Below are 142,731 nucleotides of genomic sequence, written 5' to 3'. Positions count from 1 at the left end.
AAATATGTCCACACACCCGACACAGACATACACGAAGCCTTGCCTATTCCACACCCCAAAGGACAGAAATGATTGTTGCTTGTAATAGCCAAAATGCAATAGTACAAAATGCAAAAAAAAAAAAAAAAAAAAAAAATACCCATGGCTGTCCCCAACCCCACAGTAATGATCCGAAAAGGGATGAGCTTTTTTTCACAGTATGCCAATTAAACAACGGACAGTGAAATGTCACAGCTCAGAAGACTAGAGGACAATTTGGTGCCAAAAACTAGCAAGAGCCCCACGGGTAGGAATGAGTTGAAGGAAAGCTGAGGTTATAACTAATATCCAGCTCCTGGTCAGCCCAGGGCCTCTCCACTCTGCCGCTGGCCGAGACCCCTGCTCAGAGTGGGCTCAGAGCTGTCTTCTAGCCAGCCCCACTTGCTGACGCTCACAAAACCCAGATGAATGCCTTAAGGGAGAGGCAGCAGGCAGGCCATGGCTCGGCAGGGAGCCGACTGTGGCAAGTCAAAAGGGCTGCCATGGCTCGGGCAGGGAGACTCACCAGCCCTGGAGTGGAGAGGTAGGAGCAGGCCACACTTGGGCCGAGAGAACCAGTAGCCGCCTTGTGTGTGCCAGTTAATACCGAGGTGGGGCCATGGCTGGCTCATGCGATGGCTGTCGCTCCAGACTGGGACACTCACACTTTGCGGTCATTGAGGAGCATGCCATTCATCTTCTCGATGGCCTTGTTGGCAGCCTCTTGGGTCTCGAAGTGGACAAAGGCATAACCCTTAGAGCCGTTCTCATCACAGACCACCTGTTGAAGAGGAGGCAGGTCACCTGGGGGCCACTGGCCAGATGTACGGACCTCACAGGACCCAGCACTACCAAGTACCCTGCTTTCCAACGGCTGCCATGATTAGTCTATTTCTGGCCCACATTGTGTTTCTGTGCCAGCAAGGTGAGCCTCAGGGGGTTTTTTGGATACAGGTTCCCTCCAGACTGACAAGCAAGCCCCAGGAATCCTGTTTCTGCCTTTGCAACACTGGTATCATGCATTCATGGGTGGATGGTCCCCTGCCCAGTTTTTTTTTTTTTTTTGGTTCTTTTTTTCGGAGCTGGGGACTGAACCCAGGGCCTTGCGCTTCCTAGGCAAGCGCTCTACCACTGAGCTAAATCCCCAACCCCCCCTGCCCAGTTTTTAACAAGGATTCTAGGGAATGTAACTCAGATCCTTTCCCATGCAGCAAACACTTTACCAAATGAATTTCCTGCCTAGCCCAGGAAATTTCCTTTTTTCCCCTCAAGTGCTCCTTTATTTAAAAAAAAAAAAAAAAAGAAAAAAGAAAGAAAGAAAGTAATACCAGCACTTGGGATGGGAACCTTGATCATCTTCCTGGTCACTCACCCACACAACATGCCATCTGAGGCCAGCCCAGTAAGATGCTGCTCAAAGTGTGTATGGGGGTGGGCGGGGGTTTAAGGGAAAGAAGGTTCAATGAGTAAAAGTCTTTGGCTCATTCCCTGGGATCCACAGGCAACACCCAGATACAACTTGTTCATAGATAAAAACTTAATGAAAGAGGGGGCAGGACTGGAGGCTAGCTCAGTATTCGAGCACTGCAAAGGGTTCAATCACAGCATAGAAAACAGGGAAAAACCAGAAAGATCAGGTACAAACCAAGGTGCTCAGAAAAGTGCTTTCCAAGTGCACAAAAGTCAAGTCCTGAGTGTGTCAGCAGCCACCATGTGAAGGTTAGCGGCTGAGTAAGGTTCCCAGAAACAAGGGGCTGCTGACCCCAATCCCAAATGGAAACTTTCAACAGTCGGTACCATGAAAGTACACAAAACACCTTACAAGTAGCTGGAGTTCATCTGGCAGACTGCTTGCCTCAACCCTGTACCATACAAGCTGGGGGCGGCAGCACACACCTGTAATCTTAGCGAACACCAGAAGTTCAGTTATCCTTGGCTATATGCCATACAGAGCTCTAAGTCACCTGGCCCGGTGTCATACTTTAATCCCAGCACTCGAGAGGCAGAGGCAGGCCGCCTGTGAGTTATTATAGGTTAGCCACATCTGCAGAGATGGTTCTAGACAACCAAGGCTACACAAAGAAACCCTGTCTCGAAAACCCAAAACAAAAAACCTGTGGCTAAGATTCCCCACATGCTCTTCTGTGATAATTCCATTCCCAGAGTGGGATCCAGCTTAGTGGGTGAGTTAACTGCTACTTGGGAGACTAGGGGCAGCCATAAGTTCAAGACCACACTAGGCACCTTGGTGAGATACGAAAAAGTAGAGAGGGCTGTGGGTAAAGCTCACTAGACCCGAGGTTTACATAGCAATGGGGGAGGGGGTTGTAAACAACCCTAATGAAATGCATTGGGTCGCACACACAAAGATAGCAGTGGGTTAGTCGAGAATTAGGATGGGGTTATGGGGAGTAGGCTAAGAATTGGGGAATGACATGATCAAGATACATATGCACATGTGTGAAATGCCTTAACGAAACCACAGGTCACCAAAATGCTAACACTAAAACCAAGCCAAAACACCCTCAGTGATAGGAAAGTTATCACACCCAATTGTCCCGAATTCTAAGGTACCCTCCCTTTGATGCTATCCCCAGGCTGGCCTTGAACTCCCTAGATAGCTCCCATCAGCAGCCTTGAGCACAAACCACACCCAGCCATAGCATTTATCTTGTTTTCAAGAAGCAGCAGTTACTCCTATTCGGCCAACAGTCCTTGGCGGACGCTTACCTTACAGGACAGGATGTTTCCGAAGGCAGAGAAAGTGTCATACAGTGCCTTGTTGTCTATAGACTTGTCCAGGTTCTTGATGAAGACATTTCCCACACCAGACTTCCTCAAAGAGGGGTCCCTCTGAGACCACATGATCCGGATTGGCTTCCCCTTAATCACATCAAAGTTCATGGTGTCCAAGGCCCTCTCAGCTGTCAAGGAGGAACACTCACTCATTAAGAATGCCAATCAACTAAGAAGACTTGTTGCCATGCCAGAAAGATCTCTGAAGTATCAAGATGGCCTCAGGGAACCAAGACTCTCACCATGGACTAAGCTCATGTTCCTAGTTAATGCATCGAAAACTAGATCCCATCCATTTTTTTTTTGTTCTTTTTTCCGGAGCTGGGGACCGAACCCAGGGCCTTGCGCTTCCTAGGTAAGCACTCTACCACTGAGCTAAATCCCCAGCCCCCCATCCACTTTTTTTTAATCCTTACTGTTACTTTCCAGACAGGGTCTCTCTATAGCCCCAACTGTCCTAGAACCTATATTTAGACCAGGTTGGCCTTGAACTCGAGAGCTGTCTGCTACTGCCTGAGTTCTGGGATTAAAGGCATGTGCCACCACGCCTTGTCTATTTTTATACTGAAAACCAAACAAAACTTAAAAGTAGGATAAACCGCCACACCTTTATCCCAGGGCTCAGGTTTAATTGGAAATCTTTAGAATCCTAAGAATTTAGCTACTCTTTCCTTCTAGCTGGTTGGGTTGTTCCTTGACTGCCCAAGGAAGCCCACCAGGCACCTGAGACTTGGAAGGACCAAAAGTCCTGATGCCACAATGCCACACTTTGCTGGTGGCAACAAGGATATGACCAGTGACTTCACTGAAGCAGTGTCATGACCTAAGCAAGCACCCTCTATGAGATTAAAACAGGGTCTAAGGTAGAGTGAGGTGACAAGTCTAAACCCACAGTACAGAAAGATTACAAAGTTAGGTCAGCCTGGTTGAGGTGACTGTCAGTCAAATTAGACAGCTGGGCATGGGGTTCTTAATCCCAGTGGCACTGTGGTACAAACTTCCCAACCTGAAGAAAGCTCCTTATTAAGCAGGAACATGAAAACTTAATTAGCTTCAGGAAGTCCCTGAAACTGATCAGATTCACTAGGGCCAACCCTACAATAAAAAGCTGATAGCCCCCCCTCAGAGGGAAGGAAGCTGGGTTGCCAAGACACTCAGGAGAAAAGCTGTAAAAACTGTTAAGGACCAGACCAGCTTCCTGGAAAAAGCAGGAAAGAGCCAAGCGGCCTGGAAGAGATCTAGACAACTGAGGCACCTGGAAAGGTCACTCTCCAATCTGTTGTGGCCTGCAGCTGTGCACTGTGTTCCAGGTTCCCAGCTTTCTGTAAGCAACCCCTCACCCATACTCCTCCAAGTAACCCTGATAAAATTCATAAAGTTGGACTTGGTGGTATTTGTATTTTTGGTCTGTCATGGGCTCCCATGTGCGGTGAGTAGACAAACACCACAAGTTCAGTCATCCCTGGCTATGTGCTGTACAGAATTCTAAGTCTCCTGGCATGGTATCATACTTCAGTCCCAGCACTTACTTGGGAGGCGGAGGCTGGCCATCTGTGAATTATAGGCTAGCCACATCGGCAGAGACGGTTCTAGGACAACCAAGGCTACATAAAGAAATCCTGTCTTGAAGACTTGCATCTCCCCAGGAAAGTCATAGGACAAGTCTATGGAGGTGTGTTCAAGGTCAGCCTGGTCTACTTCACATAGTGAGTTCCAAGGCAGCCAGGACTACATAGAGACCTTGTCTCAAAAACAAAACCTCTCAGCCTACCACAGGTACTTCGGAGGGACAAAGCCTAGCATATGTTAGTTGCTCAATGTGCTGAGACCCTGGGTTTAATCCCTAGCACTGCCAAGAGAAAAGAGAAAAAGCTCCCTAAAACTGCCCAGCAAACTCAACTGTCCAATCAGCCAAGAGGATCTACACCCAACCTTTCCCATGGCATGTGTGGGAGACGGTGGCTAGGCAGAGGGGATGGCAGGACAGATCAGGAAGGGTCAGGTAGGAACGTGCCTTTAAGTGACTGCAGGAGTTTACAAACTCAAACTATCCCATCATATTAGCAGGAAAGGAGCCCACCCCAACATAATTCTCCTGATCTATTTCAGACACTGTCGGAGTCAGCTTAGCTTGACAAACCAGGCTGAACTTATTTATAGCAGGGAGAAGTCTTACAGAGGTATGTGTTGGCAGACACACTGACCAATGGCCTCTGCTATTTCTAAGAGACAGGACTTTTGTTCAGAAGTCAAGAAAGCAGGCAGTTAAGGGACTCCATCACAACCCCCTTATATCCTGGGGACAAACAGAACTAGGCTCCAAGTGCTTTGATCAATATACTAGAAATTACCTAGCATCTCAACTAGACCTACCTCTCTGGTCTCAGCTGCAACTTGGGCAAGGAAGCTTCTGCCTCACCAAGAGTGGGGACAGACAGGGGTAGGGACTAAAGATCATTTGCTACAGAATGGCTTGTGTCCCACCCCTACGCCAGTTTCTACAGCTGGTTCCTTTTAATCTGGAGTCATGTGCAGCCCCTGACTGGGTTTCTTCTGGGCTTGTGGCTTGCCTGCACCCTCCCCGCACAGGGATGGCAGGAGACTCCCTGGCACCCCAACTTGATGAGCACAGGTGAGATGAATAATTGCCCAGTACTGTTTCAAGTGACACCTTCCTAGACTTCCTGGGTACCATTCTCTACATCCCTAGAGCTTCATGCAGCTGAGCAAGTCACCAAAACTGCATAGCAAACCCCTTACCAAAGGGATAGGAGGTGGGGGGTCTGATAGAAACTGCTGGCAACACTAGGAGCTACTCCCCTCTCAAGACCACAGCAGGAAACCGCTCACCTTGCTTCCTAAAGCCATCTCAAATCGTCAGTCTAGGTTAGGGCCAGCAGTCTTGAAACCTATACTTTTGAGGGTGTTGTTTCAATCCATTGAGGAGTGCCAATTCATGCCAGGGTCTACAACAGATCCACTTCTACTTGAAGGGGGTTATATATACACTAGAATAGCCAAGTCACTTTATTCGGATCCCGATTTCCAATCTCCTTGGGTTCCAATCCCTGCTCTACCCCACCCCCACCCAGTAGCCCAAGGTCATCAGGTTACCAAGTGGTGGAAGACTGAAGCCGGGGTCGTGACCACATGCCTGGCTCAACCTCTGCCTCGTGCTTCCATCCAGGCTTCTCTGGCTACATGCTATTTAGTATGTTCCCCAGCCCTGGCAGTTTGGCCTCCGCCTACAGCACTCCCAAGGTCCCCAGGAATCTCCCGAATGTGTGCACACCGCTCCTACTCACCGTCAGCTGGCTGCTGGAAGTTGACGTAGGCATAACCCAGAGAGCGGCGGGTGATCATATCGCGGCAGACCCGGATGGACAGCACAGGCCCCGCAGGGCTGAACTTTTCATACAGCATGGCTTCGGTGACATCGGAGTGCAGATCGCCCACGTATAAGGAGGCCATGGGGTAGCTGCTGGCCGCAGCGTTCATCTCCCCACCCCCTACTACCCCGAGCCCCGCCAGGACTTCTTGCAGGGCCTACTGCAGGACAAAAGGGGCTCCGAAGAGCTGTGGCACGCGCCGCAGCGCACAGGTGGCACCAGCGACGCTGGGAGAGGCTGGAGCAGGGAGGCTCCGAGGCGGGACCGGAGTGCGGGACGACTTACACCGGACCGCAAAAGCCCCAAGACAAAAGGCTCTCAAAAACAATATGGCCCTCTCCTGGAGTTTGTACTCTCCAGCTGTCCTGGCTTGGAGCTTAAAAGATAAAAATTGAAGTAGGGAATCCCCTTGCAGAGGGGGCAAAAATTTTTTCTAGAGGCAGCCAGATGCTGCGCTCACAGCGGCCTTGGGGACACGCGTTTCGCGATAAATATAGGCCCCGGGCTCCCGGCGGTTTACAATTACAGCGGCCCGGGAAGGGGGAAACCAAATCTTTGCGGGTGCCGGCGAAGGGCAGCGCGGACACGTGGTGCGGCCAGCCGGGGCGCGGGGCTGCCACGCGGCGCGGAGGCGTGCGGGGGCGGGCCGGGCCTAGGGGACGGCTCACCACGGGACGGACAGACAGACGCCGACGGACAGGCAGGCCGGAAGCTGTGAAAGTCACTTCCCCGCGGGCTCCCAGCACAAGTCGCGGTCTCGTTCTTTTTCTTCTTTTCCTTCCTTTTTCTTTTTTTTCTCTTTTCTTCTTTTCTTTTTTTTAGGGTTTTTTGAGGCTTTTTTAAATTTTTTTTAAGCTTTTTCTCTTTTTTGCTTTAGGCTTGCTGAGCCCAAACGCAGCACTAGCGACTGCGACCCGGGGCGGAGAGAGGCGGCTGAAGCAGCCACCGCTCCATTTATACCCTCCCGCCCCGGGCGCTGCTGGTCGAAGGGCGCCTCGCGACCTGGGCGCAGTCGTGCCCGCCCACTCTGCCCGGGGGCCCAAGGCGGGGCAGCCACGCGAGAGTGACCTGGAGCGGCCGAAAGGTGTCACAGCGACCCCTTGCGTTTGGAGGACCGGTCGTTCGCACCTGTATGATTCTTTTTTCCACGATGTATGGATTGAGCCATATCCTCCCCAACACCCACACACAGGTATAATGTTTAAAACATCCATGAAATGCCTACATCTACACAAAGCGATGCTAAATTACAGCTAACAGGTGACCCAATACATGGTGAGCTGAATACGCAAGACATACGGAAGTTTTAAGAACATATAACCTTGAGGTTGGATTGTGGAGGTCATTAGAAATGGTGGTAGTATCTTAGGTGATAAGACTTTTCTGGAAAGATGAACACATCTTAGCAAAGCTTTGATAAAAACAAAACTCATCCGTCCCCTCCGGTTTAGTTCTGGTGGAACTCCTACAACTTAGTTCATGCTTTGCAGGCAAAAGGAGGAAGAGGAAAAGAAAGGTGGGTTCTTGTCTAAGGGAGCTCCATCTAGAGATGTCCTTAGAGGACATCTCATGGTAACTCATGGCAAAACACAAAGACACTGCATCGGTGCGTGTGTATATGCATGTGAAACAATGTTTTTTTGTCACTATGTAAGCTAGTTAAGAGAGTTTAGGCTTAGATAATGGAGGGTAATCTTTGACTTTTCACCCAAATGAAGGCTTTGCTGATCATTTGAAAGTCATGTTATTTCATGGGACTAAATATGTGGAGTTGTAGCAGCAGTTCCCTTTCCTACTGGTTGAAGTAAAAAATTGAGGAAATACATGTATTTATCTATCAATTCGTTCCAATAAATGGCTAACCAGAGCTTTTCCTGAGCAGATGCCATGGTTACCATGGTATACAAGAGTCCATCCCTACCTCGAAGAGTAGTTTTTCTGGTGACTATATAGATAGATAAAGAAGCCTTGCTAGGTATAGTGACTTACACCTTTAATCTCAGCACTTGGGAGATAGAAGCTCCCTCTGTGACTTTGTGGCCAACCAGGTCTACATAGCAAGTCCCAAGCCAGCCAAGGACAGGCAGTGAGACCCTGTCTTAAAAAAAAAAAAAAAGCTGGGAGGTGGTGGTACACGCCTTTAATCCCAGCACTTGGGAGGCTGTGGCAGGAGGATTGTTATAGATTTGAAATGAGCCACGGCTGGGTGGAGGCAGCGGCTCATGCCTTTAATCCCAGTTCTTGGGAATCAAAGGCAGATGGATCTCTGAGTTTGAGGCCAGGCTGATCTATGGTATGGATCTTGTTCTAGGACAGGCAGAAATACGCTGAAAAAACATCTCCAAAACCCAGAAGAAAACAAACTTAAGTATTTCTGTCGAATTTGACCCCTCTCCTCAGAGACATCTTCCCAGACCACCCAGTCTCCAAAGTAGCTTGCCAGCGCTCATAATCACACTCACATCACTCTATCTTCCTTTCAAAACATTACACCTAAAAATATGCTGTCCAAACAAGTGCTGAGCACCCAGGAGAATCCATGACCCAAAAAATTCAAAACCTGAATCTCTCCAGGTGTGGTGACACAGGACTCTACCATCAGGAGTACAAGTCAGGAGGATTGGAAGTATGAGCTGCAGTAGGATCCCGTCTCAGAAACTTATATACACATACAATATTACTCAGACTACACACGTACGTGTGTGTGTGTGTGTGTGTGTGTGTGTGTGTGTGTGTGTGTAATTGGAAACCTCAGTCTGATGATGCAGCTTTGTCTCACATGCATGAAGCTAGAACTTCATACAAATGGGCATAGGGGCCAGCTTGGGGTATATGAAAAAAAATTAAATATATAGAAAATGTATGTGAATTTCTCATTAAGATTTGGGTTTTAGTCCTAAGATATATTTTTCTGCAAATATTCAAAAAAATCTAAAGAAGGGGAGTGTGCATTCAAAACTCTAGTCTCAAGCATTTTGCGTATTTCTTCATTTAGTGTCTGTCTGTCTCTATACACAAGCTTCCATCAACACGGCACAGACTAAATGCTCAATACACGTCTGTTAAATAGACACATGAATTCAGGGCACAGGTAAGCCGAAGCCACATGCATTTATGCTCACGACTCTCTAGTTGGGAGTTTCCTGCCTCAACAACTGTCACCAAGCTATCTTACATCTGTGAATTTTAATCTGTAAGTAGCCTAATAGTCTGTGAACGCAAAGGGATGGAGAGAGAGCTCAGTGGTCAAGAAAACTTGCCGCTCTGACAGAGAAGCTGGGTTTGAGTCCCAGCATCCATGTGGCAGGTTATAACCCCTTATAACTCCAGTTCCAGGGAATCCAAGTCTCCCTTCAGGCCTCCGAAGGCACTAGGCATGAACATGGAACATATACATACATATGTCTAAATACACAAAAGAGTTTCAAATCATCCAGGACTGTACAGCTATATAGTGAGACCTTGTCTCAGGGGAAAAATACATAGATAAATGAACAAATCTATAAATCCATAAGAAATTGGCTGAAGAAATAGCTCATCAGTTAGGAGCACGGGCTGTTCTTGCAGAGACCGGGGATCAGTTCCTGGCACCTACATGGGACCAACAATCTTCTCTAGCTCCCGTTCTAAGCGATCTGACACCTTTGGCTTCCTGAGCACTGGGCACGATGTGGGCAAGCACCCGCACACATGAAATAAAAGACAAGCAGATCGCTAAAAACCAAGTAAACAAAACTTATCACCGTGAAGCTAGGCAAAGGGGGGAGAGTTCAGAAGTGCAGGAGCCTCGAGGATAAGTAACTGGGCCCCCACTGAGCTGAGCCTACAGGACAGACTGCATGTGTTCTGCAAAGGGCAGGATGACCTGAGGTACCTTGGACTTTATCCCCAAGATCAAGCCGCAAAGCTGAAGGGTTATCAGAGGTTAAACTGTCACGGCTAAAATTGTGTTAAGTGGACAAGTGAGCTCTGACTTTGGAATGAAAAAGGCGTAGAGGATTGGAATGAGGAGAAGCCAGTGAGGTGGTGCTCAGGGAGGTAAAGAAGTCTCTTCCTCCCCTCCCCCCACCCCACCCCTGTTTTGTAGACGTTACAGCTGCTGCTGCTGGTAGTGGTGATAGTAATGGTGGTGGTCTCCCCCTTTCCCCGATTTTATCCCCTCCCCCTCCCTCTCTTTGTGTATTTGGTGTATGTATGTGTTCACATATGCACATGGAGGTCAAAGTTTAACATTAGGCATCTTCCTTGATCTCTTTCTGCCTGTAAGAAAAAGTAAACATTTATTTATGTGGGCACCACCGACTCTAGGTCAGAGAGAGAGCACCTTGCAGAAGTCATTTCTTTCCTTCTACCATGTGGGGCTCAGGGACTGAACTCAGGCTTGGTGGCAGGCACCTTCCCCTGATGAGCCATTTTGTCACCCCAGGACTTCATCTGTTGAGACAAGGTCTCTCCATGAATCTGAAGCTCATAGATTTAGCTAGACTCGTTGGCTAGTGAGTTTCAGGGGTCGTAGGGACCTGGACACAGATCCTCAGATTTGCATTTTGTAGCCATTTTGCCTACTGGGCCACTTTCCCCCAGCCCCTTGAAATGTCATGATTAAAGATACATTTAAGCCAGGCACGGCAGCTATAGTCCCAGGGCTTAGGAAGCAGAAACAGACAGATCCTTGTGAGTTCAAGGTTATTGAAGTAAAAAGTGAGACTATTATTTCCTTTCTGTAAAGATAATATTTAGAGAATATAATTTGTGATTAATTTGCATGTAGAAGAGAGGAAGAGTTTAGGATGGCTCCCGAGTTTACAGGAAATTTGAAAAGTTCTGATTCACTGACCGAGAGGATATCAGCTGGGCATGGTGGCATACACCTTTAATCCAAGTCCTTGGGAAGCAGAGGAAGGACATCTCTGCATTTGAGGCCAGCCTTATCTATACAGTGAATTCCAAGGCCGGGAGGATTGGAGAGAGAGACCCTGTCTCAAAAAACAAAACAAGCGGGGCTGGGGATTTAGCTCAGTGGTAGAGCGCTTACCTAGGAAGCGCAAGGCCCTGGGTTCAGTCCCCAGCTCCGAAAAAAAGAACCAAAAAAACCCCAAAAAACAAAAAACAACAACAAAAAAAAAAAAAAAAAAAAACAGCGTCATCCCAGTTCTTGGAAGGCAGAGGCAGGCAGACCTATTCTGAGTTCAAGATCAGCCAGGTCTATAGACTGAGTCCCAGGCCAGTCAGAGCTCCATAGAGAAATCCTGTCTTGAAAAAACAAACAAGGGCTGGAGGGATGGCTCGTGGTGAAGGGCACTAACTGCTCTTCCAGAGGTCCTGAGTTCAAATCCCAGCAACCACTTGGTGGCTCACAACCATCTGTAAAGGGATCCATTGTCCTCTTCTGGTATGTCTGAAGACAGCTACAGTGTATTCATATATAATAAAGAAATCTTAAAAAAAAAAAAAAGAAAACACAAGATATCAATTAGCCTTGAGGGGAGGATGTGAGACTATGTATGGCATCATAGGAGCTGCAAGTTTTTTTTTTTTTTCTTTTTTTTGTTCTTTTTTTTGGAGCTGGGGACCGAACCCAGGGCCTTGCGCTTCCTAGGCAAGGGCTCTACCACTGAGCTAAATCCCCAACCCCGAGCTGCAAGATTTAAATAGGGTCTCAGAATGACAAAAAGTAGGCAGGAAGTGACTGAATGAAGTACCAGGCCAGGGATCTGAAAGGGGAGCCTGAGTACCTTCCTACAAATCAGTGCATCTTCCTGGGCTGGGACAAAACTCATATTTAGTGGATCTGCAGTTTACAGACAGTGCTCGTATGTCTAGGAGAGTATGTTCATGGATGAGAGGAGAAAGGGGGTGGCTGTATGCGGACCTTTGCGGGTGAAGTAGAAAGGCTTTGCCTTCTAGATTCATCTGCTCCCTTAGTCAACAGATTTTGCGTGGCATTCTGAGGAAGCCTCTGTGCTGAGGCTAGAGCTGAACACTCACAGGGCAGCGTGCCTCCTGAGGAGACAGAAGAAACACAAACACATGTGTATCCACGTGTGCCAAAGATGCTAAGGATGCTTTCCCTGGAGAGCACCAGTCTGTGTGAGCAGCTAGCACTGCTAGCAGAGACCATTGCTCCCTACTAAAACTTTTTTTTTTTTTTTTTTCCGGAGCTGGGGACCGAACCCAGGGCCTTGCGCTTCCTAGGCAAGCGCTCTACCACTGAGCTAAATCCCCAGCCCCATTACCTACTAAAACTTAAAACTCCATTTCCAACAGGAACAACCAGGGCTCCGCCCTGCATGGGGGAAGGCTCTTCCCTACCCATGCCTGACTCCGAGATCCTCCAGGCTGGGTTCCGGCCTTGGGACAGGCTGCACTTTGGAGCATATCACAAAGCTTCCGGGCTCAGAAAGTCCTGGGAAGGCCATGCCCCTCCTCAGGAGAGAGAAGATGCTTTTCTTCCTGTCCCCCCCTTCCAAGACCTGTGAATCTACTCGGCTTCTTGCTGGCCTTTACAGTTAGAAAATGTTTAAGAATGAGCCGTTTATTTTGAGATCTGAAACTCAGATTAAGTGTGTAGTTCTTACCAAGAACCGGATTATACCTTTTTTCTTTCTTTTTTATTCTTTTGAGACAGGGTTTCTCTGGGTAGCCCTGGCTGTCCTGGAACTTAATTTGTAGACCAGGCTGGCCTTGAACTCACAGAGATCTGCCTCTACCTCCCGAGTGCTAGGATTAAAGACATGACCCACTACTACCGGGTTAAGAACCAGACTATTAAAAGCTAGAACTAGTCTACGAAACCCATCACGTACAGAGGTCAAAGGTATAGGTAAAGAGGTTCCTTCATAACTCTTTCCCTGATAAGAGACCTAGTCTAGGCTGGACCTAGACTATCAAAACAGATAAAGCATCATCTTTCCCCCGGAACACAATCTAGTGGCAATAATATTGATCTGTCACCAAGGTTTATGGAATTAAGTGCCACAGATTGGGCCCTTGGCCAAAGGAAAAAGTAATCCATACAAGGGTGATAAGTGGAAAAGGCTTCCTAGAAGAGGTGGTAACACAGCTGTACTTTCATGCTTCAAATCTTTTGTTTTTTCAAAGGGTCTCATGTAGCCCAGGCTGGCCTTGAACTCATCATGTAGCCAAGGATGGCCCTGTATTCTCAGATCGTCCTTTTATGCTGGAATTCCACAGGTATGTACCATCACACCCACCTTTATTTATTCTAGAAATACAGTTCCCCTCTGAAAGTGCTTCCTAGCCGGTAGGAGGTTCTAGATGCACTTTACATTAAAAAAAATAATAAAATAAAGAAATAAACAAGGGGTTGGGGATTTAGCTCAGTGGTAGAGTGCTTGCCTAGCAAGCGCAAGACCCTGGATTCAGTCCTCAGCTCCAAAAAAAAAAAAAAAAAAAAAAAAAAAAGGAAAAGGAAAAGAAATAAACACTAAAAGAAGTGCCAGGGAAAATGGCTCAGCAGAGCAGTGCTTGCTATGCAAACCTAATGGCCTGAATTAAATCCTCAGAGCCCACAGAAAGCTGGAAGGAAGGAACTGACCGTACAAAGCTGCCCTCTGACCTCTATGCAGGTGTGCACCCCCATGTACACCCATAATACAATAATAATAAATAAACAATTCGTAAATAACAAATGAAGTAATTAAAATAAAAGAAAGCCGTATTTTAGGGAGTAGACGTGAAGTGAGGGGTTGGAGTAGGGGCTTAGCAGTTAAGAGCACTGGCTACTCTTCCAAGAGACTGGGCTTCAATTCCCAGCACACGCACAGCAGCTCGCAACCATCTGTAACTCCAGTTCCAGGAGGTCCCACACCCTCATGTGACCTCTCTTAGTTACCATACGTACATCTAGGCAAAAGCACTTGAGCATATGAAATCAGTAAATCTAAACAAGGAAATGAAATTGGGGCAATGAATGAATTCTCCAAACAGATGTCTAGAGGAAACCTCGAAGCCATGTATAAACCATATAAGCCACTACCCAGCTCTTGGCCTTCATTTCCTCAACAGTAAGGTAGAATAAGATGGGAAACTAGAGTTACTGAATCTCCACACAGTCTGAGACATCACACAGTGAGCACTCCCAGGACGGTAGTTAATGTTGGGTTGTTACAATGTAACATTTTCAAGGATGCTGTGAGGAGAGGAGTAAGCCTAGAACTTAGACGAGTCTGGGGGAGATGGTGTGTGCCTCCTGAATGTGCGTGTGTACCGGGTATGTGCCTGTGTGCGCCGTACGTAGAGCTGTGTGTATGCCTGTGTGTGTTCCTATGTTACAACAGAAAACTTGAAAGCAGAATTGAGACTTCACAGAGATCCTGCGACACCGCTCTAGAGTGTGACATTTCCAGAAATCATTTCTCTAGTACTAGTATTTGAAATGAATGACACAAATCCATTACACAATATAGTGTCACTTACACGCTGGGCACTATTCTCAGCCTGGGGAGTCATAGGCCAAGATCACGAAAGCCAGCAAGAGTGGGCTGAGACTTAACGATCTCCTTGCTCTCTGTCACACTGCCTACAGTGATGCTAATAATAACCGACACTTATTGAGCTTGCATGCATCACTTCCCTGAACCCTCCCAACACGCATGGTGTTCGTAGTAACATCACTGCTGTGAGGGGAGTAACTGGGTGTTGGCCTGACCATGGTGGAAACATGGCAACACCGGAAGTATGCTGCTCCTAATTTGTGTAAGATAACTTGTCACATGATTGACAGCTGTCATTCTTTTTTTTTTTAAGATTTATTTGTTTTGTGCAAGTACACTGTCATTTTCTTAAGACGAAACAGGAAAGGGCATCAGATCCCATTACAGATGGTTGTGAGCCACCATGTGGTTGCTGGGAATTGAACTCAGGACCTCTGGAAGAGCAGTCCGTGCTCTCAACCGCTGAGCCATCTCTCCAGCCCATGAACGTTTATTGTCTATAAGCAGGGACATATTTTTCAGGAGGGAAGAGGTGTGACTCTAAAGTAGGTTCTCAATCTGTGGATCGCAATCTCTTTGGGGGTCAGATGGCCCTTTCACAGGGGTCACCTAAAACCATCAGAAAACGCAGATATTCACATTAGACAGAAAACACGTTACAATTCGCAACAGTAACAAAGTTACAGTTTTGAAGTAGCAATGAAAATAATCCCATGGTTGGGGGGGGACGGGTCACCACAACATGAGGAACACTGTTAGGAAGGTTGAGAACCACCGCTCTGGAGAAAAGGATGGCAGACTGGAGGCTTAGCTTCCTGACCCACAATACTGAAAAGGCGTCCAGAGAAAGGAATGCCTCAGTAGGCTTTGACCGCTAAGCCAAATCAGCCCTCAAGACTCAGAAAAGCTACTTCAGCCAGTCTGAGTTACATAGTAAGACTATGTCTCAAAATAGGAGGGAAAGCAGCATGTGTTTGTTTCTGTCTCTCCCTCCCTGTATAGCCCAGCTTTCTCTGAAGATCCTTATGTATAAACTGGAGCGCGCACGCGCACACACACACACACACACACACACACACACACACACACACCATTCACTCTACTAGAACGGCTTTGAGGCTATGGTATAGCTCTCTACTAAAAGAATGTGGTCGCTGTTCAGTGTGTAGAGCTGGGGGTCTCAGCTGGTCTTCAGTACATGCCAGAACCCTGATGAAGAAGGTGATGGAGTTTGGCCTGTTGCTATGTACTGTAATGCTAAAATTTTGTACCCAAAGGTCTAGTTTTGAGTGAATTATTTTGTTGTGCAAACCTAGTTCCTTAATTTAAAACTATTGCTAAATAAAAATGGCTATAGCCAATTGCTGGAGGGATTAGAGGCAGATAGGTTTTGAGTTACCTGGCTGGGGGTTACAGAGCTGGGTGCAAGAAGAAAAAACATGGAGGGAGGAGGAGGCTGCCATGGGAGGAGACGGACCATGAGCTCATGGCCAGGAGAAACAGCAAGTATTTGCGGAACACTGCTGGGGAGGTAGCCAGGCCAGCAGTCACCCCTAGTAATTGTCAAGGCCAAATTAAGAACCACAGTCTGAGTCTCATTCACTGGTAAGGTAGACGGGGATTCAGTTAAACTGGTTTAGCATAGGCTCCTATGCCAGTGGAGAGATGGACTGGGCAGCAAGAGTGAGAGAAAGCAGGCCAAGAGCAAATCTCCCTCCATGTCCTAAACATAGGCTGCTGACAGGAGGTGTGCCCCAAACTCAAGGTAGCCTTCCCACCTCAAACTGTCTGGATGGAAAGTAGGCCTTCTCACTTCAAACGGTTTAATAAAGAATCCCAGCTGGGCATAGTGGTACACACCTTTAATCCCAGCACTTGGGAGGCAGTGGATCTCTGTGAGTTCAAGGCCATCTTAATCTGTATGGTAGGCTCCAGGATTAGCCGCAGCTACATAGTGATATCCTGTCAGAGAGGGAGAGGGGGGGGAGAGGGGGGGGAGAGAGGGAGAGGAGAGAGAGAGAAAGAAAAGAGAGGGGGAGGGAGAGAGAGCGCGCACCCTTTCAGGGATACCCAGCTACTTGGGTTTTAGATAATTCCAGACATAGTAGTCGAGTACACCACCAGGCCAGCCTTGAACTCGGAGATATGCCTGCTCTACTTAAAGGATTAAAGGTGAGGTCCACCACACCCAGAGCCCTTCCTTCCTTATCTCCTGACAAAAACAAAACTCTATGGCCAGATATGGTGGCTCATAACTTTAACCTCAGCACTCTGAGGCCAGTAAGACAGCCAGGGCTACACAGAGAGACCTTGTCTCAGAATATCCCCAACAGTGAAAGCACCATTTTGTGTCCAAGAGAAGGGTCATCATTACAGCCTGTTTCTAAGACAAGACGTACAAGGGCTGGAGACATGTCTCGGCAGCTAAGAGCGCTGGCGGCTTTTCCAAAGAACTCAAGTTCAATTTCCAGCGCCAGTACGGTGGCTCACAACTGTCAGTCACTTTAGTTCCGGGGGCCCTGGTGCCCTCTTCTGGCATCTATGGGCCCCAGGCATGCATGTGGTAAACACACTCAAACACCCATGCACATAAAATAATACATTAAAAAAACAAAATTTATTTTATTTAAAAAAGATAAAATTTATAGAGAAAAGAGATCTCATAGATTATTAAAAAATGCTATTTGCACTGGGTGGTGGTGGTGCACAACTCTTCTGGCAGAGGCGGGTGGATCTTTGAGGTAGAGGCCAGCCTGGTCTGCAGAGCGAGTTTTGGGATAGCCAGGGCTACATAGAGACACGCCCCCCCCAAAAGAAGCTACCTGTAAAAGCCATCACTGTTCTCACAGTTTGATGCATTTCTCTTAACCTTATTCTTAAGCCACCTGAAAATCTATCACTTTAGTTTCTACTAGAATTCCTTTCTGTGTCAAAGCCATGAATCCCAGTTTGACCTGAGTGGAGGTCCCTAAGAATTTAGGAGAACTCGAGCTGCTTAAAGCTGACCATGTGGCATTGTGACTCCATCCCTCACTGCTGACATCTGTGGGAGCTCACACTGGAGAGCGTTATGGCCTCTTCTCCACTGACCTACCCTGCACGTCACCTTGAGTTCCTTTGCTTATTTTTCTGGCCAGAGAACTGCTTAGTGCTTGGTAAGTGCCACAGTCACAAAGGTAAAAATCCCCTGGGCTTATCTGTACCCTTTCCTGGGTCAGATGGAAGGGTGCATAGCTTTTCAGGGGTATAGCATTGTAAGGACTTGTCCCTCAGATGGTCCAAGCCCCTCTCATGCTCCTTCCCAGACACAGCAAGATACGTGGCTCCAGAATAAGTCATCTTTTTATCTCCACTGAGGTAAGCCTTGTGCTCTCACCCTGACAGAGGTCATTCTTAGCCACAGTTTCAGGCCAGTCTTAAGCGAGCAAAGTTGGAAACCTCCTTACATTTAACTGCTTAGCCCTTCCCCGTTAAATTCCCTTAGTGTTTATGTAACTTCTGCAAGAACAAACAGACTATCCTGCAACTCACAGGGCTACCAGGAGATAACATCGCCACTCTGTGATCTCCCGCCACTGTGGGTGCCGTTTATGCACTGGGAATATCATATCCAGAACTTTCCATCTCAGGCTGGTCCCCACAACCCCAGACCCAGCAGCATCAGGGAAATAGGTGTGGACCACTGCTGCAGGATATTGAATCACACTGTGAACCCTAAGATTGTGGGATTTTTGTTTTGTTTTTTTTGGTTTGTTTATTTTTGTTTTTACTGAAAAATACCTGTTTCTAGTTGTGGGGTGGCTCAGCCCTCAGTACTCACCTTTAATCCCAAACAATGTAAGCAAAGTTGGTTTGTAAAAGGAAGCAACCATGTTTGAAAGTGATGTCTAATCGAGTGGCAGAAGCAGTGATGAAAACCATAGAGAGATAGGACAGACTAGGATATGCCCAACTCTTGCAAAGAGAGAGAGGAAGAGGCATCAGAAGAGGAAGCTGTGCAGAGAGAGGGGGCAGTTTTATCTGGACAGTTGTCCAGAGACGGGTTGCAGAGAGAAAAGTTAGACACAGGAGAAGACAGAACAAGCCAGAGAACGAGAAGGAGCCAGACGATTAGAACAGATTGCTAGAATTAGTTTGAGTCCAAGCAGTGTAATTTAGAGAAGACCAAGGAGAAGTCAGATTGGATCAGTCAGCAGGAAGAGGTGATTTGAACCAGAAGAGCTGAGTTGACCAGCCAGCCTGAGCTCAGAAAGAGCTAGGAAGGGTGAGCTTGTCCAGCAGCAAGTCTCAGAGGCTGAAAACATTCTAGGCCTAGATTCGATTGTAAGGAGGTTGGAAGATTCCAGGATAGGCCTAGGTTAGCAGACAGAGGCAGTGAGCCTTGAAGAATTACCACAGGAGAATAAAGTTAAATTTTACAGACAGACCACAATGATCAACTTGAATCTCATTCTTTCAGTGTTCCTCGGCCCTGGACAAATTGCAACAATTGAGTTTATCTGTGTCCCTGGGTTTTCTTTTTGGCCCTGGAACCAGACAACACTGTCCCATAAAGTAGTGTTTCCGGCTGAACACAGTAGGTTGGCTTTGTAGACAGATAAGGGCTGTGGGAAAGAAAGCCAGCACAGGGTTATTTCAAAGTAACTGTCCTTCCTTGCAGGCTGAGAGGAGACAGTTGCGGGGGATGCTGACTGCTTAACATCAGTTTGCTTCAGTGATTTTGTGTGAGGATTAACTACAGTAGCACAGCTGACCTGGCCTGCCTAGACATTTGGCTTTTGACTCTTTTTTTTTTTTTTTTTTTCAGGGCTGAGGACCGAACCCAGGGCCTTGTGCTTGCAAGGCAAGCACTCTACCACTGAGCTAAATCCCCAACCCCTTGACTTTTTTTTTTTAAAGGCTTATTTATTTATTTTATGCATATAAGTAACTGTAGCTGTCTGCAGACACACCAGAAGAGGGCATCAGATCTCATTACAGATGGTTGTGAGCCACCATGTGGTTGTTGGGAATTGAACTCAGGACCTCTGGAAGAGCAGTCAGTGCTCTTAACCACTGAGCCATCTCTCCAGCCCTCTTTTTTTTTTTTTTAAATAAAGATTTATTTATTTTATGTGTATGAGTGCCCTGTAGCTGTCTTCAGACTAGAAGAGGGCATTGGATCCCATTACGAATGGCTGTGAGCCACCATGTGGTTGCTGGGAATTGAACTCAGGACCTCTGGAAGAGCAGTCAGTGCTCTTAACTGCTGAGCCATCTCTCCAGCCCGGCTCCTGGCTCTTTAAAGCGAGTTTCTTAGGCAAAAATGAAGGATTTACTTTCTCAACTTGGGTATATGGACCTTTAGTAAGAGTGGCCCAGTTTTGCATTTTGCCCAGACTGTTGGAGCCCACTGTAGGAGTTTATATCAAAATAATGACCTTGCCTGTGCTTTTCGTGTATGTATGTGCCTGAGTGTGCACATGTGAGTGTGTGCATGTGGGGGTGTCAGAGGTCAACCTTAGGGTATTGCCCACCTTGTTTTACTGACTTGAGTTCTATGATTAGGGTAGGCTGGCCAGGAACCTACCCATCTTTACCTCCCCAGGGCAGGGATCACAGACAGGCCACCGTGTGCTCAGGCTTTTTACATCTGTTCTGGGGATCAAACCCTGTGTGTTACAGGATATTTGAACCCCTTTCTAGTTTTGGGTGTGGCTCAGCCCTTAGCGCAGAACTCACCTTTAACCCCAAACAATGAAGGTAAAGTTAGTTTGTAGAAGGAAGCGCCCATGTGTGAAAGTGATGTCTAATTGAGTGGCAGACAAAGTGACAAATCAGAAAAAGAGTTGACAGAATAGGATACGCCCAATTTTAGGAGAAGAAAGAGGAATGGGAAGCTACCTAGGGGACAGATGGACAGGACAGGAAGAAAAGAGTACAGTACAGGAACACAGTAGTGTTCACGGAGAGCAGTGCAGTAGAGTTGAGAGGGAGAGGACAGCAGCCCAGAGGAAGGTGGCAGTTTTACCGGGACATTTATACAGAGACAGGTTGCAGAGAAAGAACAAGCTAGGCGCAGGTAAAGACAGAAGGAGCCAGAAGATTAGAAAAGATAGCTAGAGTTAGTTTGAGGCCAACTCAGAGGCCAAGAGGAAAGCCAGGTTGAATAATTCAGCTGGGAGAGGAGTTTGAGTCAGAAGAGCTGAGTTGACCAGCCAGCCAGAGATCAGAAAGAACTAGAAAGGGTGAGCTTGTTCAGCAGCAAGTCTCAGAGACTGAAAACATTCTAGGCCTAGATTAGATTGTACCAAGGCTAGAAGCTTCCAGAATAGGCCTAGGTTATCAGACAGAGGTAGTAAGCCCTGGAGATGACAATTACATCAGGAGATGTAAAAGTTTCTTTTACACAACTCAGGTCTTCATGCTTGCAAAACCAGCATTTTACCAAGAAAGACATCTCCCCAGACTGTGGTACCTTTTTATAACACACGCCAAGGTCACCATTCCTTGACGGCGTCTCATGACAGGCCTAGTCAGTTCTGATACATCCATTACCCTAGACTGCAGACCACACCAAGCCATGGTCACCGTCTCCGTGGGATGTAGCTTTGAGGTAGGGTGTGCACTCGGCATGGACCGGAGAATGTTCTGTGTATTGCTATATCCACGGTTAACACAGTAGCAGGGACGCTTGCTGCAGAAACCTTGGCTGGATGAAACAACAGTCACCCAGGTTTGGGAATCACTAATGGGGGGAAGGTAGACAGAGCCCCACCAGAGGTCAGTGACAGAGACCAGGGAGTACCCAGAGCCATGGCTCCAGTAGGAGTGATACCAGCTGGATCCAGTGGAACGTGAATCCATCGGATGTAGCAACTAGGTATCTATGCCTACAGGAGACTGCCGATATAAGGAAAGAGAAGGAAGGCGTCAGAGAGAGTGAGAAAACCAAGATGTAGAAGAAAGGGATGGGATCCAGTGTTTGGATGGAGGGGTTGAGCTACTCAGTGGAATGTGATGTCCGTCGTCTCTCCCTAAAGGAGAGAAAAGAACAACGTGGGGGTTGAGGCAGCTCCGGGCTGATGACCCCAGTTTCCTGGGGAAAAGCTGTGGTAAGGGAAGGGCTGCTCGGTTCAGATTTATAGAGCATTTGACAGGGCTTCCCTAGCTTCCCTCCTTATGGGGAATTTAGTCCTTTTTCCTCCTAGCCCAATTGAAGCTGGTGTTGGAAAGACAATGGAGGCTGGATCAGCTGGAAACCCCTGTGGTTCTAACTCCTGGGGAGGATGGGTGTCAAGCTAGCCAACCGTTTCCCTTCACAAGCTCCTTCCTGCCCAGTCTGTCTTTAGCAGCTGTGGTTCTCAACCTCCCTAACGCTGCGACCCTTCAGTGCAGTTCCTCATGTTGTGGTGATACCAACCATAAAATTATTCCATTGCTGCTTCCTTCGTAACTGCCATTTTGCTACTGTTATGAACTTGGTAGGGTTAAATCTCTGAAAGGGTCATTTGACGCCTAAGGAGGTCAGACCCACAGGTCCTTTAAACTGTGGTCTGTGGGTCTGCACATAGTCACCAGGGAATGGTCGGAAATGAATTCAGCAGTCCTCAACCTTAAACCAATTGAGTTAGAAGTTGGGGTTGGGGCACATGGAGCTCCACAATTAGTGTTGTAGCAGACCTTTCAGGTGATCCTATTTGCAGGCTCCTGTTTCCCACAGGCCCCGTGTTCCGATCTCTCCTCACCTGGCCTGGATAAACCACCATGCTGATGACTCTGATCTCACACTTACGCCCACCTGAATGACAGCAACCCACCCAGGAAGAATCACGGGCCATCTCCAGTTCATGAAGCCACCGGCTAACCCAGGCCTCTCCATGCCTTTTTCCTGTGCTCCTGGCCTGGTGCATCCACACTATGGGCGTTTCCCCTGGGTCCTCAGAATGACACCCAGACTCCTTGCCTGAAGCTTTGATGGGGAGTCAGGCACAAAGGTGCTGTGTATGATCCTGGCACTTGGGGATCAAGAGGCAGGAGATCAGGAGCAGCTCCAGCAACCTGAAACCCTGTCCTCGACAAGCTACACCGGTGCTTCCGAGTGGAGGGGGAGGTGAGCTTTGCAGAGGTCTTGCTTCATTAGGACTTGTCCCCCTGTCCTACAGTTCTCAGCTCCTACATCTCCTCCTCAGGCCACATTCCCAGGCGCCTCCGTCACTCCTGTGTGCTCCGCTTGCTCCTTACCAAGCATACAGAAGTTGATCATGGACTCCTCCACCCGGAGGTCAAGTTCTGTTGGGGGCCTGGTAGATCTCATTGCAACCTTCAGTTCTCAGCATAGGGCAGACTCTTAGCAGCCCCGCCCCCCCACCCAATTGCTCAAGTAAGAAGAACCTGGCGTCTGCTTGTCCATCATTCCTTGCAGCTGATCTACTAGTTGACAGGGGCTGACCCTACCTGGCTGTACCTCCAGACCCCCATATCCCCTACCATAGTCAGCACTGGTGCCAGTCTACGTACCTGAGGTGTAAATCCAGTCCAGCCTTCTCTTCGTGGCTTCTTAATAAACTTACACTGTTCTCACTGTGTTTTCTGCTTTTTGATATAGGGTCTTTTGTAGCCTGAACTCTTGTCCCTGCCCCCTTATTATTATTGTAATTACAGGCATGTCTAAACATATCTGGCTAATTTTTTTTTCTCTTTTGAAAAAGAATGTGACTGGGTGATGGCGGCGGTGCATGCCTTTATTACTGGCACTTGGGGGAGGTAGAGACAGGCGAGCTCTCTAAGTTTCAGGCCAGCCTGGTCTACACGGGGAGTTCTAAGACAGCACGACTACTCCGAGAAACCCTGCCTTGAGAAAACAAAAACCAAACTCAACCAAACCAACCAACTGAACAATAAAGCAATCGGTAGGTGCTGTGATAAATATGCACCCCTCCGTGCACGGACTTGAAATACTTTTTTTTTTTTTTTTAAGAAAAGAAAAGGTTTCCCGTTATCTAGGCTTACCCTTTAGCTTGTCATGTCGCTGAGGGCGACCATGCACTTCGAATCTTCCTTCCTCTGTCTTGCAAGTGCTGAGACTTCCGGGGAGCACCGCCACACTGCTTCAGAACAAATTTTAAAGGTTTCCCGGCAGCCTCTGCTGTCCCCCTTTCTCCTCTCCCACAGCCCCTCCCACCACCTTCTAGTTCAGCTCAGCCATTTTGAAATCTTCAGCTTGCCTTTTCTAGGAAGATTTCTTGTTTTCGTGGGTGGGACCTCAGAGCTGCCTCCTTCCCTACTTCCAGGAGGATGCACGAGGGTCGGGCGTTTTAAATTTAATTAGTTCATCAATTTGCTTTTGAGACCGGGTCTCACAATGTAGACTAGGCTCATCTCGAAACTTACAGGGCTCTGCTCGCCTCTGCCTCCAGAGAGCTGGGCCTAAAGGCCTGCGCCCCCTCGCCTGGCCTAATTTATGTCTGAGATTAGGATCCTGTGTAAGCTGGCTTCAAACTAGGGTTCTTCCTGCCTCTGCCTCTCCGGCGCTGAGATTTCAAGTGTGTACCAATCAAGCCCAGCTCAGGTGCCAGACATTTTTTTTTCTTTTTTTTTCTTTTTTTTCCGGAGCTGGGGACCAAACCCAGGGCCTTGCGCTTGCTAGGCAAGCGCTCTACCACTGAGCTAAATCCCCAACCCCTTGTTTTGTTTTTTAAAACATTTTAAACTATACTTCGTCTTTTGCGTGTACGGAGTGCGGGCCACGGCACCCAAATGGAGGTCAGAGGACAGCTTGCAGGAGGGGTTCGCTCCTTCCATCCTGTGGGTCCTGAGGATGGACCTCCGAGTGTCAGGTTTGGCATCAGACATCTTACCTACTAAGCCACTGCCCTCCCGGTCAGTCAGCCTTGCTTACCTTAGCAATGCTGGAGCATCTTGGAGTCCGCCCTTCACTCAACTTCCCCATCATAGGGTTGGTGCGTTAAAGGAATAGAGGGTTGGCTTGTGGGAATCTTAAAGGGTCAAAGTGTTAGAGCCAGAAGGGTTAGAGCGTGCCGGTAATTCTGGAATTTAGAAGGTTGAGGCAGGAAGATCCTGAGTTGGAGGTCACTTTGGGCCACCAAGCTCTTTTCTCAAACAAAACAAGTTTGATGACACATACCTATAATCCCAGTACTCAGGGGAATCATGGGTTTAAGGCTAGCCTGAGCTACATAGGGAAACCCTGTCACAAACACAAAAGCAACAGCAATAACGACAGGGTTAGGGGTCCCCAGAGGAGTGGTAGTTGAGAAATAATGAGAAGGAAGGGCCAGTCCCTGAAAGGACAGTAGCCAGAAAGCCTTGGGGAAGCCATATGGGAGGAGACCAGCTTCTGGAAGGGAGCTTTGGGGGTGGGGCAGGCCAGAGGGTGCCTGAGGCAGTCAGTGTGGACTTTGTGGCCTTGTCAGCGGCTGTGAGATACAGCATCCAAGGCTCCACGATGCTGTGTAACCGGAAGACCAGGCTGGCCCGAAGCTCACAGAGATCCACCTGCCTCTGCCTCTCGAGTGCTGAGGTTAAAGGTGTGAACCACCACCAGGATTCTTGATTTTGAGGTAGCAAAGAACTCCACCATGAGCTGGAATGAAGCTCAGTTGGAGTTTATCAAGGAAAGATTTTATTAACTTGGACTTAAGCAGGGAATTAACAAAAAAAAAAAAAATTAACCAAAAGGGAGGTATTCAAGGATGGGTTTCTCAAGAGAAAATCACACTTAAATGTTTTTTTTTCCTATGTACAGGTGTTTTCCCTACATGTATGTATGTATGTATGTATGTATGTATGTATGTATGTATGTATATGTATTTGAACCATATGTATTCAGGACCTTAGAGACCAGAAGGAGGCATCAGTTCCTCTAGAACTGGAGTTATAGAGAGTCATAGGCTGCCATGTGGGTACTGTGAGTGGAACTAGGGTTTTCTGGGAGAACAGCTAGTGTCCTCACTACTGAGCCATCTCCCCAGCCTATTGAATGTCTCAACAACAATCATATAGATGATTTGGGTGCCTCTCAACCTACATCTCAAAGAGTTGCTAAGACTTTTTGCCTCTTGAGTTGGGAGCATGGCTCAGATGATGGAGTTCTAGCATGCAGAAGGTCCTACGTTGAATTCCCAGCATAGCATAAATTGGATGTGGTGGTACACACTGGAAATCCTAGTGTTTGGGAGACAAGGGCAGGAGGATTGGGGTTCAAGGTCATCCTCAGCTATACAGCAAAGCTCAGGTCACCCTGGGACCCATGAGACTGTCTTAGAAACAACAAAAATATTTTTCTGTCTGGGGCCATCTGGGCCGGGACATTTTTCCCTATTGTTCCTTCTTTTGGGTAAATGACATCCTAGGAAGCCCCCGAGTTAGGTGGATAGGATTAATATCTGATCAGATAAAGCCACTGGTCACAAAGGCTGCACAAGAGGGTAAAGGAAACATTTACTATAAATGGGGTTTATTGCCTTGCTTGTGACATTCCTAGAAAATTGCAGGTTTACATCTGGGGAGGGGGAAAGACCATACTAGGTCCAACGTGCTCTGAATTTAGGCACGGCCAATTGCTATTTCAACATTCTTCTTGAAATATAAGAGGCAGGTGTCTCCATGTGAGTAACCTTCACAGCGAATGCTGTTAATTGGATTAGAATCCTTGGCTGGTGAGAGCCTTCAGTAAGACTCCATGGAAGAATTCCTCTCCTTCCTACCCCTCTTAAATGTTCTCAGTCATTATCCCACATCAGCCACACTGGTGGACAGGCTGTCAGTGTTTAGGTGACAAGAATTGTGTAGCCTACTTAGTTCCTGACAGAGGTAGTCAGTCACTGGAAGAGATCTCAGAGCCCAGTTGGCTGGCATCCTGAAGGTCTCACTGTGGTCAGCCTGAGTTGGGCAGGGAGCTGTGTTCTCATGTGCAGGGGACACACTGTTCTGAATCTGGGCAGCCTTGGGGCTGACACTGAACAGGAGGATTGAAGAAGCTACATTTATCTGTAAGAACTTGTGATAGCCCAGAGGAATAAAAGGAAGGGTAGCTCCTTGAAGGGCTGGAGCTCTACAGGCCGTGTTGGAAATCCACCAGCCAGCTCCCTGCTCAGTCTGAGTCAGAGCCCCACAGCTGTCTCTCCCCCACCACCACCACGTGATGGCTACAGCCTCCCTGCCTTCCTGGGGCACTCCTTCCGAACCTCTGGCAGCCAGAGTCATTTATCAGAGATATAAAGGAGACCCAGCCCCCAGCTGACCCCAGCTGAAACATGGTTAGAGGTTTCCCACGGCTCTTAAGATAGGAGCTGGCGGGGCTGGAGAGATGGCTCAGCGGTTAAGAGCTCTGACTGCTCTTCCAGAGGTCCTGAGTTCAAATCCCAGCAACCACGTGGTGGCTCACAACCACCTGTAACAGATTCTGTTGTATCTCAAGACAGCTACAATGTACTCATATACATTAAATAAAATATTAAAAAAAAGAACTAGAATATGTGTATGCTACCTGCTAAAGTATAACACAAGTTTTCCAAAAATAAATAATAAAATAATTTAAAAAAAAAGATAGGAGCTGGCAATGGCGCCTTCAAACAGGTGGAGGGAAGGAATGACTTCAGGTGTGGCCGGGCAGAACATTTTAAAACTTGAGTGTGGCTGGTAAAATACAAGTGGCACGTGGGCCCTTTATTGCTACCACTATTATATTTCAAGTTTTAATTCAAAAGGCAAAAATTTTATTTGTTAATGTACGTGTGATTCAGGTTGAGTGTGGAGGTCAGAGAAAGCTGTGTGGAGTCAGTTCTCTGCCTCACCTCTCTGTGGGTTCCAGGGATTGAACTCAGGTTGGCATGACAAGTGTTTTACCTGTAGATTCCTCTTCCAAATTTCCACATCTCTCTTTTGAACTCACAAATATTCTTGCTTAGAAGAGGACCCAGAGAGAAAAAATAAAGTATGAAAATTGAGGCCATAGATGGCTCAGTGGTTAAGAGCACTTTCTGTTCTTGCAGAGGTCCTGAGCTCAGTACCCAGCACCCATATGGTGGCTCATAGCCACCAGGAACTCTGGTTCCAGGGAATCCAACAACTGCTTCTGGGGACTCCAGTGTGTGTATGGTGTACACAAACTCATAGAATACACACACAAACACACAAATATATCCAGGATGGAAGGGAGGAAGGAGAAGGGAGGAGGAAGGAGAGGGAAGGAGGAGGAAAGGAAGGAAAGCAGACAGACAGGTGTTGGGCACATCTCTTCAATCCCAGCACCCAAGAGGCAAAGACAGGAGGAGGATCTCTGAGTTCAAGGCCGGCCTGATCTACATAGCCAGTTACAGGCCACACATAGCTATACACCGAAACACTGTCAAAAACAAGAAGAAAAGAGGAAAAAAATACTGAAATAATAGTGTAAGTGTACCCCATGCAGGAAATACTTAACCAAGGCTCAAGACCTTGGGTCCCTCTTCAATGTCAGCTGGACCCTCTGCTTCTCTTCTCCCTCTCTGGCTCTAAGCTGCACTAGCCTTGCGAGTTATTAAAAACCCTGCACGATCCTCTGCTAGAATGTTCTCCCCCACCCCACCCACCGCCCCAGACTACTTCCCTCACAGCTCAGTGCTCTAAGATGTCTGTTTCAGAGCCGCAGTTGAGGAGTTTCTGGTCAGGGGCCCTTTCTGCTTTCTCTTACTACACTTGTGTGTTGCATCTGTGAGGACATGGGTACCCACGCTGAAGTGTGAGCTTCCTCAAGCCTGGTTGTGTCTTGTTCATCACTCTATGTCCAGCATCTGCCACAGAGCCTCAGGCATGCGCTAAGTGATCATTTGAATGAAAGAATTCCTGAAGGGATGAGCAAACCCCGTGATCCACCTGCATCAGTGTCTAGCACAGGGTGTGTGTGTGTGTGTGTGTGTGTGTGTGTGTGTGTGTGTGTCTAACAGATTCTCCTAACTTGGACCTGGTGTTTGCTCTACCCCAGGGCTCATAGAGATTAGACCTGGGTCCTCTTCCTGGGGACCCAGGGGAGCCATTCAGCTACCGTTGAGGCCTTGGATACACCATCTTTCCTCCCTGGCCATGAAATTGACTTCTTCCTCTTGAACTTCCACATGCTTCCATATCACTTTAAGCTGGACACTATAGTCCCAGATGCTTTTGCTATAGCAAATTTTAGGTCTAGAAGTTGTTATTTTTTTATTATGATTTAAAATCAGAAAACCCTGATATATATACCTATATGCTAATTGTCTATAGTATAATAATCAACTATTAGCACGTAGCTAGGTCTGTCTACTTTTGTGTTCTGTTTGTTCGCTCACTGTTTTATTTTTAGGTGGGGTTTCATGTTTTCCAAACTGGCCTCGGAGCCGAGGATGACCTTGAACTCCTGATGTTCCTCCTCCTGAGTGCCAAGATTCTAGATACACATCACCACACCTGGCTTTTTTTTTTTTCTTTTTTTTTTTTTTCGGGGCTGGGGATTGAACCCAGGACCTTGCGCTTCCTAGGCAAGTGCTCTACCACTGAGCCAAATCCCCAACCCCCACACCTGGCTTTTGTTTCTTTCTTTTTTATTTAAAAAGTAAATTTTATCTTTTTTTTTCTATGTGTGAATGCTGGTTGGAGGAGAGCTTGTAGGAGTCACCTGGGTTAGAGGGGATTGAACTCAGGTCATCAGGTTTGACACTGGGCATCCGTACTTGCTGAACCATCTCACCGGCCCTGTTTGTTAGTTTTGGAACAGGAGCTCACTATGGAGCTCTGGCTGCCCTGGAACTTGCTGTGTGGACCTCCATATGGGTCTGGGTCTTGCATCTGCCTCCACTGCCTTCCAAGCTATTGCTTTGATTTGAAAACAGGCTCTTGTCAATCATCCTGCCTCAGCTTCCCAAGCGTTGGGATTATAAGAATGAACCACAACACCTGACTCAGATTCATTCATTCATTCATTCATTCATTCATCCATTCATCTATCTATCCATCCATCCGTCTGTCTGTCTGTCTGTCTGTCATCTGACCTGGAATGGCTTTGTAGACCAACTGACCTTGAACTCATAGAGATCCACCTGCCTCTGTCTCCTAAGTGCTGGGATTAAAGGAATGCTCAACCAGGATCGGATTCAAATACATTTTACATTTTTTTCTTTTTTATGTTTATTTATTTTTATGTGTATGAATAGTTTGTTCGCATCTGTGTATGAATATCATATGTGTTCCTGGTGCCTGTGGAGGCCAGAAAAGAGCCTCAGACTCCCTGGCACTGGATTCCAGGTGACTGTGAGCTGTTATGTAGGTGCCAGGCACCTAGCCGGGTCCTCAGCAAGAGCAAGTGTTCTTAGTAGCAGGGCTATGTTGGGAGCGATGCCCTTGAAACCCTCCATTATTCATATTATTATTATGGTTAGAATTAAGTATGACTGGGTTCATGGAAAATCCCCAGCCAGCTGCAAAAGACTAATACAAATCTGGTGGTCAGGATGAATAATGATATGATAAGGTTCTGACCTTGCTGAGAAATACATCTGACTTCAGGATGCCCAATGTGATGACCTGTAACCTTTCTGAAAAACCAACATCCTGCTGACATCAGCTGGCCACACGAATACTGTGTCCTTGGCCTGAGTAAATGTTTCACACTTCCCCCCTCCCTCTGTTACCCATGTTATGGTATAAATTCAGCCTTGGGGAAAAAATAAAATTGTCGCCTTGATCAGACTCTTGTCTTGGTGTCCTTCTTCGTGTCTCTTGATCCCCATTCTCTTCCAGGTACCCTCTGTCCTGACAAATGGCGCCCAGCATTCGGCTGTTTGGAGGTTTCCTGGAGGAGAACATTGTCCCCTGTGCATAGACAGGCCTGTCTTCCCTCTTTGTCAGAGCCTTTGCTCCCCCGCTTCTGGCCACCATGGACCACCCGACCTTGGTTCAGAGGCTTGGTGTGTGTTTCTCCCCGGACAACGCAGATCTCAGTGGTGAGCGATGGGACAAGCATTCTACAGTCACCTTTTGTGACAGGACTCAGGGAATCACTCAGGATGCGAGGAATAGGGTTAAGAAAAAAGATTTAGGGGGTTGGGGATTTAGCTCAGTGGTAGAGCGCTTGCCTAGGAAGCGCAAGGCCCTGGGTTCGGTCCCCAGCTCCGAAAAAAAGAACCAAAAAAAAAAAAAAAAAGAAAAAAGACTTAAAGAAATTCTTAGATTCTGTAGGAAATACTTGTCCATCGTTCCCCCAGGAGGGAACAACTGATACAAAAGATAGTGCACAGTTGGTGATTGTTTAGTGGATCGGCTAACCCTGTCGCTGAAGTCTGCCCTCTGTAATGAATAAAAGCTGTGTGCTTTTTGGGTTTGAGGTTGCCTCTCCCTGCATGGATGAGCAACCCCACATACGTGGATTAAAAACCTTATACCCTCATGCTATTGCAGTGGTCACTTTGTCAATCTGTGCTCTGTGGGTGGTGCTCCTGAGGTAAGGCCACTATGGGGTCTTACAACATTTTGGTGCATCGGCCGGGAACTGCACTCCCCCAGACCACAATTGGTGAGGAGATTAGAGGTAAGCTCGAGCAAATCTGTGTTCTGTGTTCTGTGTTGCTTTCTGTTTTGTCTCTGTATTGTGTTGTCTCATCTTTGTTTCATGTTGTCTTGTGTTGTCCATGTCTGCTGTCTGAAGGGTTCGAGTCCCTTCAGAGGGGGGTTTGAGTTCCCCCCGGAGAGGGTTTAGAGTCCCCTCGGTGGTCTCTGTGGGTCCACTGAGGGGCTTACAGCTGTGACAGGCGGACATGCTATTTGCCGGAATTTGAGGCAACATCAACATCAGCTGATTCCCTGACCACACATCCTGGAAGCAGCTAAGGTTAAGCTGTAGTTTGGGCCAGGTACAGAAGGTATCAGGCATCTGTGGAAATTGCTTATAGGACGCCTTATCTCGGTCTTGTTTGTCTAGTTTGTTTTCTGTGGTATTGTTGTGTCTTTTTGGCTTTTGTTTCGTTTTTGAACTCGGACTGACAACTGTGTTTGAAATCATGGACTGACGACTGTGTTTGAAATCATGGAACTGTTTGTTTTGTTTGTCAAGGAATTTTACTTGGTCCTCTTGGTGCTTAACTTGGAAGTAATTTGCTCAAGAGAAATTATTTCCTGCCAGGGAGTTTTGTCTTTCTCTCTTGAGCCTCCTCCCCAAGGAGAGATGCCCCTTCCTTTGCTCCCCTTGTCCAATCTAGCTGCTGTTAACAGTTCATCACATGTGTATGAAAGACTCCAGGTTAGCGAGTAATCCTGTCTGAAGCAGGCATAAACAAGTACGTAAAAGCTTTGCCTTGGATCCTGAAGAAAGGATCTCTCTGTTGCTTAGACATTCACAGCTTCTAAGGAAGAGACAGCACAGAGTGGGGAAGTGTGGGGCTAAGGGTGGCAGGTTTGTTGGCTGCTAGCAAGCAAGCTGCAGGCCGCATGTGGGCAACGGCGCAGCTCAGGCAGAACTGGCACAAGAGGAGTTTCAAGGTGATGAGGCCGGCTGGGGCTGACGCTTTGACAGCAAGATAGTTGCGAGTTAGTGATTATTTTAAAGACTATGATGAGACTTTTGGCCCTGAAGAAAATTCCAGTCACTGCCTTCAGTGGCCAGACCTTTAACACTTGCTCACAGAAGGAGAGCATTCATTAAGAGAAGTTCTTAGAGGGAGCCTGTCTTATCTGCTGGCCCTATTCCAAGAGAGGAGTCAGTCTCCAGCATTAAGTCACCTTCCCCCTTAGTCATCATTGACACGGAGAGTGCCTCTGGTCCTATCCCCGAGGCAGTCAGTTCCTGCCCCTATGGTCAAAATGCCCCAGGTTGAGGGGCAAGGGAGCCCCTAAAGTAGTTTCAGAAAGAGTCTGCAGCAAATATGAAGAACTTTGTTTTGCCAGTCAGAGTTCAGGCTCTGGCTGTGGCCAAGGTCAGGATCAATGTTTTCTTTTCCATGGACCTCTAACCCAGTGAGACAGCTTGGTGAAGGGCTGCTACTGAAGTCCTGGAATTCAGAGGCACGGGGAGGGCTATACTTCTATTAAAGATCAGTACTCCAGTGTTAGCAGTCTCTTTATTGGATGTAAGAGGCAGGAAGCCCCACTCAAGTGTGACTCCTGCCTCAGGAATGGCGGCAGAAAGAGTCCTTATAACCAGTTATCTTTGACTATAGCTTGCTCTCTGATACCCGAGGCTTCAGTTGGATCACACCCCCCTGGGCGAGCCTCCTTCAATACTCAGATGCTATCTTCTCCTGGTCTTTTGGCTCAAGGTCTCCAGGCATGTCTGACAGCCTGGCAGAAACTTCCCCCCAAAATCGGATGAGCCATACAATTCTTTTGTCAGCCGCTTGGCATCTAGCACCCAGGTCCTAACCATCTGTCCACCCTTTTGTTATTAGTTCTTACTGGAAGCCTGGTGTCCTTCAGAGGCTAGGTCTCTTGAGAGGCAGAGCCACCGAGCTGACACTGAAGGGAGGTACTCCTTAAGGGAGAATCTAAGTCCAGAGAGACAGCAGGTAACAGACTGCAGCTGCCCCTCTGCTTGCCTTTCTGTGTCACAGGCACAAAGCTTGAGCTCATTTTTGCAATGGCTTTTTCATCCCAAGAAAGCTTCCTCGTTTAGCTGTGTGACTGAATGCTCCTGTCACCTGATCTGGTTGTTCCACCAGCTCTTACCAGGCCACCCTCTGGCTTTCTTTCTTTCTTTTTTTTTTTTTTCTTTTTTCTTTTTTTTTCCGGAGCTGGGGACCGAACCCAGGGCCCTGCCTTTGCTAGGCAAGCGCTCTACCACTGAGCTAAATCCCCAACCCCCACCCTCTGGCTTTCTTGCCTGGCCCCTTTCCTCTGTTCTTAAGAACTTTATCACCTAATACACTGCGTTGTTTGACTTATAATACCTCCCGTCCTGCTAATATGCATGTCCCAGATTCCCGTTGTGAAGGTTCTAATTCTAAAGCAAGGGGATGGTGCATCCCTCTAACTATTAAATTTACCTCCCCGGGTCAAAACCAGGATTGGACACGTGGATATACTTGGGGTCTTAGAATGTTTCAGTCAGGTGCCGATACAGGGATTATATTTACCATAAAATTGTTAAAAGAACCTGGACATTCCTACTCCTCGGCTTCTGGGCACTCATCCCAAGAAGGAGCCCACAGAAGCGCTGACGACGGTGCAGGGCACACGCGACTTCATCTACAGCCTGCACTCCACCGAGAGGAGCTGCTTGCTCAAAGAACTGCACCACTTCGAGTCCATTGCCATCGCACAAGAAGAACTGGAAGCTCTACCACCCACTCCAGGATGCTGAGATACGTGTTCTTCCACAATGCGATTCCTTTTGTGGGGTTTGGCTTTTTGGATAATGCAATTATGATTGTTGCAGGAACCCAAATTGAATTGTCTATTGGAATTATTTTGGGAATTTCAACAATGGCAGTCAGCATGTTACCTTTTCCTTCTATGTATGTATCAACATATTATTTAACTTTCAGTTATTGATGCTGTGCTGTATTGTCTTGGGGTTTGCTTATTTCTTACATGACATGCACAGGATACCTATTTATGTCTTTTTTTCCCCTGATGGTTATAATTCAATGCTGAGGTTTCCCCAAATTATTTAAGATGTTTAATATGAGCTAATAATTGTAAACATTTACAATTCACAGTAAACATTTGGAGCAGTGTTTTTTGTTTTTTGTTTGTTTGTTTTTTCTTTTTTTTTTCGGAGCTGGGGACCGAACCCAGGGCCTTGTGCTTGCTAGGCAAGCGCTCTACCACTGAGCTAAATCCCCAGCCCCAGCAGTGTTTTAAGTATATCTGACTATTTTAATTTTGAACCACACTGTCTTTAAGAGTCAGAGGTTAGTCCCCAACTCCGAAAAAAAAGAAAAAAAAAAGAGTCAGAGGTTAATCAGAAAGAACAATTGTCTGGCCCTTCTTTTACATTAAGCATTCATGCTAACAAGTATACTCATTTCTGATTGGCTTTTTATCTTTAATTTCCCAACTTTGAGCAATCACAGCGAATTCTGGTTTGTGAAAAGCAGCGCTTGGACACTTCCTGTGTGTTAGAATATGGTTAAAGAGAACATGAAATAGGTCAGAGACGGCTTAGAAAAGAGAAAACGAAAAAGAGAAAAAGCTGAGAGCTGATATCAAAATTGGTTCTCCACCTCCCCTTGGTTGTCCACCCTGCTTCCCTCCATGTTGGGCCCCCTACTAGGCCTTCTTTTGCTTATATCTTTTGGCCCTTGGGCATTTAATCATTTAACCAGCTTTATTAAACAACGGTAGATAATATAGCAGCAAAACCTATTCAGGTATATTATCATAGGCTAGTTATGGAGGATGCCTTTGGTGAGGGCCAAGCTCACCTACACATCTCCTCCCAGCTCAGGCAAGGACATTTTTGTTCTTGAGCCAAATGAGGTCAACATTCTTTTCTGCCTGCTGTCCTGATGCCTTTGCTGAAAAATCAATGAATTGTCACCCCTGCGTGCTGAGCTGGACAGTCAATGACAGGTAAGAGAGTGATGTATTCACGAATAAAAGGGCCTAAGACAGGAGGGCCACCATTAGCTGCTGCCTTATCCCATGATGGACTCTGGCCACAAGATTCTCTTGGCCATGTGACAAATATCACTCCAACCTAGGACAGACACAGCTCCCAAGGGGCTCATTCCAGGACAGCATGGCCATTTGGCCACCTTTTCATTTGATTATAAGGAAGGGGGAGAAGTTGGGAGCGATGCCCTTGAAACCCTCCATTATTAATGTTATTATTACGGTTAGAATTAAGTATGACTGGGTTCATGGAAAATCCCCAGCCAGCTGCAGAAGACTAATACAAATCTGGTGGTCAGGATGAATAATGATATGATAAAGTTCTGACCTTGCTGAGAAATACATCTGACGTCAAGATACCCAATGTGATGACCTGTAACCTTTCTGAGAAACCAACATCCTGCTGACATCAGCTGACCACACGAATACTGTGTCCTTGGTCTGAGTAAATGTTTCCCACTTCACCCCCTCCCTCTGTTACCCATGTTATGGTATAAATTCAGCCTTGGGAAAAAATAAAATTGTCGCCTTGATCAGACTCTTGTCTTGGCGTCCTTCTTTGTGTCTATTGTCCCCCATTCTCTTCCAGGTACCCTCAGCACCCTCGTTGACAGGGCTATCTTTTCCCAGCTCCTTCAGATACATTTTTATACAAAACAAATAAGAGTCAAGTCTCTTTTGTTCCTCTGGCCAGCCAAGCCTACTCCCTTTCATCCCCAGGAGCAGTTGTTATAATTAATCAGATATGTATCCATCCATTCTACTGTCCGAGACAGATGTGTGCTCATGGCAGTGTTACTCATAAAAAACAAAACAAAAAAAAATTAAAAGCAACATCAATGTCTACCAATTGATTAACAGATAACCAGACAGCAGTGCATCTGCTGCAGACCTGGAGTCCTAGCATTGGAGACCCTGAGGCAGGAGGATCACAAGTTTGGGGCCAGTCTGGACTATATAGTGTAACACTAACTCAAAACAATAATTCAAATGTGGTATGTTCATACAATGGGAATATTATTAAATAAATATAAAGTGCTCGCCGTAAGAGGAGGAGGACTACGGTCGGAGCCCTAGCCTCCACTCAGAGGTCAGGTGAGCACCTGACAGCACCGAGGAACAGACTGAGGGTTGGGGTAGGGTGGCATTTGCTGGCTCCAAATGGCAAGTTCTAGGTTCAGTGAGAGACCCTGCCTCAAACAAATGAGGACGAGCAAGAAGGCTCAGTGGGTAAAGGCACCTTCTGACCTTAGTGTCTTGGTGACAAGAGAGAACTGGCTCTCATTAATTGTCCTCTGACTGCCACGTTAGTGCTGTGGCACACATGCTTACACACACACACACACACACACACACACACACAGGTACTGTGGCACACATGCTTACACACACATATACACATACACACACACACTGGAATTGTGGCACACATGCTAACACACACATACACACACAGGTACTGTGGCACACATGCTTACACACACACACATAGATACACTGGTGCTGAGGCACACATGCTTACACACACATAGACACACTGGTGCTGTGGCACACATGCTTACACACACATAGACACACTGGTGCTGTGGCACACATGCTTACACACATACACACATACACACACACACACTGGAGCTGTGGCACACATGCTTACACACACATATACACACATACACACACACAGACACACTGGTGCTGTGGCACACATGCTTACACACACACACACTGGAACTGTGGCACACATGCTTGCACACACACAGGTACTGTGGCACACATGCTTACACACACATAGACACACTGGTGCTGGGGCACACATGCTTACACACACACACATAGACACACTGGTGCTGTGGCACACATGCATGCTTATACACACACACACACTAGTGCTGTGGCATACATGCTTACACACACATACACACATACACTGGTACTGTGGCACACATGCTTACATACAAATACACACAGAGACACACTGGTGCTGTGGCACACATGCTTACACACACACACTGGAACTGTGGCACACATGCTTACACACACATAGACACACTGGTGCTGTGGCACACATGCTTACACACACATAGACACACTGGTGCTGTGGCACACATGCTTACACACACATACACACACAGGTACTGTGGCACACATGCTTACACACACATATACACATACACACACTGGAATTGTGGCACACATGCTTACACACACATAGACACACAGGTACTGTGGCACACATGCTTACACACACACACACTGGAACTGTGGCACACATGCTTACACACACACACACAGGTACTGTGGCACACATGCTTACACACACACATAGACACACTGGTGCTGTGGCACACATGCTTACACACACACATAGACACACTGGTGCTGTGGCACACATGCTTACACACACATAGACACACTGGTGCTGTGGCACACATGCTTACACACACATACACACATACACACACAGACACACTGGTGCTGTGGCACACATGCTTACACACACATATACACACACATACACACACAGACACACTGGTGCTGTGGCACACATGCTTACACACACATAGACACACAGGTACTGTGGCACACATGCTTACACACACATACACACATACACACACACTGAAGCTGTGGCACACATGCTTACACACATATACACACATACACACACATAGACACACTGATACTGTGGCACACATGCTTACACACACACACACACTGGAGCTATAGCACACATGCTTACGCACACACACTAGTGCTGTGGCACACATGCATGCTTATATACACATACATACTAGTGCTGTGGCACACATGCTTACACACACACATACACACACACACTGGTGCTGTGACACTCATGTTTACATACACACATACACACACAGACACACACATTAGTGCTGTGTCACACATGCTTACACACACACTGGTGCTCTGGCACACATGCTTACACACACACAGACACACAATACACTAGTGCTGTGGCTAAATAGACATAATGATTTTTAAAAATTTTTTAGAAGATTTATTTATTTATATACAAGTACACTGTAGCTGTCTTCAGACACACCAGAAGAGGGCATCAGATCTCATTACAGATGGTTGTGAGCCACCATGTGGTTGCTGGGATTTGAACTCAGGACCTCTGGAAGAGCAATCAGTGCTCTTAACCAGTGAGCCATCTCTCCAGCCCGATTTTTTCAAAATTTTTTAAAGATTTATTCATTTATTACATATAAGTACACTGTAGCTGTCTTCAGACACACCAGGAGAGGGCATCGGATCTCTTTACAGATGGTTGTGAGCCACCATGTGGTTGCTGGGAATTGAATTCAGGACCTCTGGAAGAGTAGTCGGGTGCTCTTAACCGCTGAGCCATCTCTCCAGCCTGATTTTTTCAATTTTTAAAGGATTTTTTAAAAACTTTTTTTATTGATTCTTTGAGGTTCAGCACCGTGCACTCCACTCCAGCTCATCTCCCTGTTCCCTCATATCTTCCCTTCACCCTTGCAACCTTCCCCCAAAATAACACACACACACACACACACACACACACACACACACACACACACTACTCAAACAACAAAAATCCAAAGCATAGAAAAGATCTCATCATGTAGTGTGTCACCATGTGTCCCACAGTAGATCTCTATATTCACACATCTATTTAGACTGGTCTAGCCTTGAGCAGAGGTCTGCCTTCCTCTGCCCCTGAGTACTGGGATGTAGGGTGTGTGACATCACACACAGCTGCTTTGTTTCTTAAGGAGCACGCTGGTTGTCTCTGCTCTGTTCAGAAAAGCTGTGCCTGCTGCTGGTGTGACGAAGTGCTACAACTGTACACACACACACACACACACACACACACACACACACGCGCGCGCGCGCGCACAGTCTTTTTTTTTTTTTTCTTTTTCTTTTCTTTTTTTCAGAGCTGGGGACCGAACCCAGGGCCTTGTGCTTGCTAGGCAAATGCTCTACCACTGAGCTAAATCCCCAACCCCACACACGCACAGTCTTAAATTTGGATTTTTGAAAACTTCGGCATCATTCTTCACTTTGGAAAAAATCTCCCGGTTTACCACGGGGAGTTACTTTGTGCAGAAATTAGCACCAACATTGAAGGAAAAATCTTATACTTAATCTTCTTCTGTTTATATAGGGAAAACAGTGTATTAAATTTGTAAGGTGGCATCTACACAGGCTTGAACACAGAAACTAATAAAGTAGTCTCTAGGTTAAAAAAAAAATCAGAGATGCGATTAGGGCTATTTCAGAAATCGTTGGAAATTCTGTCCTAACCTTGAACCAAAGTTCATCGGATGTAGCTTGTTTTTGGCTTCTTTGTGGGTTCGTCTTTCTTCTGCCTTCTCCACCCTTTCAACCCCCTAAGTCTTGATAGGAAAGAAAGGATAGAGGGGAAAGGGAACAATGTTGTTGGTAGAACACTTCCTGCTGAGGAGGGCCGTCGAGTTCCTTGGGGCAAGTTTGATCTTCACAGTTAGATTTTCTAATTTCTTCTTAAACCATGACCAACAGCAACTAGCAGCCACCAACACCTCTTGTGGCTCTAGCACTTACATATCCTCTAAAAAGTCTGAGAATTCCAAACACCACAAACTGCAGACACTCTCTGCAGCTGGCAAACCACACCCCTGCTACAGCATGAGGCAAATTTGCTGCGGACAATCCAAAGCGCTCCACACCTCACCCCAGTGATCACAACAAAAACATATTCTTAAAATATTTCTGTACCAAACTTGTCACCACAATTGAACATGTTTCTGTGTTTTTCAAAGGCAGAGCTTCCCTGTGTTGCCTTGGCTGCCTGGGAATTCATTCTGTAGCCCAGGCTGGCCCCAAAACACAGAGATCCACCTGCCTCTGCCTCCTGAGTGTTACTGGGATTGAAGGAGTGCATGGTCACCACCACCACTACCTGGCTGAACTTTTTTGTTTGTTGTTTTCTTTTGGTTTGTCAAGACAGGCTTCCTTTTCCTCCTCCTCCTCCTCCTCCTCCTCCTCCCCCTCCCCCTCCTTCTCTTCCTTCTCTTCTTCCTCTTCTTCCTCTTCTTCTTCCTCTTCTTCCTCCTCTTCTTCCTCCTCTTCTTTTTTAAAAGATTTATTTATTATATGTAGCTGTCTTCAAACAACACCAGAAGAGGGCATCAGATCTCATTACAGATGGTTGTGAGCCACCATGTGGTTGCTGGGAATTGAACTCAGGACCTCTGGAAGAGCAGTCGGTGCTCTAACCACTGAGCCATCAAGAGGTAGCAACAAGATGGGGTTTCTTTGTGTAACCCTGTCTGTTCTGAATAGCTCCATAGACAAGGCTGGCCTGGAACTCACAGAGATCCACTTATCCCTGGCTCCTGAGTGCTGGGATTAAAGGTGTGTGCCCCCATTACCTAGTCTTTTATTTTTTTTAAAGACTCTACCCAGCAGCTCAATTGGCCATTGGTTTAAAAATATTATTTTAAAACTTTATTTATTTTTACATTTATTGTGTTTTGAAGGTGATACGAGCACGTCCCAGCACACACTGGAAGTCAGGCCAACTTGATGGAGTTGGTTCTCTCTCCCACTGTGGACGTCTTGCTGTCAAGCTTGGCAGCAGGACCCTGTCCCCGCTGAGCCACCTCACCAGCCCCTCGTTTTATTTCTTTATATATATTTTATAAGTGTATGTGTTCATGTGAATATATGCCATCTGTATGTGGGTTTCTGGAAGCCAGAGGTTGGCTTATCTAAGTTCAAGGCCATCCTGCTTACATATAGCTAGACCCAGGACAGCAGGGCTACAGAGATTCTGTCTCAAAAAGCCAAACAAAGAATAAACAAAGCCATGTCAGACACACACACAGAATAGTTCCAGGACAGACATCCGGGTACTTCACCGTAATACAAAGCTGATATGAACTCAGTTAAATCTGTACTTGAAGTTTTTAATATCTTTATGAGCAAACTGCATGTAGTCTGTTACTTGGAATGTTGTCCAATAGTAGGGAGCTGCAGCTACTAGTCACCCATTCAGCAGTGAGGGTGAAGAACGGAGTAGGGCAGTGTGCCCAGTGTTCTGCTAGCCGGTGAAGCTGGGGCACAGTCAATGCATTTATCAGGAGTGCCTGTAAGTTGGGGAACACTTACTTTGATTGACCACTAGAGGGCAGTAATGGATAAAGAACAGGCACATGACATGAGCTGGGAGAAATGCTCCGGTCATTTAAAGGATTTGCTGCTAAGCCAGAGTTTGATTCTTAACCCATTTTTATCTTATTAGTAACAATAAAGAATTTATTGCTATTGCATGCTATTATAGTGTTCTAATACAGTCAGTAGTCACAAACACAGAATTCACTGGCTTTGGTGACTCATTGCATTCCCAGGGCTTGGGAGGCTGAGGCATGAGGACAGGCCAACCTGGGCTACCCAAGAACTTTCAGCACAACCTGGGCTGCACAGTGGGACACTGTCTTAAAAAGCAGAACAACATGTGGGGCCGTGTGCACACCTTTAATCCCAGGATTCAGGGCGCAGTGGCAGTGACAGGTGGATCTCTGTGAGTTCGAGGCCAGCTTGGGCTACAGAGCTAGTGCCAGGACAGCCAGAGCTATACAAAGAAACTCTGTCTTGGAAAACCAAAACCAAACCAAACCAAAGGGACACTGAACACCACCACCACTCCCCAAAAAGAAAAAAAAAAAAAAAAAAAAAGAACGATACAAGATAAAAAAAAAAAAAAAGAAAAGAGAGGAAAAGAAAATTTCCTATCGCCTAAAGCACTCTAGGAAGAAAAACTGACAAAAATCAGAAACTTTTAGGATTTTATTTTACTGTTGCTATTGGCATTATTACTTGAGACAGTGTCTTTCTATGGCCTGGGACTTCCTATGTAAATCAGGCTAGCCTGGGTATTGCAGTACTTTTTCTTAGTATATACTTACTAATGTCCTTATGATATTCTTAGTATACTCTTAGCATGCCAAAACCAGAGCATGGAAGACGGCTGGGAATGCTGGGGCTTGAGGAAACAGCCACTGAAGTGGGGGCTGTTAGAGAAACCTGAACAGGCACTGAGGAAAGTCCAAGGCACAGAGAGCCAGCCGTGTGGATATCCAGGCCGCATGCAGATCTAGAAGAGGAGCCTGCTGGAAGAGAAAGCCCGAAGGATCCACACGCCTGCAAGGGATGCCACAGCACGTCAAAGACGGAACGAATAGGGCTGGCTGGCACACTGGCTGTGGGCTGTAGGAAAAAGGGTCAAGGGGTTCGAGAGATGGCTCGGCAGTTAAGGACAGATGCTGCTCTTGCACGGGTCCTGGGTTTGAGTCCCACCCGTCACATGGCAGCTCAAGTGCTTGTAACTGTAGCTTTAGGGCATCCAATGTAGTCTCCTGGCTTCTGTAGTCACCAGCCATGCATGTGGTGCAATTATATACATGCGGGCAAATGCTCAAACACATAAACTAAATCCGAGAGAGGGAGAGAGAGAGAGAGAGAGAGAGAGAGAGAGAGAGAGAGAGAGAGAGAGAGAGAGTAGTGTTCAAGGGTGAACTCTAGAACTTCTATGCTCAAGCAACCAGAAGGACCAAGTGGCTGTTTCCAGAAGCCCTGAAGGTCTGAAGACTGTCAGAGGAACCAGATCTGAAGACATCTGGAGTGCAGCTTTGGGCATGGCAGCCTGAGATGCCTCTGAGTTACTGGTGGTAGGAATCCAAGTCTGGGCTAGGTAGGAAGCGCCATCCTGGCCTTGCCACTGACCAGGCACAGAAGCTGCCAGGCTCTGCCTAGGGCCTTTGTGCTCCTCCTTTGCACTTAAGTGCTGGGCTGTGTCCAAAGCCACCGTACAGCACCCACATGGAGTCTCGATAGGAGCCCTGTCTAAGGGACGAGGCGGCATGGACGACACCCACGCATCCCCCTGCTGGTCATGGCATGGGGCCAGGAACTTCCGGCCAGTTATTCACATAATACAGGAACGAAACTGGAAATCCCCAAACCTGGTTACCCATGAACTCAGTCTTGAGTGAGAGCCAAACAGGGAAGAGTCCATTGAAGGCAAATGGGTTTTCTCCCCTGTGCCAACAATGATTAATCAAGTTTGCTTCTGGGTTTTAGCTGCCTTAAGAAGAGACAGGGGTGGGCTGGTGAGATGGCTCAGTGGGTAAAGTACTTGCAGTGTAAACCTCTCTCTGTGAGTTTGACTCCCAGAACGCATGTAAACAGCTGGATGTGAGGTTCCCACTGTGATGACAGCACTCCTGCGGAGAGAGGGAGGCAGAGACAGAAGAACCGGCTGGGAGCTGCTCAGTGCAGAGCAGCAGCACTGCCTGAAAAGCAAGGAGAAAGGAAGGAACCAATCCTGACCTCCCCATAAATGTGATGGCGTACACAGACACAGAGACAGAGACAGACACACAGAGACAGACACACAGAAACAGACACACAGAGACAGACACACAGAGAGACACACAGACACAGACAGACAGAGACACACAGACACAGACAGACACACAGACACACAGACAGAGACAGACACAGACACACAGACACAGACACACAGACAGACACAGACACAAGGACACAGACAGACACACAGACACACAGAGACAGACACAGACACACAGACACAGACACACAGACAGACACAGACACAAGGACACAGACACAGAGACAGACACAGACACACACACACAGAGACACAGACACACATAGACACAGGTACAGACACGCAAAGACAGACACACAGACACACACACAGACACACAGAGACACACAGACAGACAGACAGACAGACAGACACACACACACACACACACACACACACACACACACACACACACACCCTGTGGTGATTTGAATTCCTGACTTCCCCATGAATGCAATGGCACACACAGACACATACACAGACACACATACAGAGACACAAACAGACACAAAGAGACGCAGAGACACACAGACACAGACACACAGACACAGACACACACACAGGGAGACACACACACAAACACAGAGACACACAGACACAGACACACACACAGAGACACACACACAGACATACAGAGACACACAGACACAGACACACAGACACAGACACACACACAGAGATACACACACACAGAGATGCACACACACAGAGACACACATACAAACACACATTCTTATTCTTTGAATAAGAATGCCCCATTCCCATAGGCTCACAGATTTGCGTGCTTCTTGTTTATTATTTGTTTTCTTTGTTGTTGCTTGAGATAGCCCCACATTGCCGAGGCCTTGAACTCCTGATTCTCTTGCTCCCCTTTTGAGTGCTGAGATCACAGACGTGTGCCACCATGCTCAGCAGCATCAAGTTATTTAACTTTAAAAAAAATGTGACAGTTTTATTTAGTTGTGTGTACATACATGCACACATGTAGGGAGCCATTGCTACAACATAACCATTTTACAGATGGAAACATTAAGTTCAAGAAGGACAAAGAACTTGAAGAAAATGATTCCTCACTAGCAAGCGTGTAATAAAGAAGATTAGTTTCAGAGCTCAGGCTAGCCCTTCTTCCACATGTGTTCAGAACCTGGGTCAGCCTCTAGATCTGTAAAAGGGAGTCCCCTGGCCCTCCTCTGGGAGGGCTTCCTTCCAGGCCCTCTCCCACTTCCTACCTAGCCAGAAATACCTACCCGGCTCTGCAGCCCTCTGCCTTTTCCATGGACTGTCTCATGGCCCTCTTATCTAGGTAGAGGATATATTGTCCTCTGAGTGACCATGTGTTTGTTACTGTTGGCTCTGCTAGGCCTGGCTGGCGCAGAGTAGATCTCCGTGAATGCTGGGCTTGTTAGGAGCTAGATGTATCAAGGAGCCAGGCCAAGAGCAAAGAACAAACCCGCTGGCAGGCTCAGCTGTCAGCATTCACTCCAGGGCCAACACGCTTGCGTCTCCTCTGGCCAGGGCCTTCTGACCATTCTTCCAGAACCCCCAGTCCTTTGGCCTTGGCTCTCCTGCCTCCTCTCAAAGTCAGCCAGCAGGAATGGAGGTAGAACCCACTCCAGCAGAGTCGGCCAGCCAGAGCAGGAAACCAGAAGCTGTCTCACCTCCTTGATCGATTTATGCAACAGAAATTGATAGATAGGCACTGTGCTCCGTGCCAAGTGCAGATGGGAGCACGGGCCAGCTCTGGCCCCTGGCTTCACTGAGCTTACGTTCCAGTGGGGAACATACCCAATCAAGTAGACACATAAGTAGCTAGACATCAGCTAACTCTCCAGGACAGGAGACAATGGGCTTCTCAGATGAACGAGCTGTTCAAGCACATTAGTCCCGGAAGGCCTCCAGGAGGAGGTGTCTGAGGGGCTCAAGTACGCCTCATAAAGGGGGGCATTCTGGGACCCTCATATGAGCAGCTCTAAGGTGGAAGAGAATAGGCCAGTGTTGCATAAGCACTGAGCAAGATTGGGGCCAGCAAGAAATAAGACTAGGAATCGTGTTTGGATTGTAAAAAGGGCTCTGGTTGTCATCACGAGAATAGCAGGGTGCGGGGGGGGGGGGTGTCTAGGTTTGAGGCTGGGTTGATGCAATGTGCCCTGCCCATGCTATGTTCTCTCCAGCGGCTGTTCAGAACTGATGGCACAGCCAGAGAGAAGCAAGGGAGCTGGGGAGAATCTAGGGGAGAAGGGACATTGCCAGACCAGGGGCTGTAGGTTCAAAGACTCCAGAAATACTTAGCACGTAGAGTCTGGTGGAAGGAAACAAACATCTTTATTACTTGTCTGCAACACCCCGCAGTGGGATGAGTGTTGGGGACACCAGAGAGTTCCGCCTGGGACTGGAAACAGGGGACTTGAGTTCTCAGCTGGGTGTGGGTGTGGGTGTGGGTGTGGGTGTGGGTGTGGGTGTGGGTGTGGGTGGGGTAGCCTGCCCAGTCTCCTGGGAGAATGAGCCCAAGACCAATCAGGATGGATGCTGAAAGGGTGCAGCGGCCTCTGCCATCTCGGTGTCAAGAGACGGTTCTGCAGTTTGAGTACCTGCAGCCTAGAAATGTTTCCCACACTCAACCTCTGGCTAGGAGGCTGCCAAACCACAGGCTTGCAGAGAGACCTGAATATCCGGGACCTTTACCGCCTCCTCTCCCCACTCGCAGGGGCCTGCAAGACTGTCCTGCTGTCCCTGTATCTGTCTCCATCGGCAGGCTGGTGATGCACACCACAGCGATGCACACCCTCAGAGAGGTCCACTATGGCAGCAATATTAAAAAGAGCTTGCTTTCATTAGGGAGAAAAGGGAGCCTTTATGTCTTCTTGACCTATTCGCAAGCACTTTCTGGGTCACTCGGGTGACCTCTGCCTTCTGTCCCACTTTTCTGAAGTGACCGTTTTGCTCCATGGCTTTTTCAAACTCTAATCTTGCGGTCACAGGCTCCTTACAACAGCTCTGGGGACCACAGTTCCATCAAAGTCTGGGAATGGGGTTTGTTGGGGGGAGGGGGCTTTCCAGGGTGATCTTGAACGTCTTTCATGATCAGCAGGGTAGTGAGTTCTAGGTTCTCACCGGGTGCTTCCGGAGGGCATGCTGGGTGGTCCTGGAGGGCGCCGTGGGGAGCAGGTGTTCACCATAGAGGACAGAAATGTTTCCACACTTTGATTATGGGACAACCCTAAATGTTGGTTCAGGCTCTGTTGTTCCACCAGCCATTTATTCCCACTAGAAGCCTGGGGCCTGAGGCGGAGCTGAGGCGTGAGCCGGCTTCTGAGCAGAGCCAGCTGTGCGAAATCTGGGTGAGCAGGCTCTCAGGCCCTCAACCCACTCCATGACCTTGAAGAGCCACCTCTGGTGGTTCTCCCCCTCCTCTGAGTTATTTTTATCCAGCCTGACAGCCCTTGGCTGTGGCAGCGGTCTGGGCTCTGGGAGCCGGATGCAAACCAGGCAGCTCAGATGTCTGGGGCTGAATCCCAAGAGAAAGCCTCTTGGGGGGTTCCACCATCAGGGTCACTGGTCCTCCACACTGGGAACCCTGTGGGAAGGGCTGTAGTTCTGGAGGATGGTGGTGCCTGAGAGACAGGGAGCTGGGTTCTTCTGTTACCTTCCCAACCCTGGCTCCTATCTGAAGCAACTTAGAAGCCTGATAGTGAGGATGCCCTGCCACAGAGCTTCGATTCTGTGGAGAATCCTCCTGGCCTGGTGTGTCAAGCCAGTAGGCGATCATCTGGACAACTGAAGTTGGGATGATGGTAGCTGCAGGCCTTAGAAGTACCAGAGAACAGTTCTGTGTTTCACTGTTGTGGGGTGAGCCACAGAGACTTCTCCGCAGCCCCTGCTCCGTTTCTGTCTTCAGGAAGGGAAGCAGGGAGTACATTCTATCCTGCTGGCTTGGGATGGCTGAATCCCACCGGTCGTCCCGACTGAGGTGGGCTGTGTGTCTCACCTCTTCATTGGAGCAACCTGGCTTTGGACCCACAGTGCCTAAGGGCTCACAAGACGCCACACAACTCCTCTGTGTCAGTGGGAAATGAGACTGAGGCTCTGAGCTCTCAAAAGGCTGCAGGGAGCCAGGTAAGTATCGGGGTCAGTGGTGAGGAGGGTGAGGGAGTGGGGCTCTGACGGGTGAGGAGAGGTGCCTCTGCAGAGAAGCCATTTGAGAAAACAAAACAGAAAACATGACAACCACTTTTAGGGCTTCAGGGAGAGAAAATAAAGAACCTTCCTCATTCCTAGGGGATGGTTGTGGGAGTCAGCTCAGAAAGCCCCAATTTCAGTGATTTCTGATACCCAGGAGTGGTAGAACACTGCTCCCGCAGGCCTCCCCGTTGGTCCCAAAGGAGACGGACTGGAGATAGAACCAGACGCACTGTCATCAGATTTCCCAGCTCCAGGGGCTGCTGGGGAGGAACACGGCAGGATGGGGACTATGCTCCTGGCGGCCCTGACACCTAGGGCTGTGGGTGGAGGGGCAGCTGGCCTCTCAGGAGGGTGGGCTCTCTGGGAGGAAGTCACCCCTCGGCTGGGCAGCAAATTCCGCTGGGCTGGGGGAATGGTACCAGGAACTCTGTGCACTGGTGCGGACCGCAGGGCTGAGATCGGGTAAGGGGGAGAAGAGACATTGGGAAGGACGGGGCCGGGCACTCTTCCCAGGATGGCTAGCTGACTGCTCAGGGAAGGCAAGCCTGGACAGCTATGGAGGAAGGACCAGGGCCACACGGGAAAGGCCAGGGCACCGGTGGTTGTGGGCGAGGGTTCCATCTCTGCTGCATAGCTGTTGAGGTGGGAGAGGAGGCGAATCCGGACGGGGTCTGCATGGCTGCTGGGTCCTTCCAGGACCCCCAGGTATCTTACGACCTCAGTAAGGCATTCCCGAAAACCAATGCTCCGGAAGTCAACAGCCAGGGCTCGGGCATCAAAGAACCCTGTAAAGTAAAGAACCATGAGGCAGTGCCAGGAGAGAAAGCACAGACCTGGGGGGTGGGGGCTAAACCCTCTGTAACCTGCCCCACCTATATAGCCTATCATGACCAAGTGACCTTGGACTTGTCCCTTCTGAGTCCCAGTCTCTCATTAAAAAGCACTAGAAGGGCTGGAGAGGTGGCTCAGTGGTTAAGAGCACTGACTGCTCTTCCAGAGGTCCTGAGTTCAATTCCCAGCAACCACATGGTGGCTCACAACCATCTGTAATGGAATCTGATGCCCTCTTCTAGTGTGTGTCTGAAGACAGCTACAGTGTACTCTTATAAATAAAATAAATAATAAAACTTATAAAAAAGTACTAGAAATCGCACTGCATTACAAAATTTATTGTCTTCACACTTCATGATTAATGCGAAGAAAACCTTGCAGCCAACCTATTTTTTACTAAGCGGACTCCTGGGGAAAGACCGTGACCACAGGAGATGGTAGAATGACCCTGCCTGGAAGGAGGCAGGTCTAAGGAGAGGAGAGAATGACAGCAGCCATCAGAGTAGAAGGCCACTTGAAAAAGGGTCAATTCCGCAGTGGTGGGGTCTTTAGGGGTCATCAGAACTGGGCTGGCATCACAGATCTGCCACTTAAACTGGTCACCTGACCGTGGGCCAGCATCCCTAAGCCTCAGGCTCCTTAGCTTGGACATGGAGGAATAGACTTTGCTGCAGGGAGGAGAGAGGGTGAAGTGGAGTGGTACTCCATGCTCGACAGATGGAAAGGTAGCCAGCAGCTGCTGCACCGAGTCCCTCCTCCAGCTCAGGAGAGTCCGGAATGTACCGTCCCCATCCCCAGCTGCCATCAGGACTCTCTCCGGCCTGATGTCATTGATGCCCGTCCCTAGAGGCATCTGCATCCCCACTGCTTCTGTATACCCGCCCTTTTCTCAAGCACCTTCTGGACAGAGAAAGGGCAGCCTGTACTGGCTCCTGACTGTGGCAGCAAATATCTTGTCCCTGGCTCATGGCTGGGGCCCCTCTGAGGGACAGGACAGCTCAGCAGGAGTGAGGCTTGACTCTGCTGTGTGGTGACACATGTCTCCTGTCTGTGTTTGCTTTACTCTTTCATTTTAAGCATTTATTTCCTTATATGCTTGGAGACCCAGCTTAACGTAGTCCAAGCTGACCTTCAACTCATTAGGTAGTTGAACTTTGAACTTCTGATCTTGCCTCCACCCTCCAAATAGTGGGAGAGCAGGCCTGTGCCATCACGCTTGGTTTATGCCGTGCTAGGAATGGAAGCCAGGCCTTGTGGCTAGTAGGCAAGCACTCTGCCATGTGAGCTACAGCCTCAGCCCCTATTAATTAATTAATTAGTTAGTTTTTAAGATAATGATTCATGTAGCCCACACTAGAGCCTCTCATAAGCTTGAACTCCTCCTGATCCTCCTGTCTCCACTTCTGGAGAACTGTGATTGCCTGTGTGCACCGCCATGCCTGGCTGTGTTGTTCTTTTTAAACAAATGTCTGCTGACTATTACACACTGAGGTATCCACTGAATCCTCATCAACTCTCTTCTACCATGCCCACTTTATAGCTGAAGAAACTCAGAGGCAGAGAGGATAAACCAGTTGTCTTAAGTCACAGAGTTAAGAAGCAGCAGAACCAGGGGTCAAATTAAAAGCCTGACCAGGGCGGCCCACTCCCACACCCCCTCCTTCCTGGTTCTTGTGAGGATGAGGGGAGATAAGGCAGCATTTTAAAGTGCTGCCCACGTGCTAATCACTACTTTCCTTTTAATAGGAGAAGCATGAATATGATTCCGAGCATCTCCCCACTGGATGCCAGGGCTACGAATGTCTTCCTTTGGCAGACTTTTCAAAAGGAGAGCCCGCATTAGAGTTAATTGGGCGGGTCTGCTAAACTTGAAAATTCCTACAATCCAGTCCAGACTAACACTTTCTGGGGTGGCAGTGGGGGGATCCTTCAGAGCAGCCTTCCCCTAGGGGCCACTGCTGAGTTGCTCCAGTTTGAACAACTTAAAATGCCACCGTTGAGGTTGGGGATTTAGTTCAGTGGTAGAGCGCTTGCCTAGCAAGCGCAAGGCCCTGGGTTCGGTCCCCAGCTCCGGAAAAAAAAATGCCACCGTTCTCTTCCAGAAAGATGCTCTTGGGATTTCTATTTTTGTAGCTAAGGCTGGTGGAATATGAAGGCTTGCTGAGGTGGAATCACTAGACACGCCTAGAAGCTTTGAGACAATGTATCCATTCACCTGGAAGGCTTTGAAAAGTCATGCGTTCCATTATTATTTTTTTTTTTTTTGGTTCTTTTTTTTCGGAGCTGGGGACCGAACCCAGGGCCTTGCGCTTCCTAGGTAAGCTCTCAACCACTGAGCTAAATCCCCAGCCCCAACGTTCCATTATTTTAACTGGAGGCAAAGGATGGAATGATTTGTATCTTCCTATAATCCCCTATCCGCTGTGAGCACATCTCCCAGCACTTCCAAGGGTACAACAGCAGTTCAGAAGCTTAGGCCAGTGAGTAGAAACACTAAAAAGATGTCTATGGCTAAAAATCTCAGGGAGGTTCCTCTTTGGGTTCAGGTTGGCTGAAGCCTGGGATGCTATCGAGAATTTGCTTATCTGACCTACCCATCGACCAGGTCTTGCTGGTGAGACTTCTGGAAGCCTGTTACACAGAACAATCCTCTAAGACTGGGAGGAGTTGAACCGAGGAAAGGGTTAGGACAAAAGGAGATATAGGAAATAGTGAGGGAGACAACGGAAGAAGGAAGACAGCTGAGTGTAGTGGCTCATGTCTGTATTCTCTGAATTCTAGCTGATGAGGTTGGAAGATTTGTGAATTCAAGGTCAGTTTGGGCTATAGAGTGAGACCCTTTTCTCAAAACAAACAAGGTTTTCCTTCCTTCCTTCCATAGACGGAGAGCCAGAAGGCCAGTTACAACCTGCTTTGGGCACCAGCTCACCCTTTGCTCCCCAGGGCCCTGCGTCAAAGTACTTGTAATGTGAGTAACTCCCGAGAGAATAGAGCACTGTTACCTGCGCCACCAGAGGCATGGAGCATCTTCAAGTGATCCACGGTCATCTGCAAAACCTCAGCTTTCTCCAGCTTAGAGGAGCCCTGCGGGGAGAGAAGGCAGAGGGTGCAGCCCGAAGTTGATAGCTGTTTCTCACTGCCCTCCTGTTCCAACCAGCATTCACCACCTCCCATTTCCTCCCACTCCCTGGTTACCAGAGCTACTATTTGGTCCAAGCTCTTCAGATCTGAAAGATGGCCGCCAGTCCAGTTCACGCCACAGTCCACCTGTCTGCAGCACTGCTGAGCTGCATAGTAAACTGCCCCCACCCCCAGCCACCATTTGATGGCCTCGATGGAGACCTCTTCTTCTGTAGCCTCCTTTTGTCTTGCCTCTTGGGGGTCTCTGTCTCTTAAAAAAATGCCCCCAGTGATTGTCAGCCCCATACACTGTCTGCTCTTCCCACAGACACTCGTCTACCTCCGTGGCTTCGTCTACCATCACCAGACTCCACTTGCCCTGTAGACCTGCTATCCTGGGAACCCAGGAATCTCCAAGTCCTAGCACAAATCGCTGAGCCAGAGTCCTTGCCCTTCCTCTGTTCTCTCTCGGGAAATGCTTTGTAAACCTCCAGGGAACCTTGGTTCCCGTAGGAAGGGTTCGAATCTCCATACCAGTCCTTTAAATATAGACACCAAGTCTAATCCATGGCTGGCTCTGAGGAGGTTTTAATGAGCAGCTGTTAACTTGCATTTACTGGCCTAAGGGAAGACAGATGATGTGTGACCTGGGCCTTGAGCACATCGAAGGAATCTTTGAAGCAGTCCACTTCCAATTCGACCGTTTGTCTCTCCTCTGTAGTCCCTGTCCCCTACCATGCTCGATGACAGGTGCTCAGTTTCTGGGTGGCCTGTTTCACTTTCAGAGAGTTCTGGAAACATCAGAGCCACATGCTCTGTTTCTGCTCAGACATTTATGTAATCTGGGTAACAGAGTAGCTAGAATCACGTGACACCTCCGTCCTTTGCTTTTCTCACCTGTGCAATGGGCAGAATAATCTCTACTTCTCAGGATCACTTTTAGGATTTAATCCAAAGGAATACAAGTCAGGTATAAAGCCTGAGACACCTTGCTAAACACAATTGTCCATTCCCCTTGTCCCCTGGCCAGTGATAATGAGACATACTTGTGTATGTGTGTGTATGTGTGTGACATACACACACCTTGTATATATGCATGGGGGGTGCATATGTGTATACATGTGGAGGTCAGGAGATACATAGAGTATCAGTCTCTATTGCTTCCGACCTTATTTTTCATTACATTTTTATTGTTTCTATGTAGTCTTTGTATCTGAGTGAATGTACATCCACGTGTGTTCAGGTACCTGCAAAGGCTAGAAGATCTCCTGGAGTTGGGGTCAGGGGTCATATGGAGTAATGGATGGCAATTTAGTCCTCTGGAGAGCATCGTGTGCTTTTGACTGCTTGATCATCTCTCCAGCCCTACATCTAAAAAACTGTGCGTGTACGTGTGCGTGTACATGCCCGTGCACATGCACACTCCTGTATGTCAGACGACAGCTTACTGGCGTCACTTCTCTCCTTCTGGATTGTGAGACCCAGACTGGACTCAAGCCATCACTGTTCCGGCTCCTGGCACCTGCCTGTCTCTCCTCCCAGTGCTGGTGCTCCAGCTGCACACAGCCATGTGGCTGCCGTGGATTTGAACTCAGACCATACGTACCCTCTGTGCCGTCTTCCTACAGGCAGTAGGAGACGCCGTGAGAACCAGACACTGCCTTCTACACACTTGGTAGTGCCTCATACCTGTTTCTCAAAGGCAGTGGGGACCAATCGTCGCAGTTCAGACAGGCTGCTGTTGATGCGGTCTCGGCGCCGTTTCTCTATGATCTGAAAAGTAGTGTGGAGATGTTCTCTGTAGGCATTTCCTCCCACTTCCCAGTGTGCCCTGGCAGACACTGAGTCCTATTTCCCCTAGGATATTTTTTCCTAGGGAGTAAATCTATTCTTTATTTATGGAGGACAAGAACGAGACAATAATTTGCTTAGCGTCACACAGTATAAAGTTAGAGTTGGGATTGGCATTCAGGCCTCTTGTACTTGTACTGGTCTGTGGGGACAATATTCACTGTCCATCAGAACAGGAACCCCCAGCCTCAGCAGTGGTGTAGACCTGGGGGCCTCGGCTAGGCCAGTTGCTGGATCACGAGAACACCAGAATTCTGAAGTTTGCTCTCTTCAGCCACAGAGGCCTTCGTTCACACTATCTGTCTCCCCCCACAATTCTGGCAACAGAATCCTTGTAGCTGGGCAGAAATTATAACCCCTCACTTTTTAGAGTCAGGATATGAAGTTGGGAAAGTCTGACCAAGTCTTCTGGTGAGTGAGTGAGTGAACGAGTGGACTGACTGGCTCTGGCTGGATCCCAGGCCTCTGGATGCTCAGGAAAAGTGTGGCTGGGCACCTCCTGGCTCAAAAGAAAGTTATGCGTTCAGAGGAAAACAGGGCAGAGGGCAGACTACAACAAAAGTATTAACGGGTGGCACTCAGAGTTTATGGAGGGCTGTCTTAGAATAGCCCTTTGGCGGTTGGGGATGTAGTTTAGTTGTAGGCCTCTGGTATGTATGAGGCCTGAATTAACTAAATCCTCAGTACTGTAAAACCCAGGTGTGATGATGCTGGCTGTAATCTCAGCACTTGGGAGGCGGAGACAGCAGGATTAGGAGTTCAAGGGCACCCTCAACTACAAAGTGAATTTGAAAGACAAACAAGTTAGTCTTTTGAAGTAGGTGCCACCTGTCACTCAGAGGAAGAAGCAAGGTATTGGAGGGGAGATGGCATGCCCAGCCTCCAGGAAACTAATGGGCAGAGCTTGGGTTTGAACCTGTGCAGTCAGCTGGGCTGATAGGCACCGCCTCCTGGGATTAAGTGCAAGCCCCGATTGAGCTCCTTAAAGGCTGTTGCACACTCACCCCTCTGCGCTTCTTCCGGGCTTGCATCTGCGAAGGGCTGGGGGTGGTCAGCGGTCTGGCCATCTGGCTGCAGGGGAAGAGAAAGGCTAGTTTCTCAGAGCTGAGGGATCATCTCCCTGGCCTAGGCTGACCTGGGAGGCCCAGCTGGCAACAGGCCCGGAGGGAGTGGGGGAATGGGGTGCGTAAGGGCGGGCTCCCAGGTGGCCACAGTGTCCTAGGCCAGGAAGGGACGCAGAAACGTGCAGGAGAGAAGTCGCCCGCTCTCCCTTTCTCCCCGGAGACCCATTTCTTCAGGGCCAAGACCTCCGTGCTCTTCCAGCTTCCTGCCTGTTAGCCCCTGGTGGCTGCGGGTGGCTCACTTAGCCCCTGCCTCTGTGGGCAGCAAGCCGTCGGGGAACAGCGAACCAAGATGCTCCCTCTCGGGTCCTGCAACCCGATCCCGGGGGCGGGCTGACTGAGGGCGCGGGCCAGCGGCGGCCAGGCCGGGCCGGGCGGGTTAAATTTCAGAGCTAGCCGCTGAGAAGGAGCGTGGAAAGCGCAGATGCCGCCGCTTCCCACGGGCCGGAGCGCCGCCGCCCGCCCTCCACCCGGCCCGCAGCTGCCGCCTCCTCCCACGCGGCGCGGCCGGGGGCGAGGCGGAGGCGGCATCTGGGTCACAGTCTCCTCTCGCGCACGCTCGGGGACATTGCTCTGGCCTCCCAGAAGGCACCGGTCCGGGTATCCTTGCTCTCCCTCCCATGGCCGTGCCTTCCTCTGCATCTCAGGCTGCAATTCCAATAGTTGTATTACAAAGCCTCTAGCCGAGGGGTTTCCTGCCCAGATTTTGATCAGAATAACCACTCCAACTGCTTCCCCTCAGGATGGCTTTTTGCTCCAGCTGCCCTGTCAGCTGGCGGAGGTTCACTGGAGAGCATCTAGGACGCAACCCTACAGATGCTCAGCTCCACAACTTTGGGCAAGGTGCCTCTCCTGCCATTTTGGAATGTCAACAAACATTTCAAACATGACTTTGCCCAACACCTACTCCTTGTCTACCCACGTTCTCCATCTCAGCAAAGGCCCCCCCTCCCCCTCTCCTCTTCCCCCAGCTCTTAGTCCTTGGCATTTTCTTTGATTGAACTCTTTGTCTTCACCTTCCTGGTTAAGACCTGCCTATTCTACATCTATATGGTTTCACCTCTCTCTTCTTGATATCCATGGTCCTCTGTCTATGTCTCTCGCCTGCAGGCTTCCATGAAGAACTGTCTCTTGGGTCCCCTGTAACCTTCTGTATTGCCACTACCATGAACTAGTGATCGTTTAAATGCAAACTTGATCTTGTCCATCTTAAATCTCCTCTGTGGCTTCTCAATGCTTTTAAGATCCATCATTTGGGGCTGGAGAGATGGCTCAGCGGATAAGAGCACTGACTGCTCTTCCAGAGGTCCTGAGTTCAAATCCCAGCAACCACATGGTGGCTCACAACCATCTGTAATGGGGTTCAATGCTGTCTTCTGCTGTGTCTGAAGACAGCGACAGTGTATTCATATAAATAAAATAATCTAAAAAAAAAAAGAAAAGAAAAAAAAAAGATCCATCCTTTGGTTGGTCCAGCTGGTTCCTGTCACCTCTTGGTTCTGATTGTCTCTTGCTCTGCATGCTCCAGCCTGTGAAAGCACGATAACTATCCTACATTTGCCTGTGCGTTCTGGGCTCTAGGAATCTCTGGTCCAGCCTATCTCCTCACCACAAGTTTAACCTCAACTGTCCTTCAGATTGCCACCAAACATCACCGCCTTTAGGAGCTCCTTCCTGCCCCCCCCCTTTTTACGATTACCAATCTGCTAGATGTCCCTGGTGTTTACTTTCCCAGACTCCTGCACCCACCGAATCCATGTTGACTTATTGCTTTACTTTTGCATGATTATTTGATTAATGCTCATCTCTCTCCGACGGGCCCAGGAGTGTGGAGCTTGTCTGTTTCACTCACTAGTGTAGCTCAGGTCTTCAACGAGTGTGGGACAGGGGGGATCTCATGGTAGGATTTCTTCCTCTCTTGTCTTTACTGTCACAGACAATGTAGCTACCACAGAAATCTGCCTTCTGGGCCTTTGTGGGATGGGGTGTATGTGGCTCCCCAGGAGGGTCTGAGCTTATGTGACTATCTCCATGGCATCTGAGGTTGGGACATTTTCATCAGTGCCTCATGGAAAGGTGGCTTCAGGAGAGAGCATATATCACACGCCTCAGGCTTGTTCCAGGCACATCTGGAAAAGGGTATCACTCGTCCTCACATCTGGACAAACAGAGTTGCTCAGAGGCCTGTGAAAACCCCTGGGAGGCAGGGCCCTGTGAGCCAGAGCTGAGATCTGAGGGGCAGCTTGTTTGCAAAGCGTCTCTGGTTCACTGGGGACAAGCTCTAAGAGCCAAGGTACATAAGAAACACAGCCTTTGTTTCCTTGGCAGTATAAAGCGTCTCTCTGGGTATTGGGTTAGCCTTGCGCACGTCACTGCCTCTCAGTCTGATCCCTCCTCAGGGACCATCTGTCAGAGGCTGACACAGCAACACCCAGCTTCAGGGCCAAGTGCACTTTCCCTCCAAGTCCCACCTTTCCCCAGTCTCTTGGTCAATTCAACCCTGCCGCACAATCTGCCCCTTCCTCTAAATTTCCCAGGCGAATCTCACCTTACAGTTTGCTTGGCACCACTGCCAAGCATCTCTCCTCTGGGTTTTATAAAAGTCCATTTTCCAGATGAGGAAACTGAGCCTCGGGGGGCCAGAGTGGCTCATCCAGCCCACACAGCTGCTCAAGGGCAAACCATCATGGGAACTTATCTTCTGGCTCCCAACTCAGCATTGTTTTTCTTCTTAAGTCTGACTTCCTGTCTGTCTGACTAGTCCTCCAATCCCCTTATCCTTGAGGCTCTCAGCCAGAGCTCACCACAGCCTGGGATCTGGCTCTGATAATGAGAGGAGAGCTGGGAGATTCTCCTCTGAGGGTCCAGGGAGATCTTCATGGCCCCAGAAAGATGTGAGCTCCAGGATCTCTGAGGGCTTCCTGCAGCCCCTCAGTGGAATTCCAAGTTAGTCTCTTCAGGTAGTGTGGCTTTCTAAGTGGTCTGCCTGCCAGTCCTGAACACCCCTAATCCCAACTCTACCGGGAACTCCCCTGTGGGGGACCCTTGGAGGTGACTCCATTCATTTAGTGTCAAGCCAAGGCATGCTCTGATGGACGGTCACACAGACCTAAGACCATTTGTAAAATGAGAACACCCAGAGAGGAAAAAGGACCTTTGGCCAGCCACACAGCAAACAGAGGGGAAAATTCAGAGTCACATCCACTACCTTATTAAAAACCACTATTTCATGTGTTTGAGTATTTTGCCTGCACGTATGTCTGTGGCAGAAGAATACATTGGGTCCCCTAAAACCTGGGTTACAGGCAAGTTGAGCTGCCAAGCTGGTGCTAGGACTCAATCCCAGAAGAGTCAGCCCGTGCTCTTAACCACTGGGCCATCTCTCCAGCCCCACACCTACTGGTTTTCGATTCAGCGTTCTTGCCAAGGTATCTCAAATATGCACCATCCCGCCATGTCTGTCTTGTGGGCTGCACTGTCTGTTCTAGACAGCAGCACATATCCATTTGTCTCTTATGTTGCACAACAGAACTTAGGGAAAACAATCATTTCAGGGGGAGGGATGTGGCCGATGCAGAGTTGAGACTCACGCCTCGTAATGCAGTCTTATGACTTCTAGTTTTTCCATCGAACCTCGCTGCCTCATGAATGGCACCGTCCCCACAGTGTGGCGACACTTATTAGAACCCACCGTGTGCCAAAGCAAGGAGCCACGTGCTGTATGTAGATGACAGCCTCACACAAGCTTTACGCTCACCTTTTTTTTTTTAAAAAAGAGAAAACCTTCGGTCCAGGAAAGGGTAAAACGTCACTTAACACAAGGAAGTGGTGGGGAAGGACTCAGGTCTCCCTGACTTTAAAGACTACCAGGTGCCTTGAATATTGAAGGAACGGCACGTAGACCCTGACTCCCAGGCTGACTCCCAGAGCTGCTCGTGAACTATTTGAAGATGGCTGTCTTCGGTGCGGATCCAGACTGTTTCAGGGGGCCAAGTTCACACAAGAGCGCTGTGGGTGACTCCCATGGATGGAACAGGGTGCTAGTACCACCGGGAAGATGTCCCTCGGTGACACCAGAACACACCATGCATGTCCCCTTTGGTCTCACAGCTCTGAGCCCGAGGGATTGTGTACGACTTCTGACCCCCAGAGTCTGCCTGCCCTAACCCTTTGGCCCCTGCCACAGTTTCTCTGGCTTTCTTTGTATATGAAACCCTTCTTCTCTGAGAATTCCCTGAGGGCAGAGGCTGGGCAGGATACATCTGGGCTTGGATGTCCAGTCCAGCGTCTAGGCCACAGCAGGCATCGTTCAGTGGTCTCTGAATCGAAGCATTTATGTCTGCTGGGGGGAGGGCCCTTTGGGATGTGCTACAAAGAAGCATCTATAAGTCAGCCTGCCAGATGTCCAGCTGCTTTCCCTCCTGGGCGCAGTCTGGTCTTCTAGACCAGATCCTAACAATGGGCTCTGGTTAAAAACGATAAAAAGATATAGGGAGAAATCCCGCAGTGACCCTTTACACCTTAGCCCTGATGCGACCGCCACCAGGAAGCTGTTATCATCACCGGTGGCTGTGAGTGGCCTTTCCCACTTGGGGGCCCTCAAAGCCCACACTCTTACTCCTCCATCCCTTCAGAATCACTGTATCCCCAGGCAGGTACCGCTCTGGCTGTAGTATATTCATGAAGGACAGAAGTCTGTCTGATCCACCTCAGCTCTCTCTTTTTTTTTTTTTTCTTAGTTCTTTTTTTCGGAGCTGGGGACCGAACCCAGGGCCTTGCGCTTCCTAGGCAAGGGCTCTACCACTGAGCTAAATCCCCAACCCCCACCTCAGCTCTCTGGCATTGATTTGTACTCTGGTCCTTGAAGACCTGATGGCATTGAATTTGAGATCCTCTGTTCTCCATCACCGTGGGGTGCTGGGCCCCTCCCTATCAGCATAAACAGGCTTTGAGAATTATTTCTCTAAATAGTGGTTTCTGCTAAGCAATTTTTAAAGGATCTACATAAGGAACTGTGTTATACATCTCCAGCCTAACCTGGAAGATTTGAGGATCACACACACACACACACACACACACACACACACACACACACACACACACAGAGAGAGAGAGAGAGAGAGAGAGAGAGAGAGAGAGAGAGAGGGAGAGAGATATTAGAGAGATTAGCCCTCCTCTACCCCTCCCCTTTTTTAGATAGGGTCTCACTAAGTCAAAAGGTACCCCTAGCTACTTATAGAGATCTGCCTGCCTCTGCCCCCTAAGTGCTAGTATTAAAGGCATATATCCCATGCCTAGCTGTGGCCTCTTAGAAAAAATAACAGTGTGGTGGTGCATGCCTTTAATCCCAGCATTTGGGAGGCAGAGGCAGGTGGATCTTTGAGTTTGAGGCCAGCCCAGTCTATAGAATGAGTTCCAGGACAGCCAGAGCTACACAGAGAAACCATAGAGAAAAACCAAAACAAACCAGAGAACTCATTCTATATATGTGTGCATGCGCCGGGCATGTTCACGGTGGTCGGAGACAGTGAGGTTTAGTAGAGCAAGAGAGACGAGCTGCTTCAGAAGCTGGTTCCTTTCCATTCCTATCCTATTCTCCACGTGGGAACAGGGAAACCAAAGGCTCAAAACTGCATGGTGACAGGGTTCTTGGCTAGTATGCACCAGGCTCTGGATCGAGTCCCTAGCACTGAATAAAGAAAAAGGGGGAGAGAGAAGAAGGAGGGGGAGGAAGAATGAAAAGAAGAAAGGAAAGGCCTTATAAGGTGAGTTGGTGGCAGCTGTGGGTTGGGCGGCAAGGGCCTAAAGACTCTTTCAGTGAGAGCCTGACACCACACATTCACCGTGAGCCACTGCTAAGGCCTTGACATTCCTCCATTTGGTTTTTATACCCACTATGAAACTGGCCTTATTTATACCCATTTTATAGATCAGAAAACTGAAGCTTATGGAGTCATAGAGCTGAGAGGCAGCAAGGATTGTACCAATCCAATTTGTTCCCCAGGGTTTAGAAGTTAGATTAGTTAACAAAAGTGGAACAACACTGCCAACTTGGGTGGTTTGGGGTGAAGGGGTACCAACGATTGGAGTCTAGGCTTTTACAGATTGGCTATTTTCTTCAGTATATAAACCCAAATCCCAGTATGCTCAAAGGGAAAAGGACACCCCAAACCAGTCCTTTTTGTGTGCCATATGAAAACCGTTTCCACAGAAGAGTGAAATGGGGGAAGCTCACTCAGATGTCTTCATAGGAGACAAATTACAGGCCAACCTTCTATGAAGGTTTCCTAAGGTCTGCAGGAAAACTTCTCAGGGGCCTTCCTGGGAGTAGCCAAATGACATAATATCCTCCAGCTGAACTGTCCTTCCATCCCAGCGTCCTGAACTATAATTGGTTCAGGGTATTATGGTTCATAGTATCCAGGAACCCGCCGCGCTGGTGCTATGGACACACTGGAGACGCTGCACACGCCCCCGCACCTTGGCTGACACCTGCGGGCTGCGCATAAACCTGAGTGTGCTGGATTCTCTCACCCCGACAGCCCTCGCCCCACCCTGTCTTACCTAAGATCGTTCTCCTGACCCACGTCGATGGGTCCATCAGACTCGCCGTCGGAGCCACTGGGCGCCCTGGGCCGCTTCATGGCGAAAGCTGGCTGCGGGGTCCCAGCCCTGCGATCCCTGGAGTTGGTCTCTGGGCCCCGCCTCAGCCCCGCCCCGGCCCAGGAGCCAACGCCGCCCTTTCCCAGGGCCCTTTCCTGCACCGCAGCCCAGGGCGCCCCGGCGCCCCCTCGCCCCCGCGGTGACGCGCCACCGAACCGTGGGAAGGCCCCGGGCGGTCACCGCCCCCATCGGCCGCTGGGAGGTCCGGCTCCGCTCCACCGGCGCTGCCTGGGCTGGCGCGCTGGGTGGCCTTGGGCAGGTGCCCTGGGAGGCCCCACGGGGAAGCCCAGAGAATTCGGATCTGTCCCCAGTTCTGTGCGACAGACTTAGCTCTGCCGTGCCTCAGCTTTTTATAAGGGACAGACCTGCACTTTCCTGCTCTAGGGCGCCCAAGGCGGGCAGATAGGTTTGGAAAGGTTACTGGCAGTGCCTGTGACCTCTTGGAAGTATTTCCTCAGTCTCTCCTTCCATAGGGGACCAAAGTGTGCGTGTATGGGGGAGGGAGGGCACGCGCTGTGGGATGCTCAGAACTTCGAAGTCCTTTGGTGAACCCCAAAAGGGGTGGCTGCTGCTCGCCAGCTGAGAAGGATGGAGGAGGGGAGATAGGGTCTCATAGAGCCCAAAGTGGCGTTGAACTTGATGTGGAGCAGAAGATAATCTTGAACTACTGATCCCTGACCCTTCTGCCTTCTCATCTTCTGCTGACTTCACAGAGGCCAAGATCTTTGAGCTTCCCATCTTGTAGGAGGCAGCACAGAAAGGGAGAAGATAGGTAGGGTGTGGTGGTTGGTGGGGTGTCCCTGGGAGACACCCCAGTTCCTTTAATGACACCTATCCTGGCAGGCATCAGGGAGAGGGAGAGGAAAGGAGCCTTCAGCTTCTCTTTCTGGGGGAGCCTGTCTGACAACAGACAAAACTAGCAGTCATCCTCCTAGGTCTCGGTACTCAGAGAAGTGCAGAGGGAAACTGAGGGCAAATTCTCCAAGATGGAGACGGTAGAGATGGGTGTGCTGGGCCGGCGACCAGAGGAGTTCTTTCCTTTTGTCCTGCTCACTGGGGTAGGCCCAGAAGACAGCCAGTTTTTGGTGTAGGTAAGTGGGGTTGGTCCCCTGAGTCTGTTTACACTTTCACCATAGTAACATCCGCTTGCAGACACTTCCTGATAGAAGAGAACAGGCTTCTTGCCATTCCGGCCCACACATAACCACATGGCCAAGCATAGAAACTCATGCATATAGATGAAGAGATGTGATTAGCATGAATGGCCGGTATCGGGAAACTGCTGGCCACCCCAGCCGCACGCACCAATTCTCCCGTTCCAAATGCCCTCAGCACTCACATAATTTCTGTGGGCACATGCCAAAGCAGTGGGAACCTCAAACAGTGTAGAGATTGCCCAATGCACGCACTGGGCCTTTCCTAGAAAGGCAGCTACTGGTTCCACGTGATTGGCTGAGAGAGCAAGGGTTGGCGGATTTGCAGGGGAAGGTAAGGGCTCTGTGGTGGCCATGTTCTCGAGAGAGGTCCCAGGTCCCCAAAATACACTGCCCAGTTAAATAGGGAATACTGAGTTTGGAAAAAAGATCTAAATTTGGAAGCCATTAAGTAATAGACGGCCTTTAAAGCTGTGGGAGAGGACAAATGGGTGGAGGCGGAGCCTGTTGTTACTATTCGGTGAGTACTTCTCACGGCAGCTAGAAAGGTCAGTGGTTCTCAACCTTCCTAATGCAGGTCCTCATGTTGTGGTGACCCCCAAACAGAAAATTATTTTCATTGCTACTTCATAACTGGAATTTTGCTACTCTTACGAATCATAATGTAAATGTCTGTTGTTTTTCTATGGTCTTGGGCAACCCTTGTGAAAAGGTCGTTTGACTCCCCAAAGGGTCTCAGGATGGGACCCACAGGGTGAGAACTGCTATTCTAAGTGTTCTGTCATTTTTAATTCCTTTAACCCTTAACTATCCAAACGAGAGGAGATGGGTAGAGTAACTCAGGCCGAAGAAGAAGAGCTGGTTTCTCACAGGGCAGGTTGATTTCAGAGAGAAATAAGTTGGCTCTGTTACCTTACAGAGCTCCCAGACATTAGGCTTGGTAATCTAGCATCAGCCTAGTGCTGTCCCAGGAGCACAGCGGCTTTCAGACACATGCCTGAAGAACCTTAAACCAGACTGATTGCAACACAGCAGGAGTTCTAAAACTCGCATCTATTCATTTAGTCTGTGCACATGTACCAATATATGTGCATAACACACACACACACACACACACACACACACACACACACACACACGTGTGGTGTGCCTGCGGCGGTGCAAGAAGAGACTGTAGGAATTCATTTTCCCCTCCCACCGCACAGGTCCTAGGGTTTCGACTCAGGTTGTCAAGTTTGGTCAAATCCAATTAATTCAAATTCATATATATATATATATATATATATATATATATATATATATATAATGCATACATTTTAATTCAGCTATTTTCTTTTTTTCCTTCCTTATTTTTTTTATTATTTATTTCCTTCCTATTCTTTTTCCCTATTTTTAATGTCAGTATGTAGCCCAAGCTGATACTGAACCCAAGAGCCCCTAGCCGCAGCCTCCCGATTAGAGATGTGAGCCATTATATCTTGCTTTCTTTCTGCCCCCACTGTGGCTCCTAGAACACCTTTGTATATACAGCTTCCGTGATGTTCTGATTGGCTCGTGCTAACCCAGCACAGGCCTTCTCAACCTTGGTACTACTAATATTTGGAGTTGGGTAACTGCTGCTTGGGGCTATTCTGTGGCCAATAGAATGTTAACTAACCACTTCCCACTAGATGCAAGCAGACTTTTCTAGAAAATCTGCAGATAACACCAAACGGGAAAAATGGCCCCCCATTGAGTTGCACTGCTCAAAGCAACTCCTTACAGTCGAGTAAAACCTGCAGATCAGGGGTCACTCGCACCCAACATAAAATTGAAAACTTACTTAAAGCATTGGTGTGTGTGTGTGTGTGTGTGTGTGTGTGTGTGTGTGTTTTTAAAAAGAAACACCAACAACTCTACTGCATAGTTCTTGAGTGTGAACCTTGTAGAAACAGCGTCGTGTGTCAATGTAAAAGGCTGGACACACCTGAAAGGCTCGAGAGAAGACTCACCAGACCAGGTTGCTAGCGAGTAGCCTGGGAAAGGGGAATACTCAGAAGGCTGGGAGAACCAAGAATGCTCAGCGGGAGCCCAAAGAATGCTGCCCGGACTTGGGCGTGATCCTTTCAAATGCCACCAGAGCATGTCACCTCCCACTGAGCATCACCCAGACTTCCCACCACATCCTGAACCAATCGCTAGCTGCTCTTCATGCGTCTGCACAGGGCCAGCGCATAATTTATCATCTCAACTTCAGCATCTGTAAGATTGAAGGGGGGCAATACCAGTACTGATTCCCGAACAGTCCAGGGTACACAAGGTATGGCCGCCTAATGAGTACTTGTCCCTAGGTATCTCTCTAGCTTCATCCCCAGCCAGTTTCTGCCTTGCTTCTGCAGAGACCCCAGCCTTCCTGCCTTCCTCCCTGCTGGTGCTCCATGCTTGTCCCTGAGTCTGAGCCTTGGATATGCTGATGTCCCTTCCCAGGATCTTCTCTTGTGTCAGGTCACATCAGGTCTTCCTCCATCTGCTGTCTTACTCTTGCTGTCACATCCCCAGAGAGGACTCTCCCAACTACCCCCAAAGTAGCCACCAGCCCCCCATCAGTCTATGCCTTCTACCTCTCCATATTCTTTCCACAGCGTCCAACAACGTAGTTTACATTCTATTTTCTGCGTCTATTTACTTACTGTCAATGCCCCATAAGAAGGGAAACCGATTGGCAACAGAGGCGTGTGTCTTGTATCTATTACTGAGTGGCCAGCGTCTGGGGCCATGGATGGCACGTAATGGTAGGTGTGTAGTAAATGGGCTGTCAGAACTCTAGCTTGAGAAGCAAGGCTGGAACTGTACACTAAGCCAGGGCAAGAGAAAGGAGGAGTCTAGCTAGGGTCTGTTTGTTTTTGTTTTGCTTTAAGATGGGTAGGCACTAAAAATGGCTTCCAAGCTGAGCATGGTCGATCTCTATGAGTTCGAGGTCAGCCTGTCTACACGGCAAGTTCCAGGCCAACCAGCATAGAGACAAGGGAAGTGTGGAGAAGAGCAGTCCTTTCCCCGTCTCCCTCCTCTTAGACTGAGACTTTCCACTACTCCAACGCTCCCCCAGATTCACCCCTCTGCTTGCTTCTGAGTTCGTCTCCAACAGATGTCTCCTGCAGTGTGTCAGACAGTCGCTCTGCTCTGGCCCTGAGCAAGTAGGAGAGACTCAGGGACAGGTTTCAGCTCTGCTGGTGATTTCTCAATCTCCAAAGCTACCCTAGGTCAGTCCCATCTCTCTCAGATCACCAAACAGATGTAGCCCAGGCTCTAAATGGTTAGCTTCCATGTGTGCCTTACATGGAACCAGCTTTCCAGAACCCTCTGCTGGGCTGACCATGGGGCCTCTCACGCTGTGGGGGAAACGGATCTCAGGGTGGGTGTGAGAGATGCTTTGGCAGCAGCTGGTAAGTTAAGGATTGTGCAATAATTTACGTCTGTCTTGGGGACAGCTTTGGAATCCCCATAAAAGCAGGAACTGTGCCGGTCGCTGTTAACTCCCACCGTCTGGCAGAGTCTGGCACATCGTAGGTGTTTGGTACAGGCTGGCTGAATGTCTAGTGATTAGACAGAAATGGGAGGGTCCCTGAAAGTCTCTACCTTTTCTGTGGACAAGACAGTGCTGGAATCCCTGGGGAGACAGCATAATCACGGCCAGGACTGTCCCTTCGTCTTATCTTTGAACCATGTGGCTTCTATGCTGTGCCTTGCCGCTCTGGTCCCTTTGTATCTGAGGCATTGGAATCTCCAGAGCAGCAGGAATACTTCCCAGTGCACATAGTGGAACTGGTTTTCATGCCTATAAAATGGGCTAGTGATGAAGCTCTTGCTGCTGTAGGCTTGTGGGGATGAAATGCCCCTTACGGTCAGCCTTTGTCTCTATGTGTCATCTCCCTAGGTGACTCGTTCACACCACTGGCCTCACCTCCTACAAGCCAGTCAGTCATCCTCGAATTTGTGTCTCTTGTGAGGCCTGAGATTTAGGCCCGTGTACCTCACTGTGTAGTCTCTTCTTACTCATGCTAAGTTAGGGCACTCTATGGCTGCCCTGACCTCCCCAGACTCTCTGTGCCAAGGCCCAGATGTCAGTTTCCTAGTGGCTGCTTTTCTACTCTGTGTTCCAGCCTGAGAACACCATGAGCTTCCTTGTCTCACCCCCTGACCCCTGCTCATCTCAGGCCCTTCCTGCCCTCCCCCCCCCTCCTGGGACCCATCAGAGCTCACTCTCCACCTCCACAGCTGCCACCACAGCTGGTCATTGACGGAATGCGCAGCTGCTGGGAGCCACATGTGTGGAACAGGCAGTGCACAGCTTCCCCTGGGGCTGGTGGGGATGAGAGCGAGACCATCTGTCTTTGTCTGTTTGTCTGTCTATAACATAGACACATGAACACACACACACACACACACACACACACACACACACACACGCTGTCTCTTTTCTGTGCGATGTGGGGGACAATATGAGACTTGATCCTTTTTTAGCCCTGGACCATAGAGGTCATGATGTCCCCTGGGAGGACTCCTGAGAGTGACCTGAAGCCCTGATACTGGATGTTCAGCCACGTCCCCCTCCCATGTTGAAAGAGCACACGTCCTGAGATGGCCGCTCGGAGCTGGAACAGCCTTCAGAACCTCCCCAGCTTCCCCAGGCCCTAAGGGACAGCCTTCTGTGGAGGAAGCCAGCGGCTCCAGACACATTCCAGAGCCCCCTTGGCAGCACCCAGGGGCTCTGGAGCAGCCTCGGCCTGGGGTGGTGCCAATAGCATCTGTCCTGGTTCCCACACTCTGGCCCAGCTGGAATCTCACAGGTTTCTCTTCCATGTGTGCATGATGTCAGCAGGACCAGGACTGTGGGAGGCAGGGAAGGGCTTAGCCTCCTGAAGTCAGATGGCCGTGGGAGTGGGGTAGGGATAGAGGGAGAACCTGGTCCTTACCATGCTCACACACGATGACAGATGGCTCACTCCCTGGCTCTCGGACCTAGCTGGGTCCCTGAAACTTGCCAACTCTCCTCAGACCTGGGCCTTATCTGCAGCCTGGGAGGAAAGTACTTTTCTGTGTACAGACTTTCTGGTATGGCCCTTTTCCCACCACCTCAGGATTTTGCTATGCAGCTCAGGCCGGCTTTAAACTTGTCATCCTTTCTCCTTAGCATCCCTGAGAGCTGGGATTATAGGTGTGTACCACCCCAATAATTAAGTCCTACCACCATAATTAAATCCTTTTTCTTTTTTGGGGGGTGGTGATGGTGGTGGTAGAGAGTGCAGGGTCTCATGTAACCCAGGCTGGTCTTTAACTACCTGTGTAGCTGAATTTATGATCTTCCGGCCTCCACTTCTCAAGTACTAAGATTACAGGTGTGTTCTACTGTGCCTTGTTTTATGCTGGTGACCAAACCCAGGGCTTTGTGCATGCCAGTTAGGAACTATGTAAACTGAGCTCCATTCCCAGACCATCAAGGAATCCTTCCTTCCAATTTATGGTTTGTGTGTGTCTGTGCGTGTGTGCCTGTGTGTATGTAAGTGCACACACGTGTGCCTGTGTGTATGTAAGTGCACACATGTGTGGAAGTGAAAGAACAACTTGCAGTTGATTCTTTTCACCACATGAGTCCTGGGCATCCGGCTTGGCAGTGAGTGTCTTTACCTGCTAAGTTGTCTTGCTGGCCCCAAATCAAATCATTCCTCAAGGCCCCAGAGCAGCCATTTCTGCCTTTGTCCACCAAGGTTCAACCCCACTGGGCACATGGAGTAAAACCATTCCAGGACACGAAAGTCAGCACCAGGGTCTGGGTTAGGACCCAGCCAAAGGCTTTCTCCAATGCCTCCAAACTCCCTCTCTAATGCTTTTATATGGAGCCCAGGGGTGGTGAGAGTTCAGGCCTTGGGAAGTAGATGCTATGGCTGAAGTTGGAGCCTATCGGGTCCTTTGTGTTGTCAGGGAAACCACACTTCTACTTCGCTTCTTAGTGATGATGGAGACCTTTAAGAATATAAGCCCCAGTCGTGTGCTCTCTTGAGTGTAGCCAGACATGGGTCAGTGGCCCAGGAAGGTCAATGTTAGCACTTCTAGGAGACAGACGCCAAGTCCAGCCAGAAGGACAAGATATTTCCTGGAGATCCAGCTTGGGAGGGTAGATGGGAGGGAGAGAGTGACGGGTGGAATACCCTGGAGCAGTTTCCATGAGATTAAAACCTTCCATTTTGGAGGGAAGTTTGTTCAGATACAGGATGTTCTAAGGGGAGGCGAAACAGTCCATTCTACGGGGCAGTGCTCCTTAGACAAGCTAAGCTGCCGAGAAGGGGCCAAGACCAGCCAAGCCACCTGGAAGAACACACCATCTGAGCTGTCTGGAAGAGGCAGAGTCCAGCCCAGCTGCCTGGAAGATCCTCAGACCAGAACAGCTGCCTGAAAAAGTCATCCCCTCCCCCACGCTGAGCTGGGCGCAGGCTGTGCAGTGAGCTCCAGGTTCACGGTGGGGTGGGCTTTGGTGGTGCAGCTGTCTTTGAGTCATTTCTGCTCCTGTTAGTCACCCCTCACCCATACTCCTGTAAACAACTCCAATGAAACTCACTGGTTCACGAGGTTGGACTGACTCTGGTGGTATTCTTACTTTTTAGCCTGTCATTGCTTCCCAATTTGGGGTGATAGATGTTTGTTCTAGTCTCCCAGGGATTATGTGACACAACGTGGGACTCTGACCTATGAGGGCAAGGGAAGAGGAAGGCGGCTTGCATTGTAAGAGACCCTGGCAATCTTCCGGTTCTGAAGGAGCTTTGGTCTAGGTTTGGAGTCCTCCTTAGTGCAGACAGAGCCACGTGTTGTGCCTGAGGATGTGGCTCAGTAGGTCAGCATTCTTGTGGTGTATGTGTGAGGCTCCAGGTTTCAACCCCAGCACCCAGATAAGAAGCTGGGCACAGTCACACACACACTTGTAATCCCAGCCCTGGAGCTTGTTGACACTGAGTTGAGGTTCAGTGAGAGGTTCTGTCTTCAGGGAATAAGGCAGGGTGTGATAGAGAACACCTGATGACCTCCTCTGGCTTACTGTACATGTTTGAACACACACGCACACACACACACACACACACACACACACACACACACACACACACACACACCACACACCACAAACACAGCTATTTTTATTTAAAAGAAAAATGAAAACAAAAACAACAACAACAACAACAACAACAAAAAAAAAAAAACCCAAATGCCTGGCTTTTATGACCTTAGCATGCCCAGTCACTCGTGGTAACAATCTCAGGAAAAAGTACTCCACAGCAGATCTGAAAGGTGATTCCTACAGCCCGTGTAGAAGCAGGTTCTCTGACAGAGAGATCCCCAGAGCATGTCCTCCTGGTAGCGGCGGAGGTGTGCTTTACAAGGTCACCCAGCAGGCAGGTGACAAGTTCACACCCTGAGTTATGGCTGAGTTATCCTCCCGTTATCCTCGAGATGGGTGAGCTCTATACCACATGGAATGCCCGAGGCTTCAGAATAGGACTTTGCTGGAGCACAGAAAGAACGAAGATTCAGACCGCTGTCGTCTGAATGCTGGTGTCCACCCCACCCCCATCCCTATGGGGACCATCTTAGTCAGCTGTGGATAATATTAGACTGTGGGGCCTGTGGGAGGAAATAGCTCATGAGGGTCTGCCCTCATGAATGTGGTCAGTGTCTTTGGAGAAGAGAGCGAGACAGCCTCTTTGTCCCTTCCACCACACAGTGAGACTGAAAGGGCACTCAGCAGACACCAATTGGCCAGATCCTTGATCTTTCAGCCCCCAGGAGTTTGAGAAATGAGGTTTTTTTTCTCTTTTGTTGTTTGCTCATTCATTTGTTTGTTCTTTGAGACAGAGTCTTTCTATACAATCCTCGCTATGTAGACCGGGTGGCCTTGAACTTACAGAGTTCCTCTTGCCTCTGACTTCTGAGTGCTGGGATTAAAGGAGCGCACCACCATGCCTGGCCTGAGAAATAAGTTTCTAAGCCGCCCGGTAGTTTGTTGTAGCAGCTCGAGCAGACCAACACACGCATGGAATCAGGTGAAACACGGCATTTCAGAGGGAGTGGTTCTGAACTCGGAGCAACGGTCTAGTGCTCCAATTTCCTTTCTGTATCAGACAGATGCTTCCTTTTTTCCCCTGAAAGATGTAAATAGAAAATCTCACTTCTATCTCCAACTGAGGAAAAACAAATACTGGGGTACAAGCAATCAATATTTTGTCTCTCTACAGTGGGCCCTGCTTCTCCTGAATACCATAGGAAACCACTCCACACACTTCTGCCCAGAGTCACTCAGAGGAAGAGGAAGGCACCACTCCTGAGCTCTGGAGGCACATTGTGCAAACTAAGTCAATGACAGCTCACATTTTCTGAGGGTTTTAAACTTTGTCTTTGAAGCTGGGTATTAGTGATTCACACCTTTAATCTCAGTGCTCAGGAGGCAGAGGCGGGCGGAGTTCAAGACCAGCCTGGTCTGTGTAGGGGAGTTCCAGGCTAGTCAGGGTAGGTACTGAGAACCTGTCAAGGAAGAGAGGGAGAGGAGGGGAAGGGGAAAGGGAGAGGGAGGGGAGAGAGAGGAGGATCGAGAAAGAGAGGGAAAAGAGAGGGGAAGGGGGAGGGGGAGAGGGAGGGGGGAGAGGGAAGGGGAGGGAGAGACTTGTTTATTTTCCGGGTGAGCCTCTAGATGTACCCCAGGCTGGTGTCAAAGTTTGAAACTCCCTGCCTGAGGCTCTCCAGTTCAGGGAGTAAAGGAGTGTTCCATCACACCTGCGATTCTGCAAGTTTTATCTTTTAACATTTATATAAGGGACTGGAGCAATAGCTCAGAGGTTAAGGGCACTGACTGCTCTTCTAGAGGACCCTGGTTTAATTCCCAGCACCCTCAGAGCAGCTCACAACTAGAACTCCAGTCCCAGAGGATTGATCGCCCTCTTCTGCCCTCCTTGGGTACTGCGTGCAAGCGGTGCACAGACACACACGCTGGCAAAACACTCCTACAGATAAAACAGAAACAATTAATAAATAAAAGTGCATGAGACCCAGGTGTAGGTGGTACAGACTCAGGAAGCAGAGGCAGGTTGATCTCCATGGGTTTGAGGCCAGCCTGACTTGATCTGATTTGCCTCCGTTTTCTCCCTCCCTCCCTTCCCCTCTTTCCTCTCACCCTCCCCATTCCTTTTCTTTGAGATGGGGTCTCTCTGTGTAACTTGGTCTGGCTTTAAACTCCAGTTCCTCCTGCCTCAGCCTCGGAGTGCCAGGACTGCAGATGTAAATCACACCCCTAGATCCCAACGACGACAGGCTGACATTTAACTCTGCTGGTTGCTAGCTTGGCCCTTGAGTGAGTTATACAGCTAATAAAGGGGTGCTCAGAATAGCACCTACTTCACAGGGTGAAATTTATTTCCTTGTGTAAATTGTTGATTTGGTCACTGTTATTATGTGAAGTTGTAGTTATAATCATCGAATTACCTACTCATAGATTTTTTTTTTTTTAAAAACTCGAGACAGAATCTCAGTATATAAACGTGGCTTGGAACTTACGTTCTAGACAGCTAGCCCCAACTCACAGAGATCTGCTTACCTCTGTCTCCTGAATGCTAGGATTAAAAATGGGTGCCTTGGGGTTGGGGATTTAGCTCAGTGGTAGAGCGCTTGCCTAGGAAGCGCAAGGCCCTGGGTTCGGTCCCCAGCTCCGAAGAAAAGAACCATTAAAAAAAAAGGTATTCATCACTCCTCCTGAAATGTTTTAATTGACCTATAAAGTTATTCATATTTATCACGGACAACTTGACAATATACATGAAGTATATATACACAGTGGGATAGTTAAATCTAGCTATTACCAATATACTACCTAGGCTGCACATGGTGTCTATGCCTTTAATCCCACCCCTCAGGAAGCAAAAGGAGGCAAATCTCAGTGAGTTCAAGGTCAGTCTAGTCCACGTAGGGAGGGAGTTCCGGCACAGCCAAAGCTACAAGTCAGACCCTGTTTCGACAAACAAAAACCAACCAAACAAAATATTACCTCGTATAGCTGTCACTCCTATGGTGGGAACACGAGTATCTATTATCTTTGCATTTTCAATAATACCATATAGAAAGACATGGTGATAATTCCCGTATCCAGGAGGATAATTCAGGCTCATAAGTCACAAGCTTAAAGTCAGCTTGGGTTCTAGGGCAGTTGAATAGCCCAATGCCCTCCAAGGTCAGAGTCACCATGTGGGTGCTGAGAACAGAACCTGGGTCCTCTGTAAGAGCAGCAAATGCTCTTAACCACCAAGTCTTCTGTTCAGTCCTAGACATATCTTGTAAAGAACACAGTGAATCCTCATGAACTATGGTATAGTTACCAAACGTACCTCTTTTTAAAAAGTGACTTACTGGGAGTTAAAGTGTGGCCAATAAGCAAAAGAAAAGGAGGAGACTATGTAGCCCTTGGGTCACCCATGAGCTCAGCAAGTAGGAAGGAAGGGCAAAAAGGGAGAACAATGTTCAGGAGCTTCCTACTCTGTTGCTCCCCCTCCTCCCCAACCCCCCCTCACTCCCCCCCATTCAAGTCACAGCCTTGTCACCAGCCTTTCGTTCTCAAATCCAGTTTTGAGAGCATTTTGGAAAGCAGAGGGTTCAGTCACGGCAGTGCAGCCACAAAACAGAAGGTATTGGGCACCACCTGTCCTCTATTCCAGCTGTTTCCGTTGCCATGGACACGATCCCCTGGCCCTGGACAGCTGTGAATAGTTCCAGTATCACGAGCCAACGGACATTATTCAAATGTCTCATGAAGACATCTGAGCGCACACTTGCTGTGACATTGCCCAAGACGGAGGCTCTAAGGCTCCTGAAGGCACCTGCTGGACCTGAGATGTGAGGAAGGAGGTAGAAGACCTCATGCCTCTCATGCCTGGGACCAGGTATGTGAGGTGGAGAGGGAGCAGACTTAAGGTTAGAGGATCAAGGAGGCACATTTGGGTCTAGTCTTACGGTCAGAAGACATGCTTCTTGCTACATCAGGCAGAGGGAGGGTTGAGATGCGTAGCCAAACCCCAAAATGGCCCACACTGCTTCACTTCTGACATTTGCACCCTCGTGTAGGCTCGTCACGCACTGAATTGGGCTTGTGACTCATAGAAGATGGATGAAGCTTTTCCTGGATTCCTGCTCTGCCAGCATGGTGAAATGAAGATGCTATGGCACCAGAGGAGGGCTGGGGTGGGAGTCAGCTCATCCTCTTCCTTAATGTCACGTCCTTTCTGCCTCTTCTGATCCATCCTCACCCATGGCAGCGCCAGAGCAAATAGAGTCAACATCAGGAGCTCCACTGGGGTGTGTTGGCATCCACTCTTGTTGCTTTGATAAAACCCCGACAAAGGCAACTTAAGGGAGAAAGGCTTTACTTTAGCTCACAGTTCAAGGGCAAGGAAGCCATCATGGCAAGAAAGCCAGGGCATTAGGTAGCAGTCAGGAAGCAGAGGGACACACGGGACTGTGTTCAGCTCCCATTCTTCCTATATAGTCTAGGGTCCGAGCCTAGAGAATGGCGTTACTCACGTTTAGCGTGAGCTTCCTGTCTCAACTTAACTGGCTTCCACAGCAGTGCGCCCAGACTCTAGACGACAGATGTGTCACAAGGCTGAGATGTTTAGCCAACCCACAAAATGGCCCGCATTGCCTCACTTCGGATATTCATACCCTTGTGTAGGATGATCCCACACTGAGTTGGGGTTGTAACTCAGTGTAGCTGATTCCAGAGCCTGTCACGTTGATGAGGAAAAGCTTGCCTTTCTGGAGTCTACCATCTTGGAGTCTCCCCTCATGAAGCAGGGTCTATGGAGAGAGCTCAGTCATGGGATTTTGAGTCAGGTTTGGTGGCACATTTCTGAGGTTCCAGAACTTGGGAAATTTGAGGCAGAAGGATTTTGAGTTTGAGACTTGCCTGGGCTAAATGGCAAGACCTCGTTTTTCTTTCTGAAGTCTGAGGACAATTTTATTACGATCTAAGAGGAAAACATCAGAGCAAGCAAGCTGTAAATCCACACAGCTGTAGAGGAGAGAAGAGGAAGAGAGAAAACAGAAAACCGTGCCATGGTGGAAGGACAGGGGATGTTTCAGTGAGAGTGAGGAAGCCCAGAGCATCCGGGAAAGCATGCTTCACTGTGTGCCCCTGCCTGGCTTTGAACTTGCCTTGTAGAGCAGGCTGGCCTCAAACTCACAGAGAGCCACCGCCTGTGCAAGGAATAAAGGCATAGTGGCCCAGCCTACACCCAGGCATTGGAAAAAGAACAGAAATAAAAAGAGCTGGAATGGGATGGATGGTGGTGTACACCTTTAACTCCAGCACTCAGGAGGCACAGGCAGGCCGATCTCCAAGTTCAAGGCCAGCCAGGTCTACAGAGCAAGTTCCAGGATAGCCAGGGTTATACAGAAAAAAAAATACAAAATGAGGGTTGGAGAGGTGGCTCAGTGGTTAAGAGCACTGACTGCTCTTCCAGAGGTCCTGAGTTCAAATCCCAGCAACCACATGGTGGCTCACAACCATCTGTAATGGGGTCTGATGTCCTCTTCTAGTGTGTCTGAAGAGAGCAATAGTGTTCTCACATACATAAAATAAATAAATCTTAAAAACAACACACACACACACACACACACACACATCAAGAGAGAGAGAGAGAGAGAGAGAGAGAGAGAGAGAGAGAGAGAGAGAGAGCGAGCAGTGTTAGAGAGATGGCTCAGAAGTTAAGTGCATTCTTCCAGACGATCCAGTTCTATACCCAGCACCCGCAAGGCAGCTCACAACTGTGAGACTTGTCTCAAAACGACAACAGAGCTGGATTTCTTAGGGTTTATTCCAACTTCTAGATTCACTTATAATGAGCTTTTTTTAAAAAAGGAAAAGGAAGAAAAGGAAGGAAGAAAACAAGACAATATACACATATTTGAATGGCTATTTATTTGAATGGCTTTTAAGAACCAGAAGCCCTTGTAAGACGAGGGCATAGGCTGGCGTGAGGAAGGGACTCACAGTGATAAGCTCGCAGCATCCTTTGTCATGTGACCAGGAGGGGAGTGGACAGAGCAGCCCCCCTACCCCCGCCATGTGCTGAGAGCAGGCTCAGGAGCGGTGCTAAGAAAGGTGTGTGCCCACTCAGGTCCCAGGTAAGGACGTCACACAAAGGAGCACATGGGCTCTAGTTCTCCAAGGAGGCACTTCGGGGAGGGGGTTATGCCAAACAGCAAGGCAGAGGCGTCAGGAGAAGGAGCCCAGGGTGGTAGAGAATGGAGACAGCAGGGGACTACTGTGAGATGTGGGCTTTGTCCTTGCTCTTGTTCTGAGCAGAGGACACTCAGACACTGTTGAAAGAGGAAGTTGGAAGTTTATAGGTGTGTTATTTTAAAACTAAAGTTTGTGCCCATTCATTCAGTTTTTGTTTTGTTTTATTTTATTTTTGGTCTTTTGGGTTTTTTTTTTTTTCAAGACAGGGTTCCTCAAGGTAGTCCTATAGACCAGAGAGACAGAGTGAGACCCTAGCTGGCCTAGAACTCAGATTTGCCTACTTCTGCCACCCTAGTGCTGGGATTAAAGGTGTGGGCCACCACAGTCCAGCTTGCTTTAGTTTTAAGACAGGACCTCACTGTGTTGACCACCCTGGAGCTTGCTTGGAAGAACAAGCTGGCCTTGAACTCAGAGATCCACCTACTTCTGTCTCCAAAGTGTTGGGATCAAAGGCGTGCACCACCAACTATATCCATTATTATTCAGGTTTTTTTTTTTTAAATAGAGTCTTCATATGTAGGCCAGGCTGGCTTTGAATTTAGCATGGTCCAATCCCAGTTTCTTTAGTGCCGGGATAACAGGTGTGCACTGCCAAGCCTGGCTCGTACCCAAGCACTTAAAATACACCAGGGATATTTTATGTCATCTCTGAGGTCTCCTAAAGACCACAAGCTGTGATTTTGAGAGTAATGTCTCTTCCATTCTCAGTAATTTGAGTCTAAAAGTCCCAATTCATTGGGCTTCAGGCAGAAAGCAAACTGGAGATTGGAGAGGTGGATCTGACTAACAACAAAAGCTTCTTTTGGGCTATACAAAGTTTTCTAAACTTGAAATGGTTGCCAATAATTGAAAGTTCAGATTTCTAATTTCTCAGAAAACAAAACAAAAAGATAGAATACCAGGGCCCACCAGCCCAAATTCCTACATGGGTATACTGGATTCTGGACTCTCGATGTTATTTTTCTTCTCAAGACCTTGCCCAATGCCCTCTGCGCCTGTTTCTTGTGTGGCTCCTGTAGACACAGGGTTTGTGGCCCCTGACACACACACACACACACACACACACACACACACACACACACACACACACAGTATGTTTGCAATGACCTTGGCAGCTTTCTGATCAGTGTCAGCTACAAGCCTAGCCTTGAGTAGTGGCCGACAGCCATGAAGGCACATTCAGCCTGAGCTAGGAGTATGAAATGCCAGTCTGCAGATTTTTGGTTCGCCTTAGAGAAACTCTAACTTTGCAAACACAATTTGTTCGTTCTCTGGGGTGGGGGTGACGTGGAGGGCATCAGGGAGACACTTCCAAGTCAAGGTCAAAGGTCTTGCATGTCTGACAAGAGCAGGAGGCCCAGTAAGATGTCAGCTTTCCTAGTGGTGGCCGTGAGATAGCTCCTAATTGGACCGTATTAACCCTGGCACTGTTGCGGGGAGGGAAGAGATGCGTGGGGATTGAGTCAGGTGGAGGCAGATTCTGCCACTTCCTCCCCAAAGCTGCAGAGCCACAGGGGAAGGAGACAGAGAAGTCAGAGGCAACAGAAGTGGAACAGAACCAGAAAGCTAGAGAGGAAGACTGAGAGGCCTGGCTTCAGGGCCCTCAGGTGATCCCATGCAGTGCCCATGGGATGAGGAGAGTCCCCAGGAGTAACGCTGGTCATCAGCATGTGGGGCCCAGGATCCTCAACTAATACAACTGTCTGTACACACTCCAAGCTCGCAAGTGTGCATGACACGCAGAGACACAGACACACTTGTGCACACAGAGTCACCAGCAGAGAAATCCGAGCTGCGGCACCCATAAATACGTACTCAGTCCGTACAGAGGCACACATTCATGAATGTTTCCCCATACACAGGTCACAGTGGTTTTCGGTGAGAGCCATCAGCTCGTCATATGGAGATGTTTCAGGAACATTGTCAGAGCACCTAAAGGAAGTCCTTTTAGGCTGCTGGAGTCCAGCATAGTAACCAGTAGCATAGGAGAGAAAATCAAGCCATGCACTACTGGCACAGCTGAGTGCCAGCCTACAGTGTCACCTACTGGCAAGCAAGGTTTCTGCACTTTGCCTTAAGGGTAGAACCCAGGACACTTGTTCTCAGGTATCCTTTCCTGAAAAGTTGCCAGCCACGGGGCCAATGGTCCTCCTTGTCCTTGTCCTCATCCTCCTCGTCCTCTTCATCCTCATCTTCCTCCTCCTCCTTCTCCTTGTCCTCCTGAAATGCTGCCTGAAGAATCTGAGGCCAAGCCTGGGCTTTGTAAGGGGGACTGTCATGATGGGATGGTGACTTCAAGCATGACAGTAGATAGGACAGCTTGTCATGTTTGTAGTGGATTCTGGAACATTCCATTGTGAGGGTGGCTTTGTTGTCCCATCACTGACATCTGCTAGCTGGGTAACTTTGAGCAAATTATGGTGGTTCCCGATCAGGATCCCTGGTCAGGATACCGCTAGGGAGTAGTCATGGGCCACAGTACTGGAACATCTCATGAAGGCTGGATTACGGCAAGATGCATTTCCAGTGGAGGAGTGTGGGCAGCTGATGGTATCAAGGGATACCCCAGGGACTTGGGGCAGAGCTGTTTACCACATTTGATATTCTGATCATGTCTTTGACCGCATGGATACACACTAATTGAATACAGGTGTACCATCAAGTCTATTTTGGATCTGAACACCTTGCTAGCTTCTATTTTCTTTCTAGCATATTCTGCTGCATTCCCATGAATGCAGTTGGACCACCACGTAAGTAAAGGTTTGCTTTCTCCTTTTTGTGATGGGGTCTCATGGACCCTAGACTGGCTGTGGACTGGCTATGCAGCCAAGGGTCACCCTGACCTTCCGATTCCCCCTGTCTCTGTCTCTCTGGTGTTGGGATCGTAGGTGTGCACCACCATGTCTAGCTTATGCATTGTTGTGTGTTGTGAATCCAGGCTTTTGAATTCAGTAGGCAAGCACTCTTCCGACTGAGCCAGATGCCCAACTATATCACCCTCCCCTGAAGGGAGTTCTGTAATAATCTTAGCCGTCTCCATGCTTAATAACAAACAGAGCTACTGTTCTGCTGAGTGGCAGTTCCACTGGGTCTGGAATCCTGTTGGCAAGCACTTCCTAGGAGCAGAGTTCTGCCAGACATAGGGACATGGTACTTCCAGCTAAAGAGCTCCGGTGATCTGTGGCTCCTCTACGCCAGTGTTGCAGTTAAAGGCTTTGCCTGGGGCTTTGGTGCTCAGTCGGTTTTTAAATCTCCTGGTAACACAGTAAATAAAGCTTCACACTGCCAGGCTTCTCAGCTCTTGAGGCCGTCAGGAGGACTGTCTGGCTGCAGCTCGAGCCTGCCCCCAGGACTTCTGGCCTGTTGTACCAGCTTCAAAAGCTTCTGCCCAGGCTTGAGATGCTCATCTGTGGTCTCAATAATAGAATTTGGACCGTTCTGCGCTGTCAAGTGCTGTCTGTATCTATTAATGGTGGTTCCAGTGAGAGCCACAGCCCTTTACTGCACCTTATCTTTTTACTTCTGGCACAGCACTGTTCCTGTTTCCTGGGAAACCTGGGAGGGTCTGCAGCCTTCAATGAGCAGGCCCTGGGCACTAGATCTCATCCCAAATTCAGCAGCAGCTGGTGCTGTCTTCACAGTCCACAGGTCTTTCCTGACTGGGCAACCTAAGGACAATCTGTGAGTCTCTGCTCTGCATATCCTTACAAGATTCTTGTGACCACTGACCATGAGCCTCTGCTGAGACCCTTCAAGGGGCTCTAGTGCGATCCAGTGAAGATGGAAAGGGCCTTGAAACTTCCTCTGTCACCCCAGTTTCCTCTTCTTGCAGCTGTTCTTGGGCCACATGGCATCTCTGGCCAGAAGTGGGGTACAGATAGTGCAAGGAGATCCCCTTGCAGACTTTGATGTCCTGGTTATAATGACGAAAACGACCCTGTGTGAAGACACCTTCACCCCACACCCTTCTGGCTGCAATAATGCCAATGGCTCCGTTAAGCAGCTGTGGTGGGTGTCAACCTCACGTCCCTTCCAGGAATAGCATCTGCATGCCCGTAGAGCAAGCTGGTACTCACTTCTGGGAGTTCTTGCATCTTCCTTCTCCTCCTTCCTGCAGCTGTCACTCCAGGACACACTGCCCAGAACACGAACTCATTCAGACCCTGATTCAAATCCTAGAAGGACAGAGGTTTGAGTCCCCGGATGCCTTCCCCCTACCTCCAGGCTCCTCTCCTCTGGCCCTCCTCAGCTCCTGGCCCTCTGATGATGCTTCTGGGTTCCCTCATTGCTGAAATCCCTGTGGGAACCAGGCAATCATTGTACACATTCATGCTTGCCCTTTCTTGTCTTCCAAGGGGGGCAACCATCCACTCTTCCACCCTTCCTCTGAGTGCCAGGGCTGCTTAGCAAAGAAGGAGGTGGTCCATCACTCATCAGGTGGAGAAGAAAGGGCTGTAGAGATTCATGCAAAGATGGAGCAACCGCGGATATCTCTCAGGAAGGCTGGTTCATCCCAGAATCCTTTGCATAGCACCCTGATGACAGCGTATTACTTCCGGGGTAGCTCTGACTGACTTCTACTCACTCTCCACAGCAGAACCATGCTGGGACGCATTCAACTCATTCCTCCCTAAGCTACCACTTTCTTAGCGTCTTTGGTTTCAGAACAGACCTGATACTTCCCACATCTCACTGTGGCACCTACACCTCAGGCACAGCCTGGACAACGACTCGCTTTAGAGCCTGTGGTTTCTCCATATTCAGGGCTAGAGTTCCTTCTCTGTTAGGAGAACTTCCTTACAGCACGGAAGGTGGAAATGACTGGCAGACCCAGGACTGAGCTGAGGAGACCGGCAGGCAGGACTAACTGAACTTTGCCCTGAAGCTAGAGGCAAAGGAAACCCAGAGTTGGCGAGCCACTGAAGCCTTCTTCAGAGAGAGCCTGCAGTGCCCTCTGCTGGCTAGAGGAGAATCTGCATGTGGGCGACGTTCCTCCCTTCAGTTCTTCAAACACCTTGCATGTAGCAGCTCTCCACGGCTCAGGTTAGCAAATCACAGCAAGCAAAGGGTCACCTTGGGCAGTGGTTTCTAAACATGAAAAAATTATCGAGAGAGAATCTGTGCAGCACTGTGCAGCACTGTGCACACTTCTCATTTGATGGGCCTCGGGGTTGAGGGGCAAAGGGCTGGAATCTAGCCTATATCCCGGCTCGGGCCAGAGGAAGGAAGGGCCATTAGTTTTGTAATGCATTCACTTAGACAGTGTCCTTTTGTAATCCACACAGGTGCCGTGGGTACTAGCAGCCCCAGCACTAAATGATTAATTTAGTGCACAATCTTATAAAACCAAGCTTCTTTGGCTAAAGAACAAATTGAAAGCCACCCAAAAAAATGGTAGTATGCCAAGGCTTATGAAAAAGGGGAACTTAAGTCATGCATCCATGCCAGATCTGCTTTAGATGTTAAATCTACCCACGTTCACACAGTGTTCTTTGCGCTACGTTAGAGATAGTTCTCATCCCAAGCCCTTAGGCATGCTGGCTTCTCTGTCTACACAACTCTCTGTCCCACCAGTTTCTCTCTGACACCCAGGATACTCTGCCGAGTGCTGCTTTCTAGCCAGGGTCATGGCAATGTTTGCCCAGGAGGGATTTCGAGACTGCTGGCTCTGTCTTCCTAACGTTCTAAGAGTACCTGGTACAGAGAGATGAGTGCGGCATGCAGGAGGGTGGACAGTGAGGAGCCTGAAAAGCTCACCAGCCGCGGTTCAGAAACGTGACAGGGCCTGGAGCAAGGTAGCTCAGCTACTGTGCGCCTAGGGACTGCTTTTCCCTCCGTGGATTCTGAGCTACGCCGTAAGGCACGTGGGCGGCCACGGTGCCCATCTCCTGAGCTCCGGCCACGTGAAACATCTGGTCATCAAAGAAGATGTGTGGGCGGATCTTCTCAAGAAGAGGGCCCTTGGGTGCTCCAGCTAGGAATAAGGCCTCATCCGTCTCCAGGCCCCAGCTACGTAGGGTCTTGAGGGCCCGGGCTCCAGAACTGGCTGCGCTGCGCGCTGTCACCAAGTAAGTACGAATCGGGCACTCCAGCCGCAGGCCTTTGGAGTAGAATTTCTTCTGCAGCCTACCTAGTGCTTCCAGGAAGCCCTTTAGGGGACCCTGTGGAGAAAAGGAAACAGAGATGCTGATTAATTCACCTCTCCAAAACATTTTGCCTTTCGTCCTAAAGCATCAGTGATTGGCTGTTGGGGTGGGAAATCCCTAAATCCTTGGGTAGTTTCCGTCTGCCCCATCTGGCGCCTGTGTGCATACAGAGCTGTAGGTACCTTAGTCTGGGGTCGGTCTTAATGTGATTAGGGCTGTTTAAGAATAACCATAACCGGGCTGGAGAGATGGCTCAGTGGTTAAGAGCCCTGTCTGCTCTTCCAGAGGTCCTGAGTTCAATTCCCAGCAACCACATGGTGGCTCACAACTATCTGTAATGAGATCTGGTGCCCTTTTCTGACCTGCATGGTATACATGCAGGCTACATTGTATACATAATAAATAAATAAATGAATAACCATAACCAGGGCAACTGTTGCTATGAATATCCGTTCGTGTGGCCTACAGCAATTCATCCTACAGCTCTGTAAGTGTGGTCTGTGCTCATCAGCAGAGAAGCAATAAGAATGAGCTAGTAATGGTGGCACAATGAGCCAATCAGCACAGACTCCATTCTGTCTGGGAGCATCTGGGCCAGATGTGTAACCACTGACTATGAGCCTGCCTGTGGACAGATGCATATGTGTCTCTGGGGATCAAGCTCTGAGGTCAGGGGAAAGTGCCACTGAGGATCTGTGAGGAGAGAACTGGATGGTACAGAGTGTGGTTCATTTTCAAATCAACTGGAAGCCAGGGACGTAGCCTGCTAGGCTTGGAGGTTTTCCTAGCTTAGGAACCTGGGGTAAGCTGCGTTCTGTTAACCACCTAGTGGGAAAGTGCACTGCTCTGGCTCCCAGATTCCTGTAAAAGCTCAGACTGGAGTTCCCAGTGGAGCTAGGGAATCCCCTTACCCCCCCCTCCCCGCACACAGACAGGTGAGGTTCCCTGAGCCACTTAAGGAATGACAAGAGGTGGCCCAAGGGGACCCACAGCCCTCGCTCCCTATGATGGTGTAATATGGAGCTCCTCTTGTCTCTCAGTGAGGAAGCAGGAGCTTCTGGCAGGATGGGGCCTTACTCAGGAGGGTATCCCAAGAGAGAGCTGAGGGTCACAGGGAAAGGACAATGGACTAAGAGGGGTGTGTGCGTGCATGCGTGTGTGTGTGTGTGTGTGTGTGTGTGTGTGTGTGTGTATGTGTGTGTGTGACAGAGAGAGAGAGAGAGAGAGAGGGAGGGAGAGACAGAGAGACAGAGAGAGATGGACAGAGACAGAGAGACAGAGAGACAGAGAGAGACAGAGACAGAGAGACAGACAGAGACAGACAGAGACAGAGAGACAGAGAGAGACAGAGACAGAGAGACAGACAGAGACAGACAGAGACAGAGAGACAGAGAGAGATGGACAGAGACAGAGAGACAGAGAGACGGACAGAGACAGAGAGACAGAGAGAGACGGACAGAGACAGAGAGACAGAGAGAGACGGACAGAGAGAGGTTTTTGTGGAGTTGGGACTTGGAACTTTAGAGAGGGTTCAAGATTCAGAATAGGGCCTGGGGGCTCCTGAGACAGCGTTTGGAGGAATAAAAACAGAGAGTCAGGGAAGGCTTCGGTGAGGTGCTTGGAGAGATGCTGGAGACCCAGGAGGTGAAGCACTGGCACTTGAGTGAGGAGGTGGGACTTAGTGAAGGGGTGGGGTCTCAATGAAAGGAGCAAGGAGCCAAGTGGGAGAGGTTCAGAGCTCAGGAGTCAGAGGGAGGTGGATCTCTGAGTTCAAGGCCAGTCTAGTTTACAAAGCAAGTTTCAGGACACCCACGCCTACACAGAGAAACTTTGATTTGAAAAACCAAGGAGAGAGGAGGCTTGGTTCTTAGTAGGAGAGGGCCTGGTGGGGTGTGGACTTAGCCTGGGTTTGGCCCTGGATTCCGGCCAGTCCAGGTTCTGGGGAATGAGGAGTTACTCAGGAGTTCTGGGAATGCGTGGCACCTGCGCCAAAGGTTTGTTCTCGTGGGCCTTCTCATGCTCAAAGAATCTGTCCAGCCCATGGGCCTTGACAATGCGCTCTGACTCATCGGAGAAAAGTACTGCGTCCCCATCGAAGGCCACGCGGAGCTGACTCTGGGACACGACCACGTCCTTGCTAGGGCTGAAGATGGTGGCAGCTGCAATCCCTGGGCAGAGAGAGGTGAACATAGTCTGAGCCTTGGCACAGAAGGTATTCTATGCTATCCTTGTCGCACCAGGACTAACGGGCAAGCCTACCAAGGACTCATTGAAAGCATTTATAAATCGGAAGGGCACAGTTACTGGCCCTAGGAGGCAGTGGCTATGGCTCTGAGGAAGCACCGTGAGGGTCTCTATCAATGTCTGAAGGCTACCTCATTAATATCTCTGTAGGGAGCTCTGGAGGCACCCTTAGGAGGGGCACTGAGGAGCTGCTTATCAGCTAGGATGAGGGAATTACACTGAAGACCATGTTGGTGTGGACCATCGGAGCAACAGTCTTGGCTGGAAGCACAGGTCTCCTACGTCACTGTTCTGTTTGGAGTTCCTCACCCTACGTGGAGAACAGATGGGGAAGCACTCCTGTAGGTGTGGTCAGTCCCTCACAATTGATTCCAAGTTACCTACCTCCTCAAGACCAAAGTAAAATTAAAGTTCTTTCAGGTCCGTATGAGGGTGAGCTCTCGGACTGCAGTAGGGGTGGATGGATGTGGACACCCTGACTACAGCCACTAAGCGTGCGGGTACATTGAAGTCACTGTGGCCCAGGCTGTGAGATAGTGTGTTTAGTCCTAGGAGGCAGCATAAGCCACATGTGATAACGGACATATTCTTTCTGGGGACCAGAGCTCCAGGCTCCAGTCAGGTGAGTTCCCTCAACAGTCTTCATCTCCCCAACGGCCACTTCTATCCTGCTCCTTTGTAGGACTCTAGCACCACAAAAGTAGACTTCTGCAGAGCTCTGGGAAGAGCTAGCAGTACAGGTCTCACAGAAGCTTCACTAGCCTACGGATGCCCAGGGTAGGACCGAATCCTGAGTGTCAGACTACATACCCTCTCAGCTCCATCAACCTAATGCCAAGAGGACCCGAGCCCCACTACTCTGAGGCACATCTATCTGTTAGCTTGTCCCAAGACCTCAACCGAAGGGTGTGGTGTGTCTAGGGAGATGCCTTCTGGGTCCTGGTTAAACAAAGCCCCACAGACAGAAAAGAGGGCAGTTGACAGGAACCCCTGAGTGTTCATCCTGGAAACACATCCAGACAAATGAGCAGGCAGTCTTTCCTCCTCTGTGGGCTCCTACTGGGAGGACTGAGTCTATGGCTGTCACCCCAAACTGCCCCTTGAACGGGGCACATGGAATGGACTTCTCATTACCAGTCCTCGTAATTGAGTCCCCTAATCTCACCTTAGCACTGGCCAACCCTGCTCTGGGAGATGACTGTTTTTGAAAGTTTCCTCTCAGGCTGGGCTACCTCTTTCTCATTGGCCCAGTAATGGGTAGAAGCCTCCTAGCCACACAGGAAACAGAACTCTGGTCAGCCCCAAGGGATCTTAGAAAGCAGTAGCTTTCTGGTCTGGAAGGAAAGTTCCCATGGGAACGGAGGCTAGGTGATGCCAATGAGCATGCACTGCAGGGCAAGAGGAGGCAAGAAGAGGATTAGGTAACCCCAGTGTCTGTTCAAAGCTCCGGCAGCAGGCTTCTCACCACTGTGTGGGGAGGTGTTCCCATATTCTCCCGCCTCATTCTGACTTACCCTCATCAATGGCTTCTCGCACTTTTTCTGCATCGGCTGACAAGTAGAGGTTGGTATGGTAGGCCTTGAGGTAGCAGATGGGGCTATTCCCACCTGTCATGCAGAATCGCTCAATGAACAGGTCTGTGGAGAGGTAGAGAGTCCCCGATGAGGCCGGGGTCAAACTTCATACCCCATAATGGTCTCTCTGTGCTTGAACTGAGCGGTGAGGCAGCAGAGTGACTCTGTTTCAGCCTAGCGTCCCTCACCCAAGCCTCTCCATCCTTCATCAAGGAAATAAGATGATCACGGAGTGGGAGAAAACACCTGCCCATAGCATCTCCACCCAGTCAGGGAATCACAGGACTGGAGACCCTGTCTTCCTGGTCATAGCTGATTGGACAGGAGCAGACTCTAGACGCAGCTGAGCCAATCAGAATCCAACCTGGGTAGCTTCCTCCCAAATCGGCAAAAGCTTTGCAATAGTTGCTGGCGGACAAGTGGCTGCTATCCTCGGGCACTTACCATCACTACATAAGTCCCTTAAACCGGGCTGCCGTTCTCCTCACAGCCCACAACCTAAAGGGTTAATGTCTGACCCCCGCAGTGCTCCTCCAGGCCCCACTCAAGCACAGCACCCTGCCTCTTCTCAGCACTTATCCTCCAGGTGGTTAAATATTGTTAACATTACTCTCATCATCTAAAATCAGTGTTATAAAATGCCAATTGGGGGCTGGGGATTTAGCTCAGTGGCAGAGCGCTTGCCTAGCAAGCGCAAGGCTCTGGGTTCGGTCCTCAGCTCCGAAAATAAAATAAAATAAAATAAAATAAAATAAAATAAAATAAAATGCCAATTGGAGACCAAGGGTGTAGTTCAGTGATTGAACACACACAGCCCGCAGAACTATATTCTAGTTTCGTTCCCAGAACCCAAAATAAAGAAATACATTAAAAAGTAGTAAGTAGGAGCTGGGGAGATGGCTCAGTGGTTAAAAGCACCGGTTGCCCTTCCAGAGGTCCCGAGTTCGGTTCTCAGCACCCACATAGCAACTCACAACTGTCTGTAACTCTAGCTCCAAGGAATCTGATGCTTCTTCCAACCTTCAGAGGGCCCATACAGGGTGGTTTGGCCTACACACGCAGACACATACATAAAGTCACATGCTTTGTTTTTTACAAAAGTAGTGAAGCCAAGTCCATTGGCACATGTTTTCAATCCCAGCACCCGGGAGGGAGGCAGGAACAAAGGGTAGTAGTACTTGTCTACAGTGTCTGAAAGCCCTGGTAAGGTTAAGGCAAGAGGCTCTCTAGTCTGAGACTAGCCCGGCCTCGGGATCTACACAGTAAGATCCTGTCTCAATATTAAGTGAATTAAGATAATAAATGTGTAACGGGGTTGTTGTCTGCTTGAAAGGGGATCTTGAAAGCTGTAAATGTGGATGGGTTGGTGCTGGTGGTTTCTCCTATTTAAAAAAAAAGAGGACTTCATTACTTTTATGTGTGTTGGTGTTTCGCATGCACATATGTCTGTGTGAAGGTGTCAGATTCCCTGGAACTGGAGTTACACACAGAGGTGAGCTGCCACTGGGGTGCTGGGAAGTGAACCCCCAGAGGACGTGGATCCTCTGAAAGAGCAGCCAGTGCTCTTAACTGCTCAGCCATCTCTCCAGTCCATGGTTCCCCCTTTTTTGTGTTTGGGAATTTTCCTGGCATGTACCTCTGCATCCTGTGCATGCCTGGTCCCCGTGGAAGCCAGAAGAGTGCCTGGGACTATTCAGATTTCCCAGAACTTCAGTTACAGATGACAGCAAAGGACTAAGCTTGCTAAAGAAGGACATTGAGGTCTGGGGAGAACACAAGCCCAAGAGAGATGCCAAGACTTAGATTCTGGCCTTTCTAAGTCCAATTTTCCTCTCTGCCCCGTGGTTCTGAGTCGTCCTGGAAACAAGAATGGGCTCCCTCCGCTGGAAGCTTGCTCTGAGGGACTCAGTACTTTCATTCCTAACTGGACTTAAAGGAGAAGCACCCTTTCACTCTGAACTGCTCCCGAGTCTCCTGTGAGCCGTTAGTCTCCTATAAGTAGAGAAACTAAGGGGTGGAGGCAGTAAACACCTTTCCCAGTTACACAGGGAGTGGGGCCTGTTCAGTGAAGGCTGCAGCTGGCTTGTGCCGGTTTATTAAGAGTCAGTTATTAAATGTTCAGGAATTTTATGAGCCAGTTATGTTGATCAACCATGGGTGGCCGGAAATTGGCCAGGGACAGCACCCTCACACTGGCAGCATTTCAAATCAGTTTGGTTTGTTTCATTTTTTACAGGTTTTCTAGACAAGGTCTCTCTTTGTGTAGCCCTCGGCTGTCCTGGAACCCACTTTATAAGGCAAGCTGGCCTTGAACTCAGATGTTCAACTACCTCTGCCTCTGGAGGGTTTGGATTAAAGCTGTGTGTCATGAAACACAGCATTAATTACAGTATTGTATGTATGTATGCATGCATGCATGTATGTATGTGTATATGCATGCATGTATGTATACATGTATGTATACATGTATGAATGCATTTATGTATGTATATATGTACGTATGCATGTATGTATATATGTATGTATGCATGCATGTTTGTGTGTGTATATGCATGTATGCATGTATGCATGTATATATGTATGAATGCATTTATGTATGTACATATGTACGAATGCATGTATGTATATATGTATGTATGCATGCATGCATGCATGTATGTGTGTATATATGCATGCATATATATATGCATGTATATATGTATGAATGCATTTATGTCTGTACATATGCATGTATGCATGTATGCATGTATATATGTATATATGTATATATGTATATATGTATTTTGAGACAGGGTCACAGGTATCTGAATATGTGCTTAAACTACTGATTCCTCTGCTTCCAGGGCACTGACTCCACGGTTCTGGGATTACAGTTTTATACTACCATGCCTTTTTGCTATTCGTTTTTTAATTCAGTGCTGGGGATCCAACCCAGGGCTTCGTGTATGCCAGGCAAGGATCCTACCAATTAAGCCACACCCACAGCTCTTTGCTTTTTGTCTGTTTGTTAACAGGTTCTCATATATCTCAGGCTGACATTGAACTCACTAGGTGCCATAGGAGGACTTTCCTGCCTCATCTCACGAGCGAAGGGATTACATGCATGTACTAATAATGTAGCTAGTTTTTATGCAGTACTGGAGATTGAACTCAGGACTTTCTGCCTGCCGGGCAAGCACTCTATCCGTTGGACTACAACCCAAGCCTTATTAGTTTTAAAAGATTGGGGTTAAAGATACAACACAATGGAATACAGTGCCAGGTTAGCAGCACAGTGCTGGGGTTAGGATGGCTGTCCTAACCAGGATAGCCCAACCCAGCCTGACCCTGCGGCAGTGTGGCCTCCCGCAGGTGGTAGGGCATCCCATGATCATCCGCCTCACGCTTACCGTAATGGTTGATACTGTTGATGAGACGAACCCCCACCTGAGCATGGTTGTTGGTCATGAGGACGATGTCAAAGATATCTTCGCTATCGGGGTACAGCTCTCGAAGTTGCTTGTTCACAGCCTCCAGGGCCTGGAAGGGAGACAGCAATCTCTAGTTCAGCATCCGAGTGATTGATGAGTGGAGTCGGTGGTCAGGGATGCAGTGAGAAAGGAGAGGGGAGGCTCGAGAGTGGCTTGGTGGAATGAGATGCACTCCACCACATGCTAATGGCATTTCCCACCACTGGATGGGGTGCTCACTACTCAGAGGCACTTCCTTAAAGGGGGACGAAGGAGGACAGCTTCTCCAACTGGTTACCCAGCCTGCAGCTCCATCTGTCCTGAGTAGGGTGGCCTCTTCCCACAAAGGCTCAGTCTCCTAGTCATGGGATTATTGCCTCTGCCAGGCAGAGCTTCTGACAAAGGCATCCAGTGGTTCATTTCAGGAACTACCCCCTCACCTTTACAAAGGGGAAGGCGGGCCCAGGGCTGAAGGGCTCGTTCTCGTGCTCCAGCTGGTATCGTACGTACTCCTCTACACCCTGCTCCGTGTAGATCCTCTGTTCCTCATCCATTCGGAACAAGGCTCTGGAGGACACTGCGATGGTGACCGCATTCTGAGGCTTTGGCTGTAAGAGGAACAGTGTGACAGACTGTCACCCAGACTCATCCCGAGCGAGGTGCACCTGTGCAAGCTTCTCCTGGACCCTGGGATGTGGGGAAGGCGGAGGCTCTGCTCGGACAGAGGCAGACTCCGGTCTGGACCGTGCTGGAGACTGGTTCTCTATTTAGGAGTGTGATGGGAGAGAGGGGCATGCCCCTAGGGAGCTTGAGGTATCGTTGGCCATCTGGACACCAGAGAAAAATGAGTACAATGTATGTAGCCAAAGTATGGCTACATGGAGATGACTCCCAAATGGTTTCCATTATGAAAAAGGCTGCATGCCCTCAGGAAGAAATTAGAGCTCAGAAACACAGTAATTATATAAGAAAAAAATATCTCCAGCCTGGGTCTGTTTCCCGAGCTCGAGATTCACATATCTAACTGCCCCAGTCAACCAACAAGCACCTCCAACTTACAGTGCCTGGGGCTGAATCCCCTCACCCCAAACCCAGCTCTTCCCACTTTCCTCATCTTGTGCTGGGCTCCACCATCTACTCATCCAGATCACCACTTCATGATCAGACAACCAGAGCCAGGAAGTGAACCTTCTCTGCCCCCTCTCTCCCCATTTGCTTCCTCACCGACCAATGGCCTAAGCCACCCGTGCTTGGAACCTACCCCCTTCCTTCTTCTCTTCCAGCACCCAGCCCACCACGACCTCTCATCCTCTTCAAATTGCCAGAGGAGCCTCCTAAGGTGCAGGCATACTCACAGCTTGCTTCTCCAGTGGTGCAGAATCACACAGACAGCCTTTCCTACAGAGCAAGAAGTCCTTTGCAACAGACCTCTACTTCCTTTATTCCCTCGGCTTCCTCCTCCCCGGCTTTGCGCAACCTTACCTTGCTCGCAGTTTTGCACACCGTTCCCTTGCCCTCAGACTCTTGAACATGGTGCTCCCTTTGCTTACTGTGTATAAGAAATATCCTTTCTGGGCTGGAGAGATGGCTCAGCGGTTAAGAGCACCCGACTGCTCTTCCAGAGGTCCTGAGTTCAAATCCCAGCAACCACATGGTGGCTCACAACCATCTGTAAAGAGATCTGATGCCCTCTTCTGGTGTATCTGAAAACAGCTACAGTGTACTTATATGTAATAAATGAATTAATCTTTAAAAAAAAAAGAAATATCCTTTCCCCTCTGTCCGGTTACCTCATGCTCTCGCTCTGTAACTCCACTTCAGTTGGTTCCTTTAGGGAGTTTGCCCTCATCTAGCTCTGCTGAGGAAGGATTCTAGTCAGAAGATATAACTCCTGTCCTCAGAGATCATCAGAGGATGGGGGAGAGGACAAGCAAACAGAACTAAGAGGCAAAAGGACAGGCATCAGTGATAGGAGGTAGAGGGAAGGTCTTGGTGGTAACTGGCCTTCAGAAGAAGTCATTAGGGGAGAGGAAGTCATTAGCCTTTGGGAAAATCCTTGAAGAAAGAGACCACAAGGATCAGTGAACACAAAAGCCTTCAGAAAGTGAACAGAGGCAAGAGCAGGGGAGAGAGTATAGAGGAACCCAGGATAGGTAGGGGCCTGAATTCCAAAGGGAGTCCTCGCAAGAGGGTCTTAGCAATGTTTCTCAGCTGCTATATCTGAATGTATCCCCCCAATCTCATGTTGAACTCTAACCCTGAAAGAGATAGCATTAAAGGGCATGGCCCTTGGGAGTGGTTAGGGCTTTTCTTAGAAAAAAAGATACCAGAGTTTGCCTTGACTATTCTGCCATGTAAAGGCACAGTGAGAAACTTACAACTTTAAGCGAGGAAGAGGATCCCAGTCTTTTGGCTCCTTAATTTTGGACACCCAACCTTCCCAACTGTAAGAAAGACATCTGTGGGGTTGGGGATTTAGCTCAGTGGTAGAGCACTTGCCTAGCAAGCACAAGACCCTGGGTTCGATCCTCAGCTCCGGGGAAGAAAAAAAAAGACAAAAAAAAAAAAAAAAAGACATCTGTATTGTTTAGAGTGTTAATGTGTTAATTGCCCAGTGTGTGGCACTGTGATACAGTAACCCAAATGGACCAACACACCTGACTTACATAGGACGGAATGAGGAGCCTGCCACCATGGACAGCAGCTGGGTCCTGATCGATTTCTGGGGATTATCAGAATATGGGTGTGCAGGAAACTCACGGACACCACTTCTTTGTGAGTGGGACAGTCCTAGTGTCATGATTCCTGGTTTACAGGTGAGGAGAGAGGGTCTCAAATTGAAGCCAAGACCTGTAAGTGGACCTAACATTCTGCTTGTTCACGATAATCTTGGGGGTGACGTATTCAACCCTCGGCAAGGTCCAGTTGATTGGCAACATTGAGTGACGCTATGCTGGAGCCATTGGAAAGCAGGATAGGTTTGATTTCTGTTCCCAAAGAGTTTCTGGATCATCCATGCAGATATTCATGGTATCTTTGAGAAGACAAGGAGAGGAGCATGCCATGAGGACAGCTGCTGGACCCTCCTCATCTTCTTGGAGAAATCAGAGTATGCGTGTTCAGGAAACACACTGATAGCACTTCTCTGTGACCTGGACAGCTCTGGAAGACAGGATTTTATGGAAATGCTCTATAAACTGTGGCTGTGGCTGTGTCGTAACTTCAGATGTGACTGGTGATGATGAAGGTTTGAGTTTTAATTTCACTCGCTTAAAAAAGAATGTGTGTATGTGTGAGCGCAGGCTTGTGTGTGAAGCCCAGAAGTGGATGTCAAGTGTCTTCTCCTACTACTCTCTACTGTATTTTTTTGAGGCAGGGTCTCTCACTGATCCTGGAGCATGATGACTGGTGGTACTGGCTGGCCAGTGGGCTCTGGGCTCCAGAGATCTGTCCCCATCGGCTCAATCATGCACACAGTCACACATGGTTTTCACGAAGCTGCTGGAAAGCCAAACTCAGGTTCCTTGTGCTTGTGCGCTGATGCTCAACTGACAGAGACATTTCCTGGTCCCTAAACTGATTTAATTTTAATGAATTTAAGCAGTTTCCTGTAGATAATGGCCAGTGAAGCCTCAGAGCCTCTCAGAATAGGAATGGAAAAAACAAAAATTTCCACACAGTTGTGTAGCTGGCCACAACTCGTATTTGACTCTTAACTCTAACCAAGATTGTGCAGGTGGCCGGTGGGGCCAGCAGAAGAAAACCCTCTTCTGGAGCTCAGCCAAAGGCCTTTGCCAGTTTCTGACCACCTGTGTGCTGGCGTGTTCTCGGCTGGGCATTTCTCAACCCCATCAGCACTTGGGAACCTTAGGGACAGAGCTGCCATTCCTGCAGAGACATTTTCCTGAATCTGGGTCTGAATCTGGTCCAGGCCATGCATCCAGCCTTGCTCTTGACCTTCTGTCCCACAGCCTTGACACGCTGCTGGCCTTGGGTTTCCTTTAGGAGAGTTAACCAGACTCTCTCAGATCCTGCTCCTGACCATTGCAAGAAACATGTCTCGATTGCCTTGGCCCCTGCAGTGTCTGCTTTTCCCTCATGGACGAGAAAAGAGGGTTAGAGAAGGTCAGGGTATTGCTCACGCAAAAAGTCAAGATGAGATCTCAAGTCTCTAGCCTCTGGCCTCTAGTTTGGCCTCTGTCCACCTAAAGCTTCCTTGATATGGTCCTCCCAGAAGCCTCCACCTTTTGCTTTAACCACTCGCCTAGACACATCCTGGCCTTCTTTTCCATGTTTGAAAGAAATGACAAAAAGCACTGTATCCTAATATTGTGAGGTTTCATGATGGGATATTCTTCTCTTGAAAAATGACAGTCCCCAGGACAGAATTCTGTCTCCTACTCAAGTCACTCTGCTACAACATAACCGAGAGGGGCCTTGGGAACACAAGCCCCTTAGGTTGTCCAGCCTTCAAGTGGGTCTGAAAAAACAGTATCTGTCCAGAGCCCGGATCCGCCGAGCCCTTGTAGACTGACCCTCTTGTGCCTGTCCAGGATTCTTATCATCCAAACCATGTGTGCACCCAAGTCAGAAAGTCCATTCCAGGCTAGGGCTGGATCAACTTGGGAGTACTGAACTGTAGGGAACCATGACGGTCTTGCCAGCTCTCTGGGATTTAGGCTGATCGCTGTGGCTTTGGGGTGAGGGTGCAGGAGTTAACAGAGGGCAGCCCAGCCCCACCGGCCTGCCTGGGGAGCTCCCATTTAGACCAACAATCTCTCTACTGCACTCAAGTAGGAATGTAGCCAAAGCTGTTATTTCTGGAAAGACATAGGAGGGATACTGGGAGAGACGAGGATAGGATAGCTCTGGGTGAAGGCCTCTGACCCCAAGAGGTGAGGGTCTCTGATGGCCTTCACTAGGTTAAATATTTTACTCAAGCTCTTGGGAATGAAAATGAGGCCAGGCCAGGCCAGGCCCTGATGGGGCCCATGAGGCTTACAACCCCCAAAATAGCCTGTGGGAGGAGGGGTTGTGACAAGAAAGATGGGGTTGGGAGCTTCACCTAATCAGACCAGGGTTCATGGTCTGACGAAGGGGCTGTGACCAACCACGGCCTGGTTCTGATGCTCAGGGAAGGAAGCGGATTTTTGAACATCGAAGGTTCTCTCCTGTTTCCCAGCAGTCTCTCCTCCCCATCCTCGGGCCCAGACATTATTACTCCAGCTTTGCCATCTCATCAGCGTGGCTGCTGCCAGACTCGCCCTTTCCAGTCCACCAGATAAACAGCCCAGTGTGCTCTTCATAAAATGAAAGTAGAACCAAGTTAATCCCACTAAAGAATAATAATTTTTTTCAAAAAGGATCCTGCAACAGTTCCATTATGACGTTCATATTTTTAAAGGTAAGTTGACTGTTTAGTCAAGTGAATTTTTAGGCAGAACCCTGCCACATGGGTAAGCCAAATATACAATTGCTGTAAGGGTATTTGACAGTTCAGCTCATATCTACGCGTCTAGATGAATGTATTTGTTACAAAACTAACCAATAAAACAACACTTTGGGGACCAGAGAGATGGCTCAGCGGTTAAGAGCACTGACTGCTCTTCCAGAGGTCCTGAGTTCAATTCCCAGCACCCACATGGTGGCTCACAACCCTCTGTAATGGGACCTGACGCCCTCTTCTGATGTGTCTGAAAACATCGACAGTGTATTCACATAAAATAAATAAATAAATCTTAAATAAACAAACAGATAAACAAAACAACAACAAAATCCCAACAGTTTGGACATCAATACATTTGAAAGCAGGAGTTAGGGCACTACCACAGACTTAAGAATCTTCGTATCCAGTAAAAATTTATTTTTATGTTTCTGCACAGTTCTGAGAGAGTCCCATTTGCACACCTCTTAATACTTGAACATGGGAAGAACTGCTTTTTTCCCCCACAAATATTTAAAGTATTTTTCTAAGGAGAAAGAAATTAGATTCACAGGTCTGAAGACTGCCTGAGACACAGGGTTCCACAGAACCCAGCATGAAAGCCTCAACCCCACTACATAAGGTCCAGGCGCTTTCACTCAGTCAGAGCTGTCTCTGGGCTGGGAGCCTTTTGAGTCCTTGTAACACTTCCCCCAATGATCCTGCATTTCCCTCCCAGTATGGATTCTGGACAAGTCTTGAGCTTCAAAGACAGCTACTTGCTTTTCACTCAATCCCCCTCCCCAACCCCTTCTCCCAGGAGGTCCCACCCACTGAAGCTTTAAGATCAATTCAAAAGCCTTCCTGGTGGCAGTCACCCTCCTCCCCAGTGCTTCCACAGCTTGTAGGATCTTTTACCTGAGAATCCACCATCTCTGGAGCCTCCGTGGGCACACTCCAAACTCCTGAGACAGGCAGGCCACAACTTACGATCTCTGTCACCAGGATGAGCCAAGGCCTAGAGGTATGGAGTGGCCTCCTGGGTAAAGTGTTGTCGTGAAGTGGTGGGATGCTTTAAGGTCAGACTGGAGGCCTTTGTGTAATGCCTCTGCGTGAACTTCTATTCTCAATCCCTTGCCCAAGTTCCTGGGTCTAAGGCAGAGAGGCGTGAACTACTCTAGGGTATCATGAACTTGCCCAATAGAGGAAGTGGAATGCTTGCCTCTGTGTGAAGTTGCAAAGGGCTGATGCCACCATTGAGATCAGAAGCAACGTCTAATGTGCAAAGCCCAGCGTTGGTAGCTCAGAGCCTGGGAGCAAAGCCCTGAGCCTGGAGCAAGTCACCGGCCCTTTAAGATGCGGGGAGACCGACCTGATTCCCCAGGGTCCGGATCTGCAGTTAGAGCCCAAACGCCGAGGCTTGGGTCTGGAAGCTGAGCTGGCTGCATAGGTGGAGGAGACCTAAGAGCCCAGAGAGCAGCCGGATTCCCAGAGCCGAGCAGCCCAAAGCGCTGCTGGGGGTTGCTGACCAGCAATTCCAACAAGTGCGGTCCGCGTTGCGCGTTCAGGCTGCCAGCGCCTGGAACGCATAGGCCCCTGAAGACAGCATGGGGGAGGGGTATTCTGGAGTAAAACCTGAACCCGGGATGGGGGCGGGGGAGAGGGAAGCCACTGTCACTATAGTAGAGCTCCCAAAATAAACTGGAGCCCTAGCCAACTGCTGGGCACATTCTGGGGCCAAGAAGCCGTGTCACCTTCGGGAGGGGCTTCACAAGTCCCTTCCCAGAGGGCTTGAGACCCCTTCCCTGGAAGTGGCCCTTCCCGTGTTCCCCCAAATCCAAGCCCTGCTTTTACCGATTTGGGTTTCTTCTTGGGCGAGAGATTGTCATAGAACGTCTTGGCTTCCTCCCAGCGCGGCACCGCGGCGGTCTCTGCCCCTGGTCCGGGTTCTCGGGCCTCCGGGGGCTGCCTTGGTTCCATGTTCCGGCTCGGATCCGATCCGGCCCGGCGGGAGAAGACAGCGTCGGAGACAGGGAGCTCAAGGAACTGAGCCGAGGGAGGGAGGCGCGTCCTGGGTGGGAGAGGCAGGCGGCAGGGCCGGGAGGGAGTGCGAGTGAGCCCGCCCCGCCCGCCCGTCCAAGCCGCCCGCTTGACATTTAGGGGAACTCTGATTCCTCGACCGACCCAGGTTTGAAGCAAATGGGAGCAGGTGCAGTCTGCTTTCTGGAGCAGGCCGAGTGGAGTCAGGCTTGTAGGGTACTGCGGATTCGGGATTGTGGGGATGAAGTTCAAGGGCACCGAGAGAAAAGGAAGCCTAACATTTTCCCCTCCTAATACGGTAATTCCCAAAGACGGAAATGAATAGGTAAGCCCTCCTCCAAACTAAAAGGTGTCCCTAACCCCATCAGATGCCAGCATCGGACCCTGCGTGATCCGTCGCCTTTCTCCAAATTCCAGTCTATCTCTGGACCCCGCGAAGTGTTGGACAGCTCCGTTAAAGAACCGGGAGCCTGGTTACGTATAGGGGGAAGTGTGGGACACAGTTCTTACACACACACACACACAGGCGAAGGAGCTCTTGAATCGAGGGCGATGTATGCTCGCCTAGTGGGCGATGCAGTCAAGAGTGATTTCAAGGGACTCCGAAATCAAGTCGGCTCCTCTGTTGGCCAGCAGGAGGCGTGCATTTCCAAGGCCCGCGTCCTGAACTTGGGGTGGTTAAAGTTGTAGGTAGCTGGAGGAAGAGAAGGGAGAAATGGGGTCTGGGACCCAAAGAATTTTAGCCTAGCACTTCAGGATATTATTCACGTTGGTGCGGAACTCTGAACTATCTGCCTCAAGGTACAGCCATCCCTCAGACATGAATTGGAGATGCCTGAAAAACATTGGTTTAGCTGAGTGGTGGCAAGGTGGTTGTTGGTGGTGGTGAGGGTCCTTCCCCTGGAACCCGGGACTGAGTGGAGCTCTGTCCAGCCTCCACCATGTCTAGAAGGAACCAAGTAAACGTCGTTCTGTAGGGATTTCCTCCTGATTGAAACATTCCTTCTTGGGAGGCTTTGGGGCACAAGAAACTCACAAGACTCAAGAAGCCCAGGGAATTTTAAATATTTAGGAGCCACCTTCTAATTATATGAATATCAAAGTAACCCCCTGCTGGGAGAGGGGGTCCTTTCGTGGTGTAGCAGGTCACACGGGGAACTCCAATGTTGCCGTTTTCTTGAGTCAGCACCCATGCTGGGCTTTTTGGTGATGTGGTTTCCAGAGTTGCTCAGCTCCCTGTAAGTAATGCTCACCCACGCATCTGTAAGTAATCCCAGAGAACTCACCTGCTCAGCAAACCTAGCTCAGATGGGATCCCTTTGGGTGCCACCCTTTATCTGGAGCGAATAAAGATTATCTCCCCAGGAAAGGAGCAGTAGGGTAGATTCGGGCAAAAGAGAGGGGGAATTAAAAAAGGTTGGGGAAGTAAGTTCAGATGTAGCCTTTTCCAGGTTTGGCTGGATTGTGTGTGTGTGTGTGCGCGCGCGCGCGCGCATGTTTTGTTTACATAAAAGAAAATCCATCCCAGTAATTTGGATCTGTGTGACTGGCTTGAAAAGATGACCTGGGAAAGTCAAATTTCCCTTTCTTCAGAATTCGGGCTTGGGTGGTCAGCTTCAGGCATGACAGAGGGCGCTATGAAGTGTAGCCGGCTCCCTGAATGAGCCTCTGTAGAGTGGTTAAACTCCATCTAAAGCAGAGGGGATGTGGGCAGAGAAGTCTGTGAGCAGCCGGAGGTGACCGCCCGGTAGAACATGGGAAGAATGGACAGAGGACCCCATGAGAGAAGCCTGCTGCCCAGAGAGGGAACTGCCTCTGGTCACAGCTCCTTAAGTAATTGTGGCTTTCTCCGGATTGCCATGGCATTTGATTTTTAAAGATTCAATGAGCAGGATTTGGTTGAGAAGTGGCTAATAACTCCATGCAGCAGGGCTGGGATCCTCAAAATGGGCTGCCTCAATTTCCCATGGGGTTCTTCTTGCTGTTCAACAGATATCCCAGAGGAGAAAGTTGGTAGTTATTGTTTGGCTTGATGTCACTGCTCTCCTCAGCTACTTATGACAATAAGCCCATCTCCCCAGTGCTCAAGGAGCAGTACGTGCTGAGCTTGGGTCAAATATTCCCCAAACTTACTGACCGACAGAGGGATGATTTGGTTACCCTTTCTGGGCAGTCATATGGATGCTGGGAGACTTGTTTCCCCCCTCCTCCAGTTTTGTTGTTTGTTTTGTTTTTTGTTTGCTTGGTTTTTGAACTAGTGTCTGTCTATGTAATCCTGGCTGTCCTGGAACTCCCCATGTACACCAGCCTGACTTCAAACTCACAGATATCCTCCTGTCTCTACTTTCTGAGTGCTGGGATTAAAGACATATACTACCATGCCCCGCTGACCCCTTGGGGTTTTAACTGGGGACAATGTGAATCCCTGTGGCAGGTGAAGGAATACAGAGAAGCCCATGTGGTTCAGTGAAGTTAGAGAGGGGAGGGAGGAGAGGGGAGGGAGAGGAAGCAGTGGGAGAGGGTGCCACACTAAACGTCCAGATCCAGTGGGACTTGAGCTTCCAATTATGTGAGCCAAAAAGCCTTGTTGCTTAAGCTTGTTTAACCTGTGCTTTTGCTGGTGTTTTGTTTCTATTTGTTTATTTTGAGACAGTGTCTTACATAGTAGCGAAGCTGTCCTAGCACTCACTATGTAGCCAAAGCTGGCCTCAAACTCAACACAATCCTCTTGCCTCAGCCTCCTGACCGCTGAGACTGTGGGGGTGCATGCTCCACGCCTTGCACTTTCTTCTGAAAGCAAAAGGTTCTACCTCAGCCATGTCTCTCTACACACACCAACAGGGCTGGGTGTCTGTCCCAAGCCATCAAAGGACCCTGCTTTGACTTACGTTCAGACCCTTTCAGAGCTCTGCCGTGTGTGAAGGGTTAGAGAATTGGTCTCCAGCTGTCCTTTGACCCTCTGTGTTTCTGACTGTTCTCCTGGCTGGCATGGTTCTCCCTGAGATCATGGCTGTAGGCATTCCCTAGCTTCGTCCTCTGCACTCCATGTCCAGAACTTCTGAAGATGATAAACTGCCAACAGACCTTCCAGGACATTGGTTCTCAGCCTTCCTAATGCTGAGACCCTTTAATACAATTTCCTGTGTTGTGTGACCCACAACTCAAATTATTTTCCTTGCTACTTTATAACTGTAATTTTGCTACTGTTATGAATCACAGTGTAAATATCTGTGTTTTCTGTTGGTCTTAGGTGACCTCTGTGAAAGGGCTGTTTGGCCCACAAAGGGGTCATGACCCACAGGTTAAGAATTGATGCTTTAGGACAGCCACATATCTGAGCTGCTTTCCTGATCATCCTGTCCCTGCAGACCAGGTCCCATTGGCTAGAATTTAGTGAGACCTGTGGCATCTGTACCACCTCTTCATGTAACCATCTCTCCCCTTGGATCTTTCCCTCTGACTACCTCCGCCCTTGATGTCCCCTTTGCATTCTGATGTGTTTGCTCCCATAGCTAAGAGGTACAGTAAGCAATGGCTTTGATGTCAACTCATCTGAGTTCAAGCCCCTGGTGTAGAACAGCAATTCTCTGAGTCTTCCTTTCCATGTGTTGAGGAAAGCAGATGGTATTAGTCGCTTTTGTGTAGCTGTGACAAAGTATCCATCAGAAAGAAGTTAAAGGACTTAAGAGTTTACTTTGGTTTACAGTTTTTAGAGAGCTCAATCAGACAGTGGTCGGTGGGACCAAACAACCGTTGTTTCAGATTCCACGATGAAGAGGCAGGGTGTCCTGGTAGTGGGACACTGTAGCCACAGCATCCACCTCTCCTGATGTACCATCTCCAGGTAGGTCCCCACTTCATATCCAAACAATAAGAAACTCAACTGTGCTTGGCCTGGGAACCACACAGGAAGGTTTGCTGACTGTGATAAACCATGTAAATGTAAGGGGCTGTTGTTGGAGGATGGCCTGTCTTCACAAGGGTTGACACAAGGGGAACCCGTGGCTTGGAAAGAGTAATACTTACAAGAATACCTAGGCCTAAGAGAGCCTGGGAAAGGGATTCAGGGTGGCTCCAGTGTAGGCTGCAGGAGACAAATGAGAGTTTAAGATGAAGGCTTCTCAGGTCACTGGTGACAGATCATGCAGGGCCTTGAGGGCTTTTTATGTAACAGATCATGATGCAGGGGGAGAGCCCTTGAAAAGCGGGCATGACATGTGCCTTAAAAAGGTCACCCTGTCTTGTAGGTGAGGTAGAAGGTAAGACCAGAAGTAGAAGGTGCAGCCACCTGCCTGGTGAGAGATTATGAGGCATCTGACAGGATAGCAACCCAGGACCTTAGCATCTTCAGGAAGGGAGGGGACAGGATTTCCCATCCCCAAAGTGTGGCTTCTGTTGGGAGCAGCAACTTCAGGTTCTCGGGCTACTGAGTCAGACTTCCAAGCAGCCTCCTCTGGTTCATGGTTACCCTGAGGCCGGTCAGCCGCCTTCCTCTGTCCTAATTGCTTCCTGCCAAGAAAGCTGCCTTCTCCAGGCTGTCCTTGAGGAAACCCTTGAAAAAGCAATGGAGCGTCTCAGAAGGCAGCCAGCACCTCCACCTGTGCTGCCCCCAACCCCCTCTGGCTGTTAAGGGGACGTTCTGAAGAGAGCCTTTCACCACTTCCTCCCATGCTGCTCTTATCACGTCTGGGTCAGTTTAGGAGCTCTCAGGAATCAGACTGGGTTCTTGTGGAGGGTGGAACAGGGTTTATACTACAGTGATTCTGACCAGCAGGGCAGGTGAGCGCTGAAATCCGCCATATGCTCTACTTGTTAAAGTGAGCGCATGGGGATGTCAGGGATTTATCTGTGCGAAGGAGGAATACCCTCTCCCTGTCCCTCTCCCCACCCCCTCTCCTCCCTCCCCTCCTCCTTCACCTCCCCTTCCTCTCCCCTCACTCTCCCCCTCCTACTCTCCCTCTCCCCTCTCCCTCCCCTCCCCCTCCCTTCTCTCTCCCCTTCCTCCTCTCTCCCTGTCCCTCTCTCCTCCCCCTCCGCTCCCTCCCCCTCCTCCTTCACCTCCCCTTCCTCTCCCCTCACTTTCCCCCTCCTACTCTCCCTGTCCCCTCTCCCTCCCCTCCCCCTCCCTTCTCTATCCCCCTCCTCCTCTCTCACTCTCCCTCTCCCCTCCCCCTTCCCTCCCTCCCCCTCTTCCTTCTCCTCACCTCCCTGCTCCCCTTCCTTCTCCCCCTCTCCCCCCTCCTCTCCCCTGCCTCTCTCTTCCCCCTCCCCCAGGGTCTCACAGTGTGAGCTCACTGTGTAGATTAGGCTGGTCTCTTAACTCACACAGATCTGCTTACCCCTGCTTCTGGAGTGCTGGCATTAAAGGTGTGCACCACCATGCCTGGACATATTTTTCTAACAAATTCAAGGTGCTGTTCGCTGCTTAGCTGCATGCTTGCTTCTCTCTTCTTGATTTGCACAGGAATAACCCATGGACCATGGCCAGCTTATTGCCATCAACTGCTATCTACTCATGGATTCTTGGGGTGCCATCTATCAATGTCTACTGCCATCAGCACCCCTTCTGGCCATGGTGAAACTCGTCTGTAATCCTAGCACCCAGGAGGCTGGAGGATAAGGAGAGTAAGACCAGCTTGGACTACATAGTGGGACCCTGTCTTAAACAAACAAGCAAAACAGAAAGCAACCGCTACCCAGACAAAGTCCATGACCCCAGGGTTGAAAGGGAGAGGTCCAGTTGCCAGTTCTACAGTTGTGGTTTAGATCCTCAGAACCCCTCCCCCTTTTAAAGATCTATCTATTCGTGTATATGAGTGCTTTATTTGTGTGTATTTCTACATGACAAAAGAGGGCATCAGATCCCATTACAGATAGTTGAGAGCCACCACATGGTTGCTGGCCATTGAACTCAGGACCTCTGGAAGAGCAATCAAGTGTTCTTAACCATTGAGCCAGCTCTCCCGCCCCAAACCTAGATTTTACTTATTTTTGTTTTTTTAGACAAGGACTCATGTCTAAGGCTGGGTTTGAACTTACTAATGTAGCCTGGACTTTAAACTCTTGATCCTCCTACTTCGACTTCCCAAGTGCTGGGGTTACAGGCAGGTGCCACATATCCATCGTATGCAGTGTGGAGGTTGCCCGTGGCCTTGTGCATGCTGAGCAAACACTCTACCGACCGAGCTGTGTCCCCACATCCTGAATTGCCTGTCATCAGGATCCTTTGTGATCTGTTTCCCTTTGAAGTAGCTTATGTGGGTTTCTTGCTATATGACTAGAATCCCTGCCTGTACTGGCTGGTTTTGTGTGTCAACTTGACACAACCTGGAGCTATCACAGAGAAAGGAGTCGCCCTTGAGGAGATCCAGCTATAAGGCATTTTCCCAATTACTGATCAAGGGGGGAGGGCCCAGTCCACTGTGGGTGGTGCTATCCCTGGGCTGGTGGTCCTGGGTTCTATAAGAAAGCAGGCTGAGCAAGCCAGGGGAAGCAAGCCAGTAAGCAGCGCCCCTCCATGGCCTCTGCATCCACTTCGGCCTCCAAGATCCTGTCCTGTGTGAGTTCCTGTCCTGACTTCCTTTGATGATGAACAGCCATGCGGAAGTGTAAGTTGAATAAACCCTTTCCTCCCCAATTTGCATCTTGGTCACGAGGTTTTGTGCAGGAATAGAAACCCAAACTAAGACACTGCTAGACCAAAGATCTAGCTTGATCCCCAAGGAGACTCCCAAGGTGCTCTGTGAACTCCCCTGGCCTCTTTCCCTTTGCCCCACCCGAACCCCACCCAGCCCAGCTTAGCAAAGAACAGGAGCTTCTTGTACAGTCACACCTTTTATTCATTGTCAGTGGGGAAAACACACACCACGTGGCACAGGGTTGATCAGTGAAGATGGTCGCTGTGAACACAAGTAGAAGTTGCATGTCTGGAGGGGTCGGAGCTACACGGGGGCTCCCATGGTGAACCGGGATACACCTAGGCCTCCTCACTGCTTAGAAGACCAAGTGCCTGGACAGCCTCCACCAAGCAGAGGGACCCATGCATCCTGGGAGACCCTGTCCTACCCCACATTGTGACAAAGCTAAGAAGAGAAAATCCTGAAAAGTCTAGGAAAAAAAAACAACCCATGTTTTTCGGAGACTTTTAAATTGAGCACGTGAATCCTTTGCTTTCTTTGAGCACAATGAAGGAGCTATGTAAGAAATGTATTCTTAGGCCCGAGGTGATTTCTAAAGCCAACACAAAGCCTCACCCAGGGTGGATCTTCAGGAAATAACTTTTGCTTTAATAAAATTTTGTGTAAAAATATTTACAGTGTCTGCTCACTGCCCTGCCTAGGGAGACCAGCTTGTCCTCTTCTTGCTCCCACGACCTCCTACGTAAAATGGAGTTCTGCTTTTGGGGTCCTGCCATTGCCAGAGCAGAGAAGAATTAGTGCCTTTGCCAATGGGCGTGGCTTTCTCTTAATTTCAAAGATTCGCTAGTAATTAGGCAGCTGCGTGGCCTACAGCAGCGCACAGAGCGGCCCACGCTGGGGATTTTTTGGGGGATGAGAAATAGGGGGCTCATCGCTTAGCCAGAGAGGATGAATGAGGATAGGGGGTGTGAGAAGGCTAAATTTGGAACCACCAGATTCACATTCTGTAAGAGGATACAGAACCTCACATCTGATATGTCAGCATTTTAACTGCATTTATGTTTCCATGTCTGTGCAAGTCACGCACACAGATCTCTGCTGACCTCGTGTTTCATGATAAGACGCTTCTCAAGCTGGAGCAGAGATGGGAAACCTTTCTCTTCCCAAGGCAGGGACGGGCACTCTACCACGTGGTCTCCTGGATATGCTGAGGTTTAGACACCCAGGAGAATGTGGGAGCGAGGCTTAACCTGCCTGTTGCTCCTCCCATCAGCAAGAGGGCGGAGTCAGCTTGGGGCCTGCTGGGCTGTCTGAAACCCTTGGCTGAAGTAGCAAATATTGCCCATGAGGGGGTGACCAGAAGCCTGGAGTGATCTGTCGCATAGTAGAACTTGCCGACCAGCTTGGAAAAAGAAAAGTAATTCCCTTAGGAAGGAAGATAGTGGGGAAGACAATGCAAGGTGCTTCCAGGATTTGGTTTGCAGCCTCCAAGAACAGCTTTGGTCCATGCAAAGCTGCCCTGAAGCAACCAGAGGATGCTAGAAAATGGAGCGACTTCAAGCTCCTCCTCCTTTTTGGAAGACTGTCCCCTCAGAAAGTTCTTGGCAGGCAGGAAACTTCTAAAAGGACAAAGTCAATTTGTCTTGCAGTTAGCATCTGGAGAAATCAGGTGGGGCAGAAAAGAGACTCTTAGAGAGCCTTGCATTCGAGTCTCAATATTGTCTCTCATACAAGAGACCTCTCACCCTCAACCTGTAACCTTAGCTTCCAAGCCTGGGTAAAGGTACTGAAAACCCCTATCTCCCTGGGCTGTGAGGACAAAACAAGATGCAGGCAGATACAAGCCTTTGAAAGCCAAGGAATTCTGTGTCGTTGTGAATCGGGCTAGATTAAACATTTGGGGGCAAGGAAAAGCTTTTCACTAGAAGATTCAGGTCCCAGCCGAGCTAGGCCGTGGAGCACTCATGTATCTGTCGCAGCGATGACAGCACAAGACAAGCTTAACGGGCAGTTTGTGAGAGCTGTGCAGCAGCCCCATGAAGCGTCACCAAAAAATAAACACCTACCACTATCACTTGAGGCTAAGAGTTCCTCAGCCTCACCACATGGCCTGGGTAGGCAGGTCAGGAAGAAGGTGACTTGCTCCCTCCAAAGGCCACAAGAAGGAAAGTCAGACAGAACTTCGGACCACAGGTCAGAATCTACAAACACTTCGACCAGCAGGGAGATGAACACCCGGAAGTGGCAAATCGTGTATCTTCTGCAGGGCAATCTTTGCCAGCACACGCCCCGGCTTCACAAGCGCTCTCAACTCCCACCCCAGCTGACAGCATCTCTGTACTAGACTGTTTTCACAGCAGTTCAAGAGGAAGCCAACTGTCATGGCACGTCAAAGCCAACCTCTGATCACAAGGAAGCGCGGGCGGAAGTGAGGTGTGGAGCTGGAAGAAGCAAGTGGATTTTTTTTTTCTGGAAAGCATGCAGCACAATAGTTAGCTCAGAGACCTTAAAGTTCAGAAAGCTAAGCTGGTGAGCTTGGAGGTGGACGAAGTAGATTACCTGGCAGATCTAGGATGGAAAGGTTTAGGGAAAGCCTTTTGTATGGAGTACGTCCAGCACATTCTTTAAGCATTTGGTTCACAAATAAGCAGAGCCCAGAAGCCCGCACGTACAGCGGCTGCAGGATTCCTTTCTTCTAGCTCCGTCTAGCTTAGGCTGTGAAACGATAAGCCAACCAAACCAACCCAAACTCAGAAACAAGCTTCCAAGACGTGGGTATGAACTGCACTTGCCCCTGGTTCTCTGACGCCAGCACCCGAAGCGTGGGACAGAAAAGTCGCCCGTGGAACTATGAAAAGCAGATAAAGGGATGTGGCAGAGGACAGCAGGAACTGCTGGTGGTGAGAGCTCGGGTTCTCCAGGTCTGATGGTAGCCCTACCGCTTTTGCCTAAACGTCCCCCCCACCCCCAACGTTAGCATTTTTATATTCATTTAAATCTTTTTTTAAGAAATCAAGTAATATAGAGTATATTTTAATAGTCTAATAAAATGATCTTATCTCTTCGAAAGGGCACTAAAAAAATAAATATTACATAATTTTTTGTTTTGTTTTTCTTAAAGTTTCCACCCACGTGGCACCTAAGCTTCCTCAGGCTTTTCATTCGGTCTTTCTGCAGCTTTGGGTGGCACCGACTGGAGGACACACTAGTTCTGACAACTCGCCAGCTGCCTCGCACCCTCATCTCCCGTTGTGCTTCACATCCCGGTCTGAGACCGAGACCCTTGGAAGTTGTCTTGTTACCATGTGGGCTTCCAGGGGGCATGGAATGGGTTTCTGTAAACAACCGTATTCTTAGCACCGTCAGGTGCCTGGCATGGGGCAAGTACTCAACAAGCATTAGCTGAAGAAAGGACTCATTGAACGTTCCAAAGGCTGGGGCCAGAGAAGCCAGGTAGAGCAAGGGGGCAGGGCAGAGACCACCTCTCAGGGAATCCGGAGAGTCCAGGATAGACCCGGTTTGGTCCTTCCACCTGGGGCCCGTGGACCATACTGTTTATTTGGACCATAATCCTGAGAACAGCAGGATTGCAAAGCAAGTCCTCATCCCCTCCTTAACCTCGCCTCTAGGGTCAAAAGCCAACTCTCCTAAGCCCAAAGGATGTTGGTTCTAGGCCAAGGCTAGAGGTGGAGCTAATGGCAGACTATCTGAGGACAGGCTACTTGAGAGGACCTGTCTCCTTCGCAGGATGAGGTGGTCACTCGTGGAGCTTGACTGAGGAGAGAAAGGCTTGGGCAGAGGAATGGGTGAGCTAGAGAGTGAGGCTGGAACGCCCCTCCCCCCAGGGGTGGGCCAGCAGAGAGGACATCAGGTTGGGAGGCGCCACGCCTTTCCTGGCCAGGGGCCCTGCCCCTCACCAGCCCTACTTCTGCATGTCACATTGCAACAGCAACACGATGGACGGGTCACTCTTGGCCGCCTCCTTGAACTCCTCCAGCGTAATCTGGTCATCCTTATCCTGGTCCATCTTCTTGAAGATCTTGTCTACGCGCTGCTGGGGCGTGAGCCCATCCTGGTTCATGCGCATCATGATCACGGTGCCCACCATCTTATAGATAGCCTAACAGAGCACAGACGGAAGGGTGAGCACCCGGCTGGCAGGGAGGACGGCGGATGAATACAAGGGAGATCTGGGGCACACTGAGAGCACACTGGAGGAGAGTGGAGACGCTAGAAAGAGACCTCGGCCATCAAGACTGGCTTTTTTAGGGCTGGGTGGATGGCTCAGCTGATACAGGCGCTCACTCCACAAGCCTGATGACCGCTTTGGGTCTCCAGAGTCCACGAAAAGGTGGAAGGAAAGAACTGACTCCACAAAGTTGTTCTCTGACCTCACATGCACACCGTGGTAATGCACCCTCATCGTGTGTGTGTGTGTGTGTGTGTGTGTGCGTGCGTGCGCGCGCGCGCGCGCGCGCGCGCTTAATATGTAGACAAGGCTGTCTTCGAACCTACTATTCAGACCATGCTGGCTTTGAATTCACAAAGATCCACCTGCCTCTGCCTAACTGAGTACTGAGATGAAAGGCAGGCACTATCACACCAAACAATAAAAAAAAAAAATCAACCTAATAAGTACTTTAAATGAATCATGCTCAAACTGAACTCTTTAACCCACTTCCCAATGGTGGTGCCTCTAGAATTCCCTGCCTCAACAAGTAAGGACTTACTCTAGATTTCAAAACAAAACAAACAGCAGCAGCAGCAGCAGCAGCAGCAACAACAACAATGTATGAAACCCCAAGCCATTCTCTGAGACAGTGTTTCTCATCTGTAGCCAGGCTGGCTTGGAACTCATTGTGTTGCTCAGCCTAGCCTTGAACTCACGATCCTTGTGCCTCAGCTTCCTAAGTGCTGGGATTACAGGAGTGTACCACCGTGCTTAGTTCTCATGCCATTTTCTCTCCCTTCCTTCTCACACATACATCCGATTCTTCACTTCTAAACATGTCAACTCTAATTCTGTAGTGGGCCCTATGGAGACTTGCTTTCCAACATTCCGCAGTCTGTGCCTGAATGAAGGCTCCTGACTGGGTTTCTGCCGGAGTCTTCTAACTGGTCTCCAGGCCTCTGTGCTGACATGCTCCTCTATCAGCTAATCAATGCCTTGAAGATCAATGCTGCTACCCTCACCTGAGCTCTGATGGGTCCCTACTGTCTGTCGGGTCATTTGCCACCTTTCTCCCCTCTGCTCACGTCTCCCCCTCTGCCCTGGCCCCTCCTACCACACTCTGAGCCAAACAAACCCAGCTCCACCCGTGTGTGTGTGTGTGTGTGTGTGTGTGTGTGTGTGTGTGTGTGTGTGTATGTGTGTGTGTGCGTGCGCGCGCGCACCTGCCAGTGGTTCACTCTGTAGACTGAATGAGTTAGTTCCTCCCCATTCCCCCCAATCACTCTCTCTTCCCTTACTCATTTTCCATACCATTTACTGCCTGGAATGACCCAAATTTACTAATTGATTTTCTAGAAGGAGTCTCCTATGAAAACACATGGCAGGACAGGACTAAATATATTTTATAAAACACAAACAAACAAACAAGCATTTTGTGTGTGTGTGTGTGTGTGTGTGTGTGTGTGTGTGTGTGTGTGTGTGTGTGTGTGTACATGGACCAGAGCAAGAATCCTGGTATATCTGGGGAGGACAATGTATAGAGATTGGTTCTGGTATATCTGGGGAGGACAATGTATAGAGATTGGTTCTCTCCTTCTATTACGTGGGGTCCCAGGGGCAACCTCAAGTAGCAAGCACCCTTACACGCTGAGTCATCTCTCCAAACCTCAATACTTATTTCTTGAAAAACCAAATGAATTAACTTGGCTACCTTAGATTTGATTCACTGATGGCTGCCACACGCTACCTTGTGTTCATCTAGGAGAATGGGATATCGCCACCTACCCACAGGTTAAACACTGGGCCTGGGATGAGAACTGTGATAGAGGAACACTGAGGAAGAGCTAGGCTCAAGAACTCTGCTTCCTCACCCCGCCCCAGCCGCACCTCAATGATCTCCAGCATCTCCAGCCGTGTGATGCGTCCATCACCGTCCAGGTCGTACATCTCAAAGGCCCAGTTGAGCTTCTGCTCAAAGCTGCCACGGGAGGTGACAGAAAGGGCGCAGATGAACTCCCGGAAGTCGATGGTGCCATCGCCGTTCTTGTCGAAGGTGCGGAAAGCATGCTGTGCAAACTTGGAGGCGTCTCCGTAAGGAAAGAACTGAGGCAGGGGTGCAGGTTATTGGGGCGCAGCAACAACTTCACCCTCCCTGCCTGCCCCAACCTACAGAGCTCTGCCAGCTTTCGGGTCCCCAGTCTCTGCCCACCCCACCATGCCACGCCACGCCCTGCACCTTGATGTAGAGTTGCTGAAACTCCTCCAGGTTGAGGATGCCGCTGGGGCAGTCCTTCAGGAAACCCTTATACCACTGCTTTAGCTCCTGCTCGCTGAACTCCGTGTTCTGGACCAGATCTTCCAGCTCCTCAGGGGCCAGCTTGCTATTGTTCTTCCCCATGGTGGGCCTGGAGGACAGAGAACTCCTTCAACAGAGTTCAGGGTAGGACCTCATCTGGGCAAAGTGGCTCTCCAACCTCATCCTTCTTCACACACCCTGCCCTACAAAGGGCCCTTCTTCCTAAAGTAGCATCTGTCCCTCCTCATTTCCCCGGTGACCCATTCAGGGAGCTCTACCTCCCTTCAAGATGCACAGCTTCCCCTGGCCTCTTCTCACATAGAGACCACTCTCTGGATCACGGGCTCCCTCTCCTCACAATAGGACTTCCTCTCTCCTCTTACAACACCCTGTACCCCAGAGAAGACTTCTCCTGTAAGGACATATCCAGTCTTTCTAGGTGGCAGCTGATCCCCTCAATAACGGGGGGTAGAATATGGCCCAATCTCCATCCTTACCTTCCTATCATTCATTCATGGTTCCCTAGGTCCATAGCGTAAAATTTCAACTCGGCTTCCTGCTAGCAAGGGCTGTCTGTGTCCAGCACCCTCCCTCCTGGGTAGGCTCCTCTCCTACCAATGTCCCCCAGGAACCATTTCCCAAGTTCTTCCTCGAGGCCTTCCTGGGAGCCCCACACAGGAAGCATCTCTCCTTCCTTCCTGTGCAAATAGAAGTCCCAGCCTGGAGCGGACATGACCCTGATTAAATTTTGCTTTTCATTAATCCATTCACTCCCTGAGCATTTGTTGAGGGCCCGGGCTTGATGTGAAGTAAAGGTAAGACAAGCATTCAGAGGCTCATAAGAGGTTTCTAGAGATAGATGAATGATGACCTATAAAGGACCTTCGATCCATGCCAACCCAGAGGTTTTAAAGCAAGGGTTTGCAAGCTAACACTCGCTGGGGATTTAGCTCAATGGTAGAGCGCTTACCTAGGAAGCGCAAGGCCCTGGGTTCGGTCCCCAGCTCCAGAAAAAAAAAAAAAAAGAAAAAGAAAAAAGAAAAAGCAAGCTAACACTCATTCCATCTCATGGGAGCTTACAATATGCCAGATCCTGGAAGGATAGAGATTTTTTTCTTTTTTTTTGTAATTTTCTTTTGGCTGCAATGTGCAAGATGACTTGAGGCCGGAAAGGTGGCTCGGTGATTAAGAGCACTTGCTGCTCTTCCAGAGGACCCAAGTTTGGTTCCCAGCACCCATGCCAAGTACAATCATCTGTAACACCAGCCCCAGGGCATCTGACACCTCTGGCCTCCAGGGACACACACACTCATGTGCACATACCCTCAGGCAGAAACACACTCCTCCTCATCGTTACAAATAATAAAAGCAAATCTTTAATAAGAGATGACTTAAAGCAGAGAGGAAGGAGCAGGACAAGGAAGGACTTGGCACACGGTTCAGCCAGAGAGATGTGGATGGACTGGAAGGTCCTAAGGAGGCAGCATTTTTAGCTCTTGCTGACTGGATTTAGGACTGAGATGAACACAGATATCATGGCATATGGTCCATAAGTAAGTTACAGGATATCTCTGAACCTCAGGATCCTCTTCTGTGCTGTGAGATTAAGGAGCAGCGAAGGTGGCAACACCCTTCTCTAGCCCCAGAAAATGAGGGATTCTACAAAAGCCTGGGAGGGGGAAGCATGCTATCACCAGGAGCTTGGGACCTGCACCAGTGCCAGAGTCAAGGGTGCTTCTGGAGCAGCCATAGGTGGAATCAAGGGACCATTCTCAGCTGTCTCCTCCCGCCAAGACTGTGTAAGCTCAAGGTATGCATAAGTAAGTTGAAGAACAGGAGAGCAAAGGTGTCTGATGGGGGAGGCAGACTCTCTTCCCCTTGGCTCTTGTAGGATGTGCCTGAGTTTCTGCATGAGGGGCTGGGTCTATGTGTAGGAGGGTGTCAATGCATGAGGCTGCAAATCTGTCAGAGCGCTCGCACGTCTCTCTGTCTCATGGTGTCTGTGTGGTCCTCACCTTCTGCTCCCCTTCTCTCTCCTGTGCTACCTTCCCCACTTCCCCACCCTTCTGTCTTCAGGGTCCTTTTCTGTGCCCTGCCCCTCTTGACTCTAGACCTACGGAGGATCGGAGGATCAGAGGATTGGAGATATTCAAAATAGGCAGCATCCTTTGAGATCACCTCCCCCAGCCCCCCTTATTTTAGCTTGTACCAGAGGGAGAGGGGGAGGGGGAGGGGAAGTGGAGGGAGAAGGGAGGGGGAAGGGAAGGAGGGAGGGAGGGGGAAGGGGGAGGGGAGAGGGGAGGGGGGAGAGGGAGGGAGAGGGGGAGAGCAGTCAGTAGAGGGGTTCCAACAAGCATCCAGGCTGACTCCTTATCACCTGCTGAGCCATCCTCTCTACTCTCAGCACAGACTTTACCCACCCCCATCTGCCTTCTGGCAAAAGCACCTCTGATCCTCTGGTCTCGGTGGGATCATTTTGCCTGAGCTGCAGCTCGTAATCTCTGACTGACAGAAACTATACACCGCCCTAGTGGATGCCCCTAAGCACCCTGGCTACAGCCAGATTCACCCCCAATTTAAACACCTGATCCCAGCTGAGTTCACACAGCTGCCTGACCACGGCTCATCATGGAATGAGTTTTCTGTGAAGAAGAACGTTCCAGGGAAGGAATGAAGGCAGCTTGCAGCTTGTGTCATCCCAGAGGGGGGTGAAGGCAGAGAAACTATGTAAGCACATAGGTGAGGTGGGGTCTAGCTGAGAGATCCCTGGCTCGAGGGGGATGGATGGTGGGTGGAGCCAGCCCCTCAACCCTGGGCCTGGGGTTCACGGAGAAGGAAAAAGGAACCCATGGATTCTTTCAGATTTGCCCCCTTTCCTTCAGGGCCAGCTTGCTATCAGGTCTTGTGTTGGCCCATGGTCATGGGGCTTTCCTGCCTCACATGAAGATCTGTCCTTCTGATACCTTTGTTCCAAGGGATGATTTCCCATAGTTACAATGCGTGGTATAGGTGATGCTCTGAAATTACAAAATCTCCTAGAATCTCATCTTTAAATTAGGGTAGAGAGATACCTATACACACACCCTCATGACCAGACTCTGAAACTCCAAAAACCATCTAGAATCTTGTTTCAAGCTGCCCACCTGTTGATCTTCACCCTCTTCTGCTCTACCCACCATCCGTCCTCCTCCCGAGCCAGGCATCTCTCAGCTAGACCCCACCTTACTTATGTGCTTACATAGTTTCTCTGCCTTCACCCTCCTCTGGGATGACACAAGCTGCAAGCTGCCTCCATTCCTTCACTGAAACAGTCTTCCTTGCAGTCAGCCCATCCCAAGATGACCACAGTCAGGCAGCAGCATGAACTCAGCACTCTGGGCACAGGCAGACCTTGTGAGGCTATGGTGTGGAACCCTCACCCACACACTGTCTTTTGACCCTTATCTGATGATCTAGCACTCTAAGGGACAGTCCCTGGTCTTTCTGCCCCAAAGTAAGCTTCCTCTTTCCAACAGGACTTGGACTATTTCTGAGCATCTTGGACAGGGGGAAAGTACCTGTTTCTTATCGTTTCTAAGTCTGCTTTCTGGAAGTGTCCTCCCTGTGCCTGCACATGAGCATCCTGCAGAAGCTTGAAGGCAGAGCCTAGGATATAGTCATGCTTGGTGAATGTCACTTAGCTTATGAGAGAAGAGCAACACGCCCTTCCTCTTGGTACTATGTCACACTTTTGTTTGTTTGTGATCCTCTACCAAGCCTACTTCAGAGACAATAGAGACCAGAGTCAGGGAAAGGGAAGGTTCACCCAAGGTCAACTGGAGCCATCAGCTGCAAAGCAAAGACCAGCGCCTAACTAGGTGCATGTCCTGTTGAAGTGGTGGCTTCTGGGGGGGCTGTCCTCCAGTTGAGGAGGTACTCCTTGCTTAAAAATCTGTCCCCCTGCCCCACGCTCAGAGGCTTCTTCTAGAGGGCTCGTGGTTAGGGGTTTCAAGTGGAGAAGTGGCAGTAAAAAGTAGGAGGGACTGAAGGAGGCAATAATCCCACACCCTTCTCTAGCTTCAGGAGAGCTGGTGCTGAGGCGGTTGCCATGGCGACAACAGCTCCGTGGTCAGGAGATTTTCTCTTTCCCTCTCCTCCCTTTGCTCTTCTACAAGCAGCAGCAAAGGCAGTAACAACCAGGTCTTGTTCCTCCCCTTCATAATAAAAGGCAAAAGTGACTCATACAAGGTGAGCTGTGTTAACCACCTTCAATTCGAAGTTTTCATGCCAGGGTGGTCTGGTGGTTTGGAGGTCTAGAAAAGACCCCTAAGGGAATGAGCCTGAAAGATATGTAAGAGGGAGTAGCCTGAACCTTGGCCTGAGTGAAAAGGATGTCCCTACAGTGATGGCTGGGGCCTCTCAGGTCTCCCCTGAGAAATATTCTGATGGTTTAAACGGGGCTTTGTTCTGCTGTAATCAGCTGTGGAACCAGAATATGTCAGAATTGGAAGGTTGCTCAAGACCGTCTTGCCAAACCCTCCTCGGCCCTGCTCTTTACCCATCTCGTGAAGAATCTGAGAGGGGAAAGAACTTGGCTAAAGTCAAGCAGGGATGGAGGCAAAAGCAAGGTTCACACTGTCCTGCTTCCATGTTCAGATGCAGGGGAGGAGAAAATGAGTCCACATGGATCTTTGGCTTCATCTCTACGAACAACAGGAGGGAGAGAGAGCAACAGGCACAAAAGCGACAGAGAAGAACGGGTTACAGAGAGAGGACCTGGTGCGTTCCTGTGTGAGAGGTGATGAGGTATAAAGACTAGAACTATGGGGTGGTCTCCTGGGAGGACCATCCCAGGTTTATGCTCCAGGCAGAGTGTGGGACCGCTGTCTAGTGTGGGGGCTTAGAGGGGGGATGCTGAATGTGCCTGGCGTCATCCTTCCCTTAGGTATGCTGGGAGCTGTCCAAGTAAGGGGCAGAGATAGGGTAGTCAGAGAATGAATTTGCTATCGAGGTCTTTTTGGGAACAGGACCCTGAGATGTGAATGACAGTGAACTATTGGTGTGGGTGTGGGTCCTCCAAGTATAGGTTTCCATGAGGCTTGGCAAACCACTGTGTCTAGAGGCAAGAGAAGACAGGGTGACAGGAGCCTCTCTTCTAGCATCAGTGACACCACACCCCCAAGTGTGTGTGTGTGTGTGTGTGTGTGTGTGTGTGTGTGTGTGTGTGTGTGTGTTTGCACTGGAGCCAGAGGAATGGTTATTCTTACCTGAGCTGGGGGTAAGGAGGCGGCCGTACCTCCTTCTTGAACTGGGGACTCGGCTTGAAGTGAAAGTCCCTGGCCCAAGGCGGGCTCTCCAGATGATTGTCCACCTATGACAGACCCAGGGTCAGAAAGATGGATCTGAGCAGATGAGGAGGGGAGGGAAACGCGGAGGAGGAGGGCCTCAGGGCCTCCGCCCCACGAGGTTGCTTCGAGGGCCCGGCCCCACCCGCATTACCTGAGGCCGCTCGCCGAGTCGCTAGATGGCTCGGAGCCTGGACGTCCGCGGGGATGAAGCTGGCTATCCGGCGGACGACAGGCTCTGTAGGGTCCGCGTCGAAGCCGCCTCCCCAGTTCTTGTATCACTATTTGCTTCTCGAAGGCGACACGATTTGCATAAGGCCCGCCTCCTCTCCGCAACTTTGGACATCGATTGGTTCAGCTGGCACCGAGTGACAGGCGGGGTTTCAGGTGGGGATGGGGTGGCCTGTGAGTCTAGGCTACCACAAGAGCACGCCCCGCCCGCCCGCCCGCGCTGACCTTCCCGGAGTCGCCAGGATTGTAGAGGGCTGTACCCCCATCTGTTCCTCAACCCTGAGGCTCAGAGCTTGGGTCACAGTTTGGAGCGAAAAGTACCGATGATTAAAGTGGATTCGCAAAAACAACCGCACTGTTGCTATGGGAACGGAAGAACCGTAGTTGAATCTCTAAGCCTTCTCTTCCTGGGCCCCAGCGGGGGTGGGGGTAAGATAGGGGGTGATTCACAAGATGCGACCCCCGTCCGGTGTCCCGCCCGAACCCAGAGGGGAATCTGCGGAGTGGCAGGTGGAGAAGGGAAGAGATGTGTGATCAAGAACTCTCGCCTTTGCACTAGTGCCCCTCCACACCCACTCCCCTCCCGCCGTGTAGCACAGGGGAGGGTGGGTGCAGCACGAGCTGGTTGGATGTGGAAGTATCCTCTACCTAGACACATGAGGGCGTGGGCTCCCGCCAGCCACCCCTACAACCCTATGTCAGATCACTGATCAGGCTCTAAACTTACTTCTCGAGGACCCCTAAAAAGACTCGTTGGTTCTCCAGAAGGAGCCTTCACGTACGACAAGCAATGCTCCATTCCCCACCCTCCCGCATTCCCGTCGCTTAGATGGAGCCGGTTCCCAGCCGCCGCCAGTCTCCGGCCTCGGATGTTGACACAAACCGGAGGCGGTTTACACTGAACGGGTCTGGAAGGTTTCAGGGAGGCGAAAACACCTCCTTCCCGCACTTGGGGGTCTCGCCACAGCCCGCTCAGTCGCCACGGATGTACTGGTGTCTGAGAGCTCACAACCCAAGGTGGTGGAAAAGAGCTCCCTAACGCCAAACTCGGGGCGAGAAGGGAGCAGAGATCCCTGGGCTGAGCCACGTGCGGAGGAGGGACTTCAAGGGATCTACCAAAAGTGGGGGCGGGACGTGTGGGGGATTGGGTAAACGGGATTGCAGATGCTGAAGAGGCAGGATTTCTGTCCAAGCAGCAAATGGTGGAGATGAGTGGTGTTTTGGGAGAAAGGGACAGGCCTGCCCCCAGCAAAGGCCAGGCTTTGGAGATTTGGTCTTAGAAACTCCCAAACCAAGCACACTGAAGGGAAACCAGTGAGACCTGCATCTTCCTTATGATCTATTTCCTCTTAAGCCAGTTGTGCTGTCCTGTTCTCCTAGCAGCTAGGCATGCCTTCTCTCTGTGGCTGTAGCACACAGCTGGGAGCTCCATGATTCGAGCCAAAGAGGGGATACATCCCTGGCACCTTTGGTTGGTGACTCATGACGTTGCTTTAAAGCCTTAAGTCTTTCCCAGGTGCCGTGCTTTACCAGTAGAAGGCAAGAGTGCTTGGTTACAGTTAATTATAACCCAACGTGCAGGGAAGTGAGGAGAACATGGGTTTCTGGAAATGATACCTGAAAATCTAAACTGGAGTCTGGTTGTTTCTAGGGACCCTCATACGATCTCAGGCAAGCTCTCTCTCACCCACGACCTCTCCGTCTGTAAAAGGTGGGAGCTGGTACTCAGTGGAGTAGCGGAAGGCTTGAGCAGAAGGGAGAACGTGTCGCTGTTTCAGAATTACAGGGACATGTATCCGAGGGCTTTACTTAGACGCCACTAGACTAACAGTAGCTTACTTTGTTGACAACTTACTTTGTGCTAGCATTTCACAGCAGCACACCCCTATTTGTGGTGTTAGTTTCTATAATCCCCACTACCTGCAGTCAATCGCAGCCCTCAAACACCAAATGGAAACACAGAATCCGTAAGCTTTAAGTGGTGGGCTCTCCTGATTACCATAATGAAATCTTCTGCCATTCCTGTCTAGCCTTCTGCCAACTGTTGGATTGTCCTCTTTTTTTTTTTTTCCTAAGATTTTTATTTATTTTATGTATGTGACTACTCTGTTGCTGTCTTCAGACACAGCAGAAGAGGGCATCAGATCCCATTACAGATGGTTGTGTGCCACCATGTGGTTGCTGGGAGTTGAACCCAGGACCTCTGGAAGAGCAGTCAGTGCTCTTAACCTCTGAGCCATCTCTCCAACCCTGGACCGCCCTCTTGTCCATTGTATCTACACCATCTGCCCCTTAGTCACTGAGATCAGCCATGCTAGTGAGTACGCTTAAGTATGTTTTACTTAATAGCCCCAACCAGAACAGTAATGCTGGCAATTTGGGCATCTCATACAGAAGCTGTAAAAGAAGTCTTCCTGTAAGTGAAAAATGGGAGCTCTTAACTAAGTGAGGCAAGTAATGTCGTTAGTGAAGAGCTCCAGGAAGAACAAGATCCATGGAATTGTGACGAAGGAAAAAGACCCTAGCATTGCTTTTGTACAACACACTGGAAAAGCCGTGCTTTGGTTAGAATAAAAAGAGGCGTTAAATTACGGGACTGAGCCAGGCGTGGTGGTGCACACCTGACATCGAGGTACTCAGGAGGCGGGGAGGCAGGAGGACAGCCGTGAAGTCGGCTTGGTTTTCATAAGGAGTTCTCAGTCAGAGTGACCTGGCACAAAACGAAAACCATTCACCACCACCAAATTACAGCTTTGGATCGTCTGAAGTTGGGGTGTCCACTGTGTGTCTTGACACACATTCCACGAGCAAAGGGAAGGCACTAGCTAGGTATCACCTAGCCTCTCCCGCTTAGAACTCTACGGAGTTGGTATTGCTGTTACTCACATTTGAGAACCGAGGAAAGGGAGCTGCTGGGTAAAGTAACGGGCACACGCTCACAGAGCAAGTCCATCACCATGTCTGGAGCAGTCTGGCTCCAGAGCCCGCTCCCTGCCAGTCAGCTTAGCTTCCTATTGCTGTGGCAAAATGCCCAAGACAAACAACCTAGTGAGAGGGAAGATCTAATTGGTCTCACGGTTTCAGATGTCGTAGACCTGGATCATCATTTGGGGCCTGTGCAAGGCAGAACACTATGGTGTGGATCATGGTAAATCAAAGACGCTTACCGCACGGGAGCCAGGAAGCACCAGGAGGATGCTCTCACTCTTTAACAAACCTGCCGCAGAAACCCACCAGTTTGTGACTCCATGAAAGGATGGACCCACCCATGGGGTCAGAGCCACTCATCTTCCTCCTGTGAGCATGGCTGCCCAGGGGACCACATCTGCAACACACAAGCTTCTGTAGGACATTTTAAATCCAAATCACAACCCGTAATGCAGGTACATGGTCCTGCCCCTCCTTCAAGTCCCTCAAATCCCAAAGGGAAGCAACCTAGTTTTGGTTTTGTCGTTTTTGTTTTGTTTTGTTTCTGAGACAAAGTTTCTCTGTCCTAGAATTTTCTCTGTAGAGGAGGCTGGCCTCAAACTCACAGAGATCCTCCTGCCTCTGCCTCCCAAGTACAGGGATTGAAGGCGTGTGTCACTACTGACCAGCACAACCTAGGTTTGTTTTGCTTTTAATTTATTGCCAAGGCAAAACATCCGACATAAACAACTTCAAAGAAGGGGTGGTGTTTAGTTTGGCTCGATGTTTCAGCCCATGGCCACTTGCCCCATGGCTCTGGACCTGAAGCAAATCTGAACATCATAGCACACAGGGCACCACAGAGCAAAGCTAATCACACCACAGCAGCCAAGAAGAAGAGAGAGGTGGGAGGTGGGGACCTTTCCAGGGTGTTCTTCTTCCACAACTCCCATCTTCTCCCAAGAGTCCATTCAGCTAAGAATCTATCCCTGGGCTGGAGAGATGGCTCAGTTCTCCCAACTGACCTAGGTTCAGTTCCCATCACCCACATAACAGCTCACAACTGCCTGTAACTCCAGTTCTAGGGGAACTGACCCCTCTTCTGGTCTCCATGGCACTGTACACACATGGTGCACATTCTTGCACTTGGGCACACACACACACATACACACACACACACACACACACACACACACACAGAGAGAGAGAGAGAGAGAGAGAGAGAGAGAGAGAGAGAGAGAGAGAGAGAGAGAATAAATCTTTCAGAAAAACAAACCCCACAGACAATAATCCATAGATGGACCCATCGATTGGGGTAAAGCCTTCAAGATACAATTACTTCCCCAAAGTCCTGCCTCTACACATGGCATGAGGGAGCAGGCCTTCAACTCATAACCCTTTTGGGAGATATTTCATGTCCAAGCGTAGTTCAAACTTAGAATTTTGCCTTTTGAAAGGCAGTATCTACCAGGAGAAGCTTCTGTGTCTTAGAGAAATGAGACATCCCAGCATCCCCGCAGAGTTGACAATGGTGAGTCCTTTTCAACTGGGAAGGGGCCAGTATGTGGCTGTCCTAATTATACACATTGCCTGGATCAGACTGCCTAGGCATCCGTGCCCGGAAACCGTCTCAGGACTCGTACTGTTCTTTTTTTTCTTTTTTCTTTTTTTTTTTTGGAGCTGGGGACCGAACCCAGGGCCTTGCGATTGCTAGGCAAGCGCTCTACCACTGAGCTAAATCCCCAACCCCAACTCGTACTGTTCTTAAAGTGCCAGTCCCAACCCACTTGCTCGAAGTGCTCGACCCTGAACTCACATCCCCTGAGTTTCCCTGTTTAAAATAGTAACAGCTGACATGGACGGACTCTGCTATTCTTTACCCAAAGCATCTCAGTACCAAAGATGACCACTCAGGGCTGATATTAAAAAACACACCTCAGGTTCTTACGTTAGCAGTGTGCTGGCCGGGGCTTTATTAACTTGACACAAACGAGTCATTTGGGAAGAGAGAACTTCAGTAGGAAAATGTACCCACTATATTGGCCTCTTGGTAAGCTTTTAGGAGCATTCCCTTGATTGATGTGGGAAGGTCCAGCTTACTGCTGGTGGGGCTGTGCCTAGGCAGGAAGACCTGGGTGGTATAAGAAAGTACACTGAGCAAGCCATGGCGAGCAAGATGGTACGGCGTGTTCCTCCATGGCTTCTGCTTCAGTTCCTGCTTCCAGTTCCTGCCTTGGCCTTAATGATGAGTGTGACCTGAGAGATGCAAACCAAAATAAACTTTTTCCTCTCCAAGGCTGCTTTTTCTTTTTGTTTTGTTTTGGTCATAGTTTTTTGTCACAGCCCTAACTAAGACCATCAACAATGGTGGATGCTGGCCTTCTGGTTAGACTAAGGTCTCAACTCTGTTGTGCCAAGAGTTAGTTAACACGACTTATTGGATCAAGCAAGGACAGGCAAGGGAGAAGTAAGTGTGCTGGGATGCCCCAGGCTCTGGCTATCTGTTTACTAATTGACTTGGAAGTATTTTAATGTTTTCCACAACCACTTGAACTATACTGGTGCCTAGGCAACAGGCTTTTAGCCCAGGTATCATTTCCCTCATGATAATGAATGGAGGCTCAAAGGTATGGGGCCGGTAGACAGCTGGTCCCTTATCACATAGCTCACTAGCAACAAAATTAGGATCCCAATCTTTGTTTCAGTTCAGATTTCCCACTTGCCACCACTGGCTAGTCTGTGTACCTAGAAGGAGTGCGGTCCCCTGTTGAATTGGAGTCTATCGGTAAGCAGCTGCAGACCAACCAGATTTAAATTTTGAAGCTTAGAACTTCTGAAGATGGATTGGTCAGTAAAGTGCAAAAACCCAGGTGAGTGTCATATGTCTGTGACCTCAGCACTGGGGAGGCAAAGACAAGTGGGTTCCTGAGACTCACTAACTGGCTGGCCAAGCCTTCTTGGATAGCTCTGGGCCGGCAAGAGACACTGTAGATAGATAGATAGACAGATAGACAGACAGATAGACAGATAGATAGACAGATAGACAGATAGACAGATAGACAGATAGACAGACAGACAGACAGACAGATAGATAGATAGATAATCAGCGATTATAAACTTGCTCATTCTCATCTAAAGGACCAGAGTGTGTTTTCCAGAGTCTATGTCAGATGGATCACTGTAACTTCATATTCCTCTGTAGACACCTGCACCCATGTGCACATACTTACACACCCACCCATCTCCGAGCACGGTGGCTAACACCTGTCATCCCAGCACTCAGGAAACAGAGACAGGTGGATCTCTGAGTTTGTTGCCAGTCTCGTCTACTCAGCATCTTCTGGGCTAGCCAGAGGTACATACTGAGATCCTGTCAATGATAATAACAACAGCAACAATAATATAAAAAATATTTTTAAAAATAAGATTGAGATTATGAAGAAAGCATTCAGCATTGACTTCTGACCTCTATGTGCAAAAGTATACACGTGTACACACACGCCTGTACACATACACAAGCAAGTACACATACACACACAGAGAGAGAGAGAGAGAGAGAGAGAGAGAGAGAGAGAGAGAGAGAGAGAGAGAGAAATTCTGAGGCTTTGTTATGGCTCTGCTGATCTCAGCCTTGCACTTCGGCAGACACCTGTTCTGTGAGGAAGGAGGAGGGGGCAGAACAAGCCGTGTGGAAGGACATCATGGCTGTATAGGAAGCTCTCAAATGGGCCATGGAGCCTGTAAGGGTCTGGTGAGGAGAGCACTGCCCTCTTCAATGGGCTTCACTAGAGAGCTATCATTCTTCTCCCTTTTGGTCCAGAACGATGCCCATGTGATAGATAATGCCTCTCTGATGCCCTGGGTTTTCTCCACCGTCCCTAGTGTGACCTGGTGACAGCTGGAATTCCCCTGAGTCCCAGATATTTCACTGTCTCTTTTGTGTCTGGGAGAAAATGAGGTCAGCAGAGCTGAGTTCCTTCCTTTCTCCCACCTTTGCTAAGCATGACTTTGTTTTTAATTTCTCAAGTAAATCAATCATGCTGTGGCTCTGTCCTTCTGTGTCCCTACCCCTCTCTGCCCATAGCATCCCTCCCTACTTCCAAACCAAATCTCTAGCACAGTCTTTGGATGGCAGTTGGTCGGTATTGGCTTATTCCAATGAGATCAGTGCCCTAAGGCCACTCTCTAGTCATTCCTGCTGTCTGAATCCCCCGGAACCACTGCAGCACGTGTCCTTTCCCAAACCTGCACTTTCTGCCTTTCTTTTAATTTCTTGCCAATCCCTGACCTCCAACACACACCACTGATTAGATAGAAGTGGTTTCTGTTTCCTTGCAAAGAACATATATGAGTTTGACATATTTCTCTATCCATTATCATGCTTGGTTGCAAGTGACAGAAAACCCAGATCGCCGTGGGTTAGACAAAAGGGGACTGTAAGAGCTCAGAGTGGGGAAACAAAACCCAGGAGTGGATTGGACTTCAGGGATCACTGGACCCAGGGGCTTACAAATATGAATAATATGTAACTGAGACTCGGCTTTGTCTCCTGAGGATTGCCTTCCTTCTTGGAATCAACATACAGATACAACATCTACCCGCATCTTCATCTCTTTCCCACTGTTGTCACTCAACATCCTGACTGGGACCTGTGCTAACCTCTAAGTCCATCACTGAAGGCCCAGGGATGCATCGCTCTGATTGGCCAGGCTGAAACACTTGCCTACCTCTACAACCCAGAGGACAGTCAATTCTTCCCACAGCGGGTGTCCTGAGTCAGAAAGGTGGGTGCTCCTTCCAAGGAAGAAGTGAGTGAGAGAACAACAGGGGTCCCTGATGTTTCTAAAAACCACAAATGTGCTGTACTGTCAGGGTGCTAACTGCAAACAGCACTCAAAGGGATCTGCCAGTTGCTTCTCACACTGCTGTGCTAAAACACTCTAATGAAAGCAACTTAAAAGAGAAAAGGCGGGGCTGGAGAGATGGCTCAGTGGTTAAGAGCACTGGCTGCTCTTCCAGAGGACCAGGGTTCAATTCCCAGCAACCACATGGTGGCTCACAACCATCTGTAACTCTAGGTCCAGGGAATCTGGCACCCTCACACAGACATGCATGCAGGCAAAACATCAATGCACATAAAAAATAATAATGAAATAAAATTTTTAAAAAATGGAAAGATAAAAGGTTTATTATTGTGGTTCACAGTACAGGGTAGGGAATGGTTGGAATCTGGTCACACTGCATATGTAGTCAGGAAGCAGAAACCATCGAATGCTTTATGATGCCAGCTAGCTTCTTCCTCCTTATGAATTCCAGGACCCCAGCCCATGGAATGGTGCTACCCCACCTCAATTAACTTTGTCAAGAAAAACCTTCACAGACACACCCGAGAGCTAACCTAATCTAAAACAGTCCATGCCTAGGAGTGCCTGGAACCTTGCCTCACGCTTCATTTAATACAGTTCCTCGTGTTGTGATGACCTCCCCAACCATAAATTTATTTTCATTGCTACTTCACAACTGTAATGTTGCTACTGTTGTAAATTGTACTTTAAATATCTGTGTTTTCTGATGGTCTTGGGTGACCCCTGTGAAAGGTTCGTTTGACTCTCAGAGGGGCTCAAGACCCCACAGGTTGAGAACTGCTGATCTAGAGCCCAACAAAGCTGACAGTCGACACCGTCCATAGCACGGACCAGTGAGGATAAGTTAGTGGGGAAACCTTTACACAGGGGCATTAGGTTGGGAGAAATTAACAAAACATTGCCAATCACCGTTAGCTAAGACAGTGGAGAGCCATTACCAGTGAGCTGCTACCATTCCAGATGGCTTTCCAACAGGAGATGTGGCCTTTGGCAAAGGAACGTAGCCGGTTCTATCAGGTGCCTGATAGGGAGCTTGGAGTGGGTGGAGTAAGACCTCCTTGCCCTCTGTTCCGGTGTGCCTTGCCCCTCCTTGCCAAACCTAAGGGCCAGTCAAGAGTGCAAAGCCAGGAGACGCAACCCAAGCAGCCTCCTGCAGAGCAGAGTGTAGACAGGCAAAAGACCTCCAAGCACGGGTGCTTTCAAGCCAACTGAACCTCGGACAAGGTACTTAATCTCTCTGCCATTTTGTGTCCTCGTCCCTGATGAATGGGAACCACTTGCTGTGTGAGGAGTCAATGAGGATGAAGTGCTTAGCAGAGCCTGCCATTAGGAAGCACTGCATTCCCACGGATGTATTAATCTTGGTTGTCATCCCAGCAGAGGCTCAGCCACTATAACAAATAGCCCCGCTGTTAGCGTGATCCAGAGGCGGTAGATTAACTTAATTCTTATTTGTGTGCCGTCTACGGTCAGTGTCGGGTTGATAAACGGTTCTGTCCAGTTGGGGATTTACAGATCTTGGCTCCCGCTCTCTTGTAGTCGTACCATCCCCCAGGGTCTCTCTAGTCAGTGAACATGGGAGAGGGAGGGAGGAAGAGGCAGACCAGCCATTAAAGGCTGTGCTAGGGAAGCATCATCCTCACCTCCTCTTGCATTCCCAAACAAAAACCAAAAACCCAAAATCCGTTCTAGGATTTTGGAGAAGGAAGGTAATATGGGGGAAATAAGTGTTCAAAGGGCTGGGGGAGGAGATGGAGATGCTGACGTTACCCAGGACGCTGACCTCTAGGGCGCTGGAGGAGCAAAACGAACAGACAGACAGACAGACAGACAGATGCTCTCCAGAGCCCACATATTGCCTTTGTAAGTGCAGCTCTGGCTACTGCCCTACAGGTACCCAGGAGTTCACACTCTTGTTGAGGCTGTGCCTGCCACTGCTGCCAAAACCAGAACTAGTCCAAGAACACCATGCTGCTGGGGCTACTGGAGCACCTGTAGTCACCATCAGTGCTGCCTTCGAGAGCTCAGGCATTTACTTTGGAGTTTTTGCTGCTGTGTCAGCTCTTTCTCCTTCCTTGCAGTGAAAAGAAATAAAGGTGTCCCTCCCCTGCCACCCAGACCCTGCCAGCATCACTTATTGCTATAACCTAACAGTGACTCGGCTGATAAAGGCTTCCGGTCGTTTTGGGGCAGAGGATGTGTTGAATGTGGAGATCCCATATAATAGGTTGAGGATCTGGATGGAATAAAAATAAAGGAGAGAAGGGAAGAAACTAGTTAACGCAGACATGCGATCTGCTTCTTGGCCACCACAAAGCAAGCAGCAAGCTTTTACTGTCACAATGTTCTGCCCGGACTTAGGGTCAAATCAATAGATTCAGTCAATCTTGGACTCTTGAGATCACGAAAATAAATTTCTCCTTTAATGGTTTCTCTTGGGTATTTTTCACAACAACGAAAAGTCTAAAATGGGACATCAAAGGACTACCTCTCGACGTTTTGGCATATTCTCGAAAAGAGCAGTGGAATTCACTTCCCAGTTGTAGCTCAGCTGACCCCACAGGTGTGTGGATCTGCCATGATGATTCTAAATCCAGGCAGACGGACAATCAAGAGTAACTATCACACTGGCCATTCAAGGACACAGCCTCCATTCTGACACACCCACTGCATCTGTTGTCCCCAACTTTTCTTCACACCTCATCCACCCCTGCCCTCGCAGATGTGCCCGGGGAAGTAGTTGCTCACCGAGTGGGTCAGTAAGTCTTCAGAGTCTTAGCAGGAAGTGTGGCTCTTTAGGGGTACTGAGACTAAGGATTGGGAGCTGTGAGCTTACTGGGACCCTTGTTAAGAACCATGTGGTGATGCTAGTTGGTCATCTGCAGAAAAAGAAGCTGTGTTTCACAGGCCGTCAGTACCTGAGGGGATGGCTTGGAATAGTATCCCTCACCTGGGACTTCACCGATGATGACAGTAGAGAAGGTGAATTGGGTTAGTATAGGACGGAGGGCTGAGTCCATATCAGAACAGCCCCACCGATGGTTAGCACACAGAAGCGCTTCAATATCGCTGAGTATGCTACAGAGCCACTTCCCATAGGCTGTCACATGAGCTACCTAGTGGGGTTTCTATTTTACTTTCCCTCCAGCCTGGCTTAGTGTAGAACTTTGAGGAGACTGCTTAGAGATTGGTCAGTGTCCTCTGACACGTCTTTGCCATTCTGGCTGTTCAATGTTGGGAACGGCATTCTTGGTCACAGATATTTCCCTCTGAAAGTTCATGACCAGATACACGGGGTCCAGACTGGCTCCAGCTAGCCCAAGCTACAAGCTGATAGTCTAGAACTTTGAATGGACAGACACAGGGAGGGATCAGTTGTTAGAGTTGAGTCACTGGATAAGGAGCTTGTACAATAGTCACATGTCACATGATCTCTAGTTGTGAGGTGAGGCTGGGACCTGCCCTTTCTCTCTATGATAATTTTTTTGTCTGTTTAACCCTTCCTTTAGTCCCTGAGATACCCCATAACCCTTCTAACCCATTATCCCTGTCTGTCCCTCTCTTTTCTCCCCTGTCTTCATCCTCCACCACCCGGCCTCGCTCCCTTTCCCTTTCCCCTTAAGATAGCCAGAGCTGGCTGTTGTGGCTTGCAGCCAGAAGCATCTCAACTCCCAGAGAGGCCATTCAAGGTCAGAGAGAGCCTGCAGTGGAAAACAGTTGCCAGCAGAGGGGACTGTGGGGTCACTTTGAAGGGGTTTTGAGTGGCCCTAAAGGGTTTTTGTAAGGTGGGCGGAAGAGCCAGGCAGTGACAAAAGGGTTCATCTTTGAAGCATTTTAGCCCAGCAAGAACAGGGAAGGCACAGAGAGATATAATTCCCATCACGACTACATCATGACTCCTTCCACTGTATGTATGACCTTCCTGAGGAAGTCATCTAACCTTCCCGATCTGCTCACTTATAACCAGAACCTCCTACACAAGAATGCTGCAAGGAGCCAGGTAGTGGTGGTGGTGGCAGTGGTGCACACCTTTGATCCCAGCGCTCAGGAGGCAGAGACAGAGGCAGGCAGATCTCTGAGTTCTAGACCAGCCTGAACTACATAGTGAATTCCAGGACAGCCAGGGCTACACAGAGAAATCCTGTCTTGAAAAACCACAAAATGCTGCAAGAATTGAATGTAGTAACACCTCAAGTGTTTAAGTACTTCTGAGAACAATGTCTAGCATGTCCATCGCTAACACAAATTTCTTTCTCTTTCTGTGGTGTTGTGGCTAGAACCCAGGGCCTCATGTATTCTAGGCAAGTGCTTTACCACTGAGCTGTAACCCGGCCTTTGTTTTTGTTGTTATTACTCTCTTGTCACTTAAGCATAGAACCAGAATATCCCAGATGGAGACCTTGGAGAGCACACAGACATACTTCAGACTGCAAGACTCTTTCAGACTAAATGAGCAGTTCTGAAGATGGGTAGGTGGGAGAGCTTATCACCTTCCTGGAAGGGTTTGTGGTAGACTTGGAAATAGAAAGTCCTAAGACTAGAACATGAGGATATCCCATTTCTGAAACTTAGGGTAGTTTGATGTGGTCCAGACCCCATGTGAGGCATCTACCATCAAGAGTTTATGGCCTCCAGGGAAGGGCTCTTTGCTATAAAGACCAGGGATAGTTAGTCAAACAGGAATCAGGGCCAGAGGGAAAGGGTACTTAGATATATGTGTTGATGGCCTTGGGGAAGCTAAAAGGTTGTACTCAAGTAGGAGAATTGGTCTTTGTACTGGCTGTTTAGATGTCATAATATATACACTCGGGATTGCCACACACTGTACTGTGGGCCTGGGACATTAGTAGCTGAAATCAAGGGTCCAGTTGGTCAAACAGCATGCTCCACATTGGACCTCTCTGATCCTATTTTTTCTTATTAAAAATAGTCCTAACATAGTGTCTTCACAATCAGACTCCTGTAAGGTTTTTTTAAGCATTAACCATACAAAACGGTAAAATTGTGGTACACAGTCAACGTTCAACCAACACTGGGTGTCTCACTGCTCAGCACTGTGGCTCTACATAACTGCAGGCAGGATTCCTTCAATCTTCAAGATGGGGCACCTGCTGGGGCTCATATTTCAGGTGTCAGCTTCCTCCCTTCTGACTAGACTGGACCAAAGCTGTGAGTTCCCACAGCTGTTCACAGCCCAGACAGATCCCTGCACAGGGCTGGCTACAGGGGTGTATAAACTGCAGTCACACAAGAGCCCCACTGTTGATTCTGTGTTGGGCAGTTGCCATTTTGAAATTCTTTTTTTTAAACAAATTTTGTTTTCACTAGGTTCATGGTATTGGAAAACTTTTCCTCATCTCCAATCAGTGTGTAGTTACTTTTACCTAGGCATATATGTGCTCACACATGTGTACATACACACACAGTATGTCAGCCTAATGATGTTGTTACCTCTAAGATGTAAAACACACTAACCTTTTGGTATCTGTTGGCTTGGATTGTATTTCTGTCTATTTATCTCACTGACTGTCCATCCAAAACTACACCAGGTAAAGGTGCCTGCTGTCAATCCTAAGGGCCTGAGGTCAATCCTTGGGTTATACATGATGGATATTGAGGACTGACTGTCACAAGTTGTCCCCTAACCACCACTTAGGCACCATGACACTAATACACTCACTACATAAAATGTAGTGGGACTGTAAATAGAAACACTGAGCTCATGAATTGCTCTTGTAATTACAAAGACAGAGAAAGAATGAACAAAGGAAAGGAAGAAAACGTGGCATTAGCTCTTAAATTTTCAATCAAAATTTAAATGTAAAGACAAAAGAAAAAACTAATGTGTAGCAAACTTATTGTGAAGCTATCGATGTCATGCTTTGGAGAGCAATGTAATGTCAATAATGTTAGACATGGATAGACAGAGAATTGATAGCATTTTTTTTTTTGAGGCAGAACCTTACTATGTAACCCACCACTCAGCAGTCTAGGCTGACCTCAAACCCATGATCCTCCAGTCTTAGCCTCCCTAGTGTTGAGATTATAAGTCTATGTTACCATCTGGGCTTATGTATACACTTTTAAGTTATTATGTTTATTTGTTTGTTTGTTTGTTTGTTTATTATGTGGGAAGTAGGTTCATGAATGCCATAATACTTGCTTGGAGGTCAGAGGACAAGGTGTGGGGGTCACTTCATTCCTTCTACTAGGTGAGTTTTGGAGACAAGTGCCTTCACCCAAGGGGCCATCTCACTCGCCTGTCATATATTTTTAAATTTTGATCTTCCTATGCATTTTGGTCATTTTCAAAAAAAAAGATATATTACTACTACTAACACATTTTTCTATAAAATCATTTTAAGGCCCATGTTTTCTATTCTGTGTGTGTTCTTGTGTGGGAGTTGCAAATGTGGTGCAGGTGTTCATACATATGCACATGTGTACAGAGGCCAGAGGTTGACATTGGGTGATTAGGTGTATTTCTCAGTCTGTAAAAGTAATCTGTAGTAGTCTGTAATCGCCAGATGTAATTGTCATCTCAGAGGTTTACTTCTGGATAAACGCACCCTTTTTTAGCTCTTTCTGAACTCTGGCTGGCAGGTTCAACTCAGCTGTTCGGACTCAAACCCCTCTCCAAACTGACTGATTCAAATTGGATTCTCTTGGCTTCTGACTGAATTGCTCTGCTTTGAAAGACTGCCTCTGAACTCCACGAACTGAACTGTACCAAACTGAACTGAACACTGCATTGCCTGAACTCATTGAACTGAACTGCACTCATTGAACTGCCCTCCGTTTTGGATTTACTCTGCACTGCTCTAAAGTAGCCTTTCTTTCTTGTCTGTTCTCATGAGAGCTGGGCATATCCTATCTCTGACTCATTCTGTCAAATCTTTCTCTGGTTTGTCACTTTGCCCTTCAACTAGACATCACTTTTAAACATGACTGATTCTTTCTATAAGCTAGCCTTACCTATATTGTTTGGGATTAAAGGTGTGTACTAAGGCTATGTTTGTATTATGGATGGATCACACAGATGTAGGTTTTTGGATGTGATTCCTTGCCAGACTAGCCATTTTGCTGGATTAAAATTCCTCTACAATCAGTTGATCTCCCCCTTTGCTTGTTTGTTTATTTTGATTTATGAGACAGGATCTCACTATATATAGCCTTGGCTGTCCTGGAATTCACTATGGAAACCAGGTTGGCCTCAAACTCAGAGATCTGTCTACCTTTGTCTCCCTGCGTCTTAGTTTTGTGGTTTTGGTTTTGGTTTTGGTTTATTCAAGACAGGGTTTCTCTGTGTAGCCCTGGCTGTCCTAAAACTCACTCTGTAGACCAGGCTAGCCATGCACTCAAAGATCCGACTGTCTTTGCCTCTCAGGTGCTGGGATTAAAGGTGTGCACCTTAGATTTTGCATTGAGGCCTCTTATCCAACCTGGAACTCACTAATTCCACTAGGCTGGCTGGTTTGTGAGCTTCAGGAATCTCTCTCCACTCCCCCAGCGCTGTGGTTGCATCCCGCACCACTATGATGTCCGAGGGTCCTGACTTACGACCTCAGGTCTGCACGGCAGGCACTCTGCTGACTGAGCCATCCTCTCCTACCTCTATTATTCATGCACTGTAGTTCACTTGGGGAGCTTGCTCTCATCAGACTTTGCGGTATTGCTTACAGATTTCCACTGCTATAAATCATGGTGCACAGAACATTCTTATGGCTAGACATTAGCTAATGTCTGTGATTTGTCCTCAAATATATTTAGAAATATAAAATGTTACTATGAAGTAAGTGAAGTATATCCTCATGGCTAAAATTCAATATTCAAACAAGAGTGAACAATGACATGTATTCCCTGCATAAATCCTAGCCATCCACTTCCCTCCACAGAGGCCAGCCCTTTGTCCACTTTCACTGCCCAAGCGTGGTCAGTTCCTAGGAACAGAAGACGTCACATTGCTCCGGAGCCTCCGAGACTGCAGGTCTCATGACAGCTTTGTTACAGTTTGGTTTTGGGGGTGAGTATGTGTGTGCAGGCCTGCACGTGGATATTGGAGGCTGGAAAACAAATCAGATGTCTTCCCTGGTCTCTCTCCAGGGTCTCTCCTTGGACCTGGAGATCATGGATTGGCTAGACTGTCAGTCAGGGACACCACCACTACTCATGGTTCCTCTTGTCACTGCTTCTCAGTGCTGAAATTACAGGACCACAACCACATACCCAGCATTTTACCCAGGCTCGGGAACCAACTCAGGCCGTCATGTTTGCTCAAGCAAGCTCTTTAGCCACTACAAAGCCATTCCCCCCGCCCCAGCTTAGTAATATTTTTTACATTTAAATGTTTGCTTAAAATTTTAAAGTCTCTCTTTTTCTCTTTAAAAAAGATTTATTTCTTTATGTGTTTGAGGTTGTTTGTTTGTTTGTTTGTTTGTTTGTTTGTTTGTTTGTTGCTCAGATGTATACACTGCCCAGGGAAGCCAGAGAAGGACATCAAAATCCCCAGCGCTGGAATTGGAGATGGTTGTGAGCACCATTTAGGGGCTGGAAACTGATGCCCAGATCTCTGCAAAAACAGCGTTTGCTCTTAGCCACGGAACCATCTCTCTAACCTTTTGTTTTGTTATTAAGTCAGAGTCTGTAGCCCAGGCTAGAACACACCAGATAGTCCAGGCTGACCTCAAACTCACTGCAATCCTTCTGCCCCAGCCTTCTGAGTTCTGGGGTTGCAAGCATGAGGCACCATGCCCAGATTTCTTTCTCTGTTCCTTAGTTACAAGAGTAATTCACGACTGAAGTGTGGTGGTGCACCCTGTAATTGAAGCATTTGGAGGCTGAGGCAGGAGGATTACAAGTCTGAAACCAGTTTATATTTCATAATGAGATCTGAACCCACAACTGAGAGAGAGAAAGAGAGAGAGAGAGAGAGAGAGAGAGAGAGAGAGAGAGAGAGAGAGAGAGAGAGAACTTCAGGTTCATTATAATAAATTCAAACAGGAAAAGACACAGAACAAAGGGTGAGCGCCTCCGTTTCCTACTCCATCGTGCTGCTTCTACAGAGGCGTCTTAGGTAAGCTCGACATCTTTATTTCTTTTTGTCATCATCTCACTTACAAGCCCCTCACCCTTCCACATACCATACACACTACACACACACTACAACACACACACACCACACACTTACATACACACACACACCACATGCACACACCACACGCACACACCATACACTATACAGCACAATATACCATATACTATACACACTCACACACATCACACACACACACCACACACATCCACTACACACACACACCACATACCACACACACACAATACACCATACATCACACACACTCACACACATCACACACACCTACCACACACACACACACACACACACCACACACCATACACTACACAACACACCATACACCACACAACACACATATTACACACATCCCACATATTACATAAACACCATATACATACGACATATTACACACAGATACCACATATACACCACACATAGAGACCACATTCCATAAGACCACACAGACCACAAACACAAACTACACATACACACATACATACATACCACACCACACACACACACATACATAACACACATGCACACACACCACATGCATACCACATCTCACTCTCTCTCTCTCTCTCTCTCTCTCTCACACACACACACACACACACACACTACACCACACCACACTTATACATATCACACACACATACCACGCCCTCCCATTCTGAATTAATTTGCTTGTAGTTCATTTAATCGTTCTTCTATTAGTGAATATTGCTTTAGTTTGAGCATGTCCCCAAGGGTTCATGTGTTGAAATTCAATCCCCATTGTGAACTATTAGGAGGGGAAAGATTGAATCTGACTGATGTTTAGAAGTAGGGCTTTGGGAGGTGATTAAAGTTATATAAGGTCTCTGATGAGGATTCCCCGATGATTGGATCCCAGTGGCTCCCTAAGAAGAATGAGAGAGACCAGAAGAAATACACACATATTCGTGTGTATTTCCTGTGTCTTACCATGTGGTGGAACGGTTTGGGGAGGATTAGGATGTGTGGCACTGCTGGAGGAGCTGTGCTACTGGGAGCAAATTTTGAGGTTTCCAAAGGTTTATGACATTCCCAGTCTCTCTCTCTCTCTCTCTCTCTCTCTCTCTCTCTCTCTCTCTCTCTCTCTCCCTCTTTCTCTCTCTCTCTACCTCTTTCTCTCTCTCTCTACCTCCTACTGAGTGAGAAACTATCAGACAGGCTCCCTGATAGACAGACAGATAGGAAGAGGGGCTGTGGCTGGGTAATAAAGGTGGCAAATTTCCAAGATGGCGGACTTCTTCCTCACCCTCCCACTGGGAACATAAAACAAAGATCCTGTATGCTTTTGTCTCTCACCAGCAGCCCCCTGCCAATGGGCTGTCTCAGTAAGTCCCAGGCTAGACCAGGGTATGCGCCACATTAGTTGTGAGTCAACCAACCATCTTTATTATTTTCAAATTGACAGGCCTAAATTAGGGGAGGAAAACTCTTTAGACACTTTTTTAAAAACGGAGCCCTTGACTAGAGACTTGATTTTTTTGGCTTCCTGAGCTCCCTTCTGCTCTCCAGAGTCTTTTCTCTGTGTGTCTGCTGTGTGTGTGTGTGTGTGTGTGTGTGTGTGTGTGTGTGTGTGTGTGTGTGTGTGTTTCCTCATCCTCAGTAAATTCCTTTCAACTGCTAGTTCTGACTGCTCCTGCCTGTGGTATTTGAGGTTTCTCCCCTGCTACCTGCTGCCCTTGAGATTTTTTTTTTTTTTTGGTTCTTTTTTTTTGGAGCTGGGGACCGAACCCAGGGCCTTGCGCTTCCTAGGCAAGCGCTCTACCACTGAGCTAAATCCCCAACCCCCGAGATTTTTTTCCTGCCTTTTAATTCTTTAACTGGCAGGGGAAAAAAACACAATCAAGACCTCTAGACTGTATTGCTACTTTCTGGTCAAGATGTGGGTTGTCAGATAGCCTTGTCACTACACCTTTGCTCTGACATCATGAACTCTGAGCCTCTGAAACCATAGGCCCAATTAAACACTTTTTTAAAAAATAAATTGCTGGGGCTGGGGATTTAGCTCAGTGGTAGAGCGCTTGCCTAGGAAGCGCAAGGCCCTGGGTTCGGTCCCCAGCTCTGAAAAAAAGAACCAAAAAAAAAAAATAAAATAAAATAAATTGATTTTGTCATAGTGTTTTGTCATGCCAATGGAAAGATAACCAAGAATAGCACACAAGAGGTGGCTTGAAACCATCTGCAACTCCAGTTACAAGGAATCCAATGTCCTCTTTGGATCTCCAGGAGCACCAGGCAGGCATGTGGTATACATACACACATGCAGGCATGCACATAAGGTAAAAACTAAATCTAAGACGAAAACAAAGAAAGACTGACTAAAAATACTGGATCTCAGCACTTAGGAGGCAGAGGCAGAGAGATCTCTGAGTTTGAGGACAGCTTGGTGTGCATAGCAACTTCCGGGACAACTACAGAAACAAACAACATAAACAAACACTATACCAAACAAAAATATACTACTACTACTACCAATAATAATAATGATAAATAAACAAAAGTTGGAACCAGTCAAACTTGCAACAGAGAGGAGAATTTGCAGCTGAGGAGAGACCTCTCAGTGCGGGGTCAATGAGATGGCTCAATAGTACAGGCTGCTACAGGAAGCCTGGTGACCTGAGTTTCATTCCTCACTGCAGAAGGAGGGAAACAACTCCTTCAGGTTGTTCTCTCGCCACAGCACACATGCACACAAAGGAAGAAATAAATGTAATACAATTTTTAATGGAAAAAAAATCCCTCGTTCTGACAACCTCCCCCATAACCCCACAGTGCCTGTCACCGTGGGAAGCAGGGCTAGAAAAGGCAGATAAGAGTGAGGAGATATCAAAATACTGACGTGCTCCGGGCCATTGCACATAGTAACTGCGAGGGAGAACAAAAGGAACTCTTTACAAGTTATAAACTCATTAGAGCGCCAACGTGACCATTGATAAATGAGCCTCCCAAAATAGCCGCCCCTGAGAAACAACAGCAGCCTCTGCTGCTTCGCCCACGTCTCGGCTGTCGGCACGGCACGCACCGCATTGCTCATTGCTGTAAGAAGTTATTGGTTTATCTTTATCCGGAATTACTCACTTGTCAGTGCCGTAACAAGCCAGCCTTCACCTCAGCTTGCTATTTTATCTTCTTTAGGAAGAATCGTTCATGGAATACACTGAAAGAGGGCAACGGTGTGGCCAGTAACCGGAGTCCCACCTACCCCTGTTAGCTTCGTTGTTTGTGCATTGTAACATTTGTCGTGTGTAAGGATGCTTTCCTTAAAAGATCCAGAGTCTAAAGACAGACGCCTGGGATAAAGACAGCATCTGGGGCTGAGAGATGGCTCAGTTGTTAAGAGCACCGGCTCCTTTTCCAAACGGCCTGGGTTCAATTGTAGTTCCATGTTCAGAGTTTGGAAATGGTTCTGTCCTCTACTGGTCCCAGGCATGCATAGTTCACACACATGCATGCAGGCAAAGCACCCACACACATAAAACAACATTTAAAAACAGAGGAGGCAGAGGCAGGTAGATCCCTGTGTGTTCAAAGCCAGCCTGACCTACATAGTGAGTTCCAGGACAGCAAGAGTCTGTCTTGAGGGGTGGGGGTGGGGTCAGCTTTCACATCTCTTGTGACAGTTGCTGTCACTTGCCTGGAGAATGGGAACAGCCTTGGAAGTGGGCTGCCTTCCTCCACAACAGTCTAACCAGACATTGATCTGTCATGAGCAAAACCTGTTCTTGCAGCTTCCTACTGCACTTAGGGCCCATTTCGTGAATCTCACAGGCTTATCTTAATGTACTTCAGAAAAACAGGGCCAATGGGATGTGTTGGGACATGCATGGGACACAGGCTTTGTGGGAGCCGGTTCGTATGATCGGGAGTCGGGAGAGTCCAAGGCAGGCTGGCTGGCAGGTCAGACAGGAGGAGTTGGCGTTGCGTCCTCGTGGAGTAGAAGACTGGAAAGATAAGCAGGAGTTCTAAACTGGGGTCTGGAGGCAGAAGTCCTTCTTCCTCAGGGCATTGCAATCTTAGGACCATCAACTGACTAAATGAGACCAACTCACACTATGAAGGACAGACAGTCTGCTTTACTCGAGGTTTACTGTTATGTATTGATCAGACCCCAAAGTAATACCATAGCAACAGCTAAATAGAATACCGTTTAACCAAACAGCTCAAGAGCATAGCCAGACGACGTTGACAATAAAATCAACACCACATGGTCTCTTTGCCATTCTTTAAAGCATAAGGATTTCCTTTTTTCTTTTTTTTCTTTTTTCCCGGAGCTGGGGACAGAACCCAGGGCCTTGTGCTTGCTAGGCAAGCGCTCTACCACTGAGCTAAATCCCCAACCCCCTCTTTGCCATTCTTAAAGGTTGATACATACCTCATCTCAGGGTCTTTCTACTTACCCTCCTCTACCCCTGCTCCCTGACATCCACGTAGCTGTAAGATACCCACACAACGGCTTCCCTCATCTCCTTTGGGTTTTGCAGGTGTCTGGATGGCAGTCCTTCTAATAGCACCATTGTCAACATCCTCTACCCTTCCCACTCCGTGCCTGTCTCTGCTAGCCTTCCCATGCATGGTGCGTTCGAGTGTGGCGTGCCTTCGAGATGCATTTTCTGCTCTGCTACGTTTGAGTCATAAACAGTTTGCCCCGCACGATAAGCGCCTTAATAGTTTGGGCCGTATCTAACTTGAGCCAGTGATTAAGCTGTTATCCTTCTGTTCCTCCCTCCGCTGCCCCCATAATCTGCTTTGTGAGGCTGGGGCTGGGCTCTGGGAACCACATTTGTGCTCTGCAAACTGGCTTCCTCTTAGGCTCTGTCAATGGAGGATGCTGAGTGGGCCTGTTTAAATCGGAGGCAGCGGGAAAGCACAAAAATAACTGTGAGGAAAAGAGACGTATCTCCTGGGCTCCTGGAAATGTGGAGCTTGGCACTGCAGAGCTGGGTCGGGAGCACACGGAGGAGCACCGATGTCAGCTGGGAGCCCAGGCGCACCCAGGTAAACTCGGTGTCATGTTTTTCACTAGGAAAACCAAGGGGGGCGGGCTTATCAGCCTTCAGATTGTCTGGTTTGAATAATTTCAGCAGGCTTTGGGGATACAGGGGCTCTCCTTGGGTGTCTGGAACTTAGCTAGCTGTGATTAGAGCAGGTAGGTACCCCCCACCCCAGCCCCCAGCCCTGGAGCCGAACAGAGCCAGAGTTAGGATTATAAACACTGCTTTGTTTCACTGATGTGCACATGAAAGGTAGGCTCTAGGGTGGGTTGTCCTATCAGGGTTCTCTAACGAAACAGAGGTGGACACAGAAAACAGAGCCTTAAAGCGGGAATTTGAGAGAGGTGACGTTGAATTGGTTTTATTCTTGGCTGAAAAATCAATGCTGAACTCCGTGATCATAGAAGTTTGGATGCTAGCAATCCGCGACATCCCATTCAATCTTTCCAATCACCTGTAGGTCTATTGGATGATGTGTGTACTCAAAGTTCCCCAGGGAACAAAGTGGTGTCCCATGTAATCAGTATGACAGTAATGGTCTCTGTGGTGTGGAACGTATTCTCTTGAGTGGGCTAGATTGGCTATAGGAAGACAAGGAGGCTTCAGCGGTGCCTGTTAGGAAGTTCTGTGTTCCATTCCCAACTGGAACACAGTGGCCCATGGCTGTGATCCAAACCCTCTTTGGGATTTGGAGGTAGAAGCAGGAGGATCAGAAGCTCAAGGTTATCTTTTGCCACATATTGAATTTGCCTAGCATACATGAGTCTTGACAGAGAGAGAGAGAGAGAGAGAGAGAGAGAGAGAGAGAGAGAGAGAGAGAGAGATGTCTATTTGGGATTATGACCAAATTTGACAGATAATTACTGTCTTAGTTAGGGTTTTTACTGCTGTAACAAAACACTGTGACCAAAAAGCAAGTTGGGGAGGAAAGGTTTGTTGGGCTTATACTTTCATACTATAGTCCATCACAGAAGGAAGTCAGGACAGGAACTCAAACAGGACAGAAACCTGAAGGCAGGAGCTGATGCAGAGGCCGTGGAGGGATGCTGTTTACTTGCTTGCTCATCATGGATTGCTCAGCCTGCTTTCTTCTAGAACCCAGGACCACCTGCCCAGGGATGGCCCCACCCACAATGGACTGGGCCCTCCCCCACTAATAACTAATTAAGAAAGTGTTTTACAGCTGGATCTTATGGATATATTTTCTCAATTCAAGTTCCCTCCTTTCAGAGAATCCTAGTTTCTGTGTCAAGTTGACATCAGAGTAGCCAGCACGATTAACACACCAGAGAAGAGGATGATATGAACGTCTCCCAGATGAGTATTAAAACTTTGTATTTCCCTTTGGAGGCGAGGATCCAATGCTCTTGTCTGAGGAGTGAATGTTTGCTCTGTTTTGTTAGGCAGAGAGACAGCAAGAACACCCAAGAGAAGTCTGAAGACAAAAGCAAGCTACATCGTGGTTTGGGAGAACGCTGCTGTATTGAAGGCTTGGTCCCTAACGCAGCAGTGTTCAAAGATGAGGCCTTTGGGAGGTGATGGGGTCTTGAATGGCTTCACCTCATGACTAAAGTAACATTGTTTATGGACTCATGGCTTCATGGGTTTGAAGGATCTGATGGCTTCCTCTGGCCTCTGCAGGCACTACATGCCTATGGTGCACAGACATACATGCATGCAGAATACGGCACACATAAAATAAAAGTAAAGGTTAACTTTTTCTACTTCCTGGCCAGCAGAACATGAGCAGTTTCGTTCTCTCACATGTTTCCTCCCACAGTGTTCGGCCTCACCATAGACCCAGTTGGTAGGGCCAAGTGAACATGGGTTGAAACCTCTAATGCTGTGAGTCAAAATATTTTCTCTTTGAGTCGATTTTCTCTGATATTTTGAAACAGCAACGAAAAGCAGCCCAGGAGAGGAGGGTGCAAATTCCCATTGTGCCTACCCTGGTGCCTTGTATTTTATCCTTTCTCCCCCTCAGAATTACCTCGGATATTTTTAGACATGTCTTTACTCTTTCTTATGAATTTTGGGTTCTATGAGTTGCACATTAAATCTTTGTTAAGTTTAGCTTTTTCAAAATTAACCTTTACTTTTGTGTCATGTGTGCCGCGTTCTGCATGCATGTATGTCTGTGACCATAGGCATGTAGTGCCTGCAGATGCCAGAACAAGGTATCAGATCCTTCATAACTGGAGTTTGAGATGGTTGTGAAGAAAGGCAGACTCTGTGAGTTTGAGGTGAGCCTAGTCTATATGGGGAGTTCCAGGTCGGCCAGGGCTATGTAGAAAGACTCCGTCTCAGAAAACAACAACAACAACAAAACAACAACAATGACAACAACAACAAGAATTGAATTTGAAGGTTTATCCAGGTGGACAAATGACAAGTGGCAACACTATCGTTTGTTGAGTTTTGGAAGTTAAATATCTGAAGAGAAGTGCAAATGACTGAGCACACAAAGCAATGTGCTGTGCTAATTATTGTCTAGCTGCCCTCTCTTAGCTCCAAACCACCCGTGTCTACTCTGCAAGTCTCTGCCTTGCCAAAACAACTTCCCATTCGTGAGCGGATAGGAGGAGAGTGGAGAGCAAGACGGGGCTGGATCCTTCCTTGGGGTTGTCTGAGTTTATGAACATCACCCCAATCCTTCTTCACCCTGGCCACAGCGGATGCCCCTGTGGGTTGTCTGAAGACGATTGGCAGCTTTCCCATTCTTTTTTTTTTTTTTTTTTTTTTTTGGTTCTTTTTTTTTTTTCGGAGCTGGGGACCGAAAGCTTTCCCATTCTTGCAGACCAACTCCATCCTGCTTCAGTTAAAGATCATAGTAATAGAGCCGAGAAGCGCCCCTTCTTGGAGGTTGAGCTTCACTCCGCAGGGATCCTTAGCTTGAGTGATCATTTAAACACCTTCCCTTGGTTCTCCCACCCCAAGCTCCTCGAATCGCTGTCTCCGATACTTTGATATCCTTTTCTCGCCTGCGTGCATCATCTATCCAGGCTCAAAGCCGTGCAGCGGATATGTCTGTCTGCGCATGCTCGAGGCTCAGCCAGTGTTTCTATCATTTTTATTGATATAGATAAGGAACCTAGCCCGCAAAGCAATTAAGTCACCTTCCGTTGGTCACAGAGCTGGTGACAGTCAGACTTTCAGAGATATAACAGGTAATCCATTTTTCATATGATTCAGTTTCCTGTTGTAGTCATACTCTGCGGGCACCTGAATGGACCAAGCCTTTAGTCTAGCATGTTGTTTCAGAGGCAGTACGTTTTGCACTGTGGTATTCTGCTTTATGGGGAAGGAAGAATGGACAAAGAAAAGAAGGGAGGGAGGCGGGGAGGGAGAGAGACATTTGCATATTGTTGACTGGACTTTGGTGGCAAACAGATCTTGAGTAATATCCCAGAATTACCTTTTACTGCTTACAACTTGCACCAACCAAGTAGATCACTCTGCCTTTGTTAGACTCCATTTATTCTCTGGTTATCAGTGCAATATAATTTTTTTTAAAAAGACAGGACATCAATTTGTGGTCAATGACTGCCCTCTAGAGGCAACTTTGAAATACTGCTCCATAACTGTGTTCGATACAATCTCAGAACTGTCCAGTCCCAAAGCCAGCAGTTTCTGCAAGTCAAACATTCCGACGGTTGATAATTAGTCATCAGGGCCTCTGCACTCTTTGAATGTCAGGTCCATGCTTCTTCGTTGGGATTAATAAGAGTTAGAGGTCTGGAAATATTGGTCAGGTAGTAAAATCCTGTCCTAAAAGTGACCTGAGTTCACTCCCTAGAAACCATGTTTTAAAAACAAAAACAAAAACAAAAACAAAAACAAAAACAGAAAAAGGTATATTTCAGGGCATGGCGGCACACAACTTTAATCCTAGCACTTCAGAGGCAAAGACAGATCTCTCAGTCTGAGGTCAACTTGGTTTACAGAACTAGCTCCATGAAAGCCAGAGCTACATGGACAAACCCTGTCCTGAAAACCCAAAGCAAACTCAACCAACCAACCCCAACCAACCAGCCAACCAACCAGCCAACCAACCAGCCAACCAACCAGCCAACCAACCAACCCCCAGCCAACCAATCAGCCAACCAACCAACCAACCAAACAACCAAACAACCAACCAGCCAACCAGCCAACCAACCAGCTAACCAACCAGATATGATGTTAATCTAGCAGGGGGTGGGCAAAGACAGGCTGAGCTCTGGAATTTACAGGCCGGCCAGCCTAGCCTATTTGGTAAGCTCCATGTCAGTGAGAGACCCTGTCTCAAAACTAAGTAGATGGTGCCTGAGTAACAACACTGAGGCTGTCTTCTGAACACACACACACACACATACACACACACACACACACACACACACACACACACACACACACACGGGGGCGTCCACACATGAGTGAATATGCTCGTGCTTAAATTTGCTAGTGTGGGTACAGAGGAGCCCCAAAGAACCAAGTCCTATGAAAATTTACCCACCACCAATAACAACAGCCATGCTTTAAAGAAACAGACTACCCCTGGGTTATGCAAACTGCAATAAGCAGCCAACTAAACAAACAAACAAACAAACAAACAAACAGAAACTTAAAGGAATATGACCCAATGCATCTTATTAGGCTAAAATCGGTCAACACTTCTTCCTAAACTTACATGAGTTTGGGAGACTAGAGAGATAGGGCAGTGTCTAAGAGCCCTTATCTCTCCCGCAGAGGACCCAACTGCAATTCTCAGCGTCTGTGTTTGGCGGCTCACAATTGCCTGTAACTCCAGGCATCCTCCGACCTCCAAGGATGCCTGTGAGCATACTACACACAGGTGCACACAGTATGTATCTTCCCATTTGGGAGTTTGGGAGTTTAGAAGGTAAGTGTGTTGGACTCCATAACAATGTGGTTCAGCTGGACTAGCTCCCCACAGACAAGTGTCCCAGTGACAAAATGTATTAAGTAGATGCATAGAAGTCTAAGGGTGTCCCAGAAGCCCACACTAGGTTTTAATGCCCCACTGGTTTACTCAAAGTCTTTCTCTACCTCCAACAAACAAATGCATCTGTTTCTAATTTTCAAAAAACAATTAATTTTGGAATTACCGATAAGGAATTAAGACCTACACAACCAATGCCCAACTAACCCAGGATGGTCTGAGAAAAGAAAATTCGATCCAAATTCAGCTGCAAATATATTGGCAGAAATACTATAGAAAACACTTAAGAAATAGGATCTGGCACTGTATAAAATCAATACATTCTGGGGCAGGAGACGTGGTTCAGTTTACAAAGTGTTTACCACACCAGTGTGAGGACCTGAGTCTGGGGTCCCAGAGCCCATGTAAAAACCCTGGTGCAGTGTCTTTGAGCACCTGTCACTCCGATGGAGGTGGAGACAGGAGGATTCCTGGCTCTCACTAGCCAGCTAGCCCAGCA

At 48.7% G+C, this 142,731-nt stretch overlaps 4 protein-coding genes and 1 long non-coding RNA gene across 24 annotated transcripts in view; 1 reads left to right on the top strand and 4 right to left on the bottom strand.

Annotated features, from left to right (window-relative positions):
* Positions 1–7,192, bottom strand: part of Pabpc4 (poly(A) binding protein, cytoplasmic 4) — a 15,806-nt gene extending 8,614 nt beyond the window's left edge. For 8 of the 16 annotated variants that reach the window (NM_001436706.1, NM_001436707.1, NM_001436705.1 and 5 more), the window contains 3 exon segments: positions 684–799; positions 2,749–2,942; positions 6,120–7,192. In NM_001436706.1, coding sequence (NP_001423635.1) covers positions 684–799; positions 2,749–2,942; positions 6,120–6,312 — 503 coding nt within the window. In that variant the 5' untranslated portion in view covers positions 6,313–7,192. 16 annotated transcript variants of the gene reach the window in all.
* Positions 7,193–44,576: 37,384 nt separating this feature from the next.
* Positions 44,577–61,703, bottom strand: Heyl (hes-related family bHLH transcription factor with YRPW motif-like). The gene is given in 5 exon segments (NM_001107977.1): positions 44,577–48,610; positions 51,659–51,740; positions 53,466–53,549; positions 54,632–54,698; positions 61,313–61,703. Coding segments are annotated over 5 exon segments (981 nt in total). The 5' UTR covers positions 61,393–61,703; the 3' UTR covers positions 44,577–47,942.
* Positions 47,140–53,743, top strand: LOC108351027 (uncharacterized). The gene is made up of 2 exons (XR_015620480.1): positions 47,140–47,759; positions 51,538–53,743. It is a non-coding gene; the product is annotated as an uncharacterized LOC108351027 (long non-coding RNA).
* An 8,012-nt stretch (positions 61,704–69,715) lies between the features above and the next one.
* On the bottom strand, positions 69,716–96,754 carry Nt5c1a (5'-nucleotidase, cytosolic IA). 3 transcript variants are annotated; one of them, XM_087549286.1, is made up of 7 exons: positions 96,561–96,754; positions 89,725–89,892; positions 89,225–89,354; positions 85,776–85,898; positions 84,001–84,185; positions 81,629–82,032; positions 69,716–70,730 (listed from the first exon to the last, which is right to left on the bottom strand). In XM_087549286.1, exons 1-6 carry the CDS (start codon positions 96,684–96,686, stop codon positions 81,676–81,678), a joined length of 1,089 nt encoding a protein of 362 aa, XP_087405412.1. In that variant the 5' UTR covers positions 96,687–96,754; the 3' UTR covers positions 69,716–70,730; positions 81,629–81,675.
* A 6,813-nt stretch (positions 96,755–103,567) lies between these two features.
* On the bottom strand, positions 103,568–116,484 carry Hpcal4 (hippocalcin-like 4). Of its 3 annotated transcripts, XM_087550849.1 has the most exons (6): positions 116,134–116,484; positions 115,330–115,533; positions 115,098–115,201; positions 109,792–109,960; positions 109,443–109,658; positions 103,568–107,504 (listed from the first exon to the last, which is right to left on the bottom strand). In XM_087550849.1, exons 4-6 carry the CDS (start codon positions 109,951–109,953, stop codon positions 107,307–107,309), a joined length of 576 nt encoding a protein of 191 aa, XP_087406975.1. In that variant the 5' UTR covers positions 109,954–109,960; positions 115,098–115,201; positions 115,330–115,533; positions 116,134–116,484; the 3' UTR covers positions 103,568–107,306.
* Positions 116,485–142,731: the final 26,247 nt, after the last annotated feature.

This window comes from Rattus norvegicus, chromosome 5 (genome assembly GCF_021556685.1).
Source record: "Rattus norvegicus strain SHRSP/BbbUtx chromosome 5, alternate assembly SHRSP_T2T, whole genome shotgun sequence".
In the NCBI taxonomy this organism is placed as follows: domain Eukaryota; kingdom Metazoa; phylum Chordata; class Mammalia; order Rodentia; family Muridae; genus Rattus; species Rattus norvegicus.
This window is presented reverse-complemented; position numbering and strand designations above follow the sequence as displayed.

Coding starts and splice junctions, on each gene's coding strand:
- Hpcal4 (XM_087550849.1), bottom strand. CDS start 109,953: ATGGGGAAGAACAATAGCAAGCTGGCCCCTGAGGAGCTGGAAGATCTG. Junction 109,659..109,791: donor TTCAGCAACTCTACATCAAG/GTGCAGGGCGTG, acceptor CCCCTGCCTCAG/TTCTTTCCTTACGGAGACGC. Junction 107,505..109,442: donor AGATGCTGGAGATCATTGAG/GTGCGGCTGGGG, acceptor GTGCTCTGTTAG/GCTATCTATAAGATGGTGGG.
- Nt5c1a (XM_087549286.1), bottom strand. CDS start 96,686: ATGGAACCAAGGCAGCCCCCGGAGGCCCGAGAACCCGGACCAGGGGCA. Junction 89,893..96,560: donor CCAAGAAGAAACCCAAATCG/GTAAAAGCAGGG, acceptor TTCCTCTTACAG/CCAAAGCCTCAGAATGCGGT. Junction 84,186..85,775: donor GCGAGAAGCCATTGATGAGG/GTAAGTCAGAAT, acceptor CTCTCTGCCCAG/GGATTGCAGCTGCCACCATC.